Consider the following 144,179-nt stretch of genomic DNA (forward strand, 5'->3'; position numbering starts at 1 on the left):
TCCAAGGGTTGCCTTGTTCCAAGGGTAATCCAATTGTATCCAGTAATGATCCATCAAAAGGTCCAAAGTTGCGGCATTATTGACTAATGTAATGGCTAAAACTTGTCAATTGTTTTACCACTTCTTGTGAGTTCCGGTGTTTGCTTTGTTGAACGCGTGAAAGTAGAGTCCATGAGACGTGGCTATAATGAACTTGACTTTGTTTATTTCTAACATCAGATGTAAATTAAAGCATTGAAGTTTTGTCTTTGTTTCTTTGTTTGTTGGTTCAGCTCAGTTGCGTTTCCTCGCCACGGTCCCGTCAGGTTCATGACAGGTTCATGTCCTGTAGGCACGTTCTGCTCACGGTCAATAATGGTATTCGCAGGCCGGAACTCTCCACTCTCCTTGGCCTGGCACACCTTTATGCTATAGACAATTAGTGCCTTACCTATAGGGGGCACACACTCAGAAACAAATTACAATTTCCTAATTTGGGACAATTCAATACAAATAAGTTCACTAATAATAATTTTGTCACACAAACTAAAATATCAAACTGAATACTCAAAAAGGTCTCACATGGCTCCTACAGTAATGTTTTCCACACAAATAAAGCATGAATAGAGAACTGTATTCCGACTCTGTCTGTCACATGGTAACAAACATTGTGTTTAGTTTTTCGTGTAGCTTTCGAGAAAGTGGGAGGGCCAAAGAAAGAGGCGTCTCTTCCTGTGGCTCTGGGAAAGAAGGCGCGTTCACTCTCCTGGGGTCTCATTTATAAAATTGTGCGTGGGATCGTTACTAAAAGTGTAACTTTATTTATGGATTTTGGATTATTGCAGAAAAATTTGCATCTTTGAAGCACCTCCTCAAAAACTGAAAATAAATAAATAAATAAAAATAACCGTGCTCCAAAGAACGAAATGTAAACCAATGCATTCTGAATAATAATAATAATAATAATAATACATTTAATTTAGAGGCGCCTTTCAAGACACCCAAGGTCACCTTACAGAGCATATAGTCATCATACATTTTTTAAGCAAGAATGGGAGTGTTTCTCCGATTCTTCCATGCTACACAGAACGAAATGTAAACCCATGCAAATAAAGACTTCATGGTCATAATAATTGAAATATCCTTAATCTCAAAAGGAGCCGGCACCACGCCGCTTATGAGATAACAAAAATTTAATGTGTATTTCTCTAATAACTTTTTGTCATTGCTAAAGAGAGGCCTGATTCTCAGATATGCATGTTGGATGGCTAGGGTGTTGGTCTGTGAAGAACTTCAGGCCAAAATCTTGCAAGCGAGCCGCTGGGTGAGGTGCAACGAGATGGAGCACTTGCTGAGTCATTTCCTGTAGGGCTGGAGCCACAGGTTGAAGCGTATGCGTCCTTTGAGACCCCCTTTGATATATGAGACCCCAAGGTACAGCTTACTTAAATGTTGTCGACTCAGTCACCTATTGCATCACTTCCTTTAGGGCTTCGGCCTCCTAATTGATCATTGTAGTATTGAATGCCCTCTTTCATATATATGATACCTCCACCACTGGGATGTGGCAACAATTCTCCAAATCCATATGGGGAGGGGGGGGGGGATGCTTTTGGACAGTAGGGGTGTACACTAGACATAAATAGGAAGCAAACTCAGGAGAAGGAAATCACCTCTCACAAATATTTATTTAATAAATTGTTTCAAATAACCCTGCCTTGTTAAATAAATGAGCTTGGTGTTTTGCTTTAAAAAATAGGTAGAAGAAGTCTAAACTGCAGAAAATAAAAACATCCAAGCTGCCTTTTAAGGATACCTTGGAATATCGGTCTATGTTTTAACCATCGGACCCTAGTTTACGACAAAAACAACACAATTGACGGCAGCTCCTTTGCCGCGTGGAAAAATCTGAGAAACACTCCCATTCAGAATGCATTGGTTTACATTTCGTTGTTTGGAACACGGTTATTTTTATTTATTCATTTATTTTCAGTTTTTGAGGAGGTGCTTCAAAGATGCTAATTTTTCTGCAATAATCCAAAATCCAATGGAAAAACCCGTTGGCTTTTTGTCGAGGGAACCCAGGGTTGGCCAACATGCGTCATCCCTCCACCACTCTATACTGTAAAAACACATGTTCAAGTTGAATGATAATGCATGAATTTATTCTTTATTCTGCCATAGTAACACGGACAGGAAGAGACTGCAGAGGGTGGCAAACGTTGCGCAAAAAATCATTGGCTGCCCTCTGCCTTCCTTAAGCACCATCTACGGCTCCCGCTGTCTCAGCAGGGCCAGAGGCATCCTGAAGGACACCACCCACCCCGGCTACCATCTCTTCAACCTGTTGCCCCCTGGCAGGCGCTTCAGGTCCATATATGCCAGAACAAACTCAGGAACAGCAGGAAAGACTCAGGAACAGCTTCTTTCCTAAAGCTGTCACCATACTGAACTCAGTTCTGCACTGATGTTTTTTTTGTCTGTTGGTAGTCTTTACGGTGTATTTAAGTTTTACTGTGTATTTTAATTTTTTATTTATTTATTTTTATTTATATTATATATTGCTTTTGTAATTATTATATATTTATATTCGATTACATGCAGGGGTGGACTGGGACAAAAATTCAGCCCTGGCATTTTCTGTCCAGACCAGCCCACTACATTATCAGCACTAGGGGTGGGACGAGACAAACGGGAAGAACCCTGCATATACTTTATTAAAACAATTTAATCAAGTACATACATCCTGCTATTTGCACTGCAAATAGCAGTGCAAATTGCTTTTTTTTGTTTTTGTTTTTCAAGTTTGTTTCTCTTGTGCTGCTGACAAGAAAGTTGGAAACCTGAACAGGAAGTTAACACACACCCTGTGGTTGCTGCATCTCCATCCCCCATATCTAGATAGCTACAAAACGCTTGTTAAATATCACACTTGATCCAACGCTAATTTCTCTCTTGCAGTATTTAGTCTGTGAATGGGAAAATCTTTTTGTGTAAGCCCAGCATTAGTTAAAACCAGACTCGGACAATAATAACAAAATATCCTGACAAATAATCTAAATAGAAACATATTACAGACAGTAGCAGCATTAGAGCTGAAACGCATTTGTTTCAACTGTGACTCAGTCATTGTGAAACCATAAATAGAGAATTTAATTTTTTTTTATCTGTAGCTGCGAGAAAAAGTCATGAATTACTTACTCGTGGGAGTCGCGGACTCCCACGACTCCGGCCCATGCCATGAGGTCCAGCCCACCCTGGTTTCTGTTGTGATTTACAGCACTGCCAGGGCTCTCTGAGCCTGTCAGCCCATGATTGATTGACAATGACAAACATAGACCAATAATCTGTGTCGATGCTGGCCACACACTGCTAGCCCTCTGTTGCCCATTGGCCGGCCCAATTGGAGGGAATTTAGAGAGAGAGAAAAAAAAAAAACATAGCGGACCGGACCGGCCCACATTGGGTCAACGGCCCACCGGGACGATGCCCGGTATGCCAGATGGCCAGTCCACCCCTGATTACATGTGTGCATGTATGGAGCTGCTCATTGAATTTCGTTGTACTTGTTTTCATTGAAGTACGTTGTACTTATAATGACAATAAAGCTTTCTATTCTATTCTATTAAATAAATGGCAAAAAATAGGCTGAGAACGAATTCATATTTACGATATGTTCAATAAAACGTAATCACAGACAAATTATGTTTTTTAGACAAACGTAATTGAGAATGCCGAATAGTTCTCTTGGAACGTAATTTTGATGAGAAAGGGTTGCTCTGTCAGTTGTCAAAAAAAGCGGACGGACGTGGTCTCTATAGCAACGACCTCAGCTACCCAACACTGATCAAAAAAACGATTGTTTCTCTCAATCAAAGCACAAAACAGGACACCTGATGTCCATAGCGTTAACCCATACATGTTGTGTAATTAACAAGGACACGTTGGTGTAGTTGTGTTGAGGAATGTCACAGATTTCACTTTAAAATCGCCGTAAATGTGCAGCCATCGGGTCTTCCGTTAGCGAATGGGATGAATGCTTATAGCTTCATATATTGCCATGGAGTGATTACATTGTAATGAGTGGAAAACCCCTTGCGTCGAAAAAAGAAGCACAAGGTCCTCCGTTAGCCAATGGGATGAATGCTCATAGCGTCTCTATGTGCAGCCATCGGCTCTTCCGTTAGCCAATGGGATGAATGCTCATAGATTCATATATTGCCGTGGAGGGATTACATTGTAATGAGTGGAAAACCCCCTGCGTCGAAAAAAGAGGCGCAAGGTCCTCCGTCAGTGGGATGAATGCTCATAGCGTCTCTATGTGCAGCCATCGGGTCCCCCGTGAAGGGGTTACATTGTAACGAGTTGAAAACCCCATGCGTCAAAAAAAGAGCACAAGGGCAGGGACGTGCACAGGGGGGTTGCTCAGGTTGCTTGGGCAACTGCCCATATGCCCTCCTCGACTCAGGTTGCCCTTCCGAGGAAAACAATTTTTTTTTTTTTTTTTTTATCATTTAATGGATGCAGAATTTCAGGTAGGCCTAGTTAAAAAAAATCGCCACTCGAAACATTTCATAAAGTAAGCGTAGCCTCATTCAATTCCGTTCGGGCACTGAGAGTGAAAGTCAGTAGGGGGAGGGCAAACTCTGCCGCGGCAACAGCCGCTTTTGCCGCCTCCCCTCTGCCGCCCTTCCCTCATTGAAATGAATGGAGGCGGCGAGTTGCCGCGCGGCGTGTGAAAGCTGCTTTACGTAGCTGCAGCGCTGCACGCGACCGGAACACCGGCACCTGTGAGACGACTGCCTTGATGTTGTCGGAAAAGGTGAATTTGAGATGTATAACAAACAAACAATCATCATCACGTTTTATGAAATGAATTACAATCTTCATAAATCCAGGCTCAGTTTGCCACGTAACGTTTTGCCTAAATAATCAGACAGCTAGCTAGCTTGCAGACAAGCAGCCCGTTATCACATAGTCTACACATTTTTTGGTAGGCAAACTAAGCTACATGTCTTCTGATAGTTAGTTTCTAACATTTCGTTTTAAGAAGAAGAATAAAAGATGGAAGTAATGCATCACATGAATTCTTTCATTCAAAATGGTTCATGCCTAAATCTTATCACTATTTTGGGTATTGTTTGTTATTGTTAAGTGAAGCCGAAATGCCCAGTGAAAAGAGGAGGATTCAGGAGAGAGAGAGACAACTAAAGGAGGCAGCAAAGATGAGCACATCACTACCCTGTCCGAAATCCGAAATCAGTGTGGTCAAGAGCAGCTGTCTGACCTCCTCCTGCTGTCCATAGAGAAGGACATACCAATCGACAAAGAAGAGGTTCTGAAGGCTTCTCTTTTGAAGCTTTGCATTTTTAATATGTCAATTTGGAGAAACTTATCAGTGACTTGATAGGATGTTGTTTAATTATGTTTGTGTTCATGTTATGTTCTTCTTCTTCAAGTCATGTTTTTCTGCATTATCGTTAGTAGTAGTTATTTCAGTGTTTTGCTTATTTGTATTAATATATTAATGAAGACCCTTTTATTCTCAGTCCTTCATATAGCCTGTCAGTTGTTTTTTTTTGGGGGGGGGGGGTGCCCTTTTTTCAGGTCAGAGCAACTGCCCCTCAAAATTCCTGTGCACGTCCCTGCACAAGGGTACCCTTTTGCGTCAGAAACTGAAGCCAAAGTCACTGACCGTTCGTCAAAAATCAACGTGCTCGGAGTGAGAATGTGTTGCTCCCTCCTCTTGGAACAAAGCTAGTACTAACTCCTCCCTGTCCCTTTTCTCTAAGGCCTTTTTCCGCTTCTGTTAGCTTTGTAATTCCTTATTATTACCTCCATGTCCCTACACATTATTGCATCAAAAGTCCCTCCCATGGGCCATATTGTGCCTGATTTAGCCGTCCTCTTCTCCCATTTCTCAGAGATCTTTTTTATCTCATCTTTGAGCAATGGATGGTCTCTACTCAAAATGTCTACTGCTATTGGTGCCATATTAAACTTTTTGGTGTAAAAACACTATTATTAATCCAATTTATTTGAGTTTATTCTACTCGTTAGTTGAATTGTTCTATTTTATTTCTGCCGCTTTGAATGTGCAGTCCTCCCCAGCGCTGCTCTCTCTCTACGATTGCAATGTGGGTCCCTGCTGGGCTATTTTTAATCCTGCTCTGCTCTAAGGCCCCCACCCTCTGCTCCTCTCTGGTCACAGTTCGAGTCAACGCTGCTGATTGTGTTTAAATCTAGGAAGGTTTACACATGTACTTCAAACAAATCAATTATCTGTCGGTCTAATTTATTTATGAAAGAATAGACTAAAAGAAAACAGGCCGTACAAGTCTCCGAGGTTACTTAATCCTATCGCGGCTTGAATACAGAAAGAAAACCATTTATATTTTATAGCGTATCTTAAAATGGCCAAATTTGTTGGACAAGATGCTGAGTGAAACTAGTCACTAACTCGTCTTTAATTACAAATAAAAGGTTGAACGAGCGTTGAAGCTGGCCTTTTGCTTAAAACTTTAATGGTCGAACATATAATTACTCAACCAGCACTTCAAACAAGAAACCTATTGTCTCACAGTGCCTAGATCAGAATTGCAAATTCACCATCTCATTTGATCCAAGATCTGCAGCTCAATTGGCCCACGATTGGTACATAAAATTCATTCAAACGGCACTTTAAACAAGAAGCTTATTTTCTCAAAATAATTGTTGAACACATAATTACCCGACCAGAACATTAAACAATAAACTTCTCAAAATGCCAAGATCAGGATTAAAAATCACCTCAAGCGGAACCTCAAACAAGAAACTTATTTCCTCAAAATAACAAGAAGCTTGTTTCCTCAAAATGCCAACATCGGAATTAGAAATTCACCATCAATTGGTCCAATCGTTCGCACCCCGTCCTGCAGCCCAGCAGCTGGCGTGTCTTTGATCTTCAATCCTGCTCCTGACGCCTATTATGTGGTAGAAAATAACCGAATTCTATCACTTCAACTAACTAAGAGAGCAAGAGGAATCGAAGAGTTCGGATCGAGTATTAACAAGAGACTTTATTGTTACCTGCAAACAAGCAACAACAAAGCCGAGTGAGGTTTGCAAAGACACTGCCGGGTCATCCGATCCCAGTCTTTTTTATTCTAATTAAACTGTTTACCATATGGTATGACCGCCCTCCGCATGCACACATAAGGTCTCCTTATATGGTAAGGACGGTCAGCCATACATTCCTTTAAGTATGTGGTCATCATCCGCAGTTAATCTAAACATTAGTCGGACGTCAGAACGCCTTGGCCCCAAACTCTGTTGCGCTGTGTGAGGCTCTCCTATGAATTCAGAGGTGATTTTGCTGCTTTCCACTATTAATGTATCTATCTTAAAGACGTGTAAAAGAGCTGACGCCTGTTCTACTCCACATCATCAACTCCTCGTTAAAGACCGGAACTTTACCATCTGACATGAAGAAAGCAGTCATCAAACCAACTCTGAAGAAGGACAATGCTGATTTGTGTCTATCCCAACCAGAAGCCCTGGATGACTAGGGAGGTCCAGCAGCTGCTAAAGGAGAGTAACACCACCTTCAGATCAGGTGATGGGGCTCTGTACAGCGCAGCACGCTCCAGTCTCAAGAGGGGCATCTGGAGGGCGAAGTCGGATTACAGGAGGAGGATCGAGGACCACCTGGACAGCAACACCACCAGGCAGGTTGTGGCAGGGAATCCAGAACATTACCAACAACAAGACCAACCCAGGGGCTGCTGAAAGTGATTTCTGGCTGACGGAGGAGCTGAAACACTTCTTCACCCGTTTCTAGGCAGAGCCACCAGATGCAGCAACGCTACATCCAGCAGCCAACAGCGGCATCATCCTCACAGTAGAGGAGCACGAGGTGAGGCGTACACTGCGGGCTGTCAACCAGCGGAAGGCAGCTGGATCCGACGGCGTCTGTGGACATTTGCTGAAGGACTGTGCGGACCAGCTGGTGGGGGTCTTTACTAAGATCTTTAACCAGTCACTCTCCCAGTCCACTGTCCCATCCTGCTTGAGGTCCTCCACCATTGTCCCCCTGCTCAAAAAAACAAATATCACCACCCTCAACGACTACCGGTGTAGGATCAATAGGTCTAATGTAAAGCTTCAGCTTGACGCTCCTTTTTCCCTTCGACGCATACCTCATCCAATATCCACAAAAATAATCCACCGGACCACGACGTGATGTTTAAAGGGTTTACTTGTCCAACGCAAAATACAAAAAAACATTTTCCACAATGAGGTTATGATTAGAGGTAAGAGAACGAGAGAGAGAAAGAGTGAGAGAGGTCAAAAAACGGTGTGGCTCCACGCTTGTTATCCTGACAGTCTGTCACCGGTAGTTAAAACAATTAAGTTCCTGTCACACTTCAAAATAAAGTAACTACATGTGCGCATACACCAAAAATATTGCAAGTGCATTGCAAAATACAATTCTATGTAGGCCTATTCGAAATTAACGCAATTCACTATTATATTATTTTCTCTTATGTAAATCCAAACGTCATTGTAAAATATGAACTTAAATAAAGCAAATAGGCATTTAGGCTCCTACAACCGGCCAGTAGCACTCACCCCTGTGATGATGAAGTGCTTTGAAAAACTGGTTCTTAGTCACATCATGTCATTCATCCCCCCACCTTTGATCCACATCAGTTCGCTTACAGGGCTAATAGATCTACTGAGGATGCTGTGGCCACAGCCCTCCATGCTGCATTGTCCCACCTGGAGCAACAGGGGAGCTATGCTCGGCTGCTCTTCATGGACTTTAGCTCTGCTTTTAATACAATTCTCCCCCACAGACTGGTGCTCAAACTGTCTGATATTGAAATACCACACTCAACCTACCTTTGGATTAAGGACTTTTTAACGGACCGCACTCAGAGGGTAAGAGTGGGCCCCCACACCTCCACCACCCTCAGCCTCAGCACTGGCTCCCCACAGGGCTGTGTGCTGAGTCCCCTGTTCTATACCCTCTATTCCCACGACTGCACTCCCGCCCACCACAGCAACACCTTCGTCAAATTCGCAGATGACACCACAGTAGTGGGGCTCATCTCAAGGGGGGATGAGACCGCCTACAGAGACGAGGTGGAGCGTTTGGTGGGGTGGTGCAGTGCTAACAACTTGCTCCTCAATACAACAAAGACCAAGGAGCTCGTTGTGGATTATAGGAGGAAGAAGACGGTCATCCAGTTGTGTTGTGTATCACATTTGTGTAGGCACATTTATAAATGTGAATTTTTGGTGTGGGTATGTCTTATGTGTTTATTAGTGTACTTGGTTGATCATAGTTTTTATTTATTTATTCATACGTACTACCTCAATGTGATGTTTTTGCACTGAACAAGGACTGCACTTAATTTCGTTGTACTACAATAAAGATATTCTATCCATATTATTATTGTTATTAGAACTTCTGGCAATGGTTGAAAGTAAGCGAGAATATATCAGGTGATGTATATAATTGTAATCTATAATGTATCGTAATGCAATTGTTAGAATGGGTGTTGAGTTTCACTTTAGTCTATTAATTGATATTAGGCTATTAAAGCAGCCTTGGAATCCTGTGCCATAAATTACTGGAATCCAGTAATTTATGTTTTGAGCAACACATCACCAAGATCGTACAATCTTGTTTTTACCAACTCTGCAATATTTCTAAAATTCGATCAATTTTATGATGCAGAAACTTTGTTACTGCTTACTTGATTATTGTAACAGCCTTTTTACCTGCTTGAAACAGAAAACACTCAAACGGCTTCAGACTGTTCAAAACTCAGCTGCCAGGCTTTTAGTAAGATCTAGAAAATATGACCATATCACACCTGTTCTAGCGTCTCTACATTGGCTTCCCGTTTGTTTTAGGATTGATTTTAAGATTTAATTTATTACTTTTAAGGCTTTACATGACTTGGCCCCAGCTTATATCTCAGAGCTTTTAGTCCCCTATGTGCCGTCTCGTAGTCTGTGGTCCTCAGGCAGTAGACTGCTGTTCCTCCCAGTGTCTAGGCTCCAAACTAGTGATGGGTCAGTCGCGAACGAGCCGGTTCAAAGAGCAGGCTCTTTTAAGTGAATGGTGGGAGTCGGCTCCTGACCGCGAGCCGTTTGTTTTATTTCATTTTATAAAGTTTGCCTAGGCAGAATGATATGGAGATCTCCGCGCTACGGGTGCTCCGTGCATGCTATGCGTGTGTGAAGTGACTGACTGTCACGTGCATGCATGCAACCAATAAAGTGGGGATAGACAAGCATCATACCCGCAAGCAGCGAGGGGCAGGAATGCGCGTTGCACTCATATGCAATGAAAACAAACAGCTGAATTAGAAAATGTAATTTATATTGTTGAATAATAATAGGATGCATTGAATAATGTATGTGATATATAGGCCTACATACAAATCATAAGTCAAAACGGGCTACATTTGGCTGAATTATATAAGGTATAAGTGGTAATATGAAGAGCCGTTTGGGAGCCGAACGAGCCTGCTCTTGTTGGTGAGTTGATCCAAATGATCCGGCTCCCTAAGAAGAGCCGAAATGGCCATCACTACTTAAAACTAAAGGGGACAGAGCTTTCTCCATACGGCCTCGAAGAAGCTCTGGAACGACTTGCCTGAGGAAATTAGGTTGAATGAGTCACTGCCCATTTTTAAATCTCTCCTCAAAACCCAGTTTTATCTGAGCTTTTCCAGATTTCATTTGAGCCTGCCTTTGTTTTTATTCCTGTCTTTTATCCTTTTTTCATATGGCTCATTATTGTCCGTACATCACATGTATTTTGTGCTTTGTTTTAATTGTGCATTTATTTGTTCAGCACTTTGTAACTGTGTTTTGAAAAGTGCTATATAAAGAAAGTTTATTGTTATATAATTAACAGATGCGCAGCAGGATGTGCGGCGTGATGCGCAGCGCGATGCGCAGTATGATGCGCACTTCTTCTCCACATGATTGACGTTGGTCATTATAATGCACTACACTTCCCAGAATGCCGTAGTTCCTTCTCGACGTAGCAACAACCAGTTACCGGGACAGTTCATTTAGATACAACTAATAAAATAATGTATTGTATGCAATGAATAGGAACGCTTAGCCGTAACTCATAATTTATGTATTGACCATGAGACCAGCGTCATCCCTCTCTCTCCTTTTGGCCTTGCGTCAGTAGAATTAGCTAACGTTAGCCGGATAACTGTTAGCTTGAGTTAGCCACAAGTCGCTGGTTGTTGACACTTTCTGTCGACATGTATACTTTATTATCCGGACTGTACAAGTACATGTTCCAGAAGGACGAGTACTGCATACTGATCCTGGGCCTGGACAACGCGGGGAAGACGGTAGGGCGATATGTGGTTCACGTTACTCAGTGACATGTTAATCATACACTTTACACTTGCACTCTACACTTTACTACACCTCATTACTTATTATTACTTATTACCATTGTCTTAGTTTCTCTTTTTACTTTAGCTTGTATTCTTGCTGCTATGTGGATGTTGAGGAACCAAGCCTAGGAATTGTACTTACAATACATACTATACTACGTACTGTACAATAAGATTCTGATTCTGATTAATCAAACCTTCGTAAATCCACAATAATAATAACGTCCCTTTTTGTCTTGTTCTGTCCTCTTAACGCTGTCCAAGTCATGCTGTTGTTCTCCCTGTTGTCTGTCTGGCAGACCTTTCTAGAGCAGACCAAGACAAAGTTCAGCAAGAACTACAAGGGGATGAGTTTGTCTAAGATCACCACCACAGTCGGCCTGAACAGTAAGGGTCTGCCTAAATAGTTATTTGCCAGATACGACATCGCTCCAAACCCTTAATCCCTGTTCCTTGTGTCTCGCCAGTCGGGACCATCGACGTGGGCAACGCTCGCCTTATGTTCTGGGACCTCGGAGGTCAGGAGGAGCTGCAGTCTCTGTGGGACAAAGTGAGTCGACAGCACTGAAATGTTGCTAGGGACTGTTGTCATCAAATGACTAACATCATCATGTATGGGATTTTATTTTTTGAGCTTAAGTGAAACGGCACTTTTTATGACTAATCGTGCAAGCACTTTATTTTCTTACTTTTTAAAAAAGGTTAATAAAACAAAGGATATTGATATCTATTTTCTTTGGTTGAATAATTTTTTGCTCTTGAATCCCGTTTTAAAACGCTCATCCTTCAGTACTACGCAGAGTCCCACGGGGTCATCTATGTCATCGACTCAACAGATGAAGAGCGCCTCTCAGAGTCAAAAGAGGCCTTCGGTACGTATGCACTTTGCCTGCTCTCTACGCATTAAAGTTACACTCCTGCAGCAGCGCGCACAAAAAGATGTACGATCTCACTGTGCCAGTCGCTGACTTGCGCACACATCTTATGAGAACAACCCCCAGAGGTTAGCAACGCATCCCTCCTCTGTGGAGGTTATTGTGTCAACCTATCATTGATTGGATAAACAGGTACGGAGTGTCGTATTATGTTTTGTTTCCGACAGCCAGACATAAGAATAAAATGCATAATCAGAACCTGGATTTTTATAACTTCTCAACATCATTTGGACGCATTTACTTTCCACATCTTCTCAATTTATAGAACAAATTCTTCTGGATTTGGTCGATGCTTCACACACACTCGGGGTCAGACATGCTTGCGTACGCGTGACCTTAAGTTAAAACGCAGGCGGCTCTGGGCGGCTCTGGGAAGCCGTTACGACTCTCCGACTCGTAACGTGGACGGTCCCACACGTCCTGTATGCTGAACTGTGGCCCAGTTGAGTCTTGCAGCTCCCTGACTTGACTGCTCTGTCTGCATCTTCCAGAGAAAATGATCACCAGCGAGTCCTTGGAAGGAATCCCACTGCTGGTCCTGGCCAACAAGCAGGATGTAGAGGTACGCTCTCTTTTTGGGTCCTGTTCTTCAGGGTTGCCGATAAAGCATTCATCATGTTTCGTCCTACATATGAACGTTCACTACAGAAACAACACCACACTCTGCAGCCACAGAGATCCTACTGGCCACACTCCTGCCAGGCTAACTCGTATGATTTTCTCAATGGTGAGCACATGGGGGGGCTGGAGTCCACCAAAGAAGGAAGATGGGAAAGGTCTGTTGAAAGAAAAGATCTAGGTGGAGCTACTCGGCCAAAGTGCGCTCTCTGCTACCTGGTAGCCTCACATGACGAAGACGAGCCACCAAGAGCCGCATCGAGTAGTAGAGAGACGACACGTGGAGGATCACGCTGTCGGTCTGATTCTGTGTTTAGTACAACGGGGGCTCATGCATGAGGCTGCAATTCGGGCCATGATGCCAATTTTGATGTGTTCCTACTCGAAGCCTGCTGAGCGTGGAACACCAAGCATTGCAGACATTAGACAACATAAAAAAAAAAGTTTTTAGATAATATTCTATATTCTATATTCTATTTTTATCTTATTCTTTTACAAAATGCTGCCTCGCCAACCACTTCATTGACATTGTATCAATAGTTTGGTGTCGAGGTAATGTTCAGTACGATACGACTTCAGTCTCCGTCGGGCGGTCGGCTTAGCTCAGGAGGTAGAGCAGGTTGACTTGTAACCGGAAGCCACTCTTCCCCGAGTGAGACGCCTCACCTCACTGCCCCCGACCAGCCGGCTGACCCTGGCGTGGGGGACTCCACGCTATGTATGGACCTTTGTAGGTCTATTTGGATAAAAGATTCTGCTAAATGTAAATGTCAACTTGTGACAACGGGTTGTTTTGACTTAATATTTTTTCCATTAAACCATACAATTATTTAAACAGAATCTACAGAGCCTTGTATATTTGTATTCATTATATATGGCCTATCACTCAAAATAGCATTCATCACCTCCTGAAAAGATTGTATTAAGATTTGATTGTATTAAGATTTGAATGGATTGGTTTAAGACTTAAATGGATTGGATTGCAATTGGAAATTGATGGAACGTGCATACGGGCCGACCAAACGACCAGCGACCAGATCTTGACAGCCCTACATAATGGACATGTCTGAACTAAAGGGGTTCCACGGTTTAGTAACCTAGTAACCTGTTATCAGAGGGGACCATTCTGTAATCCTGTATCGGTTGGTAGGGACCCTACCTTCCAAAGTATCCCCTCCTGTCTATTGGCCCAACCAGCACTATCTTCCAATCTATTATGATGTAATGACTGCATTTTAGTGACCAATTGATCGGCCACAGATCATCAGCAGCCAATCAAACCCATAGATGCATGATTTGCCTATCTATTTATAATCTGCCGATTGCATGACCATTGACCGATCTGCTGCAGGGGACTTGGTTTGACAGATGTCCAGACGATCAAACCCTACAACTCCCCAGTCAAGGCATTCTAATTTAAGGAGCCATTGAGCCCATTGATTGGGGGAATTCAACAGTATGTGAGGCTGGTTCAGACTACACGATTCTCAGATATTCCTCACGATTTAACATGTCACACTATGCGATCCCAGAGCCAGGAATTCGGGCCATGTCTCGTCAGAAGACTGGCCGCACTACAAGATTCGAGGTTGCGATGCTCTAGAATCTTTCGGCCCTGTCCACACTAACCCGGGTAAATAGAAAAGCGCACATTCGCAATGAAAACGATCTCCATCCACACTCCAATCGTTTTCATATCGTTTTAGGAATGTTTTGCATCGATGTTCCACACTGAAATTATTTTGATAAACAGTTCTTGTCATGGTTACGTGACACCTGCCACGCCTCTGTTTATATTATAGGCGCGCGATCAGCTGTGATAGTTGCAGTTGACTTCTGGCTAATTGTTTTCACTTGCAAGCAAAAATATGGCTCAACGCTTCTGCAAGTATTTCTACGGTTTGAACTAGCATCTTTGCGTTTCTTTCCCATCGCTTAAGCACGGCAATTACAGCACTCGCCTTTGGCGTTGGAGTAACGAATATGTATGAGACAGTCTGTCGAGTTGTAACTGAAGATGCATGAGTATATTGCACAGAGAAATCATACTTTCCATTTCACCTGCCATTTTTCGAAGAGCGTCTCGCTGTTGAGCGCAAGGTTGTGGCAGCATCATGGCAGTGTCATGGAAACCGAACGTCATCGTTTCTGAAAGCCTCTGTCTACCCTGAACACACTTCAACGCAAACCCAGCATTTTCACATTCATCCACCTCAGCGATCGTTTTTGAAAAGCAGTGTTTTCAGTGTCGGTTTGTAAATTACCCGGGTAAGTGTGGACAGGGCCTTACTTTGTATCGTTCACGACACATGCAGCATCAATGCCTCAACAAAGTCTAAATAAAAATGGTATACTAGGCATTATGATGGCGGTCCTCTGCGTAGTGCACTGAAGTCTAGTAGGCTAGGGATGCGCAGATGAGCTGTAATGTCATCCCGATTTTGAGTTGCGTGTTCTGCGTCCCGACAAAAGCCTGTCGGCTTACTAAAATGTCCAACCACTATGAAATGTCCCCTGTTGTCAGCGAACATAGCCAACGTGGTCATATTATAGCCCGATCATTAAAGGTCCCATGACATGCTATTTTATGTATTCTTTAATATAGGTATTAGTGGGCAACTAACACAGTATTCAAAGACGTTCCCGAAATTCAGCCGTGGTGCAGAGTTACAGCTACTCCGAGCCAGTCGCACATTGAGCTTCCCCCAAATGCGCTGTTTTGGTGTCTGTAGCTATAATGCAAATGAGGAGGAGCGAGGCGGGTCAAGGAGGAGGGTGGGGGTGTGGCCCTGAGCAGCTTGCAGCCACGGTACCATGCGCTCTGTTTACAGTGGATGTATCGCAATGGCGAGGCGCACACAGCCTTTAGCCGTGTTCTGTAAATATTCTAGAACACACGGGAGTCCTGGAGCTCTATATCTAAATATTATCATATAGCCTACATAGATATATCATAAAATATATATTATCACGGCCAAAAGCTGTGTGAGCCGATATTATCAATCTCAAACGACCTCGTTGGGTTCTCCGACGTTCCTGGTTCTTCAACGTCCTCATCAAAGTGAAGTAGACTGAACCGCGACAAGGAGGAAAAAGGGATCGTTGCCGGTCTTAGGAACCTCCGCCTCTGGCGGTGGTCCCTCAGCAGGGCTCAAGCGGGAGTCATTCGCCGCCAACAATCCCTTTCTCCTCCATGTCGTGGTTCATGTGTTTGAGGGAGTCAAAGCCAAAGTTCCTTCCCCCCAATTCATTCTCAACCTTGGCTGAGATACAACACTTGCGTTACAGTCCTGGAGCTCTATATCTAAATAATATCATATAATACATAGAAATCTGTATAATTTAATACACATTATCACGGCCAAAAGCTGTGTGCGCCTCCAGACGATATTATTAATCACAAACGACTTTGTCGGGTTCTGCGACGTCTCTGGTTCTTCCACTTTCACATCAACCTGAAGTTGACTGAATCGCTCGCTGCCTGCTGCCGGCTGCCCGCTGCCGGGCGATGGTGCCTCGCGGCAACCGGCGGCAAGTCGCAGTTCATGTACTTCAGCGAGTCAAAGCCAAAGTTCCTTTCCCCAATTCCTTCTCAACCATGGCTGAGATAACCCCCAATACGAGTCTCGTTGTGGAAATACAAGACACGTCAAAGAACCGGCAAGAAACACTTGCGTTACAGTGTGTGTATACACACACACACACACGCACACGCACACACGGCGCTCGCACGGTCGAGTCTCATTGGCGGGCCAACGTCTCTGGGCGGGCCAGGCAGAGTAAGGGGAGGAGCTGAGATTCTTGGTGACGTCATGAATACAGACATTCCAAATCAGCGCGCTTGAGCCTCAGTTTTTTCAAAGGCGAGCAGAACAGCTAGTGCTCGTTTTACACCAAACGCAAGTTTTAGCCACTGGGGGACCATAGGCAGGCTAGGGGAATTCATATTTATGTTTGAAAACCTCATAAATTGAGATTTTCATGTCATGGGACCTTTAACTAAAAGCCACATAGAAAGAATAAAGCATCCAGCATATGATTTCAACAATGTGTGAGGGCATACGCAGCATGGATGATCGCACAGTGGAATGTTTAGGCCTATGGAAAGCCAGCCAGCGCGCGCTGGGCGGAAATTTCAGAAGCAGGGAGTTAATAGTAAAATATAATTTGTCAGTTTGCCGTTTTTCTAGTCAAAACGTAACCTACTTCTTATTTATTTATTTCAACCCCGACCCACTCGCAATTCCTCCATGTAGGCAGGCCCGGTTCTACGGGGGTGCATAAGCATGCATTGCACCCCCCAAAAAAATGTTTGCACCCTCAATTAAAAAAAAAAAAGATTTTTTTTTATATAAATATGATAAAAATAATAAAATACTTGCTCACAAAACAAATTGTAATGAAACTTTTGACAATTTCCATTAAATACCGTTGAGATATGAGCATCCAACATCACTCTGACCGCTCAGTGGTGATCTATTTTTGTTGCCGGAAGCAATTTCATTCGTTTATATGATTAAAAAGACAAACAAATCACAATCTATTGTCAATTATTATTATTATTAACAGTACATTTTACTAGTATAACTGTTGTATAAAGCAATATCACACTCGAGGTCGCAATGTTGTCGGTTTGTCGCTCTATATCAGCGCTGCTGTGATTGGCCGCCGGCTGGCATCGTGTGTCATGCCGGCGTCGTGTGCAAAATGCACGCACCCATATAGTATATCTATGGTGCGCACGGTAGTGACGTTGAACTTCTTCGGCAGCAACAGTTATATATCTGTTGGATATCCAATACATGTATTAAATGTATTATGTTCATAAGAACCCATATTTATTTTTATTGTATTTATTTACAATCGTGTTAACTTTAAGAGTATTATACTGATTACTTTTGTTCAAAGTTCAAAGTCTGAAAGTGTTCTTTCCTTGTTCAGCTAAAATCTGTTTTATTTTTAAGTGGCAATGTACAATTATTTGTTACGTCAAATATCCTGCCACAATTTATAAAAAATAAACGTTATTTTTGAATTGCAGTCACATGTTTTTTTTTTAGTGTAGAATTCTGTTCTTTTTTACAACTCACACATCACACATATCAAAAACCTATCTCATATTCAAAGCTATCCAAGATATCAATAAGCTAATGTTGCAGCTGAAATGTTCCAACATGTCAGTAGAACTACGCAGAAGTGTTTGTCTATGGTAGGAAAGGCCTGTGTGTAAAAAAGCGAAGTCTGAACTGAAGCTGGGTAGCTGGTTTTAGTAGGCCTATAGTACTGGTGCACCCCCTGTAATCTCAGATGCACCCCAAGGCATTCTGTTCTGGAACCGGGCCTGCATGTAGGATATAACTTATTTTCACGCAGTCCACCCAACCCGTGGATTATCCACGCCACGGTGTCTGCGGGTATGACCGGCAACCGCGCATCTCTAGCCTACTAGTCTTTACTTTACTAGTAAGTTCTTTAATAGTTAGTAAACACTGCCCGTGTGGTCCCGCTGTTCGTGGGATTCCCTCAAAGTCAGCAATGTATATACGTCATGTGCTTCCCACCAATTTCTGGCATGCCAAACTTTCGTTGTGGGGTTTTCAAACAGACGAAAAAATCGCAGATCGCAAGCATGTCACATTGCATGTCACATCGTCGCCGACTTTTCCAAATCGTGTATGCCACGCAAATTTGTCTGCGACGAACGAATCGGGGCTAAATCGGGTTAAAATCGTATAGTCTGAACCAGCCATTAAAAATAGTTTTTAGCTGAAATTTTTACAGGAGACTGCAGCGTGTTATCCCCATGGTTACGACCCAAGCCAACTGTATGATACTTTTTTGTACTGTCGTTGTGTCAGAGACAGAGCTCCACACATCCACACACTGCCAAGAAAGAGGTCCACACATCCACACACACACCGACCAGACAGAGCTCTACACACACTGCCTAGACAGAGCTCCACGCATCCACACAGACAGCGCCGCCGGTGCCCATTGCTCCTGACGTCAGACTACCTCGGAAAGGTAGTCTGACGTCTCTCTCTAAAGAAAAGCGTCAGTAGTTACAAATCCGGCTTCAACCAAGACTGATTCCCCCCAGTAGCCGCCTTGGTTGTAAACAGTTGCTTGGTAGGTAACTGAGTGCAGAGCTCCCTGCTGTCAGTGGTGCTGGCCTGGCTGCGTCTCCATCTAGTGGTTGCTTCTAACAAGGTTAAAACAGAGGCTTTAAGATGGCAGAGAACCAGCAGATGAAAACATGATTGTTCCTATTGTGAAATAATAATCTAATCATCTCAAGTTTTATTTCTGTTAACCACTAGAGAGCAGCAAACTCGCAGGTAATGGTGAACTCATTGATGTCATGTGTTTTTAAACAGACGGGATACTTTAACCACCATTCAAACAAACTGTGTTTGAATTGTGTAACTGTGTCCTTGCGGCGGCCTCATGTTTGCTCTGCTCCTCCTAATCTCCTCTAGAACTGCCTGTCCGTGCCGGACATTAAGACAGCCTTCAGCGACTGTGCGCCCAAAATAGGCAAGAGGGATTGCCTGGTGCAACCGTGCACCGCGTTGACCGGGTAAGGGTTCTCAGACGTATCCAACTGATTTTGACCCTGCACTGAACTCCAGGCTAGTACATGACATTGAAATGTGACGCTCCATCGCAGACGTTCGTAGGACTTGTCTAATCCACATATTAAACTCACACATGTCTGAATGAGCCCGAAGGAGCCACTATATTAGCAACATCGTGAGAGTGGGAGCCATCGCCCGTCGTGGTGATCACTCCCCCAGTGGGCCGTACCAACTGGCAGGCATGAAGGCGTGAGGACCTCATTACAATCAGCAGAGTACTGGATGCTAGGTTGGACTTTCGCCACGTAGCCAGTAGGGCTGTCACTTTTTATTCGAAGTTCGAATATTCGTTCGAAGGTGGGGTGAAAAGTTCGAATTCGAAGTGTAATTCTCCATTCGAACTGTAAAAATGCGCTATAAAGAAGAGAGCGGCGAGTGGCTTCTCCTCAATAAAGCGGCCCTCCTGGATCCCCGCTTCTCCCGGTTAGTCCAGCTTTCCCCTGCACAGAAACATCTCGCTGGGCGCGATGGGCAGCCTGTTTGGGGACTTATACAGCACGGCTGACAGAAGCAGCTGCAACGGTAACGGAGAGCTGCGAGACTACTTGTAATTTTCTTTCCGTAAGGAATAAAAAGAGCAGCATGCCGTGTTGGAGGTCGGCCTCACAGATTGTTCGTTTACATAGGCTGTGTGTGCCATGGACGACATGGGCTCCGCATATCGCGCTCCGAGTAGTTATTGTTAATGCGTAAAAGACAGCCGCACTTGTGTGTCGGAGCTTCCTCTTGTTGTGTTTACAAATGTGTTATCAAAGATGTGTTTTTATCATGTGCTGTTATGAATTCAGTAAGGAATACGTGATTTCCACAAGAAATAGCAACATAAAAATATCAAGACTGTTGTCGTGTTCTATGTCGAATGTATTCGAATGTATTCGAATTAATTATGGACATTTGAAATTCGTTCGAATTTCATTTTTGGAAAAAGTGACAGCACTAGTAGCCAGCACTAGTTCAGTGTTAGTTCATTGGATTGAGTTTTTGTCCCTGTCTGGTTGATCTCATCATCGTCGACCTATTCCCTGGGTGGGGTCACCTAGGGTTGGGCGGTTCTGTTGTCTTCACAACTGTCCTTCACCAGGTGTGAGGTATGTGTCTGCTTTTGTGTAAAATACAGTAATAAAATATAAAGGTAAAGCTGAGTTTGGGTTAGAGGTCATTAGCAAGTGTGACATTGTCTAGCCTACAAGGCTGTGTTTAATATGAATTAACTACTACTACCTACCTACCTGTATATCCTGGTAAAACCAGTCTGGCTGGGTTTAAAGGTTGCATCAGCGATGTTGGGTGACATCACTTCTGTGGGTATTTGAAGTTAGATTCCAAACAAACAGAGCCAGCATGCCCCTCTCTTCTGTGTTTCGTGCATCCAGTAAAAACTATCATCACAGCAGTGCAAAACTCAAAATTACCCACCACTTGTTGGTTTTTTGTTGGAATACTATTTATTTTGGTTTTGAGTGGTTGGTAGTACCATTTGTTTTTGTGTACGATCTTGGAGCATAGGCTGCCTACAGAGACGCATTTTTTTGACGGCCTTCTTATGGGGCGGGCAGCTAGCGGATCGTGATGAAAGATCAGATAAATGTAATCATTGAGGTTTCGGCCTAGAATCGCTGATACAACCTTTAACACTGATGAATCGTAGAATAATCAGTAGAGAGGAAGTAAGCAGCTTCTTCCATGGATTCAGTCAAATCTCAACCTTTAGCCTTACTGGAATACTCGTCTGAAAAGTTTGCCATAATTTCCACCAGTGTACTCCTATGGAAGGTCAGTGTAACCTGTTTCATATACAGCCTGATCTGTAACACCCACACCAGAAGAAAAAAAAGTATAATATATACATATATATAATATTATAATACATATAATATAAGATATTTAGAATGAGTGTGTGTTCTGACGATGCTGAATAACACCATCTGTATCTCTGCACCACGGCACAGTGATGTGCCCCAGCCTCAGGGCCAGGCCCCAGCCTCTGGGCCAGGCCCTGGGCCAGGCCCCAGCCTCTGGGCCCCAGCCTCTGGGCCAGGCCCCAGCCTCAGAGCCAGGCCCTAGCCTCTGGGCCAGGCCCCAGCCTCAGACCCCCAGCCTCAGAGCCAGGCCCCAACCTCTGGGTCAGGCCCCAGCTTCTTGGCCAGGCCCCAGCCTCAGGGCCCCAGCCTCAGAGCCAGGCCCCAGCCTCTGGGCCAGGCCCCAGCCTCAGACCCCCAGCCTCAGAGCCAGGCCCCAGCCTCTGGGTCAGGCCCCAGCCTCTGGGTCAGGCCCCAGCCTCTGGGCCAGGCCACAGCCTCAGGGCCAGGCCCCAGCCTCAGAGCCCCAGCCTCTGGGCCAGGCCCCAGCCTCAGAGCCCCAGCCTCAGAGCCCCAGCCTCAGAGCCCCAGCCTCTGGGCCAGGCCCCAGCCTCAGAGCCCCAGCCTCTGGGCCAGGCCCCAGCCTCAGAGTCCCAGCCTCTGGGCCAGGCCCCAGCTGGAATGAAACATTGTGATCTGGCAACGGCTTTAAAGATGAGCTTAACTGAAATGTGAAGTTTAGTTGATATAACTGATGTATTGTCTGCCTTCTCATTGGTACAATAACAAAAAATGGCTGAACTTGCTAAAAGGGATTAAATTGTACGGTGAAAGTGTTACAGGGCGCCGCCATGTTGGATTTCAGCTACGTCACTGGCATGGTAACCTACTCCTACTCTGTGGCTCTAGCAGCCATAGCAGGTAATAAGTCAGGCTCTGAGGCTCGTTTAAATGGCTACGGAAAAGCAAACAACCAGGTCTACAGGAGGATCATCTTATTGCATTGCCCTTGGCTGCAGTAATGAATTATATAGGTCCAAGGCAGCTGGGGTAATCATACATTTCCACAGGCTACCTTTGAATAGGAAACCAGCCCTTAATACATGACTGGCAGCCTTAAAACTGACTAACCCTCCGATAGCCCCTGTGATGTCAATCTCCACAAGCTAGCACTCCGACCATAAAGTGTATAAACTATTAATCTGACGATATCACAGATCTATATTTCCAAGCTGCTAATTAAACCACGACGGGTCTGTAAACAGAAGTTCAACAAATGTCCCTTTCTACTCACCCTGATGCTCGCCGACTAGCTGATTGCTGATGCAGAGGGAGTTAAACTCGAAGAAGTAGTTTCATAGTAAGATGTATCCGTGCAATATCCATCTGTGCAATATCCATCAACATCCACCAGAAAGTAAACCTCCAACATCCACCTAAAGTAAACGTGACACTCGTGAATCCGCCTCGCATCTATGCTCATCCGCGGGTGTATCTCCCAAAGTGCATCTAACATGTCTTTCAGGTCCCATCCACCCGAAGCCGATTTTTTTTGTGAAACCATGTCTTTAATAACCATGTTATTGGGCAGTTTATAAACCATGTTCTTTAGTAGGTCCATGATCCCAGGGTGGTTTCAAATAAAACCAGACCTATGCGTTTTCGTGTTAGGATTCGTGTGGACGCCTGAAGAAACGTTAGAGTTGCGTTGAAAGTTACAGGTTTTTTTGTGTATTATTTTTGTAGCTTTAAATACAGCCCCCTGGTCAATTTAATTAGTAACTACATAAAAAGTATTTCTACTCAATCTAAAAGGTTCAACACCTACTATTTCCTCCTCGACTTGAATGTTTTTATACAGCGCGCAGGCTGGATGCACGCAGGCTTGATGCGCTCCACTTTTTTTTGTGGAGAACCAGTGCCTTGGAATATGTAGGTACTACAGCGTTTGTACAGCTCGTTGCGTTTCCGCAATGAGTCCGTGTTTACGGAGATATTCCTGAAACGCCTCAAAGGAAAACGGAGGGGGAAAGATTGTTTTGGCCTTGTTACTTGGTTGCTATTTATGGGGCGCAACAGTGTCTCCGCTCGGACGTCCCTTAGAGAGAGCATGGCCACTTCCAAAACCACTCTCTCACCGCACAGCATCCGAAATGCCCTATGCATGGTTATGCAACCTAATCCCACCATAAGATGGTCAAGGTTGACCGGGACCTCTCGGCAGCAGACCGATTCAATGGCAGTGTCCACGCTCCGGCAGCACCCACACGCACAGTAGTCACACCCACACGATCCAAAGGTGGAGCTGGAGCCTGAAATTTATCCTTCTCCACCGGGTGGCAGTCGGACACTACAGGCATGTCCCTCACAGTCTCAAACGCGTAACCAGCCATAATAAAATCACTATTCTCCGCCGTGGAGTGTAGAAGACATTCGCGTGTCTGCAGCAACGACATAGTCCTACCATGCCAGTGACGTCATCGGTGCTCTAATACTAAAAGACACATTTATTTTGTTGCTAAAAAAAGCTATATATTATGTAATATATATATCTTTTTTTTTTTTGTGTCCTTTTTTTTATAATACAAACTAACAAGTTATCGATGTTGATTATTTCAGTTCAGTTCATCTTTAATAATCGCCTTTCAACTGAGACTTTTTGCGCAATTTATTAAGACCCTTTTTTTGTTTACCCACTCTCAGTTTAATTTAGTTAGCTTTTTAATTGGTGACAATGTTCAGCTCATTCATTGATGGTAAATGAAAGCCTATTCTGTGTGTCTATGACAGTGATATTAGAAGGAGGCCTTTGTGATCCAGTGCTGTAACACGGTGTGTTTGACGCTGCAGGGACGGGGTCAACGAGGGCATCGAGTGGATGGTCAAGTGTGTGGTGAGGAATCTGCTGCGGCCCCCGAGACAGAAGGACATCACATGAGAAGCTGGCAGGGACCCCCCCTCAAGGCCCGGCCCCCAGCACTCATTCTGACTGGGATACCCAACCCAATCTATTGACCCTCCTGTTGAAGTGCAGGAGGCCGCCTTGCCCTGTCTCGTTTGTTCCTGTTTCCTCATTGCTGTGGGGCTGAGCCGTCGTTCCTCGTGGTCCCGTTTGGTGCCCTGCTCGAGGCCCTGCGTGAGGCCTTCCTCTGGGCCCCACACAGGGCCCCACACAGGGCCCCATACAGGGCCTCACACAGGGCCCCATACAGGGCCTCAAAAGCTTTAAGCCCTGTGTGTTGGGCCCTGTGTGGGCCCTCCCCATGGCCCTATTTGGGGCACTCCATGTGGCCATGTTTGGGGCCCTCCGCAAGGCCCTGAGTGGGGCCCTCTAGATGTACACGGTGTGAGGTGCTTTGTTTGAGCTGTCATACCGATGGAGGACGCCCGGGGATGTTCCCTCTCCTCTGCCCGGAACATTATTTTCTTTTTGCATCCCACACACAGTAAGATGTGAAGTGTAGATTGCTGTGATGTGAACCCTTGATCCTTGAGTCCACACGGCCCTCTGGCCAGCTGTCCTCTCTGTCCGCTGACCGGAGCCAGGAGCCCCAAGGGCCGCCGCGGGATCCAATGCATTTTACACATTGATTAAAATAACTTTTGTACTCTGAACCGGCCTTGGGTTATTTCAAACTGTAAAATAGAACTTTCTATGACTGGTAGCAAACTTTATTTGACAAGTTGTTTGCTAATTCAAGTATATAATAAATAAAATAAAAAATTGTAAATACTAAGCAAAATTCGTTTTTTTAAATAATCGCTTTGGTAAGTGATCTTTTGTGCACTGAATAATGAAACGATGTGGTTTAGAAGAAGGAAATGTTTTCAGGCAAGGGGAGAGGTTTGACTGCTGCCATGGAAACAGGCTTTGAATTGTATGAGTGTTAGAGTTTTATGGCATTTTATGGCGTTTTGCCGGTCCACCTCCTGTCCGTAGTGAGTGAGCGGCGGAGGGTAAAACAAAGTCCAGCCGCTAAAAGGGCCTGGCATGCACTTGGTCCCCTTAGCTATTCTTTATTAGAGAACATTAACACCGTATCTCAAACCATGATGGAGCGAATGTACACGCACAATGTTGACAGGGTCTCACGCTTTCACTGTGAAAGATTTACTATAGTACCCATACCAGTACCAGTCATATGAGGACCCATACCAGTACCAGTCATATGAGGACCCGTACCAGTCATGAGGACCCATACCAGTACCAGCCATATGAGGACCAGTACCAGTCATATGAGGACCCATACCAGTACCAGTCATATGAGGACCCATACCAGTACCAGTCATATGAGGACCCATACCAGTACCAGTCATAGGAGGACCAGTACCAGTCATATGAGGACCCATACCAGTACCAGTTATACGAGGAGCCATACCACTATTCGTAGTATGAGGAAGCCTTTCTCTACTAGTTGTGCAGCGTTTAAAGGTCCCATGGCATGCTACTTTATGGTTGCTTTAATATAGATATTAGTGGGCCCCAAACACAGTATTTCAAGACGTTCCTGAATTCAGCCGTGGTGCAGAATTACAGCCACTACGAGCCAGTCACACATTGAGCTTTCCCCAAATGCGCCGTTTAGTCGTCTGTAGCTTTCATGCAAATGAGGAGGAGCGAGGCGGGTCAAGGGGGAGGGTGGGGCTGGGCATGTGGCCCTGAGCAGCATGCAGCCACGGTACCATGCGCTCTGTTTACAGTGGATGTATCGCAATGGCGAGGCGCACACAGCCTTTAGCCTTGTTCTGTAAATATTCTAGAACACATGGGAGTCCTGGAGCTCTATATCTAAATAATATCATATTATACATTGATATCTATATCATATAATATATATTATCAGGGCCAAAAGCTGTGTGAGCCTACAGACGATATTTATCTAATTTCATCTCATCTTCATCCGCTTATCCGGGGTCGGGTCGCGGGGGGAGCAGCTCAAGCAGGGGGCCCTAGACTTCCCTTTCCCGGGCCACATTGACCAGCTCTGACGGGGGGATCCCGAAGGTGTTCCCAGGCCAGTGTTGAGATATAATCTCTCCACCTAGTCCTGGGTCTTCCCCGAGGTCTCCTCCCCACTGGACGTGCCTGAAACACTTCCCAAGGAAGGCGCCCAGTGGGCATCCTTACCAGATGCCCGAACCACCTCAGCTGACTCCTTTCTAAGTAAAGGAGCAGCGGCTCTAATCCGAGTTTCTCACGGATGGCTGAGCTTCTCACCCTATCCCTATGGGAGACGCCAGCCACCCTTCTGAGAAAACTCATCTCGGCCGCTTGTACCCGCGATCTCGTTCTTTCGGTCATCACCCAACCCTCATGACCATAGGTGAGGATAGGAACGAAGATCGACCGGTAGATCGAGAGCTTTGCCTTGCGGCTCAGCTCTCTTTTCGTAACAACGGTGCGGTAAAGCGAACGCAATACCGCCCCCCGCTGCTCCGATTCTCCGGCCAATCTCACGCTCCATCGTACCCTCAATCGCAAACAAGACCCCGAGGTACTTGAACTCCTTCACTTGGGCTAAGGACTCATTTCCCCAAGACGATATTATGAATCTCAAACGACCGCGTCGGGTTCTCGACGTCTCTGGTTCTTCCACGTCCACATCAATCTGAAGTAGACTGAACCAAGACATGGAGGAGAAAGGGATTGTTGACCACAGTTGTCTCCCGCTGGAGCCTCGCTGCCGGGGGACCACCGCCTCGGCAGTCTCGGTGAGTTAGAGGGTGAATTGTATGGTGGTCTAGGCTGTGAAGTAAGGGTTGTTTGAGGCTGTGTGTATGGCGTCCTAGTCCGACCAGAACCCCTAGGACCAACTCCCATACCGAATCCCGCAGACTTACCCCCGGCTGGTGATCAGTTGAAGCTCAGGAACCGGAACGACTTTGCACCCGGGCGTGAAGCAAGGAACGCCTCTACCAGCTCCGCAGCCTGCTTCCCAGTGGTCGGGTTATGCTCCTTCACCCACACGCGCACATCAGGTGCCAGGGAACACAGGTACTGCTCCAGGAAGAGGAGATCGGAGAGCTCCTCATCCTGTAAACTTGTTTAAACTGTAAACAAGTTTACAGTTTACTGGGGATAGGGGGAATAAGGACCACTCCCTACCAACCTCAGACTGACGGACTGGTAGAGAGGTACAACAGAACTTTAAAGAGCATGCTGAAAAAATATGTTGCAGCCAACGGCAAAGACTGGGACCAGTGAATACCATACCTCCATTTTGCCTACAGGGAGGTCAGGGGCCCTCTGGATTTGCTGTGGGAAGCCTGGGGGAACCCTAGGCCCACCGAGACTGCATCCTTGCCTACGTCCTGAAGATGCGAGACAAGCTGAAGGAGATGGCTAGCCTGGTGGAGGACAACATGCAGCAGACCCAAGCCCGGTGGTACGACCAGTCGGCGAGATAGAGGAGCTTCAACCCAAGACAGCAGGTTCTCTTGCTGTCGCCGACGACAGAGAGCAAGCTTCTGGCCCACTGGCAGGAGCCCTATCGGATTGCTCGTAAGCTGGGGCCGGTGACCTATGACCTGCAGATGCCAGGGAGGCATAAGGCTTGGTAGGCCTATTTAATGGGGAGACATGGTGTGAGTTGGGGGCGGGCATTTGAGATGCAACAGCTTGAGGAGAGGCTGTATTATTTTGTTTGCCTTTTGCACGTTTGTGGAAGTTTTAAATAAACCAACAGTATTTTCCTTAAACTCTCTGAGCCTCCTCCTGCTTTCAAAAAGTTCAATCCTTGGGTGCGTTTGTCACACGCCATAACACCAACAGCAAATATGTACTTTCTATTAATGAGTGACTTGTAGTGTTACTTCTCCTTTATGCTTCCTATATTCAGTCCTCATGTCTCATTTATTGTTCTTAGGCAAATTTATTTTTGCTTTTTTTGCACATTATTTCTAATCATAACAATGAGGGCACCCTATTTTATATACAGGTGCTGGTCATATTATTAGAATATCATGAAAAAGTTGATTTATTTCATTAATTCCATTTAGAAAGTCAAACCTGTAGAATGTATACATTCATTCCAAACAGACTGATACATTATAAGTGTTTTTTTGCCAAAAAGAAGATGATTATAGCTGACAACCAATGAAAACCCTAAATTCAACATCTCAGAAAATTAGAATATGGTGAAAAGGTCAGATATTGAAGACACCTGGTGCCACACTCTAATTAGCTAACTAACTCAAAACACCTGGAAAAGCCTTTAAATGGTCTCTCGTTTTGATTCTCTATGACACACAATCATGGGGAAGACTGCTGACTTGACAACTGTCCAAAAGATGACCATTGATACTTTAAAGAAGGAGGGCAAGACACAAAAGGTCATTGCCAAAGAGGTTGGATGTTCCCAGAGCTCTGTGTCCAAGCACATTAATAGAGAGGCGAAGGGAAGAAAAAGATGTGGTAGAAAAGAGTGTACAAGCAAGAGGGATAAACGCGCCCTGGAGAGGATTGTCAAACAAAACCGATTCAAAAATGTGGGGGAGATCCACAAAGAGTGGACTGTAGCTGGAGTCAGTGCTTCAAGAAGCACCACACACCGACGTATGCAAGATATGGGCTTCAGCTGTCGCATTCCTCGTGTAAAGCCACTCTTGAATAAGAGACAACGTCAAAAGCGTCTCGCCTGGGCTCAAGACAAAATGGACTGGACTGCTGCTGAGTGGTCCAAAGTTATGTTTTCAGATGAAAGTAAATTTTGTATCTCCTTTGGAAATCAAGGTCCCAGAGTCTTGAGGAAGACAGGAGAGGCACAGAATCCACGTTGCCTGAAGTCCAGTGTAAAATTTCCACAGTCAGTAATGGTCTGGGGTGCCATGTCATCTGCTGCTGTTGGTCCACTGTGTTTCCTGAGGTCCAGGGTCAATGCAGCAGTCTACCAGGAAGTTTTAGAACACTTTATGCTGCCTGCCGCGGACCAACTTTATGGAGGTGACGATTTCATTTTCCAACATGACTTGGCAGCTGCACACAGTGCCAAATCTACCAGTACCTGGTTTAAGGACCATGGTATCCCTCTTCTTGATTGGCCTGCAAACTCACCTGACCTTAACCCCATAGAAAACCTATGGGGTATTGTGAAGCGGAAGATGCGAGATGCCAGACCCAACAATGCTGAAGAGCTGAAGGCCACTATTAAAGCAACCTGGGCTCTCATAACACCTGAGGAGTGCAACAGACTGGTCGACTCCATGCCACGCCGTATTGCTGCAGCAATTCAGGCAAAAGGAGCTGCAACTAAGTATTGATTGCCATACATGCTGAAACTTTCCATGTTCATACTTTTCAGTTGGCCCACATTTCTAAAAAATCATTTTTTGTACTAGTCGTAACTAATATTCTAATTTTCTGAGATACTGAATTTGGGATTTTCAGTAATTGTCAGTACTAATCATCCAAATTAAAAGAAATAAACATTTCAAATATATCACTCTGTGTGTAATGAATTGATATAATATGTAAGTTTCACGTTCTGAATATAATTACTGAAATAAATCAACTTTTTCATGATATTCTAATAATTTGACCAGCACCTGTATATATCATATCTATGATAAATAGAATATAATAGCACTTGGGGCGCCCAACGTCGTGTTTTATAGAGACATAGCGACATGGCCGACTGCGATGGATCTAGTCATGTGCCACTGCACTGCACTACCAGTGGAGGCCACAGCTAGCAGCAACCAACCAGTAACACACAATGTCCAGACAGCCTGTGATCTAAGGGCGGGGCCTGGGAGGGACAATGCATTGGACTGTGGTGTAACCAGGCTGGGGCCAGCAGTGTGCAGGCCAGCGTGTGGACGAGCCAGGGAACAGCTGCAGAGTACAACCACTACAACCCTTTCCCTGATTCTACCACGCATTATCAAATTATAGTGTCTGTGGATGATGGCTGGTTAAAGGCTGCACGACTGTTCTGCATTGAGTAATCAGTGTGCAACAGGTTAAACCGGCCGTCACCACACACACAGAGATCTCATGCATGGAACCCACGTACCATTGTCAATCAACAACTTGTGCCATTTACCGGTTTCATCATCACTACCCGGTTTACTTGTTATGGAGGGGGGAGAGAGAGAGAGGGGGGGGAGAGAGAGAGAGAGAGAGAGAGACTAATGTTGTGTAATTGGTACCTTGTGTGGGTTACAAATCAATAGGGTTCTGGGGCACGGCACAGTAACTAATTAACTTTATTTCCATTAATCAGATCAATAGGGAGCCACTTGATAAGCAGAAAGAAAGCCTGATAGTGAATTATTCAAAAGAAGAGGCCAGGCTGCCTTATTTCAGAGATTCTATTGTTTTTAGTCATCATTTGAAAAAATTAAAAAGGATACACTTGGTTACGGTCGACTGTTTCCAGCTTCACTCCAACTCATAACAGTGACCCACTAATAGGGAGGTCTTGATTTATATCTGTCTCATCCAGTCTGAATTACCTTTAACATCCCCCCCTCGTCAAACACAAGGTCATTCTGTCTCATGCTGCTGTTCTGGACGAGCTTTACATCGACAGTTTGGCGGATAAGTAGATGGTTCAATGAGTTCAACGTAAATACGCAAATATTGAAACGTTCCTCATTTCCTTTGTCTCCAGCTTTTTCCTATGTGGGCATGATGTGAATTGTGAATGTGTGTATTGTAAATTGTGTTTTTGTTGTCGGTATATTCCTGCATCCACTTGATGTGAATATGTATTTTTAAAATGAATAATGAACTGTGGGGATGGTTTGTACGGATGTTCACCTCATGTGTGTGTGTGTTTGTGTGTCCATACGTTCATGAGCGGGTATTGCTTTCCTCCTTTCTTTGCTTGAGACAAGTGATGACACACACACACACACACACACACACACACACACATATTCATCAAGCCCCCTCCCTGCAGCCACCCATTGTTCTTCAGTGAAGTGGTGGGGCTTGTGCACTGCACCAATCAGGCTCACAGAACCCCACGCCCAAATCTCCCTCCCTTTCTCTCTCTCCTCTCTCTCCCCCTCTCTCTCTGCTCTCCCTCTCTCTTCCTCCCTCTCCCTCTCCTGCTCCTTCCTCTGCCTCTCACATCCTCTCCTCTCCTCCATCCAGCGACATCTCTGTGGATCTCCTCCACCAGCCGCTCTGCAGCCATGACGAGCACCGTATCAGGTAGGGCGGAGAAGGATGCTGTGAGCCCCTCACCCAGCCCCTGTCTGGAGCCCACTGTGTTTGTGTGTGTGTGTGTGTGTGTGTGCTGCTGTGCAGGGGGTCAGTCCGTTCATCAGAAAGGCGTGTTAGCGTAGCGCATCGGGCTGGGGGCTGCAGTGGTCTCTGCCTCCCCCGTCTGCAGCTGCTGATGTTGTACACACAGGGATGCGGTGCTGCGGCATCGTCATGGCAACCTGGGTCTGGTGGTTTTTAGTATGACATCGTATTGCTCTTGTGTCTGCAATCCCCTATGTCAGGTCTGACTGAATATTGCTCAAAAGCAGGGATAATGTGTTGTGGGTCTATCTGTCCATCTCTCTAGAAATAGATGGAGGTAGAATGTGATACAGATATATATATATATATATATATATATATATATATATATATATATATATATATATATATATATATATATATATATATGTATATATATATAATATATATATGTATATATATGTATAATATATATATGTATATATATATATATATTATATATATATATATATATATATACATATATATATATATATAATATATATATGTATATATATGTATAATATGTATATGTATATATATATATATATATATATTTGTTGTCAAAGACTGCAGTGGAAGGGAGTGTTCTAGACGCAGCCTCAGCCCATCAGCTGGTCTTGCTGGGCTGAGCCATCTGAATGGATTCTAGTAAAGCAAACTGTTCACTGGTGTTGCCACGCAAAAAGCCCCATTCTGGTTCCATCTGCAGAGCCTTTGGGTAGCATGAACCGTGCTCACAGAGCCTCTTGACGGAGGCATAGCATAGGACAGGGGCAGGGCTGGCTCATAACACTGATGAAGGGCTCTTCTATGTATCCGTCACTGTTGGTCGGTGTCCGTTGATGTCAGTTCAGTCCCTGTGGCCCGGTACATGAATGGAGTCATTCGAACACATGTTACCTGTGTTTATCCGCTGTCCAACATGTCACTTCAATGTTTTAAACGCTCCCCGTCGCCTGGCCTCGCGGGCGGGGAGCTTCAAGGGAGCATACAGAGAGAGGAGTGCAGTTAGTGGTCTTCGAATTTATTAATCAAGTGCTTCATGAAGTCCATAGAATCACTGCACACACCGCAGCCAATCGCTCGTCTGGAATGAACCACAAGTGACAACACCCCGTGGGGAGAACGTCCCAGAACAATGAACCCCACTGCTCTGGGTGGGGTTCATTGTTCACACCCTGTTCTTACGTCAGGGGTGACCTCTTAATAACAAGTACACACAACCAACATGTAGAGAATACAACATGCTCAGAGAATAGCAGAGACCACAGCCCAAGCTCGGCACAGGAAGCCTTTCAGGGCCTGTGATCCAGACTGCCACACGTTCACGTCGAAATGCTAATTAAAGTACAAGGGCGGCCATTTGAGGCTGTCTGGCTGGAGCAGCGGGGAGAGGACCGGAGTGGAGGGCTGTCAGTTCAGGTAGAGTGTCCATCTTCAGACAGGACATGGATGAAATGATGCTGAGTCCTCAATTGGTCGGCTCTCCGACTCGCCTCCTCAGTGACTCACTCCACTGGGCTGTCAGCATTTGTGCCATCAACTGAGTTGAGGGTTTGTAATGTCCACATGGGGATTCATTAAGTAGTACTTAACACTTTTCATAATCATTTTTATTATTATTATTTTATTTTTTTAAACAATTTCAAGCATGGGAATTTGTAAGCAGTGAACAAGCATTTCTAAATGTGCTCTTCCCTATCATTTCTGTCCTTTTTTATTTTTCTCATTGTATTAACCCTAGAATTAAATAAATCCTTCTTCCAGATTTTAACATAATCAACTCATTTATATTCATTCGATGATTTGTTCTCAAATACAATTACAACCATTTCATTGAGATTTCTCACCAAAAGACCAACTAAATCAACCCAAGCCTTGACTTGACTTATAATCCATCAGGGAAACATTGGTTAGATTTCCTGCTTTCTCATTTCATCCAGCGCCCTTAGGATGGTCAGACACACATCCTCCTCTTCTCTCCTTGTTCCTTCATCCAACTAATTTGAGTCTATCCAAATGGGCTGCTGATGCAAATTTGATAGTAGCTAATTTCTGGGTCAAAGCATCTTCTTTGTCTGAGATTTCATTTTTTTGCACATGATCCCGGCAAAAAAAAAGAAGAACAACAATAAACAACACTGAACTAAAGTGAAAGACACATTTACATAGAACAATAAGCAGGTTGTGCGAGCAGGCTGCGCAGTGTGTGTGTCTGCGTAACTTGCTTTGCCCTGCCCTGTGTGTGTGCAATCTGAGCCCTCAGGGATACCAGTTGTCATAGCAACACCCCTCCCCCCTGCTCCGAGAGGCACTCAGGTACACAGGCAGTGATGGGCGCGCTGCAGAGCTCTGCGTGTTAGAGCCTGCACAAGATGAGCAGAGACTAACCAATCACAAGCCACAAAGGCTATCTGCCTCTTCTTTGATATTTTCTAATGGCTGAACCTAACTTCAGACCTGGCCGGCAATACGCAGGTGGGTGGCCCTAGCCACTGTGGGCCCAGAGAGCCCTACGTCTGGCCCTGAGAACCCTCCATCTGGCCCTGAAAGCCCTACATCTGGCCCTACGTCGGGCCCTGAGAGCCCTACGTCTGACCCTGAGAGCCCTACATCTGGCCCTACGTCTGGCCCTACGTCGGGCCGTGAGAGCCCTACGTCTGGCCCTGAGAGCCCTACATCTGGCCCTACGTCGGGCCCTGAGAGCCCTACGTCTGGCCCTGAGAGCCCTACATCTGGCCCTAGATCTGGCCCTGAAAGCCCTACATCTGTCCCTACGTCGGGCCCTGAGAGCCCTACGTCTGGCCCTACGTCCGGCCCTGAGGGCCCTACGTCTGGCCCTACGTCGGGCCCTGAGAGCCCTATGTCTGGCCCTGAGAGCCCTACGTTCGGCCCCAGTCCCCACTGTGTCAGAGAGAAGGGGTCGGATTATCTCAGGAGGTAGAGTTGGTTGGCTGGTAACCGGGGGGTTGCTAGTTTGATCCCCAGCTTCTCCCAGCTTAGTGTCGAGGTGTTCCTGAGCAAGACGCTTCACGCACACTGCCCCTTACGAGCTGGCTTTCACCTTGCATGATTGACTCCGCCGTTAGGGTGTGAATGTGTGCATTAAACCCATTAGTCGCCTCACTTTAAATGTGGATGAGGGGAGAGCAGGAGCTCATGGTGTGTCTGCAGCTTCCAGCGCAGAGCTCACCATGGTGTGGCCTGTATGATGGTGCTGACAGCATGTTTGGGTGTGCGCTGTGTGGCCACGCAAAGACCCTACTTTGTGTAGGCAAATGCTCTTTGGATAACAAGCGGAAGTTCTGTGTTGAGTTAAGGAATATGACATCATTTTCCCTCCTTATCAGATGCCTGTATTTTATTTCCATACACTTGGATGTATGTATGGATAGAAATATGAATTAATCAAACAAGTGCAAAAATATAATAAATACACACAGACACAGTCTCATGCACAATATTTGTCATAAATAATAACGCCTCAAACATAAGATCAAGGTTTGGAGTACATTGACATTTACATTTAGGGCATCTAGCAGACGCTTTTATCCAAAGCGACTTATAATGAGTACATTTGTAAGAAGTAGAAGCAGAAACAATGTATCACTGTCTGAACAGTAAGGATGTTCATAGAACCAAGTGCAAAGCATTACAATCGTTAGGTTAACCCATTCACGTATACAACAAAGATAGCTAGGATAAGATGGTACACAACTTAGGACTAAGTACTAACTAAGTACCACATACAATAGTACATTAAGTGCAAGGATGCATGACATACAGTAAGTGCGTACATTAACTGCCAGGACGTAGAACATACAATACGTGCGCAGGAGGGGTGGTAGGTGTGACCTCATCCTGGGTCACTCATGCAGCTTCACATAGGTCATGGAGCAACGTGCCCTTGTTCTGATGGCATTCATATGAGAAAAGCTAAACTCACACATATCGGTTGAGCCAAACATTGTCAGAATAAGTGATGCCAGTTCCTGATTGTGGGGTACTGATACTGGCCAGTATCACCGGCTACACACAGAACCTGATTTGCATGCAACTTATGTTTCTCCTTTATTGTATTACTTTTTTGCATGCAACCTCTTGCGGGCAAGAAAAAAATTAAGAGGGGCCGCATTTGGCCCAAGGGCCGCTAGTTGAATAGGCCTGGCCTAAGGGATGAGTGGGTGGGATGTCATCAGCAGTAATTTCTTCACAGGAATGTCTTCACAGGAAGGAACTCTGAACATCTTATTTCCCCTCACATCACTGCTGAACATTGACGTCATGTCAGACAGTCATAAGCCAGGAACGTATCGGACCGATTCTTTGGATCATTTTGTAAACCAGCACTACTGTGTACAACTGTGTACCAGTCCACCCTTACTAGTGGTCAGGGTGTTTTCCCCCCCAGGGAAGAGGGTGTGGGTTAGATCCTCATTCAAATGGCAATCTAGACTATAGAACTAGAACTCAATTGTAATTTTCAATAACAATTGAAAATAAACGTATGATTATAAATGCTGTCCCATTGCGTTTGCTTGATTGCGTGATATTCTGTTGTGCAGTGAGTTGAAGAATGGAGATATTGTTCCTACTGTCATTAACCCGACCTGAAAACCCTCCCTCCATCACCTCGCCCTAACCCTGCCTCACATGAATACCTGAACTTGATACTCTCCTTTCTTCCCTTTGCTAGAGGCCAGTTAGTCCAGTGGTTAGGGTGTTTACCTCCCAGTCAGGGGTTGTTGGTTAGATCCCTCATAGCCAGTCGACCTTTACAGTACGCACCTTTGAGCAAGATGCCCAGCTGCTACCTAATCCTTAGTAACGTCAATCTAAAATTCAATCTGAGTTCATTGGATTAAAGGGCCTGCTAATCACTCAATGCTAATAAAGTACAAATGTATAGGATGAAGATTAGTATCACAGTAACCCAACACTGATGAACGCTTACAATTGCACGCCTCCCAAGTCATTGTCTTCAGTGGAATGTGGGCATCACAACGCGCTGCATCGACGCTCACAATCGTTGTGAGCTTCAAGTTTGCCATCGTCATGGCGGTTGGGTTAAATATGTTGATATGTAATCATGTGTTCTCTTCCTCTTGGCAAGCAACGAGAGAAAGAGAAATAGACATGGATTAAGAATAAAGAGGAAGGAAGAAGAAACAAAAGACGACGAGTGCCTTAATGCTTGCTGACGCTCCAACGCGGACAGGGTGTGGCAGGGGACAGCAGAGCTAGGTTGCTCGTCAAATCGCCTCTGCCCTCGGGGGTCCAGGGGTATTATCCACACACAGATGGAACATCTATTACTAGAAGCATTCTGAAGGTGGTAGTCAAGGAAAATGTTTCAATAATAATGATGATCACAATTATAATGATAATGACTGTTATACCATTCTTAGATTTATATAATATGTTTGTCAAAAATTGAGGTAGAAACTCTGAACGCATTGGCAGCGAGAGTCAAATGTCTCGAGTCTCCAGGCCGCCCTAATGGATTATTGATTTTGGGAGACATGGGCAATGAATCACTATCCATTACCCGGGGAAGAAACATTAACTGTGGCAACAGCTTTTCAATAGGCCTTCTGTACAGTTTTAAGATAAGCTTGTTTTTAATCACGCTGTAATATGGGCAAATATAAGCCCCCTTCCTGTTAGACAGGTGTGTCTGTGTTTCGGTCTGTGGTGTGTGTTTGTGTTTTTTTGTGTGTGTGTGTGTGTGTTTTTTGTTGCTGTCTGTGGGTTTTTTCCCTGGTGTCTGTTTCTGTGTTACTGTGTGTGTGTGTGTGTGTGCGTCTCTTTGTGTGTGTTTGTGTGTGTGGTGTGTGTGTGTGTTGTGTGTGGTGTGGTGTGTGTGTGTGTTGTGTGTGTGTGTGTGTGTGTGTGTGTGTTATTGTGCCCTTATGTGTCAAAACGTGGTTGTTGAACAATAAACAACGCCATAAGTGTATGGTGATATCTGAGTAGGCTCAGCTTATTGGTGAACCGAATGAGAGGATGAACTGCTTATGGCTCCTGTGACCAATCATGGCCTCCGTTGTCTCTCTGTCTGCAGCCTACATGGACAAGATCAAGGAGATGTCCATGCTGTCTCTTATCTGCTCATGTTTCAACACACAGCCCCGTCCCACCAGCCTGTCCAGTATGAAGGTATGTCCGTCCATGACCAATAAGAATCATCAAGATGAGGGATGCCCCCAGCCCCAAGAGGAGCCGTTTGCCAGTCCATTTAAACGTTTGCTGATTACAGGAGCCGATCAACATGACATCAAATCGGTTGTGGCATACAACACATTGAGGACCCGAGGGTGACGTAATGATGTTCAGTAACTGAGGCAATTAATGCCTGCAATTAACAGAACACTATAACATAATAACTAATCATTATAAAATCTTTTAAACAAGGTATTATATTATCATAGAATGACCTTGGTAATCTTCCAGGTTTTAGGATCTATATATTATATTTGTTATCTCTATATATTATATATATATGTTTTACATATATATTGTATATATGTTTTATATCTATACATTATATACCCCTTATAGCTATGTATTATATATGTTTCATATCTATATCTTATATCCATCTATAAGGACTGGTACATCGCTAAACATCTGTCATAATCAATACAATGAAATGTCTACTGCATATTTACCGATCTGGCATTTGAATGCATACAATTTAAATATATATATATTTATATGAATACACAGTATATACAGTATATATATATTATTACCAGAATTACTGTGCATGTATAATACATATATATGGATTATACATGGTTATAATTGTGGTAATAATATATATGGTATCTATACATATGACACATATATATTTAAATTTTATGCAACAAATTGTATTATACATGCACAGTAATTCTGGTAATGCGGATTCATTTATTTCGAGAGATGCTATTTATTAATCTTTAATCATGGTGTTGTTGATGGTGGATGTTGTTGGTGTTGTTGTTGTCAGGTGTCCAGGCCCAGACCCAGAGCGTGAACAAGCGGGCTTCAGGCCAGGCCTTTGAGGTCTACCTGGAGGCCCCGATGGACCCCTCTCCAGACAAACCCAAGTCCAAGGCCCCCCTCAGGAAGGAGCTGTCCCTGGAGCAGCTCCAGCAGAGGCTGGGGGCTGCTGACCAGAGGAGGAAGGTGAGCAGGGGCCCTCAACAGGCCTGGGGGGCAGGGGCCGGGGGGGAGGGGCCTGGGGGGGACAGGGGCCTGGGGGGGACAGGGGCCGGGGGGGGAGGGGCCTGGGGGGACAGGGGCCTGGGGGGGTCAGGGGCTGGGGGGGACAGGGGCCTGGGGGGACAGGGGCCTTGGGGGCAGGGGCCCACGGGCCTGTAGGGACAGGGGCCCATGGGGACTGGGGGACAGGGGGCCCATGGGGCCTTGGGGACAGGGGCCTGGGAGGGAAGGGGCCTGGGGGGACAGGGGCCCATGGGGCCTTGGGACAGGGGCCTGGGAGGGGAGGGGCCTGGGGGGACAGGGGCCCATCCACAGGCAGGCCTGAAACTTCAGGTTGCTCTGTAGATTGCTTAACATTCCTCGGGGCCGCCAATTGTTTTTTATTTGGGCAGGCTGGAGGCACGCCTTGCCTCCTCATGCGCTGAAGGTCCCGCCCCCTAGTGCTGATGGTCCTATAATTGTCCAATCTCTGGAAAAAGCTTTCACCGGGCTGGAGTCCAAACTGATCTGAGGACCCAAAGGTGAACTAGCCAGCTAAGATCAGGACGGTCCTGCGGAGGCACATCCCGCAAGTGCATCAGATAGCCAATCAGCTGACAGGACGGTCTGTTGGGCACGCAATTTATATATATATACATATATAGTTGTGGGAGTTTGTTGTGGATGATGGCTGGTTAGGGCAGCCTCGACTGGCCGAGTCAGACCAATGGAGATGGTGCGGCATCACACCTGCACTTCGAGTTATCCAAGGTGCAACAGGTTAAACGGCCGTCACCACACCCATTCAGGGAGATCTCCTGAATGGCGGCATGAAGCGCCATGAACCGTCCTCTGCGAGCCCTTCAACAAACCGGCTTCCAGCACCTTTGTGTGGAAGAGCCCAGTTTAAAGTCACGAGGGAAAAGGTGTGAATGGTTCCTTGCTACAAAAGTGAATGTTTCTTATTTCCTCTGAAATAACCGGAGTGCGCCCCCAGTCCCAGGAGGCGGCGGTGCTGCAGCAGCTGGCGGAGAAGCGAGAGCACGAGCAGGCGGTGCTGCGGAAGGCCCTGGAGGAGAGCCGCAGCTTCAGCAGGAGGGCGGAGGAGAAGCTCAGCCACAAGCTGGAGGTCATCAAGGAGAACCGCGAGGCCCACCTCAATGCCCTGAAGCAGAGGCTGCAGCAGAAGGCAAGGGGCCGTGAAACCGCCGGTCTGCACCTCGTGTTAGACGGCCGGTAGAGGCAGCCACCCTGATGAGAGGAGTCTGTGGAACAAAAGAGATCTTTCCGAAGCAACGAAGGCTACCATGCATGGGATGGCCTGCGTTGCTTCCTTCTCTGGCTGAGACTTTGAGATTTCTTTTTAATTCACGATTTTAATTTAACAACCACTGCACAAAGCCCCCTCCTGCAACACAAGCAGCATACTAACAGCACCAGCACTATACTAACAACACCGGTAGGAGCACTTTGACGTTATTTAGTTTGATACAAACAAGTGGACAACGGACTGGAAATGAATTAGTATACCCGCAAACATAGGCCCTTTAAAATCAGTGAACTATAAAGAGACACCAACACACACACATTTTGCTTATCAGTCGGTTTTCAACCTCAAAAGGTTTTGTCGTATATTTCCTAAGAAAGGGGGTAGGTTTTACATTAAATATCTGATGCAACTAACCTTGCTTAAATCTCTTTGGCTGAGTTTTGTTTTGGACTTTGTCTTGCAGGAAGCTCATGCAGCCCAGGTCCGCAGGAATAAGGAAGCCCAGAGCGATTACTCTGGCTGAGGCCTTCCCCTCACCAGGCCACTGGCTGTCTGAACACAAAGCTCTCCACCAACCACCAACAAACAAACATCACAAAATGATTATTTATCACTGGTTTATTTTTGGTAATCAAATGACACCAACATGTTCTAATATCGGAGACAGAAGTATAGTTGAAATAAAGTCACATTTTCAGCCATAGAGCATGTGTGTCTTCTTTTTATTGTGAATGAATGGAAATCCTCCATTAATGCACACTCATCATTTTCAATCAATAAATGTAGCCTGTATCTATATGTATCCAGTGTGCAAACTTGACCATGGCATTGGAGAGCTCAGTCTACCTGTGTCTTGGCAGAGCCCAAATACAATTTGCCCATCAGATTGGCGTGGTGGTCCAAACGTGTTGATCAGGGACGCACCGGGACTAGAGAGCGGGTCTACAGGCCAGGCAGAATGGTGACGTCATTATCCAATTCCAACGCAACTGACTTGCTTAACAATGTTGCCACAGGAACGCATTGACGCCTCAGAGGATTGTTTTCATCCCCCCCCCCCTCCCACTCGCAAACTTCCAAAAACGAAACCTAAATTATGGGGTGTGTCTTTACATAAAAGTGCTGTGTGATTGTAGTCCGCTGTCAGATACAATAGCGACAGTCAATATGAAGTTGGCGAGCAGACAAAATAGGATGCATATGCGACCCGGTTGAATATTGGAGAGGTATGTTTATTTTCCATACATTTCAGAAGTTCACAATTCGTAAATATATCCTACTTCTGGATAGTTTAATACTCATACTTAGTACTCGGATACAGACCACTGAGTAATGGCCTACCTAGCCTTTTTGGTCTTTGTCTCACAACAAATTAGTAGTATTTTGTATATTTTGCTCAAGGGTTGTTTGATTTGTTTTTCAACCGCCCGATTGTTGACGCACTGCATTTTATTATAGGCTACACAGGTTACACATAGGACAGGCTGCAACCTGACTTATGAGGCCGGTGCAGTGGTCTTTTGTTTCAATTCGAAATATTAATTCAATTTATTATTGTTCATGAAATTAAAACAAATTTCAATCCATTTCCCCACATTTGGTTAAGCGATACACAGCATCTGTTGTTCCTAGTTGGGTCCTCTATCGTGCCTCATTAGCGGCCCTCTGGTGGCGTCCAGACAGTAGTACATCTAGATGTTCGGAAGATCGCTTGCACACCGCCGCGCGTCAACTCGCCGCCTCCATTCATTTCCTGCTTCACACCACCGCGCGGCAACTCGCCGCCTCCATTCATTTCAATGAGGAAGGGCGGCAAGGGAGAGGCGGTACAAAAACGGCTGTAACCATGGAAGCGGTTGCCGCCTACGTGAACGCGCACATATTTTGCCCTAGATGCTTGCACACCGCCGCGCGGCAACCGCCCTTATCACCGCTTCGCTGCCGGAGGGTTCAGCGCGGCGGTGTGAAGGACCAGGCGTTTTCAAAATTGGCTGCTGCTGCTACTGCAGCGGCTGCAGCCGAAAGTTTCAACACGGGGAAAGCTGAGCGGTAGGGCAAAATCTGTGCGCGTTCAAGTGGGAGGCAACCGCTTCCTGGTTTTCAGCCACTTTTGTAGCCGCCTCCCCTCTGCCGCCCTTCCCTTATTGAAATGAATGGAGGCGGCGAGTTGCCGCGCGGTGGTGTGAAAGCAACTCGCTCAGCTTTCCCGGTGTTGAAACTTTCGGCGGCAGTAGCGGCAGCAGCAGCCGCTTTGAAAACGCCTGGCCCTTCACACCGTCCGCGCTGAACCCTCCGGCGATGTATTGCCCAGATGTTTCGAATGTCGACAGACTACCGATCATTATTTGTATTAAAAACATTAGAACATTTGTTGTTTTACTCCATCTTAACATTTTTGACAACAGGACTCCAGTTGGGCCGCTGGTTTTTCATGGTATAATGTGAATATACCTGTAATGTGATTGGCATTTCATTAGAGTCTAAATTAAATAATAAATTGATTAATATGGCTATAAATAAATAAATGAGGCAAAAACAACAATATTGCAACAGGAACGCATTGATGCGAGGATTGCTTTCATCCCCCCCCCCCCCCCCCCCCCCCCCCTCCCCACTCGCACGTTTCCAAAAACGAAACCTTTACATAAAAATTACATAGAAATGCTGTGTGATTGTTGTCTGCTGTCAGATACAATAGCGACAGTCCATATGAAGTGGGCGAGCATTTCAGAAGTTCACAATTCGTAAATATATCCTACTTCTGGATAATTTAATACTCATACTTAGTAGGCCTGATACAGACCACTGAGTAAATGGCCTACCTAGCCTTTTGGTCTTTGTCTCTCAACAAATAGTAGTATTTTGTATATTTTGCCCAAGGGTTGTTTGATTTGTTTACAACCGCAGATTGTTGCCGCAACTGCATTTAGTGTACAGACTCATATGATAGACATTCGTAGCGCCCAATAAACGGCTCAGGGCAATCGTAAACCACGCCTCAAATACGAGAAAATGAATGTGTGGTTCGCAGACCTCTTCTCAATGTAGATCAGGGGTCAGCAACCTTTTCAACATGCAGTGCCAATTTGTGACATTTTCTCGTCTAGTGTGCCTTGAATGGTCCTACCCCCTCTCCTTCAACGCTGACTCTGACTCCACCCATTCCAAGTACATGGACGCGTAATCATGCGCGAGAGCAAGGTTGGAGTCTTCTAGTGCTAGGTCCAAATGTGGATTAGGGTCCTAGCTACCGCAGGATAACAACCAACAGAAGCTTGCTCTGGGTCACGAGCTTTGAGTACGTGCACGAAGGGGTCACACGCGGGGAGCGGGGGAGGGGGAGTGCAGTAAGACGTTTGATTGACGTACTCATGGGCGTCAGTTTGGTTTGAATGTGCTGGGGACAGAGACGCATTTGGAAGTGCATTTTCAGAAGTGCTGGGTACAATGAGGATGCACTCTTTTTTTCCCTCTTAAGTGCCGGTAATGAAGGGTTCTGAAAGACGGCATACCCATGTAGCTAATTACTAAGGAATGAAAATGTATAAAAAATTCTGTCTGGCACGTTTTATGAAGAAAACGTTTCCAAAAAGCATCGGACATATGACCCACTATGTTCTGCTCAATGTATCCAATGTTGACAACGTGACATGACATGGCTAAGCTAACAACATAAACAAGAGGAGCTAGGAAAGGAAATTAACTGCTCGTTTAAGTTCAGAAGGGCCAAACACACAGCACTTCAAAAGTCGTCACGATTGAAAAAAAAAAAAAATTGTTGCACAGGCATTCTGACTAAAACTCAAGCACCCCCCCCCCCCCCCCCATAATTATTACATAATTCAAACAAAGCAAGAATGCCCAAAAGTCACTTTGTGTCAACAAAAGACTGACTCCACCAACTATCAAAAACAGCCGACCACTTGAGTGCAAAAAACAGAAAAGTCCTCGCCACAGCACCAGCAAATCTTAAGCAATAAATATTGCGTTTTAGCTTTATTTACGTGGCAGTGGTCTGCAGATGCATCCCGTGGTGTAGCCTACCACATCCATTTAGTTCAACAGTTTATCGTTCTGATAATGTCCATGGTACTAGCAACCTGCTCTGGTGCTTTTTACCTATGTATTCAGGCTAAAATGACTTGATTCTCTGATTCCTACTTGTCAAATCGAAAAAATAACTTCACACATTGTGTCTTTTTCCAATGTATTTGTTATCATTCGTAGCGTTGATCAGAAGAGAAATAGTTTGCCAAAGTCGTTGACGTCGCTTAGCAACCGAATACGCTGGGGTTGATAAGTTACCAGACTGTGGAGCAGTGGCGAAGCTAGACCTTTTTTGGGAGGCTCAAGCCCACCCAAAACTTGCCTTAGACCACCCTATCATTTTGTCCTCAAATCTAATATTCTACCTTTTTTTTTACACAAGCAATGAGAGAATGGATGCCGTACACTCATGAATGGACTAGACTCAAATGGACTAGTGAATCGAGCGCAACCTTCCTGCAGGAATCTCTAACCTCTGATTGGTGGGTGGGCGTCTCCTGTTTGACAATCCAAAAATGCAGCACGAACGCACTTAACATAGTTTTCTGCTGTTTTGCCTGTCAAAAAGGCTAGCTAGTCTTTATCAGAAAATCCACGATTTCCAGCTGTGTTATAACATGACCAGTCAATAATAACAATAATCATTTTAAAACCTTGACATAATCTGGCAGATGTCTATTAAATGACAATTGGCCACAAGGTGATTCTATATAATGCCTCTTCTTGAATTGCTTCATGTTTTAGTCGGCAGAGGCTTGTAATGCTGCGTAGCATGATAAGCATGATGGTGCAAGGAGCAGAAGAAGTTGACATGGATGCTAATTTCAGTTAAAATAAAACGCTGGCATTATTTTATCAGCTGAGGGCATATTCATTGCCATAAACAACGTGAGCTAATCAACAAGTGCAACATGTTCTAATACTATGAGACTCATGAAAACTTGCTCAGCTGATAAAAGGTTTCTGACTGGTCTTAGTGTCTTATTTACTTATTTATTTTAATAAGTTACTTATTTTATTTTAAATAAACATAATACCAAGGGTCAGAAGTTTTGCAAGAATTTTTAACTTACAAATTCATGACAGAGGGACTTGGTGTCTTTATTCATGCTTGAAAGATGAACTTATATTATTTTTTTCGAAAGGGAATAAGCTGAAAAGGGACCAATGTTTACTGATAAAAATATTTGTAATTAAATGCAAACCCAAGTGAATCATTTACTCTTGTTTCTCTGTTTTGAGATCCACACAGACTTAGCAGTCTTGTTTAAATGTTACAAATTGAGTTAATAAACTGAACTTGGAAATTGTGTTGTTGCAGATGTCATCTCCGCTAACTTTATTAATCTAAATAAATAAATAATTAGCAGGTTCTAAATAGTAGGCTATTTCAATTCAGGGAGGGCGCGAAAAAAATTCTGTCTCCTAGGGGGGAATGACAGAAAATAATTGAGAACCACTGGTCTAGAACATGTTGTACTTGTTGATTAGCTCACGTTGTTTATGGCAATGAAAACACCCTCAGCTGATAAAATGGCAAAAAAATATTTTTTTTACTGAAAATTAGCACCCTAAAAACAAGATTTTTTTGCATCAGAAAATCCATGATTTCCAGCTGTGTTATAACATGACCAGGTATAATAATAATAATAATTTTAAAACCTTGACATAATCTGTCAGATGTCTATTGAATGACAATTGACCACATGGCGATTCTATCTCTGCCTCTTCTTGAATTGCTTCATGTTTTAGTCGGCAGAGGCTTGTAATGCTGCGTAGCATGATAAGCATGATAAGGTGCAAGGAGCAGAATAAGTTGACATGGATGCTAATTTTCAGTTAAAATAAACGCTGGCATTATTTTATCAGCTGAGGGCATATCATTGCCATAACAACGTGAGCTAATCAACAAGTGCAACATGTTCTAATACTATGAGACTCATGAAAACTTGCTCAGCTGATAAAAGGTTTCTGACTGGTCTTAGTGTCTTATTTACTTATTTATTTTAATAAGTTACTTATTTTATTTTAAATAAACATAATACCAAGGGTCAGAAGTTTTGCAAGAATTTTTAACTTACAAATTCATGACAGAGGGACTTGGTGTCTTTATTCATGCTTGAAAGATGAACATATATTATTTTTTTCGAAAGGGAATAAGCTGAAAAGGGACCAATGTTTACTGATAAAAATATTTGTAATTAAATGCAAACCCAAGTGAATCATTTACTCTTGTTTCTCTGTTTTGAGATCCACACAGACTTAGCAGTCTTGTTTAAATGTTACAAATTGAGTTAATAAACTGAACTTGGAAATTGTGTTGTTGCAGATGTCATCTCCGCTAACTTTATTAATCTAAATAAATAAATATTAGCAGGTTCTAAATAGTAGGCTATTTCAATTCAGGGAGGGCGCGAAAAAAATTCTGTCTCCTAGGGGGGAATGACAGAAAATAATTGAGAACCACTGGTCTAGAACATGTTGTACTTGTTGATTAGCTCACGTTGTTATGGCAATGAAAACACCCTCAGCTGATAAAATGGCAAAAAATATTTTTTTTACTGAAAATTAGCACCCTAAAAACAAGATTTTTTTGCATCAGAAAATCCATGATTTCCAGCTGTGTTATAACATGACCAGGTAATAATAATAATAATAATTTTAAAACCTTGACATAATCTGTCAGATGTCTATTGAATGACAATTGACCACATGGCGATTCTATCTCTGCCTCTTCTTGAATTGCTTCATGTTTATGTGCTGCGTATATGATAAGCATGATAAGGTGCAAGGAGCAGAATAAGTTGACATGGGTGCTAATTTTCAGTTAAAATAAAACGCTGGCATTATTTTCAAGATTCAAGATTCAAGATAATTTATTGTCATTTCAGCCATATACACAGTATACAGTGAAATGAAATAGCGTTTCCCAAGAACATAAGGTGCAACATAGAGCGACAATAATAACAAAAAATCAACAACAACAACAACAACAACAACAACATGCTACATATAACTGCAAACCAGTAAAGTGACTGTGTGGAATTTGTAGTGCGGGAATATAAATATAAATATGACTATGTGTCTGAGTAGTGCGGGAATATAAATATGAATATAATAAATATGAATATAAAGCAATAGTGCAATAGTGCATAAACCACGGGTAACAGAGATGGTCAGGGCCCCGTTTCCCGAAAGCATCTTTAGCCTAAGTGAATCGCAGAGTGGGTCGTAAGAGCATCGTACAGTTTTCACACCGTTTCCCGAAAGCATCTTTGGTAACGAACGTCTTAAAAACGCTCACGAGTCACGAGTAGCTAACGAGTGCTCCAGGGTACTCGTAGGACGCTAAGAGCCTCGTTAGCCTACTATAGCCTCAGTGGCGCAACCAGCGGACATTCCTAGTATTGGATGTGTTTTATTATAACACATTGGTAATGGTGTATCACGTGCGTCTGAGCCTAATGTGGGCCATTATGTTCTTAGTTTGAGAGACAGTCCAGGAAATGTTTGAGCAGGCAGGGCACTTAAAATGTGTGAGAGAAAGTGGGGGGGATTTGTGCAGACTGACATAGGCTACTCATAAAACGTAGCATAAAATAATGTAAAAGTAAAATAAAAAATAAAAAAATTATAAAAAAAATTATTATATTTTTTTATAAAAAACAAGCAAAGGAGCAGGCAAAAGGCTGGGATATGGTGGGGATTGGTCACGTTGACGGGAATGTTTAGTGACATGTGGGAGGGTGGAGGGGGTTAAAAAAAAGTCTCTTCGACGTGCATGAAAACCAGCCGGGTAGTTATGAGGGAGGCCGTCCTCACACCGATCTTCCTCGTCGTCATCGTCCTCAATGTCCTCCGGTTCAACCAAAGCTACCCCAGCCTTAGCTGCAATGTTGTGCAACATAGCTGTCACACATATCACAGCGCATGACTTGGCCGGCGAAAACTGGAGCCCTCCGCTGGACTTGTGAAGGCATCTAAAGCGCAACTTCCACCTCCCGATCGTGGGCTCAGGATTAGGACTGCTAAATATGTCGGCCTAGGCTTAATCAATTGTGTTTTAATATCTTTAGCATTCATATTATTGCAATCTATTCTTTTCGTAGGCTACTCTGCGGTTGGCCTGGATGGGGAGATATTTTAACCCTTTTTAACCCCATTTTCCTCCGACATTCCTGCGTCTCCCCCTGCGTCATAGCCCGTTTCAGCACCATGGACAGGTACAATCCTAAGATCGTCTTGAGTGCAGCGAATGCGCGTTCACGTTAAGAGGAGTTTCGGGAAACGCTCCAAAGAAATTATCGATGGTTCGAAAGATCCCTCTTTCGAACCATCTTACGAGTGAAGATCCATCGATATCGGGAAACGGGGCCCAGATCTGTCCCTTAGAGTTGAGGAGTCGGATGGCCTGGGGGAAGAAGCTGTACTGTAGTCTGGTTGTGGCGGACCGGATGCTCCGGTACCTTCTGCCAGACGGAAGGGGGGAGAAGAATTTTTGTGAGGGGTGGGAGGGGTCATCCACAATGCTGGTTGCCTTGCGGATGCAGCGAGTGGTGTAAATGTCTGAGATGGAGGGGAGAGAGACGCCGATGATCTTCTCAGCTGTCCTCACTACTCGCTGCAGGTTCTTGCGGTCAAGTTTGGTGCAGTTTCCGAACCAGGCAGTGATGCAGCTACCCAGGATGCTCTCTATGGTCCCTCTGTAAAAAGTGGTGAGAATGGGGGGTGGGAGGTGGGCTCTCTTCAGCCTTCTCAGGAAGTGGAGGCGCTGCTGGGCTTTCTTAACCGTGGAGCCGGTGTTGAGGGACCAGGTTAAGCTCTCGGCCAGGTGGACACCAAGGAATTTGGTGTTCTTCACGATCTCCACCGGGGAGCCATCAATGTCCAGCGGCTCGTGGTCCCTCTGTGCTCTCCTGAAGTCAACAACAATCTCTTTGGTTTTGTCTACGTTCAGGGACAGGTTGTTGACTTTGCACCAGGTTAGCAGTTGTTTCACCTCCTCTCTGTAAGCTGACTCGTCGTTCTTTTCTATCAGAACCACCACGGTCGTATCGTCGGCGAACTTGATGATGTGATTCGAGCCGTGTAGCGCCGTGCAGTCGTGCGTCAGTAGTGTGAACAGCAGTGGACTGAGCACACAGCCTTGAGGGGCCCCTGTGCTCAGAGTGGTGGTGTTGGAGGTGTTTTTCCCGATCCGGACTGTCTGGGGTCTCCCCGTCAGAAAGTCCAAGATCCAGTTGCGGAGGGAGATGTTCAGGCCCAGCAAGCCCAGCTTCGTGATCAGGTGCTGGGGGACGATTGTGTTGAATGCTGAACTGAAGTCTATGAACAGCATTCTAACATATGTGTCCTTTTTTTTCCAGGTGGGTGAGTGCTAGGTGGAGGGTGGTTGAGATGGCGTCATCGGTAGAGCGGTTTGCTCGATACGCAAACTGCAGGGGGTCTAGGGTGGGAGGCAGGAGGCTCTTTATGTGCCTCAGGATCAGCCTCTCAAAGCACTTCATGATGGTAGGAGTGAGTGCTATGGGGCGGTAGTCGTTGAGGCAGGACACAGGTGACTTTTTCGGCACAGGGACAATGGTGGTAGTTTTGAAGCACGATGGGACGTTGGCACTGCTCAGGGAGATGTTGAAGATGTCCGTGAGAACATCTGCCAGCTGGTCTGCACATCCTTTGAGCACACTCCCGGGAATGTTGTCTGGGCCAGCAGCCTTACGCGGATTCACTCTGCGCAGTGACTTTTTCACCACAGCCGTGGTCAGACGTAGCACTTGTTCGTCGGGAGAGGGAATGTTCTTCTCCGCCACCACATCATTTTTTGCTTCAAACCGGGAGTAGAACACGTTCAGCGCATCAGGCAATGAGGCATCGCTCATCGGCATTTGTTATTACAGTTCACATCCATTGATTATTCCTTCATCCAAGCAGTCTTTTTTCCTTTCATCACTTTAGTGGTTCAGAACTGCATTATTTAGCTGACACTGCCAGCTATTGGCTTAGATATACAACAGCATAGTAACTAAGAAAATAAAGGTGGAATAAAAAAATCTTGGACAGGACATTATATACTTCATATACCCCTGTGGCTTCCTGGGGGTGAGTCCCCCGAAAAGTCAGAACCTAGAATTGCCCCTACTGTGGAGTAATACAGATGACGTGAATCAGAGGCAAAAAAAAACATTTTCCATGACAGCGGTCAAATATGTTGGACGTGAGCATTCCACTACATTGAGAAGAGCCGTGTAATCAACGAAAATAATTGACAGCTGAACGTTAGGAAGGCCCATGCAAGTGAATGGAGCAGTCTACAGCATCGAGGAGAGCCGTGTAATAAGGTAAGGGATAATGTATATAACGCCGGTCATTATCGGGAAAATAAGCCCAGACAGGGCGATGAAGGGGCTTATTTCGATAATGACCGGTGACGTTCTATACATTCTCCCGTTTATTAAACGGCTACTTGCCAAAACGCAAAAATAACTTCACATGGTGTGGCTTTTTACAATTTATTTGTTACAGCATTCATAATGTTGATCAGCTGAGAAATAGTCTGCCAAAGACGTTGACGTCGCTCAGCAACCGAAGATGCTGGGGTTGAAAAGTTACCGGACTACTTGAGGAGTGATACCGAAGACGTCATTAGAGGCAAAAAGTCCTTTGTTTTCCTTGACAGCGGTCAATTATACTTAGCAACGGTGAATTATCAAATATAATTGACAGCTGAAAGTTGTGAAGAGCCCATGCAAGTGAACGGAGCGTTCCACGGCATTGAGAAGACCAGTGTAATAATCCAAAATTATTCAACTGGATTATTTATTTATTTTTTACAAGTGGTTGGTACAAAATGAATCTTGATCTGGTGGAGACGCGTCCCCGGCGCCGTAATCGACGCCTATGGACGTACCTACTGTCCAATGCCACTCGGTGGTTCTGGAAATCATTAGCTGGAGTTTTTCGAGCCCTGCCCGTTCCACAGATGATTGACTTGTTTAATTTTCATGTCAGTACTTCTATCTCAGTGGCTGTAAGCTGGTTATTGGATTGGATTGGATTGGATTCACTTTATTGTCATTGTGCAGAGTACAACGAAATGAGGTTTTGTGACCAACCGGAAGTGCAAAGGAGCAGTAAAGTGCAGTTTGTACATGAATTATCAGAGAATTATCAGAGCAGCATAGAGTTACAATAAGTGCAGTAAATATAAATATAAATAAATATAAATATAGTAATATAAATATTCAAGTAGAGGGATAATTGTTCAGTCAACTAGCATGGATAGAAATAGATATAGAAATAAACATAAATATAGTATAATAAAATAGAGTACTATGGGTGTTGATACAGGGGATATGTAAATTCAAGTAGAGGGATAATTGTTCAGTCAACTAGCATGGATTAGTGCAATGAATGGCAGCGGGGGGGGGGGGGGGGGGGGGGGGGGGGGGGTAGAGTTTAGGAGGGTGACAGCCGCAGGGTAAAAGCTTCCCCTAAACCTGCTAGTCCGGGTCTGGAGAGACTTGTAGCGCCTCCCAGAGGTGAGGAGGGTGAACAGTCTGTGGTTGGGGTGAGAACAGTCCTTGCAGATGCCACGCGCCTTTCGCAGGCATCGCTTGTGCTGGACAGCCTCGATGGAGGGGAGTGAGGAACCGATGATAAATTGCGCAGTTTTCACCACCCTCTGGAGGGCTTTCCGGTCAGAGACGGAGCAGTTGCCATACCATACTGTGACACAGTTGGTAAGGATGCTCTCAATGATGCTGCGGTAGAAGTTCACCAGGATCTGAGGAGACAGATGGGCCTTTTTTAATTTCCTCAAGAAGAAGAGACGCTGGTGAGCCTTCTTGATCAGCTTAGAGGTGTTGAGGGTCCAAGAGAGGTCCTCTGAGATATGGACACCTAGGAACCTATAGCTGGTGCCACGCTCAACCTCCGTCCCGTTGATACGGATGGGGGTGTGTGTGCCACCTCTAGACTTCCTGAAGTCCACGATGAGCTCTTTCGTCTTCTTAGTGTTGAGAGCCAGGTTGTTGTTGGCGCACCATGCAGTTAGGTGTTGGACCTCCTCCCTATAGGCCGTCTAATCTTTGTTGCTGATGAGACCAATCGCCGTAGTGTCGTCTGCAAACTTGACAATCGTATTGGAACCATGTATAGTTGTGCAGTCGTAGGTGAAGAGGGAGTAGAGGAGGGGGCTCAGCACACAGCCCTGTGGAACGCCAGTGTTCAGGGTGAGGGTTGAGGAAGTGTGTTCATCCAACCTGACAGACTGTGGTCTGTTGGTTAGGAAGTCCTGTATCCAGGTGCAAAGGGAGGTGTTGATGCCCAGCTCAGTAAGCTTGGTGATCAGTTTGGAGGGGATGATGGTGTTGAACGCTGAGCTGAAGTCAATAAACATCATTCTGACATAGGTGTTGCTGTTGTCAAGGTGGGAGAGGGCGGAGTGGAGTGCCGTGGAGATGGCATCCTCTGTGCTCCTGTTCTGGCGGTAGGCGAATTGGAAAGGGTCCAGTGTGGGTGGCAGGCAGGTTTTGAGGTGAGCCAGGGACTAGCCTCTCGAAGCACTTTGAGATGATGGGGGTAAGTGCAACTGGGCGGAAGTCATTCAGGCTCGCTGCAGTGGAGTGTTTTGGCACCGGCACGATGGAGGAGGTTTTGAGGCAAACGGGGACAACTGCTTGGGCTAGTGACAGGTTGAACCGGTTGAGCACAGGTGAGAACCTGAGAACCCGTCCGGGGATACCATCAGGCCCAGCAGCCTTCCGTGCATTAGTCCTGCTCAGTGCTGCACACACGTCAATGGGGGAGAGAGTGAGGGGCTGGTGGTCTGCAGGGAGCACAGCCTTGATGGCCACCTCCCTGTTTTCCCTATCAAAGCGTCCATAAAAGTGGTTAAGCTCATCAGGAAGGGTGGCGTCACTGGATGGGGGGAGATGTTGGCCGGTTTGTAATCCGTAATGGCCTGGATGCCCTGCCCACATGCGTCGGGTGTCAGAGTTGCTCTTAAAGTGCTCCTCGATCCTCAGCTTGTAGCAGTGCCTGGCCGCTTTGAATGCCCTCTTCAGGTTAGCCCTGGATGAGCTATAGGCCCGAGCATCACCTGAACTGAAGGCGATGTCGCGTGCCTTCAATAGGAGTCGGACCTCTCTGTTCATCCATGGCTTCTGGTTAGGGGAATATGGTAATCCATTTGAGGGTGGTGACACTGTTGATTTCAGAGTTCATACGTTTCAGAACAGAGGATGCGTATATATCAATATCCGTGTGGGAGTCGATGGTGGCCCTGAGTGGCAAAATCCCCTCCAGACAGTGCTACCAACCGCTGCTGAAGTGCAGAATCTGCTCCCTCTGGCCAAACCTTGACTGTCCTCACTGTGGGTTTCACCCGTCTGATGAGTGGGGGAGTACTTAGGGCAGTAGGAACAAAGAGAGGAGGTCAGATTGACCAAGGTGGGGGAGGGAGACGGCTTTTGTAAGCATCAGCTATGTTTGTGTATACATGGTCTAATGTCTTGTCTCCTCTAGTGGGGGCAGGAGACATGTTGGCGGAATTTGGGGTACAGACTTTAGGTTGGAGTGGTTAAAGTCACCCGCAGCAATAAAGGCTGCCTCGGGGTCAGAGTCTGTTGTTTACTGATTGCATTGTGCAGTTCTTTCATTGCAAATGCAGCATTAGCGTCCGGGGGAATGTAGGCTGCAGTCACAATGGTGGATGTAAACTCTCTGGGCAGATAGAAAGGTCTACATTTCAGCATTAGATATTATGATATTATGATAAGGATTTCAAGTAATTTTTGCAAAAATTGCCAAAAAAGAGAATTCCATACCCAACCTTTAAGCAACAATATAATAAAATATTAAGCTGAATCATAACACAGCGACCAAAAACATTTCCAGAAGACATGGAATTGTATTACTTCCATATAGTCCACAATCATGCATCAACATTTAAAATGTTTCTTTTGTTATATTTGCTACATGGGTTTACAAATTATAATTACATATGTCCCATCTTAAAACACCACTTTCAGTAACTCATTCAAAAACATATTTGCACCGTGAGAAATGTAAAAAACAAGAATAGATGAGTATGTTGGAACCATCCACATCAATATCTTTAAGACATCAACAGCTTTGCAAAACCATCTGAAGGCGAAGAATACAGGCCACTTGCGACAATATTTTAAATATTTTCTTCTCAATTGATCCCATTTCAGAACACTGCTTTCAGGAACTCATTTACCATATTTGCACTGGGAGGAAATGCCCAAAACAGAATAAAGTGAAAAATAAATCTGTAATAATAATTATGCTTCCGTATTGTGCGTTGATTTTTTTTATTAATAATAATAAATAAAAAATATATTTTTTTTAATTATCATTATTTTATAATTGTGTCAATGATTATGCTGCCACGTGCCAGTGGTGGCGATCCTTGATGTAGATTGAGAGCTACAGGAACAGTGCATACTTCCGCAATCCACCATTGCTCAGCGGCCAAGCCTGGTGTTGCAGTCGTTTTAGCGGGCTGTCGTTTAAGGGGCCCAGAAGTAGATATCCCCGTTCACTCCAATACAAGTGAGGAGCAAAAAATGTCTGGATATCAATCAAAGGCTCATAATTATCTTTATACCATGTACCAAAAAAATGCAAGTTTTCTCTTTTCAAAACGTGTTTTGAAGTGTTTTATTAGCCATTTTATGTTATTATTTTTGGCTGGAGAAGGAGGCAGCTGAAAGGAGTCGTTATGAAACAAATGTTTCAGGCTGGCATCCGAGAGGGCCTAGTATACGACTCCGTTAACTTCTCGTGTCCGAGGTTTTTCCTTTTATTCAACATGAATGACGTTGATAATTTTTAGGCACTGTGCCTTTTTAGCACTGAAAGTGTTCGAGTGATAAAGGGATTTTTAGACTGGTTCAACTGCTGCTCAATAATTCACGTTTCTCTGCTCGCGATCATTGCGATTCACCATTTATTGATCCATTTATTCAAAAGATCCTTAGACAAAGAACGGGTGCATCACGGTATCATTTTTATTACATTGTTAATAGTCTATAAACATTTCAGTTGCATAAGTATTTAATTTTGTATTTGCTTGTTTATATGACAGTTTACAATGTTGCTGTATTACAATTATTTATGTGGGTAGGCTACTCCAAGCTCGTTGCTGATCGATATGTAACCATTTATTTGTATATAAATTATTGACTGTATATTTCGTAAATAGTTGGAAGGAATCTGTTTCTTAAGCAATAACATTTAACTGTATTTTTCTATTTTTCCTGCATACATTTATTATGTTGTTGGTGTTATATGTTATATGGAGCAATCTTTCATATTTATGAAGTTAAATTATACTACCATGGTCGGTAAACAATGCGACTGCGCTCGCTCAGACCTATTGCTTATGATGCTACAATGCTAACAATGCTAGAAAATGAGAATATTTCTGCATCCGGTACGTCATGAACTAGGGCAAATCTCTCCTTTATGTTGCCCTGCGCCATTGAGCAGTTTTCATAGGAATTAATGGCCGCCATTTTTTAATCCGCTGTCCTTTCTTTAATAGGTCCATGGTTCTAGCCCTACTGTTGATACGGAGAACTGAGTGTTTCCGGTTTCGGCCCTTTTCCGTTTCGTTTACAAAATGCCGATTTACAAAATGCCAAATAAAACACGACAGAAACTGTATTTCGCTATGATACTTGATTAGGAACATTAACAAACACCACTAACCATTCGATGAGTTTCACATTTCTGAAAATGAACGTTCAGGGGTGTTTTTGACTGCCCATAGCTAGCCATTGTGAAGCAGGCAGGGGCGATTCAAAATTAGCCAAAGACTCGAGACAGGACCAATATAAAAAATGTCGGTGTTAACCACTCCATTTCATACTAGACAAACCAGAAAGGGCTCAATGTTCAAAATAGCAGAATTTTCCTTTAAGCTCGGAGGAAAGTGCTTTGAACACTCTGTAGGGTCTGAGGTTTAGCTCTGAGTTTCATGCGGAAGTAAAGCTACCCGGGTCCTACGAGTTCACGTAACAACAATGGATGCCCATTTCGCTGTCATTATTCATAGACTACAGTGAACTTGCAGCAAGTACTTAACACCCATTCTAACATTTGAATTACGATACATTATAGCTTACAATTATAAACATCACCTGATAGATTCTTGCTCATGTTCAACCATCGCAAGGAGTTCTAATAACTGATTAATCAGTTCTCTGTGAATACAGCGTAGAAGTGCAAAGAGGCCCCTGCAGACATCAATACTACGCAAACTATCTGTTTTTCTGGTTTTATTTCATAGCCTGATCTTCTGAGCACCGTTTCCTGAACACTCTTATTTCGGAAGAAGGGAAGGTTTACTTAAAGACATGTAAGAGCTTCCGAACCTACAAGCGTTTTGAAGGCGGCATGTGTCTTAGTCGATGACGTAAACTGTCTAATCATGGACTGTGTCGTATTTGATGACGTAAACAGGCCAATCAGGGACTCTGTCTTAATTAATGAGGTCTCCGGTCCAATCAGGGACTGTGTCTTAACCGGTCCAATCAGGGACTCGGTCTTATTTGATGACGTAAACGGGCCATCAAGGACTGGGTAACCAAGGCTATTACCATCATCACAATTTTTTAGCTGCTTTCACAGTAAAAATATTTATTTGAGGGCTTTTTGTCAGAATTACAAAAGCATGGTAACTTGTTAATATTTTTTTCAATATTTTCTGTGTAGACCTTTCTATCAATTTATTATGGCTATGTAATTACTAATATAATGCTATTTTCCATTTTTATAGGCACAACGTTTACCACCATACATTCAGAATCAATCGGCCCAAATTATAATCTGTACATTATTTGAAATAGGAGTATGTGGATTTGCCACGGTCCATTTGAAGGCCAAGTTGGTCGAAAATGAATCATCTTTTATCCACATACGACCTCAAAGTGGTATGTGCTAGGTGTGCCATCAGAAAAAATGAAATCACCTACACACTACAATCTGTTGTTCACCAGTGCACCAGCAATGTCCTCCTGGCCAGAGCTAAAGGCTCCCGCCAATGGAGGCACATTTCTCGACGTCCAGAATTCCCAAGGCCAAGTAAATACGATGTGTGCTGGCACTTTGTGGAGGGCTCTGGCTGCACCGTGCATTACAACCGCTGCACCTTTGCTCGGAGCCTGGAGGAGGCCGCGGTGTGGAACTTTGAGAAGGAGCAGGGGCTGGACCACATCAGCCTCTGTATTCTCCTAGATCGGACCAACGCCGGCGGCCTGGACAGAGCTGCGCTCGGACAAGGTCAGCTAGAATCTTTTGCGAGAAGCACGGAAGAAGCCTGCTTATGGAACTTTGGAAGAAACACGAATATGGACAACAGCGCCATATTACAACGCATGAATTCTAGGCATTCCCTGACGCCAGAAGACACGGCGAGGAACATACTAAAAGAGTTCTCCGGAACATTCCTTGAGCTGTGCCAGGCCTGTTTCCTCAGCAGTCCTCAGAGGGTGACGGTGCAGCGCGGCGATGGGGCCTGCTCTGCTGCAGCCCCCGGGGCCCACGCCTGGAGGCCCGTCCTGGTCCATCATGTGTCGGGCCGAGGAAAGGAGGTCTACCACGCGGTGCGCCCGCTTCCCCCGGGATGCACCTTTGAGTACTGCAGTCACGTCATCCAAGGAAAGCCCTGCTGGCACGAGGCCCTGCGCTGCAGCGCGGCCCATAGCGAGTTGGAGATGGCGGTGTGGCAGGCAGAGAGCGGCGAGCTGGCCGCCCCAGTCCGTCCCCTGCTCCTTCGGTTGAGCCAACAGCAGCAGCAGCAGCAGCAGCAGAAGCAGAGCGATGGACGAGGAGGAGTCTTCTACTGTAAAGCCTGCCTTCTGACCCTATCCTCCTCCGAGAGGTTCCTCAAGCACTGCGCCTCACCGGAGCATGCCCAGATAATCAGCGGTGACTCCAGCACTCAGTGGGAGACCCGCCCACCACCACACAACCACAGAGAGGACTTTGGTCTCTGCGCCAAGTAAGCAGATCTAGTCCCAGTGGGCAGAGGAACCAAGCACTGAAATACAAACACAGCTATTAGTCAGTGCTGTCAAGTGCTTGGTCTTGCACTGGCCTTTCATGAACATTGAGCTGGTCTTTCACCCAGAATCTAACCCACTACACATTCTGGTAGCCAATACTAAATGATAAATATTGTATACAAACTTAACAGTTCATATAGGAATTAATAGAAAGATAACTAGGTAAAATAATAATTTTATTGTGGATCCAAACATAGATAAGACACAAAAATAACTAATAACTATTAAATGTTGTTAATCCTGTTCTATTTATTTATTAATGTATTTATTAAAAAATATATTCACTTTATTTATACATGCATTTTGGCCCTCTGAGTAATGTTAACGTCTTCTCTTAGGCTAAACACCTGTGAATACGGTGACAGGTGTGTAAAAGCTCATTCTGAGGAGGAACTAAGAGAGTGGCACATGCGCACTAAAGAAGAAGAGGAGATCAGCGCTAACATCGATGCTCAGGGCCTCATGTCCTACGCTGAAAGTTTCCGGAAAGAATACACGCGTTGTTCCAATGAAGCAGACACCGTAAGTCCGAAAGCATCTGTCTTTTGAAAGGCCTTTTGAAACAACGAATATTATCTATTTATTGTATGTGACATATACTTTTCTGTTACATGAAATAGCAGACAACTGTTTATATATAGATAATAGATATGTTATATATAAAATATATAGACTACCGTTACAAGTTTGGGGTTATCCAGACAATTTCATGTTTTCCATGAAAACTCATCTCAACACATTTATTCAACAGTTTTCAGCTGTGCTAACATAATTGCTAGAGCTGTCAAGCGATTAAAATATTTAATCGTGATTAATCGCATTAATGTCATAGTTAACTCTAATTAATCGCGATTAATCGCAAATTCTTTTTCTATGCTAAATATCCCTTGATTTTTTTGTCCCATAATTCTTCTCATTTTAATTCTCTTATCAACATGGTGAAGTGCATCGGCTTGCCTTGTGCAAATGATTTTTTATTGATAACAACATTGGCATATACACTGATCAAAACAGGACGATGCAAAAAAAGAGCCTATAGTGCAATTAAACGACTGCTTTGAACAAATGTCATTTTAAACATAGCAGTCAGGCTACTGCTTCTTTGTTTTGAGCCAAAGAAAAAAGTATTTTTTTTTTTTTTAATAAAATAATTGCGTTAATCGCGCGATAAAATTTTTAGCGCCGTTAAATTTGGTTTGCGTTATCGCCGTTAATAACGCGTTTAACTGACAGCTCTAATAATTGCACAAGGGTTTTCTAATCATCAATTATTCTTTTAACACGATTAGCTTAACAATGTACCATTAAAACAGAGGAGTGATGGTTGCTGGAAATGGGCCTCTGTACACCTATGTAGATACTCCATAAGAAAATCAGCAGTTTCCAGCTAGAATAGTAATTCACCACATTCACAATGTCTAGACTGTATTTCTGATTCATTTATTGTTATCTTCACTGAAAAATATAGTGCTTTTCCTTTTCTGTCTTTATTTCTAAGTGACCCCAAACTTTTGAACGGTATGCATATACACACATACACACATGTATGTTTGTGTGTGTGATTACTAATATTATTATTTTCCAGATATCAGAATATTTAGAGGATGTCAGCATTACTTGTGAAGAAGATCTGTCAGTGGAGAACGAGACAACGGATTTCAAATTTCAGTGGCACTTCGGAGTTGACACAGAGGTAAGATTGACCTTCTGAACTTACTTACTCTTCCACCCTTCCTACACGATAAGTTGGCAGACAAAATAAATTAAGGTTGGAGAAATAAATTGTTATCATGCATGAGGGCTTTACCCCAAGAATGATCTGTGCCGCTTTTCAACTCCTCATTTGCCTAAGACACCAACTTGAACTGGACTGGTTAGGGTTTGGGTTATGCTTTGCTTCTTTAAGAGTAGATTGTGAGGCATATTCAATATTATATCTTACTATAAGTCTACAAGATATAGTTTCTAAGCTACCATGGCTATATTTTTGACTTGGATATGCAACATAATAAATACAGAATAGATGGTTATATTGTTATGGGGAAGTCCAGCGAGTGGACCCAAATGGGGGGCAGGGATGAGGTAGTGACTGTTAGGTGTGAAACAAGGATCTAGCGATGATTGTCTGGAGAACCAGGGTTGAAATACTGTGAACTGATGAAGATTACCGGCAGGTGTGTAGAACGCGGGAGATTAATGAATGATGAGACTGTCCCCCACTAGGTGGCACAATGGGACGGCGTGACACATATATATCACCATGTGCTGATATGTTTGAAAGGAAAATGTTTGCAGAGTCATACTGATGGATTTCTAGGTTACAATGGGCCCTATTTTAACAGTCTGAAACGTTAGTTACGTATTGTAACTCTAGATTCTATGAGTATAGGCGCAGCCTTTTAAGGCTATCACTATTGGGTTTTCCCTTGGCGCGAGCCGTAGCACTGAAAAATGTGTAACCCCCGCGCCGGCGGGCGTTCTGCTCCCAATAAACAGCTTTTCTTCAGCTATTTAAAGGTCAATGAGGCCGACCACTTAAAAGACTGCGCCTATACTCATATAATCTAGAGTTACAATACTAACATTCGATGTCATATAGGCTTCGCCTTTTAAGGCTATCGCTATTGGGTTAAAGGGCGAAGCACGATGTAGTCTATGCCTCATTGGTCCCGAACAGTACCAGAAACACAGCTACATACGTCATGCGTCTAACGGCACGTGATCAACGAGCAGCTCTAATGTGTGTGATAAGACATAAGAGCTCTCAGCATGAATATTTGACTCCACCTCAGAGACGTGCGGTGAGGTCCGTGGCTGGTGAGGCACTGACTTTTTCAGAGTCAGATTTACAAATATATGAACCCAATTGCTATATAGTAGAAAAGACGATTTCTCGTAGCACAGCCAGACAGCCAGTCTTTTCGGCGGTTCAACTGTTTGAAAAGACCGCGTTACTTTCTGTCCCGTTGTTTGAAGCAACCCGTTAAGCTCCGGCATTCGTCTTCCTCCATCATTTATTACCTCTTTTTTTGATTGAAAGTCCAGTTTTGAGAAATTTCTGAGCTTGGCTATTGAATCATTATCTTCCATGTTTGCAGTCAGAAAAGTTTATTTTTAAATAAACAAACTGATGTAGTGCATTTGACTGCTTAAAAAAGAAGTTAACGGAAGCATCCTGTAAGAGCTCCCTTCTACGCCCCCTTCAGTGAGGCAGAGGAATGAAATGAGGCAGCCAGTACGCAGTGGCGGCTGGTGGAATTTATTTGAGGGGGGGCTGAACGTTTGCATTCCAAACCCCTGTAGGGGGGTCTGAGGGCATCCTCCCCCACAAGATTTGTTTGTGATTTTCACAAACAACCACACAAACTTTTGTGTGTGGTTGTTGAAGACACATTTAAGGCATGATACCAACATAGGTTTGCAGAGGACTATATACAGTGTGTACACTGAATAGGTTTGCAAAGGACTATATACAATATGAACACTGAAGGCCTGAAGCAACCATAGGTTTGCAGAGAACTATATACAGTATGTACACTGAATAGGTTTACAGAGGACTATATACAATATGCACACTGAAGGTCTGATGCCACCATGTTTGCAGAGAACTATATACAGTATGTGTACTAGGGATGGGCGTGAGAAATCGATTACTCGAGTACTCCTCGTTACAAATGAACTCGGTTGGTGGACAGGCAAACTCGAGTTTGCATATACACACACAAACAAAGTTTTCTGAAGCAAATGTATCAATCACAAAGCAAATGAAATGTATCCATTTCTGTGTGGCGCGTTCCTTGCCGTGTGCAAGCACGCCAGAATTCAAAAAGTTAAGAGATGGCGGTTAAAGCAAAGCGCAGCGAAGAATTGAAATACTTTAAAGAAATAGGAGATCAAGGTGAAATGTAAAATATGCCAAGCGAAATTGAGCTACCAGAAAGTACTATGCGGCAACATATGCTCCTGAAAACTGAGTTCTATGCTCCTGAAAACTGAGTTCGGGAAAGCAGACCCGGAGCAACGAAGTGTGTCTGCTATTTTCACCAACCCAAGACGCAGCTGTAATCCCAGGCGTGTAGAGAAGATCACAACGCTGAGTATTTCCATAGTCCATTCGCTGCCGTTTTATTTGCAGCTTTAAATTATTTCAATGGTTAGGCTACTTGTTTCGTTTTTTTTTTTTTTTTAACTGTTACAGGCCTTGGTTCGACGTGATTTAAATTGTGAGACGCATATTTATTTTTGTAAGGAAAATGTGTTTTGAACGTTTGCAAAAATAAATAATGAATAACTGACTGTTTTGATGGAGAATAAGCATTACATGTTTGGTTGGTAATATTGCCGTTCATCATCAGGCCTATTCCTGCTGCAGATGCGTTGCATTCCAAAAATAGATTTGATTAAACGAGTACTCGATTGATCCTCGAGGAATTCCTTCGATCACTCGAGTTTGGAATTTACTACTCGTGCCCATCCCTAATGTGTACACTGAAGAATAGCTTTGCAGAGGACTATATACAATATGCACAATGAAGGCCTGGTCCCACCATAGGTTTGCAGAGAACTATATACAGTACACTTGAAAGGGGTGGGGGGAGGTTGTAAGGGTCTGCAACCAGTGTCCATCTCAAGAGAAATACACATAGGCTAGTGGAATAAATATAAGTTGCTTACCTCTAGCATTGCTAGCTTCACACAGCTGTTCATATGCACTCTTGCTCGCTTGTGTTTTTTTTATCCGTTCTGACAGATGTTTCAGGTCTGTCAACCCTGTCTATGTCCACGAACTATCACACGCACTTGTTTTAAAAAGTATACAAGGAAAGCAAAAAATTGCATTGGCATACCCACAGCTAGTTAGCCAAGCCTGAACCATACTCTGGAAAAACTTCTCTTGTAGGCTCTATCCTTTTCTCTTGCTTGTTGGCTTACGTTCACTTCTGGCTTTTCTGCTCCGAGTTCTTTTACTTGCAATTTTTCTGCAAATGTTCTTCTTTCGAAGGGATTCATAAGCAAAGATGAATTTGGGGCTAGCTGAACTCACAGGGAAACAGTGGTAGCAATACTCAAAGTCGCGATCTTGCTGATCTCTGAGGTAATGGCAAATCCGCGGTTACGCGCAGTGGACGGTGCACTGCGCTTGGGGCTATATCTTGAGCGCCCCAAAGCCATACAATTCGACGACGCCGATTGGCGAAATTATGTACTTTTCTGCCTAGCAACGGGGGAACCATTGGCTAATAATTCAGGCATGTGGGGCTGAGCGAAATGCGCCCCACGGTAGGGTTGGGCAATCGTCTACAAGCTTCCATCGTCCGATAGCGCCCCCTAGCGATCGCCGATAGTCGATACTATCGGGGGGGGCATCTTTATAATAATTTTATAATATTAATTATTCATAATAATTTATCACTTTGAAAAAAATCACGTTTTTATTTTTCGAATTTTTTCTTAAAAACGAATACGATGGTCTTCCCCTTGGACCAGCGTGAGCCTCCGCTGATTTAAGTTTTGATGCGTCGGCGCCGGCGGCGCTGTCATGATGACACACGCTGATGACACACAGCTCGTAGCTGTGTTCGAAATCGTTCCCTATCACGGATATAGTGCACTATATAGGGTGCTCGCTATTTTGTAGTGTTGTTCGAATTCTCACTGGTTAATTTCATGCCCTATATGCACTTAAAATACCCAAAATGTGAGTGTACATATGATGTTCCCTACGTGGTGTTACTCCCATATACCACAATGCAATGCAGTCGTGTTTTTCCGGAGGAGAAGAAGAAGCTCAATAACCGCAAGCGGCGAAAACGACTACATTTAATGATGGAGTCTCAGAAGGGTGGCTGGCGTCTCCCTTAGGGATAGGGTGAGAAGCTCAGCCATCCGTGAGGAACTCGGATTAGAGCCGCTGCTCCTTTACTTAGAAAGGAGTCAGCTGAGGTGGTTCGGGCATCTGGTAAGGATGCCCACTGGGCGCCTTCCTTGGGAGGTGTTTCAGGCACGTCCAGTGGGGAGACGACCTCGGGGAAGACCCAGGACTAGGTGGAGAGATTATATCTCAACACTGGCCTGGGAACGCCTCGGGATCCCCCCGTCAGAGCTGGTCAATGTGGCCCGGGAAAGGGAAGTCTGGGGCCCCCTGCTTGAGCTGCTCCCCCTGCGACCCGACCCCGGATAAGCGGATGAGGATGAGGATGAGGAAGAGGGGTCTCCGGCTTTCGTTTAGAAATATCAACAATTTATTTGGGACTTAACAAGAAAATGAAACATTCAAAATTAATAAGAAAAACCTTGTTCAAGGAAATGTCACATTCAACATCAATACAACCTCCAGCTTTCCTCTAGAGTGCCCGGTTTGTTTACACAATCTGGGCGCATCTGTCTGCGTCACACAAATACCCGGCGCATTTACTGACGCAAATGACGTAGAAATGTTCAGCGTAGTGTCCGAATTCTCGTTTGTTCGTTCCCTATGTAGTGCACTATATCATGAACACTATAGGGAATAGTGAGTGAGTGAATAGGGAACGATTTCGAACACAGCTCATGTACCACAGCTGTGACCCGGAAATGGTGCAGCGGGGTGTGATTAGGGCTGCAGGATATATCGGCTACGTACGATATATCGATATTATTTCGAAGGGGATACAAGATTTGACAATATCGTTTACATCAATGTATGCGTTAAAATGGTCAGTTTCCGCCTCAAGCGTCTGTGTTTGCCTTGGAGACTGTGAGCGCGACCCCTCCCCCTCCCACTCCGTCCTTCCGAACATGCCGTGTGCAAAGACGCCACATTCCCGCCCCCGCCGCCCCCACACAACACAACAAACATGGAGGATTCCGGTAAAGAAAACAAGACTGCGGCGGGAGACGAAATTGTTTCGAAGAGGAGAAAAAACGGCTCCATAATATGGAAATAGTTCGGGTTTAAAAAAACAGATGAGCAGCAGCTGCCGGTCATCTGTAGAGAGTGTAGCGAAACCGTTGGGGTTAAAAGTGGAAGCACGACAAATCTGTTCCACCAATTACAGCAGCGGCACAAAGTTCAGTATGAGGAATGCGTAAAAGTCCGTGGCTGTGCTGCTGCATCACCGGCCGCGACAGTTTGTGTGTCGGGGGCGCCCACTGGTGATGCCCTTAATTTATTAATTAAAATATACGAAACAAGCGAAATTAAACCAAACAAGTTCCAAAAATGGAATCGAGAAGGGAGGGGGCGGGGGATTAAAGTTAGGGTGCACTGAAACCCGCAGGACAATGCGACGAAGCCAATGCTCTCCACCAGGCCCGCGGCCCGGTACCGGTCCGCGGGACATTCCTAACCGGGCCGTAGGTTAACAAGGCTACGACATGACTAGAAAAACTAAAAAAAACTTTTTTTCTTTTTTTTTAAATTCATGCAAAATGCATGCACACTTAATAAACTCAATTTACCTCGCAATACTGTCACTCTTTTACATGCCATAAGTCTATATGCAGTTGTTATATTGCATATAACATGTTTGCATTTTTGGCAAGGTCTTAACTTATTTTCTTTAGCATAACTGTCTGTCTGTCCCGTCCTCAACACGTATTGGCTTCAGCGGCTGCGCGCGCAGCCTAAGCTCACTTCACTTGTTCAGTTCAACAGTAGTGTCACACTATGAGCTCAGCTCAACCTGACACTCCAGAGGGGAGAATGAGGACTGTCTTTAAACTGGCAGATAAAGTTGCTGCATTTAAAGCCAAGCTTGATTTGTGGGGACGACGAGTGGACAGGGGAGTATTCGATATGTTCCAAACATTAGTGGGGATTTTGGGAGAGACTGAGGCAGGGCCTATTCTCTCGCAGCTGGTGCGCGCTCACCTTGTTGCGCTTTCAAATGAATTCGAACGTTACTTCCCATCCTCCAAAGATCCACGGCAAACGAATGAGTGGATCCGCAACCCATTTGTCAATGTCCCGAATCACTTGTCAGTGCAGGAGGAAGATCAAAAGATCAAAATAGCTAATGATGGTGGTCTTAAAAGTGTGTTTGAGCAAACCTCTCTGGCGGGTTTTTGGATCAAAACCAAAGCGGAGTATCCCGAGATATCCGTAAAAGCGCTGAAAACGTTGTTATCATTTCCCACCACGTACCTATGCGAGGCCGGGTTTTCGGCAATGACATTTCAAAGACGCTAAGGGTGTCACTGTCTTCCATCACCCCCAGATGGAACCTTCTTGTTGCAGGGAAACAAGCACAGGGCTCCCACTGATTACAATTAATTGTAGCCTATTCTGTGGCCTCCCAAACGCGTGTTAAGTTCCCTTACTGACATTTTGCGTTGTGCATGTTTACACTTGTTAGATGTTACTTCAAGTTTAGTTCAATATATTTATGTTCAGGGTTGTTAATTTTTCACTTGTTCAAGTTCACATTCTTTTATAAGAGTTTGTTACCTTCACTGTTCATAAATAACTGGAACTAGTTATTTTAAATGAATGCATGCACACTATATGAAAATATCAACAAATTGGCAACCTCTGCGCAACATAACCCAACCCCCCCCCCGGCCCGCCCCGCCGGTCCGTGAAATTTTTTGGAGAATCAAACCGGTCCTTGGTGCTGAAAAGGTTGGGGTCCCCTGCTCTAAATGGTAGCTAATGTGTGTAACCTACAGCTTTATATTGTTTTGCACAGGTGATTATTTTGTTAAGAAGATGAAAAACTGTTCCCTTTTTTTTTTAACATGTTCATTCAATTCTGTTGAAAATAACGATATAAAATCACATGTTGAAGTCATGCTGACCTATGTTTTAATAAAAGTGCTTGCAACATCTCACATGTGGCTTTTGACTTAGAAAAAAAAAACATCTAACCCACTCTATAGAAAATATAGAGATATATATCGTATATCGCCATTCAGCCAAAAAATATCGGGATATCATATTTTGTTATTATTTTACATATTATTTTTTGTGATGTCATTTCGGCGTGCGAGCAGACCGGTAGGTTTCGAGCCCCTCCCCTCTCCTCTCGCAGCAGTGAGTGAATACGGCAGGTCAGCGCTACATAGTATGTTTTCCACCGGTGCCAGTTCATTTCAATTACAATTTGCGGTGCTTTTTAAGTTGAAAAAATAGCTACCACAGCGCTTTTAAAAAAAATAAATAAAAAAAAATAAAAAAAAAATTATTATTAAAATATAATTATCGCCTTTTTATCGGCTACTTGAGACGATCGACGATGGAATCCATCTATCGTCGATAGTCGATAGAATCGACTATCGGCCCATCCCTACCCCACGGAAGACATCTACTTCCCCAAAATAAACGTTGAACATCTAAGTGAAGTAAGATTTAATTATGGGGGATTCTAAAGATATTCTAAAGTAAATGCATTATTCGAATGCAATTAAAATAGATTAATTCTCAAAATGAGACGATTATTAAAAAATATATCTATAAATATATTTAAAAAAGAAAAGATGGCCGGTCGGCGGGAGGGTGGCGCTGTCACGTTAAAATTGTAGCGGGGGCGAAAATTGTACTGGCCGACGTCATCAGTTGTTGACAACTTGACAACTGATTTGATTGGGTTGTCCGTTGCCGGGCAGGTTTCAAAAAACATTCGGCTCATGTTTCCAAAGACGAAATAACATCATACAGATAACGGATCGCTAGATAACACTTGTTTTTACTTTATATTTGCATTGTATTGAATTGTTTGATCGAATTTAGCTAGTAAACTGAGTGTTTAAAGCAGATTTCAAAAACCTGTCTTGTCACGCTCAATGAAGGAGTGCAATGAACGAGCATGAAAGTTCGCGAATGTTCAAGAACCTTCCTACGTCATTCGACGCGATCGCCCGTTGCCAGGCAACAGACGATCGCGCCGTCTGTTGCCAGGCAGGTTTGGAATTTGTCAACAACTGATGACGTAGGCCGGTACAATTTTCGCCCCCGGTACAATTTTAACGTGACAGCGCCCCAGCGCCCTCTATAGGCGAGCCGCCACTGCCAGTACGGCTGCCTCATTTCATGCTTTTTCAGCGCGGTTTTATGTCAGATCAGCATATTTAGTCTTGCTGCAAGACTGAATATGTTATACACATGCATCAAATACATTAACTAGTTTAAGTAAAGTGCGATCATACAATAGAAGTGTCTACAAACATTACATTGGTGACAACGGTGAAATAGCAAACTGGGTTGAGCGCATGCGCTCTGAGGGATTTCTCAATTCTCGGTGAGGCAGCACTGCTCGCTGCCTCAGCCGGCCTCAGCTCGCGTATCTCTCAGCGATTTTGATAATAAAAATGATTTAAATTATTGGAATCGTACATTAATTACATTTAGACCACAGATCAGTCGACAAATACCAATATATAATATTTATCATAATTCGTTTTTTCTTTTCATGATGACAGGTGAGGCACTGCCTCACCTGCCTCCCCTAACTGCACGTCACTGCTCCACCTCACATTGTGTTAATATGCGAGGGGAATAGTCACACAATCACACTCACTCTAACAAAGCACCTAGTACTGAGTGTTTCATAGAGAGGCGCGACAATGTCTCTTAGGTAAAACTTAATAAAAGAGCATGGGGAAGCCCAGGAGGCTGCTGTGCAGACATCCTCCATAGGCATCCCTCTTTGCAGAGCGACAGAGGACGATGTTCCTCTGGTCGAGTGAGCTCTGATAGTCTCAGGCGGCTCTACCCCCGCTGACACATAAGCCTGTGTGATAGCTTCACACAGCCAATGTGACAACGGTTGTTTCGTCAGGGGGAGGCCCTGGGAATGTTCTCTGTAATGCACAAATAACTGTTGAGATTTGCGCAGAGCCTCCGTGCTCTTCACATAACAGGCAAGCGCGCGTATGGGACACAAGAGATGGGCTGTTGCTTCCTCCTCAGATTGATGAGGAGGGAGAGAGAAACCATTGAGTGTTCTTACTCTCGATCTGAACGAGTTAGTAATACTCTTTGGTGTAAAAGCCGGGTTCGGGCGTAATATGGCCGAACTGCCGTCTCCTTGTATTCTAAGACAAGAAGGGGCTACAGAGAGTGCAGACAGGTCGCTCACTCTCTTAGCTGATGTCAGGGCCAGCAGCAAAGCTGTCTTGGCTGACCCAAACTTGAGGGGCACCCGGTCAAGAGGCTCAAATGGGGCTTTAACCAGTGTGCGCAGCACCAGTGTTAAATCCCATTGTGGATTGAGAGAGCGCGTCACGGGTCTCTCTCTCCTCACATCTTTTCGGAAGCGCTTCATTAAGGGGTGACTAAAAACATTTTCATCCCCGAAGCCTTCGTGGCATGATGAAACAGCAGCCGCGTACGTTTTAACCGTGCTAAAAGCCAGCCCTCTTCCAATCAGTGTCTGGAGGAAAGAGAGGACACGCGACAAAGGGCAGGAGATGGGATCACAACCCCTCTCCGTGCACCATTTCTGGAAAGCCGCCCATTTAGCCGAGTAACACGCTCGGGTGGAGTCAGCTCTGGCACCCTGGATGGTCCGTACAAGAGGCCGAGACCCTCTAGGCGCTCGCGTTCAGCGGCCAGGCCCACAAGCGCTGGCCGATCTCTGGGTAATCTATGATTGCTCCCCCTGCCTGTGAGAGAGCGTCTCTCCGCCAAGGGAGTTCCCTCGGTGGCCCCGAGAGCAGACGCTGGAGGCAGGGAAACCACGGTGCACTCGTGCGTTGCGGTGCTATGAGAGTCATAGACAGCCGCTCCTCTTGGACTCGGTCCAAGACTTGGGGAATCAGAGGGACGGGTGGGAAAGCGTACAGGAGTGTGTTCGGCCAAGGTCTGTGAGCGAACGCATCCACCCTGAGTGGTGGATTGTCCTTCGCGCTGAGAGAGAACCACAGCTCACACTGTGTGTTCTCCCGCGTGGCGAATAAGTCGACCTCCGCCTTCCCAAACTCGCTCCATATCTGATTGATCAGATCGTGGTGCAGAGTCCAGTCTCCTGGTTGGGGACCCCCCCTCGACATTATGTCTGCCCCTCTGTTCAGGACACCGGGGATGTATGCTGCTCTGATGGAGAGCAAGTGTGTGTGCGCCCAGCATAACAGCTATGCTCAGCAGCTGTGCCGAGCGCACGCCCCCTTGGCAATTTATATATGCTGCTGTCACCTTGTTGTCCGTGATAATCATTACGTGTTGATTCGTTAACATTGGGGCAAAGTGTTGGATCACTTTCAACACAGTGAGGAGCTCCAATGCGTTTATATGCATGGTCACGGGGGGCGGCCAAACGCTGCACACTACGTGGGCACCCCTCTCGTGAGAGTTCGGGGATCGCCCCAGTGGGTCAAATCGGAGCCCACTGATAGGGGAATGGTCACTTTGCGCCGTTGCGCTGTTGGCGCACCGGGTCAATGCGCAGGCGAGAAAACCATCTCTGCAGATGCCTCATGTGAAGCAGCCCAAGTGGCACCACCGTGGGAGCGGCTGACATCATGCCCAGCAGCCTCATGACAGAGAGGGCTGTCACGACGCTGCCCGGGGAACAGCGGCGTAGGAGAGACCACAGTGCCTCCATCCTCTGCTGTTAGAGCCGTGCTCTCATCACAGCTCTCCATTCGGAGAGGGGAAGCCGGAGGAGACGCCCCCTCCTCACCGCGGTCGGAGTCGTCCGACGCCGAGTTTGCAAGGAGGGAGAGGGCATCGTCGAGCGGGACAGTAAAGTCGTCGGCACCTTCAGCGATGATGGCGGTAGTGTCGGCTCTGCGCTGTCGGTAGTCCACCGGCAGCGCCTAACAATGCTGACACAGGCAGAGCGGCGAGAGCTCCAAGAGGGCATGTTCATGCCCCAGGCAGCCCTCGCACACTTCATGGCCGTCATGAGGCAAGATGTAACCCGTGTTACACATCTTGCAGATGCGGATCGTCTTGGAGTCCATGGTATCCATCTAGTTTTGCTACAGGATCGTCCTGAAGAAAATGGGAGCAGAACGTCCGCGGGCGCCCGCTTGTATCTTTTATTTCAAATTTTTCAGTGCTACGGCTCGCGCCTAGGGAAAACCAAATAGCGATAGCCTTAAAAGGCGAAGCCTATACGACATAGAACGCAAGTGAGAAGCGCCAAGCGCAAGTAGCTTTGTGGGCGGTTCAATGGCGATGTCGCTATTTTACAGGCGCAAAAATTACTCTTGCGCCAGGCGCAAAACTAAAAAGGGTTGGTCTGAAGTAGCCTAATTACCCGTAGGTGTGGTTTGGGCGTAACGTGCAATAAACCAATGAGAGTGTCAGCTCCCATCCCCTTTCAGAGCCATGAGCGCATTTGAATCTGACGTGTTGATATTTTGACAGCGTCTGCAGTCTCTGATGAGACAGATGCACATGCATTTCAAACTTCAAATGGCTCAGTTTATGACCAAATAATATGGCCTAATTCACACATGGAAAAAGGTTTTCTTCCACAACTTCAGAAATACTGAGTACAAGAAGGGTTTTACACCAACCAGTAGGGATGTGACGAGATCTCGTGCCATGAGATCTCGCGAGATTAAACTCAACAATATTATCCGTCGCGTTAAAAATCGGTCACGCGAGATTTGTGATTTATCCAAACTTCTATTTGTCGCCTGTGGGGGCAGTAATGTGCCTTTCCTACATCTAGCCTGCCAGAACCTAAAGAAGGAGAAGGAAAAGAAGAGGAGGAGAAGGAGGGGAATCAGGGGAAGCATCGAAAGCAGCCATAAGCTTTGTTCGAAATCGTTCCCTATCACGGATATAGTGTACTATTTAGGGTGCTCGCCATTTTGTAGTGGTGTTCAAATTCTCAGTGGTTAATTTCATGCACTATATAGTGCACTTAAAATACCCAAAATTTGAGTGTACATACGATGTAGCCTACATGTTACTCCCGTATACCACAATGCAATGCGGTCGTGTTTTTCCGGAGGAGAAGAAGAGGCTGAATAACCGCGAAAACGAATACCTTTAATCAAAGTACATTTTGGGTACTTTGATTTGGTTTTGCACATAATATTGTTTGCAATTGAAAAAAAGAGAATTATTTAATTTAATTTATTTTAATTTAACTTTTTTAAATTTTAGTTTTAGTTTCAATTTCATGCATGTAAAGAATTATAATAAAACATTTCAAAATGCATGCGCGACTTGGTTAAATAAAAGTCTGTTGGTCCAGTCATATAATTTGTCATTGTAGTTTTCTTAAAATCTCGTCTCGTCTCGTTCTCGTGAACCCAATAGCGTGTCTCATCTCGTCTCGTGAGCTGAGTGTCGTCACACCCCTACCAACCAGGAATTTGGCTTGGTGAATAAGGTGCATACATTAAGACAATAACAATGAACAATGAACAAACAGTGATATATATATCACCCTAACCCTAACACAATATAAACAAGCAGGGACATAAGTGATCAATTAAAAATAGGGTAAAATAGAATAAAATAGAATAAATTAAAAACTAAAGTAAAAGATACTTAAAAATGTATGAGAATTTACAAATTGGTGATGGGTATGAGAGGGGAAAGAACACAGCCTTGGGGGGATCCGGTGCTGATGGTCTGGGATTCAGATAAATGTTTCCCCAGCTTCACACGCTGCTTCCTGTCAGACAGGAAGTCTGTGAGCCACCTGCAGGTGGAATCGGGCACGTGGAGCTGGGAGAGCCTGGCCTGAAGCAGAGCTGGGAGGATCGTATTAAAGGCAGAGCTGAAGTCCACAAACAGGATTCTGGCATATGTTCCTGGGGAGTCCAGATGCTGGAGGGTGTAGTGCAGAGCCATGTTTACTGCATCGTCTACAGACCTGTTGGCTCTGTAGGCGAACTGCAGGGGGTCCAGGAGTGGGACGGTTATGGCTTTCAGGTGGGGCAGCACAAGGCGCTCAAATGACTTCATGACCACAGAGGTCAGGGCGATGGGTCTGTAGTCATTGAGTCCTGTGGTCCTTGGTTTTTTGGGGACGGGGATGATGGTCGAGGTTTTGAAGCAGGCTGGCACGTGACAGGTCTCCAGCGAGGAGTTGAAGATGTCCGTGAACACTGGAGACAGCTGGTCGGCGCAGTGCTTCAGGGTGGATGGAGAGACAGAGTCTGGGCCGGCTGCTTTGCGGGGGTTCTGACTCTTAAAGAGCCTGTGGACGTCCCACTCCTGCAGGCAGAGAGTCGTCACTGTGGTGGGGGAGGTGGGGGAAACAGAGGATTGAAGGTGTGGATGTCCTGTAGAGCTGGTGGTGGAGGAGTCAGTGGGATGAGGCTGCAAGAAGGTGTCGTGGGGTATGGTGTCAGGTCTGTCCCTTTGTCTATCAAAGCGACAGTTGAACACATTTAGCTCATTTGCAAGGCGAAGGTTGTTGATGTAGGGGGGGTTGGTTTATAGTTGGTGATCTGCTTGAGCCCCTTCCAAACAGATCCAGAATTTTTGGCTGAGAACTGATGTTGGAGCTTCTCAGAGTACTGACGTTTAGCTTCACGCACCTTCTTGCTAAACGCGTACTTTAACTCTATAAACCTTTCTCTGTCCCCACTCCTAAACGCCTCATCCTGCTGCAGCCGTAGCTTCCTGAGTTTTGCTGTGAACCAGGGTTTGTCGTTGTTATAACTCATCCTGGTGCGTGATGGAATACAACAGAAGCTGATGTATGACGTCACAGCCTCTGTGTACTCGTCCAGACAGTTGGTGGCAGACCTGAACACATCCCAGTCTGTGCAGTCCAAACATGCCTGAAGCTTCTCCACCGCTTCACTGGTCCACTGCTTGGATGTCCTCACAACAGGTTTACAGAGCTTGAGTTTCTGCCTGTATGTGGGGATCAGGTGGACCATGACGTGATCAGAGAGGCCCAGTGCAGCGCGGGGGCAGCGTGATATGCGCGCTTATTGGGGTGTAGCAGTGATCCAGAATATGCTCCTCTCTGGTCAGGCATTTAATAAACTGATTATATTTGGGGAGTTTGTGGCTGAGGTTGCCTTTGTTAAAGTTCCCAAGAACAATAACTAAGGAGTCCGGGTTTGTCTGCTCCACACTCAGGATCTGGTCGGCTAACAGGCACTGTGCCTCCTGCACGTTTACCTGCGGTGGGATGTAAACACTGACCAGAATGAATGAAGCAAACTCACGGGGGGAGTAGAAGGGTTTGCAGTTTATGACAAAAGTTTCAGGAGATGAGGAGAACAGTGCTGCAGAATCACTGTAACGTCATTGCGCCAGCCACTGTTAGTGAAGAAACAGATACCTCCACCCTTTGATTTGCTGGAAAGTTGTGCATCTCGGTCCACTCTCAGCAGATGGAAGCCTGCCAGAGTCCGGTATCGATCCACACAGCCACGTCTCCGTGAAACACAAAACAGAAGATGAAGAAAAGTCTCTGTTTTTCCCCATCAGTAGCTGCAGTTCATCCATTTTATTACACAGTGAGCCCACGTTGGAAAGAAATAATCCGGGTAACGGCGTACGATGTCCGCGCTGACGGAGACGCACTAGCGCTCCAGCTCGTTTCCCTCTCCTCCTGCGCTTCACTGCGCTGACAAGAATGTCCAATAATCCAATGTAAGGGAGCAGAAAAGTTGGGAATAAATCCTCTGGAGTTGTTCCTCTAATGTCCAAAAGCTCTTGACTAGTGTAAGAGCACCGGGTGTTAAGAGCCGTCCGAGGCGCCATGGTTACCGTAACCTTTAACCGTTAAGCAAGCGCTGCGGAGAAGAATGACCAATAATCCAATGTAAGGGAGCATAAAAGTTGGAAATAAATCCTCTGGAATTGTTCCTCTAATGTCCAAAGCTCATTGACTGGTGTAAGAGCACCAGGTGTTGCATAAAACTGAATTAACAAACAAAACAATACAAAACAATCCGCACCGAAACACCGAGGCTGCCGTCCGTGGCGCCATGGTTAACGTAAAAAAAAAGAGAAGAAAAAAAAAGAAAAGATATATATGATATGCGGTAACTGTGGTTCTATTTAATGATATACGCAATAGATTATAAACATTGTTTCTTATCAGTATTGTATGCATTATCGTTATCGACTTGTGTTCCTAATATGCATGTGTCCCCCGTTAATATACATTGCCATGGACTGTATTATGCGTTACGTGTTTAGTTTGCGTGTGTTTATACAGATGGACGCACACACGCGCACCCGCATTCATTCATGCTTTTAATCACACAAAACTGTTTTCTCACAATCAAATACTCAAAAAAGAGACTTGTTTTCGAAAGCTGGGATATAGCCTACTTTGCTCGAGTTTATTATTGTTATTATTATTATTATTACTTTAACGCATGGCATAGCCTACTACAGTGTTCATTCATGCAGCCCCTATGGAAAAATAAAATTCCACAATCCAGCTCATCGTCATATTATTTTATTATGCTTTTTGTTTCGATGTTTCAGCTGTATATAGCCTACTGGTGTGTAAGCTTATGTTACAGTTCCGACCTGCCATGGTACGTCAAAATAGCAACACCAACTGCGCTATCCGCTAGTGCACTTAGATCAGGTATTTATTGGTCAGTGGCGCAATTGCTTTTTCGGTATAATAAACGGAATCAGTAAAATAGCACCATGTATCATTTGCGCCAGAACACGCCTCTGCTTTTCACCGACACGACGCTCAGGGCGCAAATATAGTGGCGCGAGTTTGCCGCGGGGTAAAATCTGCTTTTGCGCCAGATGCAAACTAGCAACGATACATGCGTCGGGCGTAGAAAGTAAATTGCGCTGGATGCAAGATGGGCCCATGGTGTCTAAAGGTACCCATGGGAACATTTTCTTATCACCTTATTCAAGGATTTTTAAATATGCCTATTCCCATCTTCTCTTTCTGTTAACACAGAGGCGACTTCAGCACGTGGCACTTCTGAAGAACCAACCAGGAGCGTCTTTTTCCCTAAGTGCGATCACTTCTGAAAGCGTTTGCTCCTATTCCTTGGGGAAGAGGTTCCAGAACACAGATTCGCAAACCTACAACATCACAGTGTTCTTTACGTCGGCTGTTCCAGGTCTCTATGAACAGTGGCTTGTGTTGGACTTTGATATGAGGCCTGTGCTCCTGCGAATTCTGAAGGTGACGGTAGGGGCGGGTTCTCAGGCTTTCACAGAGGAACCCATTGCGGGCTGCGGGGTATCTCTACAGCCTCTTGAACGTTGGCATCCAGAAAACAAGGTGATAATTCCATGTGTGGAACGGACGGAGGATCAAGATGAACTACTTAAGAAGTACAAGCCTCCCCAGACAGTTTTTGGCCGTCTGCCTGTGTGTGACAGCCAGACACCGTGGAATGCTGACAACTACAGGGAGAAAATGCACAACTTCCTGTACAGAGAGGAACAGGCAGAGAACGAGCTTGTTTCAAGGTAAATTCATTTCTAGTTTACCCTCAAATTTCTCGGCCTCATCTCGGCGACCTCTTAGCTTCGAGAACAGAGTGGCATCACTTAGAGATGACTCACTATGTTCTCAAAGTACAGAGGTTAAGAAAATGTGGAACTGCTCCGCTTGACTATTTTATGATAAAAGAGATTACTTTTGCAGTCTACACACCTTTTTAATGTTTTCACAATACAGGCCAGTCCAGGACACCTAACACAATACAGACCAGTACAGGACAGCTTACACAATACAGGCCCGTACACGACACCTTACACAGTACAGACCAGTATTGGACACCTTATACAATACAATACAGGCCAGTACAGGACACCTTACACAACAACTGGACCTTTAAGAACTTGCAGTGTTCTCGTATGAAAGGAAATTGCCTGGCTTAACTTTGACGTTTAACATTGCAAGGGAAAATAATAACCATGTTTAATTTTTATTGTAGAATTGGAATTCGTGGAGAGATGACTACATCCGAAAGTTTTCCAACAAAAGAATTGTTCGGCACTGTCTTGGCTCCTTTTAATCTCACTCCAGACACTCCAGAGGGATGTGTACTCAAACGAAGCATTCAGACTGGTCTCATAGCACCATCATTTCCAAAGGATCACGGCTCCAAGGTCTACGAAGCCATCGTACTGAAGGACACTGCCAATAACAAAATCAATTTAAAACTTTCCAAAAGATGCTGCTCAGACCTTCAACTCAAAACTGGTGAAACACACCAAATGGAGTTGCAGTTTCAGTTAGATCGTTTTTCCTTCTGCGTGATGCACAAGGCAATAGACCGGCTTCCAGATACCAACATGGTCTTGCCAGACCTTGATAACTGTGAAGTGCCTTTGAACAGTCCTCGATGCCATCACTTGAATGTCAAACAGCAGGCTGCAGTTGACTTCATTATAGGCAAGTCAGATCCCAAAAGAGGTGTGGCACCACTACTCATTTATGGACCATTTGGGACTGGAAAAACCTTCACCCTTGCAACAGCAGTCAGAGAAATTGCCCAGGATCCTCAAAACAAAGTGTTGATCTGCACCCACACCAACAGGTACCTTGTTGAACCACAAGCAAAAACTCATTCTGAAGCAAGATAATGGATTGCACGTTAATGCAAATTGACTGTTTATCTAGTTAAGTTATTATCTAATTATCTAATAGTCTTTCAAACTAAATGGCCTTATTGGTCGACCATACTGCAATTAGGAGATTACTGGAAATATCCCATATTTATTAAATGTCGTAGAAAAAGTATCAATAACATGAGGAAAAACCCACTTCCTATAGAATTGTCAGCAAAGGCCTGAGGGAAGCTCGGGAGGATGTACCGTTTGATGCATTGACTTTATGGGGACATACTGTGTATGACTGCATACATAAAAATGTGTTGTTTTACATTTCAATTGTCTCTTTATGTAGACATATTTAGAAGGATGTTCAGCTTACTTCCAATTGCTATTTTTTCATTTTCTTTTAGCTCTGCAGACCTGTATGTCAAAGATCACTTCCATTCCTTCATCATCAACGGAGACCGTAATATAAAGCCAATAAGAATAAAGACAAATCGACATTCATCTCTAAAGAACACTGACGAAATCACATTGAAATATTGCCTGCTCTCTGAGGGTAGAACCCACTTTCTGTCCCCTACAAAGAAGGAACTCGATTCTCACAAAGTAGTTATCACAACAACAACAATGGCGAAACGTTTTCATGACCTCAAGCTGCAAGAGGGATACTTCACCCACATTTTAATCGATGAGGCATCCCAGATGCTGGAGTGTGAAGCGCTGATCCCCCTTGGGCTAGCTGGGCCCAGCACCAGAGTTGTGTTAGCTGGAGATCATATGCAGATGGGACCAAAGCTCTTCTCTGTGGACGATCACCAACGATCGGATTACACCCTTCTCAACAGATTGTTCCATTATTATCAGCGCCATAGCAGTGAAGTTGCCCAGAAGAGTAGAATCCTGTTCAACGAAAACTACCGCTCGACCAAAGAAATAGTAGAGTTTGTATCCACTCACTTCTACGTTGGCAGGGGGGAAGTCATAAAGTGTGGCAAAACAGTTCCAGCTGGGCCGAATGACAACTCCATCAAGTTCCATCATGTACAGGGAGACTGCCAGCTGAACCTGCATTCAATGTCATGGTCTAATAATGCAGAGGTTAACAAGGTTGTTGAAGTCCTGGAAGACATTTTACAAGGATGGCCCCATACCTGGGGGGCCAGGGATCCAAGCTCCATCTGTGTTCTATCAGAGGGGTGGCAGGTAAATGTGTGCTTTCATTCATTAGGCCAGTGCTGCAAGCAGCGCTCAACTATTGTTATTCTTAGGCTTTATTCTTTCATTCCGTCTTTCTTTCTTTCTTATTCTCTACAAATTTTTGGACCTTACTCCTTCCACATTATTTTACCTAAAGATTCCATTCCACTTTTAGAATGTTCATATTAGCTTGGAATCGTTCATATCATTTTCTTCTATTTTTAAATGGTGTGCATGTTACCATTATTTACTCCATTTAGACTTTTGAACTCTGTTCAAATCTTTATTTGATTAAACCATTCAAAATTCCTTTACATCTTAAACTATGTTGCTTTAATCAAACTTAATTTGCACTACAGAAATACCGCATGTCTTGAAATGCATTTTCTAGTTTACATAAAATGTTATATTTTTGATCAGATATGAGCTTGCAAGGAGAGTGCTGGAGCATATGTTCCGACACAACCACCCCAAGGCCACTAGTGTGGCAAGAGGGAAAAAATGATGATAATGAAAGATAAAATAAATGATACGTTTATTATTTCCTCATGCCTGTGAAAAACATTTCTATACTTCTTGTAAAATCGTAAATAATACATTCTTGTTCTTTTAGGTTAAGATAATCAGGACAGCACTTTGGAGAAAAAAACTTGAAAAGGTTCTTGTTGAGAATTTCGCAAATGTCCAAGGTAGTGTCTTTGAAGCAGCCTTGATTTGCTTCTTTTGGATGTTAGTCTACATATATATTTACCTATGGATAAGTGAATGTATCATTTCCTTTGCATTTGTATTTCGAATCAAATTGATTAGAAATACAATTAATTCCTCTATACTTGCCTTTGTGTTTCAACAGGTAAAGAATTCAGGGCAGTCATAATAACCTCTGTGCAAACACGTGAGAGCCTGAAGACAGCTCACTTGCCTGGCATGGAGCTGTTCAATGATGCCCGCGTCTTAAACACAGCCATGACCAGGGCTCAGTCCCTGGTGGTGGTCGTAGGAGATGCTACTGCCCTCAGTTACTTTGGAAAATCCTCAAGAATATGGAAATGTTACATAGATCACTGCATCCGCAAGAACAGTCTTGAACCAAAACATTTCACCAAAGATTTCTTTGAAAAAGATATTGAAGAAATGGCAAGGTTTCGAAGGCCTGAGCCCCCTGAGAGCTTTGATGACACGGATATGATCCTTCAACAGCTAAAGGACGAATATGACCAGTGTGAAACAGACTCAGATCAAGACAATTTGGATGATGGGCCAAATGATGGTGTGAAATATTCACACAATGAAACAATGGGTAAGACTAACCATTTGCAGTTATGTAAAAGCCAACCAGCTATTTACAAGCATGGACAGTTGGTCATGGGGTCAAGTAACTCCGGATATATCATACAATTTGACAATCCAACCCAACACATACACCTCAAAGGAAGGAAGAACTTGGGCCATGCGTTCAATGGAGATGAAGTTGTCGTTAGATTATCCTCTGATGACACTGAACAGCACAGGGTGGTAGACATTATCAACGGTGCAGATTCAAAAAGAGTATTTGTGTGTACAATTGAGGATCCAGAACAATACAAAGAAAAATCTAAATTCCTCAGAAAGATCATGGTGCCCATTGTTAGAAATAGCCCCAAAATCTGTACATTGATCCTGAGGAAATATTGGAAGTGGCTTACAGTATGGAAGCACACTGATGGTGGTTGGAAAATTGACGAATATCGCGAAATTGATGAACATCTCATACAAAATCACGTTTTCATGGTGCAGGTGATATGCTGGAAAGATGGTCTAACATTTCCTTTGGGTAGAGTGATCAAAATTCTTCCAATTGACCAACCAAGGTCTTTGGAGGTTGGACTAAGGATTTTGAACGAGGAATTCAAAGTGACCACATTTGATTCTCATAGCAGCCTGGATAAAGTGGGGAGGTCAACTGCATGTAAGGATAGAGTGAATCTTTGTGGAATAATTACCTTCACTGTCGATCCACTAAATGCCAGCGCCTTGGACGATGCCATCAGCATCAGAGATGAGGGGGAACAGTATGAGTTGGGAGTTCATATCGCAGATGTGGCAAGTTTTGTGTCACCTGGTTCCATTTTAGATGAAGAGGCAAGACAAAGGGTTGCCACATATCACAGGTTGCAAAAAGAACAACGTCCCATGTTCCCTGAAGACCTGATCAAGGAATTAAGTCTTCTATTTGACGAAAAGCCAAGTCAACGAGATGTCATCTCATTGATTGTGAAAGTCAACAAGGAAACAAATGAGATAGTTGGAAAACCAACCTTTCAGCTATCTGTGATCCAGACAAATGTAAGTCTTTCCTATGAAGCTACTGAGGATATCATATGTGGAAGAAATCAACGTATATATCAAGATGTAGAAGTAAGAAGTATCAGAATGGCTTATCATTTTGCAAAAGCTCAAAGAAAGATCAGACTTCGGGACTGGGCTTATGCTGCAAATGATAAAAATCGTCAACCAGGGAAGAGAAAAGCCCATTTGATGATTGAGGAGCTAAATGTCTTGTTCAATTTTGAGGCATCTAAGATTTTGACCAGCACAGACGGTACTAAAGACCTCACACCATTGCGGTGTCAAGCTCCACCTAAGCCTGAGCAGCTGGAACAATTCAAGAAAAGACACAGAGAGCTTGTGCCCCTATCTTTCCATGTAAGGAACAAAGTTGGACACAATCAAAATGTTGCAGAAGCCCAATATTTGGCTGATGGCAAGAGCTTTCATGTGCTAACAAAGGTATGGAATGACATCCAGGCAGCGACCAGAGAAGGAAGTGACATAGACAAAATAGTTGACCTGATTGCTGCGGATGACATACACCCTCAGCTAATACCAGTACTGAAAGATTTTAAAGAGTGCCTAGGGAAAGCATATGTCATTCGCTCCAAATCTTCTTCCAAAGCAGAGGTTGGGCACTACAGTCTGAATCTAAAGTCTTACACACAGGCCTCCTCACCAATTCGAAGGTACAATGACATTGTGTTGCAACGGCTTTTGCACACACTCATTTGTGGGACTCCAGTTGATTATTCTCCCAGAGAAATTAACATGTTGTGTGAAGAGTTTCAACAGAGAACAAAGACTGTAAATGACTACGAAAAAAAGGCTGAAATGATTAACCTTGCAATGAACGTAAAGAAACATAATGTCTCAAAGCTAGCAATTATTGTGCGAACAGACAAAGAAAGTGAATGTTTCAAGGTTTCATTTCCTTTTGACAAGGACGTCTTCCCAGAAAGTCTACCAATCATGTATACAGACTTACAACTGGATGACCAACCGGTTTATGACAAAGGAAGTAAGTGCATGACCCTTAAATGGAAAAAACGAGTCTACACATTTGCCAATGTAAAAATCAGAAAAGACATGAAAAGGCTGACAAATAGTGGCTGCTGCACAGAGATACCAGCTTCAACATGGAAAGCCATTGTTGAGGCAGTTGAAAACGAAAGCTGGACGGAAATGAAGACTCTCATATTGGGAGCAGAAACAAAGAAACTGGAAGATACCTGGAAACGAAACCCCAGTAAGAAGTCTGACCTCACTGCTAGCCCATGCACATCCGATGAACAACATTACATTGACCTTGAGGTCCAACTGAAACCAGGTGACATCCTTCAGCTCCAAATTACATCAGAGGTAGCAAGAGGTTACCTGACACCAACGGTTCAATTGATGTCCCTCAACGACAATTTGGAGATTTGCATCGACCATGCACACAGCCCCATTACTGCTTTCTCCAAACTTGCAATATCTCGTACCAAGGGAAAATACTTGAACCCTGCTGTCTACATTTCAGTATGGGAGCCATTGTGCGATATGGAGTCTGCTGAGACAGCAGTGTGTGAAGGGGACAGTATCATTATTGAGGACTTGGTGGTGAACTTCCATCGAGAGCATGGATCCACTCAATGGAAAGGAAGCTTCAATCTCCCGCTCATACAAATTAAGGAATGGGCCATTGGATGCGATCTTGACGAGTGCTTGTTGTGCATACGGAGAAGTGGTTTGAAGCCAGCTTCTAAGCTAGACCATTCCAAAGACGTGGACCCAAGCACTTTCACATGGGTTGCTCATGGAGTCACAGTGAAAAAAGGGATGAATACTAAAAAGACAAGAAGAGTGGATTTCAATGTTAATCACTTGCCCATGGACTTTGTTCCAGACTGTGTCTTTCAAAAAGACACCTGTTTCACAGTGGAATTAATCCCTAAGCTGTTGCCCGACATGTAAGTAATTTAAATTTAATTTTGCTAGGGTAAACTAATTCAGATCATCTTGTATTTGATGTTACTGTCATGCGATATGCATATTTTTTGTGTATTGTATTACAAAGTAAATCAAATCTACCAAATTATTTCTTAGACGTAAAACAAATGCAGTCAGACACATTGCGTCTGCATCTGACCTTGTTCAGAGTATAGCACTTGGGAGGAGCCTTCCAAGAGAGGGTAAGCCAGTTATTTCATTTGATTTATACAATTTCTGCATGAAAGGTGTTTTCCTAAACTCATTCTTAAATGTTTATATATATTGATTGATGGACAATGTTGGTGGTGTAGCCTTCCAGAACACTGTGCAGCAGTTTGAGGTCAGGAGACTAGAGCCACCAATAGGACTACCAAAACTGAATGAGACTCAATATCAGGCTGTTGAGAAAGCTCTCGATAAGAATTTCACGGTTATACAGGGGCCCCCTGGTAAGAGAAATAAATATATTTTTTAAATTCTCATTGCCTGATATAATAAAGCAATACAATAATGTCCGAACCCCTTTTGCAGGCACTGGAAAGACAGTGGTGGGTGTGTACATTGTGTTCTGGTTCCACAATCTAAACACCAGAACCAACAGAAGAAACACTGACCATGCCGAGCAGGGAAAGAAAGATGTTATTCTCTACTGTGGTCCTTCCAACAAGTCTGTTGACGTTGTCGCTGGCAAGTAAAATAATCACTCTTCACTTGGCAAAATTCTGAACTGAGACAAAATGATTGTTCCTATAAAGTACATAATGCAGATGCACAAGTCTCTACTCAAGTATTAATTTAGATTTTGTAAGCTGTTTATTTTAAGATTATTTTTGGTTTCCTTTTATTTCTCCACTGTTTGCCTTACAGAGTACTTGTTGAAATTTGGAGACAAGTTAAGGCCGCTGAGAGTTTACAGTCAACAAGTTGAGATGCTGGACTACCCTTACCCTGGCAGCAGTCTTCAGTTATCTCACGCTGCTCTTCGCCAAGAGCGCTCCATACCACAACTCCGGTATAACAATCCAAATCAGGGTGGTAATACTGCCTCATAAGCAATGTTATAACTTAAGTGCCGGTGTAGCTCAAATTTGGGGTGACGCTATGCAATAGGACAGTGCCGTGAAGGGTTGCGGGGCGGCGTGCGTCTAGCCGCCGCTGGTGTGGGATTTACTTTTGACGCATGCCTTTCGCCACTGTAGGGTTTTCAGATGTACTCTCCCTCAGCTGCTGATATCAAAATCCAACCGCTGTCCAGGCAGCAATCCACAAATTCACAAACACTGATTGTGAAAAATACTTTTCTTGCCGCACATGGCCGTTCACTTGCATGGGCACTTCACAACTTCCGGCGGTGAATTATATTTGATAAATCACCATTGCCCAGTATAATTGACCGCTGTCAAGGTAAACAAACAGATTTTTTGCTGTTTGCCATTTTAATCTAGATTAATTTTGGAATTAATCTAGATTAAACAAATTAATGTATGCCCACCACTAATATATATATATATATATATATATATATATATATATATCCCAAAAGTGTTCTCTCATTGAAGTCGCCGAGCAATGTGTGTCCATCGGGTTACACTCTTTCACCCCGAATCTCATTTCCAGACCCTCAACTCATGCTGCTATCCATTTGGATGGTAGGCTGGTACGAACGACCAGCTTCAGCGAGAACGTGACGTATTTCCCTTGCTCCAGCCTTCCAGTTTGCTATTTGTGTCCGACGAGTTTGAGAAGAAAACTATTTTGGAAAAAAGAATTTTAATTTCAACAAGTGCTGTCGTGTTTCTGTCGAGCCACGAGGGGTAGTAGCGGGCTAGTCATCATTAGCAACATAGCCTCTTTAGCAAACCAGCTTGAAAACACAACTTTACATTGAATTTCACGCAAAGCAAGACCATAAATTGGTGACCGGATTAAAGCAGCAATGAAAGCAAGTGTGTAAGAGGATTTAAAATCGACATTACAACCCCCAACGTGGTACAAATACAAAGAAAATAAAAAAAAAGCTCTACTTTGAAAGCGACGAGATACTACGACCGAAAGGGGGCGTGCCTCAGTGAAATGCCGCAAGAAAGCTGGGAGATTTGCGACTTTACCACTTCGTACATCCAAATGGATAGCAGCATCAGTCTCACAACTCTGAGTCTCTTGCCCACACAGCTGTTGCTACTTACCTGTGATGAGCACCTCAACACTGCCCCCTCTGTGTGACGTCAGTACTGACCCTAACCCTAAGCACACGCTACCCTACCTTAACCCTTAAAACTGTTCCAGGTCGTAGCTGTACACGTGAATATTGAAAGACCCTAGAATGGCTGGAAAGGTTATCAGAGGAATTTAACGGAAACAATGCTTGAAAGAGGCGTTTTTTACATGTTAGGTACAAACTATTATAGGTTGCACATGCTTGTTAATGTGTAACTACACTGTAACAAGGATGCTGCCATCTAAAGTGTAAATAACGTAAATTATATAACTATAATTATGTATATAATTGAATGAATAAGTTAGTACAAATCTGCATGATTAATCTAGTGTGGTTTGATCTACAGGAGCATCACCCTGCATCACCTCATGCGAGAGGACCACAACCCCTTTTCAGCAAAAATAAAAGAGTTTGACCAAAGAATAAAACGTGCCCTTCAGAAAGAGGCAGAAGAACTGACCGATGCTGAGGTGGATGAGTAAGTAGGACTCCATCGTGCGATAGATGACCTAAAGTTTGTATTTAAGTTTTACTTTATGGTTCCTGCTTTCTTTTAGTTACAAAGACCATCTCAAAAAGGCTCGGGAACATGAGTTTAAACGACATGACATCATAATTTGCACTTGCACAGCCTCCTCCTCGCGGGGTCTGACAAAAGCAGTCAGCGCCCGCCAGATCGTCATCGATGAATGTGCAATGGCCACCGAACCACAGGCCCTCATTCCGTTGGTTTGCAACAAACCAGAAAAGGTTTGTGCCTTTCTTTGATGTTGTGTACAAGGTTAAAATTTAGCGTTTTATATTCATGATACTTCTTGCTTTCTATCCAAAGTGCCACTGGCTCGAATTGACAGGCCAATTCGAGCAAATTCTGTCCACATACTATTAATTAGACCCATAAAAATACACATGATGACCACTTAAAGTCTGAAGCCCATGTGAACAACAAGGAACAACTCCCTGTTACCAGAACATGCCTCCTCAAAACGCCTTAGTCTGTCCTCCCCTTAGAAAAAAAAACTTTCTAGTGAGGCATTGCGAACAGGGTGGAGCTTTGCGGGAAAATGGGAGCAGCCTCCGACAAACTCACCTGCCCTGTGTGTTTTACAAACAGATAACTTATCTTCAGAAGGTCATGCTAAATATCGTCATTGCTGAGCTGTCCGCATGTATGCTATTCAAAAATGACAAGATATCGTGGTGAAATATCGCGACACTTGCAGCAGCTGTCTGCCTCTCCGTCTAGCACATTATCGTTCCATGGTTCCAATGCTGTGCAATGTTGTGCGCATCATCAAAAATGAAGTGTTTACTCACAAAAGTATCTTTGATGATACAATTATTTAAAAGAAAAACATTTTGGTGGTCCTTTCCTCTAACATGTCCTCTCTCTACAGCCTGGTCCTATCCTCTTACATGTAGTCTCTCTTCAGCCTGGTCATATTCTCTAACAAAAAGTATTCTACATTTAGGGTATTAAGCAGAAGCTTTAATCCAAGGCGATTTAGAATAAGTACATTTGACAGGTGAATGAAAAAATATACATGACTGTCAAAATCATGTATATTTTACAGTAAGGATTGTCATAAAACCAAATACCAAGCACTAACAATTGTGTTAACCCATTCCCTGTAAACAACAAAGATAGCTAGGGTAAGATGCTAAACAATGCTAACTAGTATTTTTTAAGTGCAAGGACGTACAACATACAATAAGTGCGTACATTAAAAGCCAGGACGTACAACATACATTAAGTATGTAAGAGGGGCAGTGGGGGATAAGGGGGTTGGCTATGCAGAGTCTAAGTGAACTCTGAACAAGTGAGTGGTGGACGATGAGGTGTGCTGCAGAGTTGTCGAGGCAGGCGATGACGAGCGCTTGTAGCAGGAGCTGGGGTGCTTCCCCCGTGAGGAAGGGCCGGATAACTGATGGTCCAGTACCTCGCAGAATGTCCTCGTCAGTGACCAGTAAGTCCACGTGAAGGCAATCTTTCTCTGGCACAAGCTCACACTGAATATACAGACCTACTTTATGGCCATTCCACCAACCATTGCTATTTGACCTATGGGTGTCATTCTGATATTGAGGCAAATCATGATCACTGTCCTTTAGCGTCCATTTTTTTGCGAGTCTCAAGGTCTATTTGCCATGGCGGCGCGCACAGACGCAGCGGCTCACAGCTCTCCCTACTTGTGCCTTTTTTGTGTTTTTTTTTGTGTGTTGTACGTTTGTTAACTTTTTCTACTGAACGCTACAGTCGTCTGGACTTACTGAATATCGGTTTATAAAGCAAACCTTTACAAAGCTACAAAAGATACATTTATCTTTTCGGTTTTCCGGTAAATCGGTTGCAAATTGGTTGCCATGGTGGTGCACACAGCGTTTACTTTCTCTGCTAAACACTACAGTCGTCTGGACTTACTGGATATCGGTTTCCAACTGAAGATGTCCATCTCCAGTGACTTTCATCGCACTCACAACATTCCTGACGAGACTGCGTGGATTGTTATCGGGTCTGGCAAGCGACGCAGACGGCGACGTGAGAGAAAACAAAGACGGGGCTGCAGGGCTTGGCTACTGGCTAGGCTAAGGAAACAGCCTCTCAAACCTCCGCTGCCGAGCCTCTACCTTACAAATGCCTGATCCCTGGTAAACAAAATGGACGATTTGGAAATAGAGCTGGCTGGAAATCGCTATGTCCGCGAATGCTGCGTGCTCATCATCCCAGAGACATGGCTACATACACAAATCCCTGATACCACGGTGCAACTAGCAGGACGCACGCTACACAGATGGGATAGGAACAGTGACTCCGGAAAGAACAGAGGAGGAGGGATCTGCATCTACGGGAATGAAGGTTGGTGTAACAACAGCACTATTCTGGACAAACACTGTTCTCCTGACCTGGAGTTCATGACTGTCAGATGCAGACCCTTCTTTCTACTTAGTGAACTAGCTGCTCTTGTCGTCACTGCAGTCTACATACCAACGTACGCTAATGTAAACACGGCTCTCTCTCTGCTGCATAATGCCATCAATAACCACCAGCGTGCCCACCCCAATTGCGCCCACATTATTGCAGGGGACTTCAATAAAGCAAATCTCAAGACAAGAATTTCTATCAATTTGTAAAATGCCCAACAAGAGGAGAAAACACTCTGGATCATGTGTATTCCAACATCAAGCGTGCATACAGAGCCGTACCCCTCCCCCATCTGGGCCGGTCAGACCACCTCTCCCTGCTCCTCACCCCCGCATACACCCCCCTCTGTCGACAAACAAAGCCCCCAAAGAAGACCATTACCATCTGGCCTGAGGATGCCCTCCCCCGACTGCAGGACTGCTTTGAACAAACACAGTGGGAAGCCTTCTAGGCAAGGCAAGGCAACCGATAGTCATTTGGTGATAGCGAGACATAGATTTGCGTGTCACCAGCATAGCAATGATGGTCAATATTGTTATTTTGCATGATTTGCCCTAGTGGGAGCATGTAGATGTTGAATAAAGAGGGTCCTATGATCGAACCTTGTGGGACTCCACATGTCACGTTGGTTGATTCTGATACAAAGTCGCCAATGGAAAACAAAGTAGTTCCTATTTTGTAGGTAGGACCTGAACCAATTTAAGACTGTGCCTGAAAGCCCCACCCAGTTTTGTTACCTGTCCAGAAGTAATGTTTGGTCTACAGTGTTGAATGCAGCACTGAGGTCAAGTAGCATTGGTATTGAGGTTTTGCCAGAGTCTGTGTTAAGACGGATGTCGTTTACAACTTTAATAAGGGCGGTCTCAGTGCTGTGCAGGGGTCGAAATCCGGATTGAAAGGTGTCATAGGTGTCATACCAGTTGATGCCAGGAAGTGATTAAGTTGCTGAGGGAAAACTTTCTCAATGATTATACTTATGAAGGGTAGATTTGATATTGGTCTGTAGTTGTTTATAATAGAGGCATCTAGGCTCCGCTTTTTTAAAAGGGGTTTAATAACTGCAGTTTTCAAAGCTTTTGGGAAATTGCCTGACTGGAGAGAGTTGTTAACTATCTGCAATATTTCTACTGCTAGGCAGTCGAAAACATTCTTAAAGAGGTCGATAGCTAAAGTATCAAGGCAACAGGTGGATGGCTTTAGTTGTGTCACAGTTTCCACAAGATTTTGAGAGACTATAACATTAAAGCATGCCATCCTTGCCATGTTACTTTTGCCTGAACAGGGTGGTAGTCCAACATTTTTGTTTGAAGTGGAGATATTGATGGCGCGTCTGATGCCTTCAATTTTATCAGTATAAAAAGCTGCAAACTCAGTCTGTCAACAGTTGCAAATAGGGTTTTTGCATTATTAGGGGTCCAAGCCAACAGGTTGGATCCCTATTGTTTTTGTAGTGTTTTATAATACTACCCCCCGTGAAAGTGGGACCACAGCCCAAACCGTAAATGGTGCGCACACGCCAATTGCATGACTAGATCCAGGTCCGGCACCGCTACTCAGATAACAAAATCCAGACACGCTGGTCCCTAGGTGGCGCTATACCAAGGAATACGTGTTTGGGGCTATAAATCCCACACCGAACCTCCCACAGTCCAAAACGTTAGACACACAGATTCACTGGTGTCTGCTGCATCTTTTGGCATAGGCCACGCCCATTTGCGTCTAGAATTTTTCCGCTAAACTGCTTTTTCCCTACTCCTCCCACATTTCTTGACCAATCTACACCATTCTTTGCACACGACATCTTCAGACGCACATGCAAAGAAATTATCGAACACTTTTTTGATCCGACCTTCGACGACGGAACAGTAGGGTTTTGAATATTTGTTTATTAGCTACGTTACACTTGGAAAATCAAAAATCACCAAAAACCCAGAATTACACATCGGATCGAGTCCAAATTTAACACGCATGTTGGTGCTAACCTTAATGTCGTTCGATAAAAAATTCGGAAAATTCCGCCATTAGGGGGCGCAATAAACAAGGAAATTGTATATCTTCGACAAAATTTCGCCATTAGGGGCCGCCATAAACGAGGGAATTGTTCATCTCCTAACTGGCCAAAGGAATGTTCTGAAAACGCGTTTGGGGATATAACTCCCACACCGAACCTCCCACAGTCAAAACCTTTATATCCACAGGTTCACGGTAGCGTTTTGAACACATGCTTCGTGTTGTGCCGGCGAAATGCACATTTCTTGGACCCCTGCATAACTGCTTGCAGTTCTAGTTATTGTTGGTTTTAATGATATTGGAGAAAAATGTTTCTCTAGCACTTTTTAAGTCTAAATTGTAGGCACGGAGGCTCTCTTTATAGATATCATGGTGAATATGAAGTTTTGTTTTACGCCAGATGCGTTCAACCTTCCTGCATTCATTTTTCTGTGCTGTTACAGAAGCACCTTTTCTCCAGGGTGCCTTTTGCTTTCCAGAATTCGTTTTAACCTTACAAGGTGCAGTGACATCTATGATTTTCAAAATTTACAAATTAAAGTTTTCTACAAGATCATCAGCAGAACATTGGTTGAGAGGTGGAAGCAAGGAGATGGCCTTTTTAAAAAAGTACATTAGAATCTTCATTGATATACAGTTTTTTGACAGTATTTGATTTTTTCTGTATGTCGGGAATAAAAGATATGTTAAAGAAAACACAAAAGGTGTCAGACAAGGAAGGATCAGTCACAGAGAGATCAGAAACATTGAGGCCCTTTGTGATAACCAGGTCTAGAGTGTGCCCCTTACAATGAGTAGCCTCTTTCACATGTTGAGACAGTTCAAATGTGTCCAAAATGGTAAAACGTTTTTTTGCACACTTGTCATTCAAATCATCAGTATGAAAATTGAAGTCACCAGTTATAACTAGAAAGTCAAATTATGTGGAGATGCTAGACAATAATTCTGCGAAGTCATCGAAAAAATTTGCAGAGTATGTGGGTGGCCTGTAAATAATTAATAGGAGTACTCTGGGGGAGCATTTCAATACAGCATAAAGATATTCGAATGATGGAAAATCACCAAATAACATCTGTTTCCCCTGAAATACATTGTTACATACAGCAGCAACCCCTCCACCTCTTTTTCCAGATCTACATGCATCAAAAACGTCATAGTTGGGAGGAGCTATCTCTATCAGAACGGTTGCACTGTTATTTTGTTCCAGCCATGTTTCAGTTAAAAACATAAAATATGTTTTATGTCCTGTGCAAATTTAATTTAATTTTCTTCTTCACCCCTCGCGGTCGACTTGGGATCTGTCGGCGGTCTACTGGTAGACCGCGATCGACTGGTTGGGCACCCCTGGGTTAAAGCATGAATGCAAAAGTTGCCCTGTTTTGAGGTAGGCAACCTTGGGTTCAGCAGATTATGTGAAACTCCCTTTATACTGTGTCTACGGCTGAACCCTTTTTTGTCTCAGTAATACTCAGGAATACTATCAGTACAGGGGGGGGGTGGGGCGCCATCCTCTTGGGTGATATCAGCCTGTGGCCATGACGTGGCGATGCTATCATTGACACAGATGCAAGTTTGATGCCAACATATTCCAGTTTCTTAAATTCAGCTGGAAAATCGCAAAGGGAGGAGACATTGGGGCTGGGGTTGTTGTTGTGGCTATGGGAGAGATGAGGCTGGAGGTCATCGTCGATGGGGGAATGCAGAGGAGGGGGGTGGCCGTTCCTCGCCAAGCCAGCATCAGCGATGGGGGAAGGCACATTGTTGATGGCGTCGGGCGGACTGTTCTCTCTTCAAGGTCTGGGGGCTGTCTGCTATCTGTCTGTCAGATAGTAGCAGAATAGATGTGTGGGGGAGGCTGTAGTCTCGCTTCTTCTCAACCTGTGCTCTGACTGTGGCCTGTGCGTCAGACCATGGAGATTTGTGGGAAAGCGAGAAGAGAAGATTGTCCCTTCACAGTTTTGAGCCTAACCTGATTGGGTGTAGGCCATCTGCTCTGAAAAGATATTTGCGCCCCCAGAATAAGTTGAAATTGTCAATAAAGCCCCTTCCTCATTCATTGCAGCCATGTATTCAGTGCAAGTAGACGACTGAATCTGTTTATTCCCCTGTCAACTGCTGGTATGGGTCCACTGATGAATGACTTAATGTGTATTTTGTCCAGTGTATCCAATAGATCAGTGTAATCCCTCTTCAGAAGTTCTGACTGTTCTCTTTGAATATCATTAAATCCTGCATGCACAATAATCCGTGAGATTTTGGGGTTTTCCAATATGATGTTTTGATCTTCTTACCGGTTATATCCTTGATGGTAGAGTCTCCTATAATCAGAGTGTCTGGTTCATCTGCTTTCTGTGAGATGGGCCCTTGTTGGCTTGAGGTGACGTGGCAGACGCATGCGCAGCCCGCCTCCGTGGTGACTGGTTCTTGTTCCATCTCTGTCCGTACCGTCCGTCCGGACACATTTTGGGTCTCAGGGGTGCACAGGTGGCCGACGCATGCGCAGCTCGCCTCCATGGCGACTGGTTCTTGTTCCGTCTCTGTCCGCACCGTCCGTCCGGACGCATCTCAGGGCTCAGGGGTGCACGGGTGGCCGACGCATGCGCAGCTCGCCTCCATGGCGACTGGTTCTTGTTCCGTCTCTGTCCGCACTGTCCGTCCGGACAAATCTCGGGGCTCAAGGGTGCATGGGTGGCAGGCGCGTTCGTGGACTCTTGAAGTGGCAGGAACCGGTTCTTCAGCGGGAGGGTTAACTTCAGTGACGGGCTAATCCGGCTTATACATGCAACTTTAGCTTTGGGTAGCTTAGCATTTGGCATTGAGTGAACTTGTTGATTCACTTTGGTATGTTGTTTTGGCTTAGCGCCGACTCTGTGCCAGTGAGACGCAGCTGGAACTGTCTCTCTCTTGTCCAGCTTTGGGAAGGATACAGTGTAGCTTTGATCATCTTGTTGTGTATTTGTCTGAGTTAGCTCAGCAAACTCACCCATCGGCACTGTATCCTGGAGGAGTCCTTTGCATTTTTCTAATGCTGCTAGTCTCGTTTCAAATAAAGCCACTGTCTGTTGTAGTTTTAGTGCAGTCTGGGCATTTCCCAGTCTCCATGCCTGAGATATCTGAGTACAGAGGCATGTTGGCGATAGGAAAGTCCAAGGCTTTTTCTGCGGTCTGATCTGGGAGTCATAAAAAGTGCCAAAATGTATTGTTGAATCGAGCGATGGAGGACGACGGAAACCAACTATATATTGTTAAGTATTATGATCATGAAATAAAATAAAATAAAGTAGATCTGAACAATGAATTAAGTAGTTTTTTCCAATGCCTAGCGGAGCTTCGGGAAACATGACCTCTCTCTCTCTGCCTCTTATCGCCTTCTACCATGAAGACCTGGCTACATTCGTAGACACAGTACTGTCTTACTGTACATCAAGTACTGCATTGGGAATGTCACTGTGGAAAAGTGCATCCGGGTGATCCCAAACCAGAAACCATGGATGACAAGCCAGGTCCGCACGCTCCTCTGGGCCCGTGACTCATCCTTCAGATCAGGTGACAGAGCATTGTACAGTGCCGCTTGCGCCGACCTAAGTGGACCAAAGTAGAAATCAAGAGGAGGATAGAGGAACAGCTCAACAACCCCCGGCAGGCGTGGCAGAGCATACAGACCATAATCAATTACAGAGGCTGTGCTTTGACACCCGGAGACTCAGATGCGGCATTGGCAGAGGAGCTGAACAGCTTCTTTGCCCACATTGAGTCTCAAACACAGCGCTCAGCCACATCACTCCAACCACCACTACAACCCCCATCAGCCTCCAGCACCCCCCCACTCACTCTTGAGGTACAGGACGTGAGGCGGGTGCTCAGTGCAGTTAACCCCAGGAAGGCTGCAGGCCCAGATTGAGTACCAGGGAAGGTGCTCAAGGCATTTGCCAACCAGCTATCACAGGTCTTCACTGACATTTTCAACCTGTCTCTGGAACAAGCTGTAATCCCATCCTGCTTGAAATCTGCCACAATCATCCCAATCCCTAAAAAGTCACCCACTACCAGCCTCAATGACTTCCGCCCTGTAGCACTCACCCCAGTCATCACCAAGTGCTTTGAGAAACTGGTTTTGAGACACATCAAAGCCTGTCACCCCCCCACCCTGGACACACACCAGTTTGCATACCGGACTAACAGATCCACCGACGAAGCAATAGCCATCGCTCTCCACTCGCTGAGTCACCTGGAGAAAGAGATGGTTCAAATTAGCATTACCAACTGCAGTACTAAACACACAAGTTCTTAGTTTATGTTCTCACCAGCAGCAGGATAACATGCAACAACCTTCTTCAAGACAAATGTACAATTGAACTGTTCCTATTCATTAATAACTTGTCTATCTAAATGTACTGATTCAGGCACGGATACAAGTGTCTTTGATTCTTAAATTCCTACAAAAACGTCTGCATGCAAAAATTCCTTAATAGCATCTTCATGGTGTTCATTTACTTGCCTGAAGAAAAATACATTTAAAATCAATGCTTCTCATGTATTTGTTTATCCCAGGTCGTTTTTCTCGGTGACCACAAACAATTACGACCTATAACCAACAATAAGCTTGTAGGAAATTTGGGCATGTCGACGTCTCTGTTTGAACGTTACTGTACCATGCAGAGCGAGTTAGTAATCATGCTCGTCACTCAGTACAGAATGGTGAGTAATCATGCATATCAATCACAATAGAGATATAATGCAAGTGTACCTTCATGTTAAATCGTATGTAGTAAAAAAAAGTAGCAATTTTATATCTAGGATTGTGATATTATCTATAAATGTTTTTAAACATTAATCAATTGTCTCTATGCACCTTCTAAGCATGAAGAAATATGCCAGTTCCCATCCGAAGCATATTATGAAAATCGTCTCATCACTGCAGTGATGCCGCCAAAGAGTGTTCTGCTCATCGACAAGAAGCCAAAGACAATTGTTTTTGGACACATCAACGGAACGGAAATCAATCTGGTTGTGAGCACAAAAAAAGGGAATCAGAACTCCCAAGCAAATGTTGCAGAGCAAGAGAAAGTGGTAAAGTGTTTATTCTTTAATAGTACCCAGGGGACATTTCATAGATTATTTATATTATGTGTGATAGGAGTCAAGTAGGAGTAAAGTTAACGCCAGATCAGTAGACCAAGGCACACCGTTCCTCAGCCAGGAACTGTAAAACTCTTTAATTTGGCTTTACAAAGACAAACAGAACTTCTAGAGTGAAAGGATGAGACAGGATCTGAAAACGATTGCCAGTTACTTTGTCAATATTGTAAATCAAGCTCTATTTTCCTGAGATTGATTTACTTGAATCATACTCTTAGGTCACATTAGTGCCATAATGACACCTCAACATGATATATAATGTATTTGTGCAGCACAAAAGGTTTCAGTTTTTTGTTCTATAGCAACCAGATCCTTAAATAATCCTTTGAATCGCTAACGGGTCTGTTTATCCGTTTGTTGCTTCAAAAGGTGGAAATTGCTGAAAGTCTGGTGAAGAAAGCCAAGGTGGAGCAGGAAAGTATTGTGATTCTGTCACCTTACAATTCCCAAGTGTGGGGAATAAAAAATCTTCTGCAAAGGAAGAAACTGAGCAGAATCCTGGTTTCCACCATCTCCAAAAGCCAAGGTGAGAGGCTACTTTGAGCTTCTGCTGCTCCTCCCTTATAATCCCACACCTCATGACAGCATGCGCTCATTTAAATCTAAAGTACAAACTACTTTGTTGTTGGTAAAATACAGATGTGGTTGAGTTAAACAGCAGCATGGGGCCTGGCGCTGAAGCACCTAACTGGCTGAACATCAAAGTATGAGTCAGGGAACTGGTTGTTGTTGTATTTTCCAGGAAGTGAATGGCGTTATGTCATCTTATCCACCGTGCGGTCTCTCCCAACTGAGGAGATTCCAAAGGATGCGGGCCGAGAGTGGCGATCAAAACATGTGGGCTTTGTGGGCGATCCAAACCAGATAAATGTTGGCATCACCAGGGCCAAAGAGGGGTTGTGCATCATTGGTGAGAAAGAACCCCAGCACCTTATCTTTGTTTGTGCATATGTGTATATTTGTGCGTGCGTGTGTTTGCTAACGTGTGTATGTTTGTGCATGCATTGGTTTGTGCTAGCGTGCAGGTGTGTTGGTTTGTGGATTTGTTTGTGCACGTGTGTGTTTATACGTGCACATGTGTTTCTGCGTTGATTTCAATAGAGAACACCTTTTTACAGGTTTGAGGCTAATATTGTAACTTGGGACCCTTCTCTTATAATGCAGGAAACCAAGAGCTGCTGGAATGCAGTCCAGCATGGATGAAGCTCCTCAAATACTACAATGCAAAGAATTCTGTCACCACAGCAGAACGTATTTCTGTTGCAGCGAAATAGCTGCTTGCCTGTTCTATGCCCAGTCTTACTTCAAGCATCCTCAAAAGGATACCCCAAGATTCTGTGAATCAGAGTTTGCCTTTCTTACCCAGATTCAGACGAGTTGTTTCATTTAAAATTCATCAATCCCTTACAGCAGACTCATTGTGCTTGCTGTGAGGGGAAAACATGCTGAATATCCTTCCAAAGCATACCAATGTGTTCCAAATAGTCGCTTGTTAAAAATGAGTGCCGGTAACTACAACAAGATTGTAGTTTGTCCTCAAACATAAATAATTCAGCCCTATTTTTGGCACTGTTATTATGAGGCTGGCACTCGATGTAGTTTCCTGAATCAGAATTTAGATTTACATCAAATGTCTGATGACAGGCCAGACTACACCCTTGCTTCAGAAGAGTTACCGGGACCTGTCTGCATAAGCGACAATGCCAAGGCGGTGAGCACCAACTGGAGACTCTGCTACAGCCCTGTCACCGGAGTGCAGCCACAGCTAATAGTATTGGAGGTCTGATTTAAAATATGCCATCCTAGTGCACACACAAACTAAACCTTTACTGCGTCCGGCAGGAAGACAAGCTAAGACGCCCCATCCGGACACCAAAGTCCATAGACAAAGGATATAAATCAAACCAGTGCAGTAGGCTGGCCAGGGTAGAAATACATTTGTTAAAATGTTCTTCTGAAACCTCAATCTTGTCACTCACAAATGCATTTCTCTCAGAATCTGGACAAATACTGCTGTAATAAAACAGGAAACCGTCTCCCCCTAGAAGTTTGGCTATAGCATCGTCGAACGTCTGGAGCCAGCAGCTGATAATATAATTGGATCGCAGGTAGCCCAATATCAGTGACGAAAAATAGCGCTGAACTAAAAGTGTGTTTGTGGACAAACTACAATCTGGTTGTGATGTTAATGGCTTGTTTTTATTCAGAACACATTGGAAATCTTTGGATATATAATTATAACACTGCAAGTCAATGGATTGAGAAAATTATAATTTAGCAAACTCCCCTTCTGGAAGTCAAAGGATGAATATTTAATAAAAAAAACTTGTCTGAATCAGGGTAAGATGCCAATGACAATTATCAGATATCTCGTCGTATCCCTTTAATTTTTACGAAATGACCTGCTAGGTTTTCCTTATTAAAGCAACTCGTATATAGTTAAAGCGAAGAATTTTTTGGTTTCTTCACTGAAATAACAGGACAATAATGCATTTAAATATACATAGTAGTGTTCAACGAACCACTTAATGGTGGATGATTTCGAGTTTTATTTGCTGATTATTGGAAATGTTTTTATTACTACAATTTTAAGATACATTATTTTTTATGTTTCTATGTTATTATGTTTATTTCTGTATACAAAAATATTTTTTTCCAAAATTAGCTTGACTTTACGTGTTTGAGCTGTGAATTCATGTTTTCAATGGGACCACTTATTACATTAAAAAATATTGCAATATTTGTATTTTCTTTCTATGCAGACAATTAATTTGTAACTTTTTTTTTTATCAATTTTTTTAAATTTAACCTATACTTTAGTAAGACAAATTAAGTCTTAATTATCAATGATCATGGCACATGTTGCATACTATTGTGTATTTCCAGAGGACCATATTTAATACTGTATGCATTTTTTCATCCATATTGATTACTTTGATAATTTTTGTTTATATATCTCTGCTTATGGTTGTGAAGACTTTTTAGGAATCATGCCTCAGTAAATTGACCTTATTTTTACGTTTTTATGTTATTATGTTTGTTTCTGTATACAAAAATATTTTGTTCCATAGTTAGCTTGACTGGACGTGTTTGAGCTGTGAATTCATGTTTTCAATGGGACCACTTATTACATTAAAAAATATTGCAATATTTGTATTTTCTTTTTTTCTCATTTGTAACTTTTTTTTTAATATATTTTTTTACATTTAACCTATACTTTAGTGAGACAAATGAAGTCTTAATTATCAATGATCATGGCACATGTTGCATACTATTGTGTATTTCCAGAGGAGCATATTTAATACTGTATGCATTTTTCATCCATATTAATTACTTTGATTATTTTTGTTTATATATCTCTGCTTATGGTTGTGAAGACTTTTTAGGAATCATGCCTCAATAAAATGAATTGTCATCATAGCGATTGTTCATTTAACTGGATATTAATGGACTATTATTAACAGGTTCACTTTTAGTACGACATTTGCAGGACATTTGTTGCCCTTGACCAATATCTGCTTACAACAATATAAATAATGAATCAAATGGCTGTTTTTCACCAGGCATTAGGTTTATCATTGCATGCCTTTGTACAGTCCTTAATCCTTCTGTCTTTTCTCTCTTGAAGACAATGGGCCCTATTTTAACGGTCTGAAACGATAGTTACGTATTGTAACTCTAGTTTCTATGAGTAAAGGAGCAGCCTTTTAAGGCTATCACTATTGGGTTATCCCTAGGCGTGAGCCGTAGCACTGAAAAATTTGTAATCCCTGCCCACCAACAGCGTGGGCCTCAATCACGTCCGTGGGCCTCATTTACGTCTGCAGTTCGCAGATATACACGGGCGCCGGCGGACGTTCGGCTCCCAATAAACAGCTTTTCTTCCGCTATTTAAAGGACAATGAGGCCGACACTTAAAAGGCTGCGCCTATACTCATAGAATCTAGAGTTACAATACGTAACTATCGTTCTATGTCGTATAGGCTTCGCCTTTTAAGGCTATCGGATTAAAGGGCGAAGCACGATATAGTCTATAGCTCATTGGTCCCGATCAGTACTAGAAACACAGCTACATACGGGCTAGTATCATGCGTTAAACGTAGCATAACATACTTCATGCGTCTAACGGCACGTCATCAACGAGCAGCTCTAATTTGTCTGATAAGTCACAAGAGCTCTCAGCATGAAGATTTGACTCCACAAGACGCATTGTTTAGGGGAATAGTCACACAATCACACTCACTCTGACAAAGCACCTAGAACTGAGTGTGTCATAGAGAGGCGCGACTTGTCTCTTAGGTAAAACCTAATAAAAGAGCATGGGGAAGCCCAGGAGGCTGCTGTGCAGATATCCTCCATAGGCATCCCTCTTTACAGAGCGACAGAGGACGACATTCCTCTGGTCGAGTGAGCTCTGATAGTCTCAGGCGGCTCTGCCCCCACTGACACACAAGCCTGTGTGATAGCATCACACAGCCAATGTGACAGCCGTTGTTTCGTCTGGGGGAGGCCTCGGGAATGTTCTCTGTAATGCACAAATAACTGTTGAGATTTGTGCAGAGCCTCCGTGCGCTTCACATAACAGGCAAGCGCGCGTACGTGGCACAAGAGATGGGCTGTTGCCTCCTCCTCAGATTGATGAGGCGGGATAGAGAAACCTCTCATCTCATCTTCATCTGCTCATCCGGGTTCGGGTCGCGGGGGGAGAAGCTCAAGCAGGGGGCCCCAGACTTCCCTTTCCCGGGCCACATTGACCAGCTCTGACGGGGGGATCCCGAGGCGTTCTGTCGCGACAACTTCTCTATCAGAGTTTGCGTCTAAGACAGATGAGATATTTAGATGCAAAAAGCACACAATACTGTTAACAATTAGTTGTTATATATATTTGTATTAAAAAGTACGAACAATGATACATCACAACATGTATCAATAAACAATAAAACAGGCATACATTACAATAATCTGAGGCCTCAGATGGGAGTTCTCCGTGCGTGGTACTTCATATACTAAAGGCACGCTTGGAAAAGGTCCACTGAGTAGCTAAAGTCAGGAGCTTTTATACACTTAGATCGGATCCTTGAGGGCAGTTGGCCCCGATAAACCAGAAACCTTTGTTAACCAGATGTTAATCTATTGATTGAAGTTTCTTCAGAGGTTAGAGAGGTGGTTGAGGCTGTTCCTTATCACCCTTTGCTTCTCTACGCTCCCCAAGGGGTCAAGTAAAACAGGTCTAAACCAAACTACATACAATACGGAACGGAATGTGAAACCAGATTACATCACATGAAACACTAAGAATTACATATTTAGAAGACCTTGCAGAATAGCAAGATTCCAAGAACGGGATGTGAAACTAGATTACATCACATGAAACACTAAGAATTACATATTTAGAAGACCTTGCAGAATAGCAAGATTCCAAGAACGGGATGTGAAACCAGATTACATCACATGAAACACTAAGAATTACATTTTATAAGACCCTGTACATAACATGTAGATTTTCCATCACAGTTCCCAGGCCAGTTGAGATATAATCTCTCCACCTAGTCCTGGGTCTTCCCCGAGGTCTCCTCCCCACTGGACGTGCCTTAAGCACCTCCCAAGGGAGGCGCCCAGTGGGCATTCTTACCAGATGCCCGAACCACCTCAGCTGACTCCTTTCTAAGTAAAGGAGCAGCGGCTCTAATCCGAGTTCCTCACGGATGGCTGAGCTTCTCACCCTAAGGGAGACGCCAGCCACCCTTCTGAGAAAACTCATCTCGGCCTCTTTTACCCGCGATCTCGCCCTTTCGGTCATCACCCAACCCTCATGACCATAGGTGAGGATAGGAACGAAGATCGAGAGTTTTTATCGAGAGTTTTGCCTAGCGGCTCAGCTCTCTTTTCGTAACAACGGTGCGTTAAAGCGAATGCTATACCGCCCCCGCTGCTCCGATTCTCCGGCCAATCTCACGCTCCATCGTACCCTCACTCGCGAACAAGACCCCGAGGTACTTGAACTCCTTCACTTGGGCTAAGGACTAATTTCCTACCCGGAGTAAGCAATCCACCGGTTTCCTGCTAAGAGTCATGGCCTCAGATTTAGCGGTGCTGATCCTCATCCCAGCCGCTTCACACTCGGCCGCCAGCCGATCCAGTGAGTGCTGAAGGTCACAGGCCGATGATCCAATGAGGACCACATAATCTGCAAAAAGCAGTGACGAGATCCTCAGACCACCGAACTGCAACCCCTCCCCACCACGACTACGCCTCGATATCCTGTCCATGTATATCACAAACAGGATTGGTGACAAGGTGCAGCCCTGGCGCAGACCAGCACCCACTGAGAACGACACTGACTGGCTGCCGAGGACGCGAACACAGCTCTCGCTTTGGGAGTACAGAGATTGGATGGCCCTGAGGAGAGACCCCCTTACCCCTTACTCCCGCAGCATCTCCCACAGTTAATCCCGGGGGACCCGTTCATACGCCTTCTCCAGATCAGCAAAACACATGTAGCGGATGGGCATACTCACAGGCCCCCTCCAGGATACTTGCGAGAGTGAAGAGCTGGTCCATGGTTCCACGTCCGGGGCGAAAACCGCAATGTTCCTCTTCAATCTGAGGTTCGACGATCGGCCGAACTCTCCTTTCCAGCACCTTGGAGTAGACTTTACCAGGGAGGCTGAGAAGTGTGATACCCCGGTAATTGGCACACACTCTCTGGTCCCCCTTTTTGAACAGGGGAACCACCACCCCGGTTTGCCACTCCTGTGGCACTGTACCCGACTCCAACGCAATGTTGAATAGGCGTGTCAACCATGACAGCCCCTCAACACCCAGAGCCTTTAGCATTTCGGGCTGGATCTCATCAATCCCTCGGGCTTTGACACTGCGGAGATGTTTGACTACCTCAGTGACCTCCAGGGAAATTGACGACGAAACACCATCAACCTCGTGCTCTGCCTCCAACATAGAGGGCGTGTTATTCGGAGTCAGGAGTTCCTCAAAGTGTTCCTTCCAACATCCGACGACCTCCTCAGTTGAGGTCAACAGAGTCCCATCCTTACTGTACACAGCTTGGATGGTTCCCTGTTTCCCCCTCCTGAGGTGCTGGATAGTCTTCCAGAAACACTTTGGTGTTCCATGTCACCATGGCCTCTCCGAACTTCTCCCACTCCCGCTGCTTAACCTCCGACACGGCAGCAGCTGCAGCCCTTCGAGCCTGTCGGTACCCTGCAACCGAGTCAGGAGTCCTCCAGGATATCATATCCTGGAAGGCCTCCTTCTTCAATCGGACGGCTTCCCTGACCACAGGTGTCCACCACGGTGTCCGAGGGTTACCGACCCTTGAGGAGCCTAAGACCCTGAGGCCACAGCTAGCGGGCGGCAGCTTCAGCAATGGAGGCTTTGAACAACACCCACTCCGGCTCAATGCCCCCAACCTCCACAGGAATGCCAGAAAAACTCCGCCGGAGGTGTGAGTTGAAGATACCTAGGACGGGGGCCTCCTCCAGACGTTCCCAATTCACCCGCATTACTCGTTTGGGCTTACCAGGTCTATCCGGAAATTTCCCCCATTCCCTGATCCAACTCACCACCAGATGGTGGTCGCTTGACAGTTCCGCCCCTCTCTTAACCCGAGTGTCCAGAACATGTGGCCTCAGATCAGATGACACGATCACGAAATCGATCATCGATCTTCGGCCTAGGGTACTCTGGTACCAGGTACACTTATGAGCACCCTTATGTTCGAACATGGTGTTCGTTATGGATAATCCATGACTAGCACAGAAGTCCAATAACAAACGACCGCTCGGGTTTGGATCAGGGAGGCCGTTCCTCCCCACCACGCCTCTCCAGGTGTCTCCATCGTTGCCCACGTGGGCGTTGAAGTCTCCCAGCAGAACTACGGAGTCCCCTATTGGAGCCCCATACAGGACTCCATTCAGGGTCTCCAAGAAGGCCGAGTATTCTGAACTGCTGTTTGGTGCATACGCATAAACAACAGTCAAAGTTTTTCCCCCTACAACCCTTAGGCGTAGGGAGGCGACCCTCTCGTCTAAACTCCAACATCGCGGCGCTCAGCCGGGGATTTATGAGTATCCCCATACCCGCCCGGCGCCTCACGCCCTCGGCAACTCCGGAGAAGAATAGAGTCCAACCCCTATCCAGGAGTACGGTACCAGAGTTGAGACTGTGCGTGGAGGTAGGCCCCACCAGATCTGACTGATAGCGCTCCACCTCCCTCACAAGCTCCGGTTCCTTTCCCCACAGCGAGGTGACGTTCCACGTCCCCAGAGCCAGCTTCTGCCGCCTGGGTCTGGTCCGTCGAGACCCCTGACCTTCCCTGCCACCCATGTGGCTGCGCACCCGACCCCAACGGGTCTTCCCACAGTTGGGGGGCCCATGGGATGAAGAGAGGGGGGGTGCCACGTAGTTTGTTCGGGCTGTGCCCGACCGGGCTCCGTGGCAAACCCGGCCACCAGGCGCTCGCCATCGAGCCCATTGAGTGTTATTACTCTCGATCTGAACGAGCACGGTAATGCTCTTAGGTGTAAAAGCCGGGTTCGGGCGTAATATGGCCGAACTGCCGTCCCCTTGTATTCTAACAAAAGAAGGGGCTACAGAGAGTGCAGACAGGTCGCTCACTCTCTTAGCTGACGTCAGGGCCAGCAGCAAAGCTGTCTCGGCTGACACAAACTTGAGGGGCACCTGGTCAAGAGGCTCGAATGAGGCTTTAACCAGTGTGCGCAGCACCAGCGTTAAATCCCATTGTGGAGTGAGAGAGCGCATCACGGGTCTCTTCTCCTCACACCTTTTAGGAAGCGCTTCATTAAGGGGTGACTAAAAACAGTTTTATCCCCGAAGCCTTCGTGACATGATGAAACAGCAGCCACGTACGTTTTAACCGTGCTAAAAGCCAGCCCTCTTTCCATCAGTGTCTGGAGGAAAGAGAGCACACGCGGCAAAGGGCAGGGGATGGGATCACAACCCCTCTCCGTGCACCATTTCTGGAAAGCCGCCCATTTCAGAGTAACACGCTCTGGTGGAGTCAGCTCTGGCACCCTGGATGGTCCGTATGACCTCCTTGGAGAGGCCGAGACCCTCTAGGCGCTCGCGTTCAGCGGCCAGGTCCACAAGCGCTGGCCGATCTCTGTGTAATCTATGATTTCTCCCCCTGCCTGTGAGAGAGCTTCCCGCCGCCAAGGGAGTTCCCTCGGCGGCCCCGAGAGCAGACGCTGGAGGCAGGGAAACCAGGGTGCACTCGTGCGTTGCGGTGCTATGAGAATCATATACAGCCGCTCCTCTTGGACTCGGTCCAAGACTTGGGGAATCGGGGGGAAGGGTGGGAAAGCGTGTGTTCGGCCCCGGTCTGTGAGCGAACGCATCCACCCCGAGTGGGGGATTGTCCTTCGCGCTGAGAGAGAACCACCGCTCACACTGTGTGTTCTCCCACGTGGCGAATAGGTCGACCTCCGCCTTCCCAAACTCGCTCCATATCTGATTGATCAGATCGTGGTGCAGAGTCCAGTCTCCTGTTTGGGGACCCCCCCCTCGACATCATGTTGGCCCCTCTGTTCAGGACACCGGGGATGTACACTAATCTGATGGGGAGCAAGCGTGTGTGCGCCCAGCATAAAAGCCGTCTCGCTATGCCCAGCAGCTGTGGCGAGCGCACGCCCCCCTGGCAATTTATGTATGCTGCTGTCGCCTTGTTGTCCGTGCGAATCATTACGTGTTGATTCGTCAACATTTGGGCAAAGTGTTGGACCACTTTCAACACAGTGAGGAGCTCCAATGCGTTTATATGCATGGTCACGGAGGGCGGCCAAACGCCGCCCACTACGTGAAACTCGCATGTTCCTCCCCAGCCCGACAGAGAAGCATCCGTGAACACTGAGATGTGTCCCGCCCCAGTGGGTCAAATCGGGGCCCACTGATAGGGGAATGGTCACTTTGCGCTGCCGTTGGCGCACCGGGTCGATGCGCAGGCGACAAAACCATCTCTGCAGCCGCCTCATGTGAAGGAGCCCCAGCGGCACCACCGTGTGAGTGGCTGACATCATGCCCAGCAGCCTCATGACAGAGAGGGCTGTCACGACGCTGCCCGGGGAACTGCGGCGGAGAAGAGACCACAGCGTCTCCATCCTCTGCTGTGAGAGCCGTGCTCTCATTACAGCTGATTCCAGCTCTACCCCCAAATACATCACACTCAAATTTATAAATTCCTAAATTCGATGGTGGATTACCAACTTCTTTGTTTGAATAGCTGCTTCCTCCTTGGAGCGAGCCATCAGAAGCAGATCGTCCAAGTAGAACAGTACTCTCATTCCTGTTGCGTGCAGCGGCCCGAGAGCCGTCTCCACGCACTTGGAAAATATTCGCGGGGCTAGAGGATAGCCGAACGGGAGACGGTTGTACTGGTAGTGTGACCCTTGGAATAAGAAATGCAGGAATTTCCTGTCTTTGGGCATCTCTATGACGTGGATGTATGCGTCCTTCAAATCTATTGAGGTGAACCAGTCGCCTGGTTTTACACACTGTAACACTTGTCTGATTGTTAGCATGTGAAAAGGCCTCTCCACGATGCATTTGTTGAATAGGGCTAGATCGAGAATCTCAGCCCTCCTGTTTTATTGGGTACCAGGAAATAACGGGAATCGAATCCCTTCATTTCCTCTCCCTTCGGGGCTGTGGAAATCACATTTTTCGCAAGAAGCTTCTGGAGCCCCTGCCGCAGCTGCGAGAGTCCTCCTCGCAGCCCATGGGGAGCTCTGCCCGAAAGGGCTGGGTGTGCGTGTCATTAGCAGAGGCATGCCCTGCCTGCTCAGCTTGTGACCAGAGTGTAGCTTCCTCTCTCCTGAGCGTGTGGGCGCGAGGAGGAATAACACTGCGACTGAGCAGCAGACTGCTGACACTGTGAACGAGCTGCGTGTCATTCGTAGGCAGAGAGCTTGTTTTAGCGACCGTCTCGCCACATGTCATGCCAGGCACGATGTGGTGAGGGGAAAGTAATGAAGGGCTTGCTCGACCAATGACACGAAGTGTATTGACAGTCTGCCCATACGTAGCGGAAGATGCGTGTGAAACAGTTATGGCCGAGCCGGTAGGCTCCGGCGTTAACTGGGGCATGGGGAGAAAACAGCCGTCTTTTAAAGAGGTGTTTCTCGCCATCACACGCTTCTCCCTCGCCCTGTAATTGTCACCGGCGCTTGTGGGGCGGGGCGCCGCCCCACAAGCCCGCTGCCCGAGGCCTTTGCTGGCCCCTCGCCGCGGCCTGCGATGGAGGCGGGTGGGGCTGGTAAGCCGGGCGAGGTTGCCTTTTAAAAAGCAATGAAGGGCTGGCTCGATCAATAATACGAGGTTTATCGACAGCCTCTCCATATGTAGCGGGAGACGCGTGTGAAACAGTTATGGCCGAGCCGATAGGCTCCGGTGTTAACTGGGGTGTGTGGAGGAAACAGCCGTCTTTATAAAGAGGTGGGTGGCTCTTAAAAGAGCCGTTGTTTCCTCGCCGTCACACGCTTCCCCCTCGCCCCATCATAGCCTTCGCCGGCGCTTGTGCGGCGGGGCATTGCCCCATGAGTCCGTTGCCCGGGGCCCTTGCTGGCCGCTCGCCGCAGCCTGCGACGGAGGCGGGCGGGGCTTGTAAGCCGGGCGAGGCTGGTAAGCCGGGGGGCCAGGAGGATGAGCTGCCGGCGGCGCAGTGACTGTGGCTGACGGCCTATGGCGGCAACGGGAGCCCGGGGCGGAGCGCTGCTGCCGGGGTGGAGGCGGAGGGCGGGAGACGTGTCTCCGGAACTTCTCTGCCTCCTCGGACGCAGCCTGCATCTCGTCCAACATAGACGACAGGCGGGGCCCGAACAGCCCGTCCGGCGGCGGTACCGCCCTGTAACCCCGGTCTGTCAGACCCTCCGTCTTCGTGACCTGGATGAACATTTTCACCGGGGCTCCGAGCTTCGCGGGCTCCGCCGCAGCCCCACTAAAGTATGGTCTGATGGCGGGAAACATCGGCCAGATCGGGTCGAGACGGGCGGGGCGTGTCGCGGCCTAGAGCCCCCAGATTCCATGCAACTGGTCCGGGCGTCGGGGGGCCTGAGGCATGGACACCGCAAGGCCGAGGTTTGCTGCTGCCCCGGGCTCCGACCCCTCCAATCCGGAGAGGGGAAGCCGGGGTAGACGCCCCCTCCTTGCCGCGGTCGGAGTCGTCCGACTCCGAGTTCGCAAGGAGGGAGAGGGCATCAGCGAGCGGGACGGTGAAGTTGTCGGCATTCCATCAAGAGCGTCTTACAATGCTGAAACAGGCAGAACGGCGAGAGCGCCAAGAGGGCATGTTCATGCCCCAGGCAGCCCTCGCACACTTCATGGCCGTCATTAGGCAAGATGTAACCCGTGTTACATGACTTGCAGATGCTGACTGTCCTGGAGTCCATGTTCGTATCCATTCAGTATGCTAGGAACGCTGAAGAAAATGGGAGCCGAACATCCGCCAGCGCCCACGTATATCTGCAAACTGCGGACGTAAATGAGGCCCGCGGACGTGATTGAGGCTCACGCTGTTGGTGGGCGGGGATTACACATTTTTCAGTGCTACGGCTCACGCCTAGGGATAACCCAATAGCGATAGCCTTAAAAGGCGAAGCCTATACGACATAGAACGCAAGTGAGAAGCGCCAAGCGCAAGTAGCTTTGTGGGCAGTTCTACGTCGCTAGTTTACCGGCGCGAAAAATTACTCTTTCGCCCGGCGCATATCTAAAAAGGGTGGGTCGGAAGTAGCCTATTTACCCGTAGGTGTGGTTTGAGTGCCAGCTCCCATCCCCTTTAAGAGCCATTAGCGCATTTGATTCTGACGAGTTGATATTTTGACAGCGCGTCTGCAGTCTCCGATGAGACAGATGCACATGAATTTCAAACTGTAAATGGCTCAGTTTATGGCCATATAATTTGGCCTAATTCACACATGGAATAAGGCTTTCTTCCACAACATCAGAAATACTGAGTTCTCAAATAAATTTCGGCAAAGAAAACTTATATTATATACGGTAACTGTGTTTCTATTTAATGATATACGCAATACATTATAAACATCATTTCTTATCAGTATTGTGTGCATTATCGTTATCGACTTGTGTTCCTAATATGCATCTGTCCCCCCGTTAATATACATTGGAATATACAACTCCAGCTCCACTGTCTCCTCCCTTTGCGAATTTCCAGCTGAATTGAATATATGTTGGCATCAAACTTGAATCTGTGTCCATGATAGCATCGCCACATCATGGCCACAGGCTGATAGCACCCAAGTGGAGGGAGCCCCAGCCCCCCCCCCTCCTGTACTGATAGTAGTCCCGAGTATAACTGAGACAAAAAAGGGTTCAGCCCTAGACGCAGTATAAAGGAAGTTTCGCATAATCTGCTGAACCCAAGGTTGCCTACGTCAAAACATGGCAACTCTAGCATTCCTGCTGTAACCACTAACTGTACGTCCACACCAGGAGCGACCAAAGCGTCAAAGTTTCGCTGCGAATATTTCTGTTCGCTTTGGTCGCTCAAGTCGCTCATGACGTACAATTCAATTATGCAGACACATTTAAAGGAGCCGTATGCTTTTAGTGCAGACAGCCATATCAAAGAGTGAACTCCCATACACTTTTGCCATATTGCCGAGACGGTGTTGCTTGTTGGATAAAGTGCTTCGACAACAAGTAGGACAGTGATTCCCCCCAATATAAAAAAACTCCTAAAATGTAGGCTAATTACAACCGAGAACAAAAAACCCTGCGTGCTGTAGTAGGCTAGTTAAAATATGTTTCACTGATCTGCATCTGCAAATCATGATCTGAACTCATTCGTCGCACTCAAAACAAATAGACATTGGCGCACATGGCTAATTTGCATACGTGCACAGGACTGGTTGGCTCCGCAAGGCAAATAATGGAACATATCTATCTATCTAGGCCTATCTTTCTATCTATCTATCAACGCGTGTCTAGTTTTAATGTGATGTATTGTGTGTATGTCCAGTCAGACCTGTCCTGTGTGGGCCGAACCACCTAAATGGATTCCCGACGATTTGTGTCGTTTGGTATTAATAGACTTGACTAGGCTATCTATCCATCTAGACTATTTAATTAACAATTATTCACCTCAGGCTCCGTGAATAGTGGGGAATAGAGGGATAAAAGACAAGAGATATATCCCTTGTCATTTATCCCTCGTCTTGTCGATTAGTTTGTTTATGTGACGATTTCAAAAACTTTTTTGGTTTTGTTTAAAGCATGTTACACGCGATTGGTTGGTTAGATTGGCGGCATGGAGCGCAAATGAAAATGATTCCCGCTTAAATACGAACGTTCTAGATGTATAAATACTCCCGCTTATCATCACTTGGTATCCAAACCACTATGGCGTTTCGATCTCTGAACTGAAAAAGGGTTGGGTCGTACAACACCGGGTGCCCAGTTACAGCCGCGATTAAAAAACTTCAGCCGACATTTTGTTCAGAGAGTGAATAAAGGTAGGTAGGAACCAAAGTGCCTGCCGGTGTTCCCTGGGATCCACGCAAGCGAAGAGCGTCTACATTCCGATTGGCTGTCAGTGTTTGGCCGCTGAAGCGCGTCATAGTCATTTGCATAAAGTTAAAAAGTTTTCAACTTTTTTTTGACGCTCTGGTCGCTCAACTTTGGCCGCTGGTAGCGTTGGTCGCTTTGGTCGCTTTGGTCGCTCTTGCCCATAGAAAGTGAATGGCTTCCGGCAATTTGATCGCTCAATTCGCTTCTGGTGTGGACGTACAGTAAGAGAGTTAACAAAGGGAAATTTAGACACACTGCTAACCTCACAAATCGCAGACCTATTGCCTCCAAACCAAAAACAACCTTAAAGCCTATCAACAACACCATCAAGATGGGTCTACTTAATGTTAGGTCTCTTAAAAACAATTATTTTTTAGTTAAGGTTTTCATTCATTATTTTACACATACACACACGCGCGTCAGCATTCATAGACCACTCTAGACCTGGTTATCACAAAGGGCCTCAATGTTTATGATCTCTGGGACTGATCCTTCCACTGAATGTGTAGAAGCCATAATTAGGTTTTCTGCATTTTGTCTTGACATTATTAGTTAAGTTATAATTTTTTGTTATTAAGTTTATGAGAAATGATTTCAGTTAATATATGCATGAATTAATGTACTTAATACTCTTAATACTACTTAATACTTTTTATTCACCTAGGACTCACCTGCATGTGTTACCGTAATCCCCTAGCCACTCCCTCTCAACCTGCCTCTGTGTAGAGCTTAATTGGCCCATTGACGGTGACTGTATCAGGTTAGATGGCGGAGAAGGAACAGTTTTCCGACTGCATATGCATGCCTATACGCATACGCATTAGCATACTCAAGTACTTTCATATTGTTTAGTAAACCGTATTTGTAATCATTTATTTTGAACTGCTGCAAAGTCAACAAGACTGTTAGAATAAACTCTCAACAGAATTCTACTCTCCGTGCGTGCTTCTTCAGAATGTGTGTCGGGAGAACTCTGCATCAGCTTCATGGCCAAAAAACCTGGTAGAATGGCCATAACAGTCTGACTACTTTTGTGTTTTCTTTAATAATCTTTTATTCTCCACAGACAGACAAATCAAATACTGTCAAAAAAAAAAGAATATCACTGAAGATTGTAATGTACATTTTAAAAAAAAAAGGCCATCTCCTTGCTACCAAATCTCAACCCATGTTCTGCTGATGATCTTTTAGAAAACTTTAACTTTAAATTTTTTAAAGTCATAGATGTCATTGCACCTCAAAGGGTTAAATGATTTCTGGAAAGCAAACGGCACCCTGGAGAAAATCTGCTTCTCTAACAGCACAGAAAAAAGAATGCAGGAAGGTTGAACGCATCTGGCGTAAAACAAAATTTCATATTCACCATGATATCTATAAAGAGAGCCTACGTGCCTACAATTTAGACTTAAAAAGTGCTCGAGAAACATTTTTCTAAAATATCTTTAAAACCAATGCTAATAATGCAAAAACCCTATTTGCAGCGGTTGACAGACTGACCGACCCCCCCAACACAGATTCCACCTGATCTCAATTCCACACAGAAATGCAAGGAGTTTGCAGATTTTTATACTGATAAAATTGAAGGCATCAGACGCGCCATCAATATCTCCAATTCAACCAAAAATGTTGGACTACCACCCTCTTCAGACAAAAGTAACGTGGCAATTATGACATGCTTTAATGACTCTAAAACTCTTGTGGAAACAGAGACACAACTGAAGCCATCCACCTGTTGCCTTGATACTTTACCTACCAACCTCTTTAAGAATGACATATTGCAAATAGTTAACAACTCTCTCCAGTCAGGCAATTTCCAAAAGCCTTGAAAACTGCAGTTATTAAAACCCTTTTAAAAAAGCGGAGCCTAGAAGCCTCTATTATTAACTACAGACCAATATCAAATCTACCCGTTCATGAGTACAATCATTGAGAAAGTTGTCCTCCAGCAACTTTATCACTTACTGGCATCAACTGGTTGCTATGGCACCTTCCAATCAGGATTTCGTCCCCTGCACAGCACCGAGACCGCCCTTATTAAAGTTGTACACGACTTCCGTCGTTCTTTGGAAAAAGTTTGCAGAGTCAGGGTCGCTTGTAACACACTTTAATATGTTATAAGTGGCCAGGACGTAAGTAACAACTAGATTGTTGAGAGCGGATTTTCCTTCACTCCCTGAAAAGCAGGTAGTTGTCAGTACAGGAATGAAGCAACAAAGCTTTGTTCTCATTTTCTGAAATCCGACTCTTTAATTAACAGTTATCCCAAATATCACATATATCACAAATAAATAAAAACTATTCCTTGGTTAAAGTGCATGTTCAAGTGACAATTTTCCCTTAGTAGGTTCCTTGTTAGAAATAAAACATCAGGGGCCGTATTCACAAAGCATTTTATCTTACCGCTAGGAGTGCTCCTAACTCGCGCTAAAACATTTTACGCAGGAGTTTTTTCTTAAAAGTTATTCACGAAGCCCATGAGACCTACTCTTACTAAGGATAAATCACAAAGAGTGAACTAAGAGTGACGCGCCGTTGCTATGGATTACGTCAATTCTCGTGCACGAGTTTAGAAGCGGTCAGTTCGGTGATTGGTTGTTCAGACGAGCCCACTGAATCACCGAAAAACAAGGAAATAGCCTAGGCTAAAAATGAATTCCTATTAAGTAGTTATAGTGCAGTTAGCAGAATACACGCATGAAGACAATTTTGTGCAGACCAAGATAATGACGTTGTAGCCTGCACGTTCAAGAGAGAGAGAAAGCAAACAATAAAAATATGTAAAAATCCACTCGGTTCCACACGTCAAATTCCTTGTCATGTTGATCGCCATCATCATCATCATCATCATCATCGTCTGGCTGTGGAATGTTCCTCCGCTTGCAGAGGTTGTGTAGAATGGCACATACAGTGATTACTACTGTGCTTGCCCTCTCTGGGGTGAGGCGTATTTCGCCGTGGAGGACATGAAACCGACGTTTCATCTGCCCAATTCCTCTCTCCACAACATTTCGTGTATGTTTGTGTGCTCTAGCATATATGGAAGAAATCAGTAAACAATAATAAATATTGATTCAACAAATAAAAGGCGTGAAAGAGCCAATACGATGTGTTTTACGCATAGGCCTAAGCGTAATCTGCGTAATCACTTACATGTTATACTTTAACTGTGCTCCCGGTTGTGGATTGAGGTAGGGTGTCTAGAGCCACGTCTTGCATGGATAGTCACTGTCACCCAGCAAGTGACACCCAACTGGTACATCTCAAAAAGCTGCCTCAGACCGCTCACCATTAAAATGCGCGAATCATGGGTAGCTGAAGATCCAGGCCACTTTGCAACAACATCCAGTAGGCTATGTTAAAATTTGCATCAAAAACAACCCGCTCGTTGATGGAATGCACTTTCTTCCTATTGACGAACACGTCCTCGTCTTTTGATGGCGCAATTATTTTTATGTGCGTCCCGTCAATAGCATCGACCACACCGGGCATACCTGCAATTGTCCTGAAGTTGGCTTTGATCCTGTGTAATTGTTGAATGTCCAAAGGAAAGTTTATGGCACGGCTGACTGATGGTTGCGATAATTTTAAATCATCTGTATTGCAAAGTTGCATTTCCCCTGTTGCTAAATAACGTAGTGAGGCCAAACATTTTATTTCGGGACTAATCGGATTATTCCTGTTAGTCTGGGATGTTATTGCATTGCGCATTAACTCCACAACAAGTTGAATACCCTAACATTTCGTCTCGCAGGCATTTTACGATTCTTTGTGAATAGGTCTTACTGAGTTAGGAGTCCTCTTGAGGACTTTTAAGCTCTCCTAGACTTAGGTGCTACTTTTAGGCCTAAAATACTATGTGAATTGCTCTTAGTGAAAAAAGTTAGGAGTCCTAAATTTAAGAGTGACACGCCCATTATTTTTAGGAGCTACTCCTAAATTCGCTAGGTAGGACCTACTTTTAGTCCTAAGATCCTTTGTGAATACGGCCCCAGAAGTGCAATAAAAAGTGAGGCTCACACATCTCGTTCCTCTCTACTCTTAATTTACATTACAATAAATACACAACTCTTATTACAATTCATATCAAAATCCACACTCCTTTTGTCAAAATTCACCTAAGCTAAAATTGAAGTGCCTGTTTTCAGCTTATTGGCTGGTTATTTTTAAAGCTATCTCACATAGTGCAATTTAATACAGTTTAGTTCCTATATAATAAATAAAATGTCAAACCTAAATATACTTTGGCTTTACATCACAATAACACTTTAAAAGACTGTTCTCCCATTTACGACAATAGAAAACACTTAGGGAATTAACTATTAACTAATTAACTAACGTCGTTAACGCAAACCAATTTTAACGGTGTTAAATTTTTTATCGCGCGATTAACGCAATTTAATTAAAAAAAAAATAAAAAAAGTTTGTTTTTCCCAAAACAAAGAAGCAGTAACCTGAGTGCTATGTTCAAGGCAGTATGTTTGTATGTTCATCGTTTAATTGCAATATAGGCTTTTTTTTTGTATCGTCCTGTTTTGTAGTATATGCCAATGTTATCAATAAAAAAACATTTGCACAAGGCAAGCCGATACACTTCTCCATGTTGATAAGAGCATTAAAATGAGAACAATTAATGGGACAAAGAAATCAAGGGATATTGCTTGCGATTAATCGTGAGTTAACTATGACATTAATGCGATTAATCGCGATTAAATATTTTAATTGCATGACAGCACTAGAATTAACATTAAACCACTGCCTGAACTACAATGGTTGATAGGGCTGCCTAACTGACAGGCTAAGCATATAGCTATAACACATCATATAAACACTTTTCTTACACTCGATAAAATATCCTATCATAACGTTATCAACCTCTTAATCACATGAAATATATTCTTAAACATTTATGTCAGGTGTTCAGGGCCAAAGTAAACTTGATCATGCTCTTCGATGTGTGTGTTGCCACAATAATATTCTCCGCGAACGACCAACTGCCATTTTACACAAAAGCCGTTTGGTCAAAAGTTCATAACTCAACATTACAGACTTAAAACTAGGGCTGCAACTAACGATTATTTTAATAATCGATTAATCGGTTGATTATTTTTTCGATTAATCGATGAATCGGATAAAAAAAAGAAACATTTGTATTTGCCGCATCTTCATTCAAAAACTGAACATTACTCCAAATTCACAGTGCAGACTGAAGTGTAAAAACACCAGGTTATTGCTCCAACGTCCCGGAACTATTAAAAGTAATATTAAATAATAAAACAATTAAAAAAACATAACTGGGATAACACAAAAAAAAACATACAATGTATGATATACTTTTATATGTATACAAGGGATGTCCATGGTTAACCGGTTAAACATATTGATACCATTTTTGAGACTCGTAACTTTTTGTCATTATTAAAGAGAAGCCTGATTCTCAGATATGCGTGTTGGATGGCTAGGGTGTAGGTCTGGGAAGAGCTTCAGGCCAAAATCTTGCAAGCGAGCCGCTGGGTGCAGGTGCAACGAGATGGAGCACTTGCTGAGTCATTTCCTGTAGGGCTGGAGCCACAGGTTGAAGCGTATGCGTCCTTTGAGACCCCCTTTGATATTGTTACGTATTTTAAGAATCTAAGCTACCCACACATAGACCCAATGAAGCAGGACCAAACATATAAGCCGTAAATACTATACATAGCCACAAGGGGAGCAAGACCTTATTGAAGGCTGCTCCACCACAGAAGGCATCACCTGAAGAAGCCGAAGCCATTACGTTACCCCGGCCACGCCCACTAGGCCACGCCCACTTGACGGTCTCTACCTGTGGACTAGAGGTAGAGAGCGGCAGAGATCAATAGGTAGACGGCGCAGAAAGCCACCCGGGCCTAAGCCCGGGGGGCTTGAATTAGATCACGGTATTTTCCTCTCACACGTGTTAGATACAATTCCCTCCGTAGTCTCCATTTACCATACCGAAACATGCCGACTTTATAACGAATAAAGTGAGTTAAAGTAAAGCAACCCGGGATTGGACAACTTTCTTCAAGAATATGCAACAATATATAAGAGACCTCAAAGTACAGCTTACTTAAATGTTGCCGACCTGCAGTCACCTATTGCATCACTTCCTTTAGGGCTTCGGCCTCCTAATTGATCATTGTAGTATATTGAATGCCCTCTTTCATATACAGTATATGATACCTCCACCACTGGGACGTGGCAACAATTCTCCAAATCCATATGGGGAGGGGGGGGTGATGCTTGTGGACAGTAGGGTTGTACACTAGACATAAATAGGAAGCAAACTCAGGAGAAGGAATGACCTCTCACAAATATATATTTAATAAATTGTTTCAAATAACCCTGCCTTGTTAAATCATTGAGCTTGGTGTTTTGCTTTAAAAAATAGGTTATAGAAGAAGTCTAAACTGCAGAAAATAAAAACATCCAAGCTGCCTTTTAAGGATACCTTGGAATATCTATCTATTTTTTAACCATCGGACCCTAGTTTACGACAAAAACAACACAATGGACGGCAGCTCCTTTGCCGCGTGGTTTTTAGAGCCTTGTAAGGATTAGAGGGGCTGGTCGATAGCAACCACCATAGCAACCATGACGGTCAAGTGACTGGATGCAAACCCGTTGAAAAAAATAGAATACCACCCTACACACTGAGGAGAATAATGATATTTAAATTATTATGACCATGAAGTCTTTATTTGCATGGGTTTACATTTCGTTCTGTGTAGCATGGAAAAATCGGAGAAACACTCCCATTCAGAATGCATTGGTTTACGTTTCGTTCTTTGGAGCACAGTTATTTTTATTTATTTATTTATTTTCAGTTTTTGTGGAGGTGCTTCAAAGATGCTAATTTTTCTGCAATAATCCAAAATCCAATGGAAAAACCCGTTGGCTTTTTGTCAAGGGAAACCCAGGTCGACGCTCACTTCCGGGTTGGCCAACATACGTCATCCCTCCACCACTCTATACTGTAAAAACTAGAGCTGTCAGTTAAACGCGTTATTAACGGCGTTAACGCAAACCAATTTTAACGGCGTTACATTTTTTATCGCGCGATTAACGCAATTATTATATTTAAAAAAAATTAAAAAAAATTAAATAAAAAATTCTTTGGCTCAAAACAAAGAAGCAGTAGCCTGACTGCTATGTTCAAATGACATTTGTTCAAAGCAGTCGTTTAATTGCACTATAGGCTCTTTTTTTGTATCGTCCTGTTTTGATCAGTATATGCCAATGTTGTTATCAATAAAAAATCATTTGCACAAGGCAAGCCGATGCACTTCACCATGTTGATAAGAGAATTAAAATGAGAAGAATTATAGGACAAAAAAATCAAGGGATATTTAGCATAGAAAAATAATTTGTGATTAATTGCGATTAATCGTGGGTTAACTATGACATTAATGCGATTAATCACGATTAAATATTTTAATCGCTTGACAGCTGTAGTAAAAACACATGTTCAAGTTGAATGATAATGCATGAATCTATTCATGCTATTCATGACAATTATTTTGGCCATGGTGGATCCAGATCTGCTCCGGAGCATTTCGGCACCTCGGGCAACAGCGCAGGGTTGCCAGGTCCTGCCTGCAAAAAACGTCCTGCCCACATACCGTTCAAAATCCACCCAAAATGTCCTAGAAGCAGCCCAAGTTGTTGTTTTAGCAGCGAAATGCATTGTGTGTGTGTGTGTGTGTGTGTGTGTGTGCGTGCGTGCGTGCGTGTGTAACAGTTTTATAGTGTGGTTTATATATTTATATATAAATATTTACATATTTATAGTGAATTTCCCCAAATGTTTGACCTGTAACATGGTACATTATTTATTTAGTTCCACTTGTCATTTATTGTTGGTTCCGATGGGGCGCTAATTGGGGTCGCACACGCCCAGACTTCCTCTCGTTCGGCAGTTTGGAAAGGGGGTAAGTTCGTTTTTGATACGCTCCAGTGGGTCGTAATCCGTGGCAGTATTTTGCGGACTTGTTGAACCATGATCCAACCCGTCGGCGGCTGGCTGTAAAGGGAGCGTGTCTATGTTCCCCGGGTCCTATGTTCCCCGGGTCCTATGTTCCCCTCTTTGTATGAGACTGGGGAACATAGGACACTTTTTTTTTAAAAAGGGTCCTATTTTCCCCGCTTTTCCCAAAAAGGGTCCTATGTTCCCCGATATGTGACCGGGGAACATAGGACCCTTTTTCCAAAAAAAGGGTTCTATGTTCCCCGGTCTGTTACTTTTTCCACCATTACTGCCAAATTCCGGCCTAGATAAATACCATTGGATGTCTTTACCATTTGTGGAAGAGGGAGAGACGTCGGAGAACCTGACGCAGTCTATTCATACGCCGGTAAACAAACCCCGAGAAGCCCAAGCCCTAAGGGAGCTCTCATGGTATTATTGGCCGTGATATTATTATACAATTATATTATATTATATACTATTATATAAAGAGCTCCGGGAGTCGCAAACGGCAACAATCACTTTCTCCTCCATGCTGCAGTTCACCCCGGACTGCGCTGCACTGAGTTGGCCGGTTGAACGCTGATTGGCTGTTACGTTACACATGTCACTCAGTGGCCACGCTGTTGAACGCCGATTGGCTGTCATCACGCGAATGACGCGTCAAAGTTTAAATATTTTTAAAGATTGGTTGATTTTCCCAAAAAGGGTCCTATGCTCCCCGGTATGTATGGCTACAGGGGAACATAGGACCCTTTTTGGGAAAAACGGGGAACATAGAACCCGGGGAACATAGGACCCGGGGAACATATAGGGATGACGCCGCTGTAAACAGTGCTGCGCCTACGGGTAACTTATTAATCGCGCGACGTTGTCTGTAACGCGTCCGGTGGAATCAGGCCTTTAAGGTACGAACACACCAGACGCGTACCCGCGTAAAGATTTACGCGTGTAACGCACCTAAAATGTTGCTTGACCATTTTGTGTCAAAAATGGTCCGCATATGCTCCTAACGCGCCTACGCGCTTAGATGAGTCCATGTCCATGCAAGTGAACGGAGCGTTCCCTCTTTGTCATAACTATCAAACCAAACATCCTTCACATTCACCGAGCGAACATTACGAAAGTAAAATGCACATTTCTCGCTAAAAATGTTTCCATAAACGCATTTAATGGCGTAACTATGTTACTATTTCCACCCAGAATAAAGAAAGTTGTCGGCCGTGGATGCGCTGGAGTCCGAGGTAGGAAACCCAAACGCCGCCGTGTTTGGGTGATAGAGTTTAGGTCGGGTTAGATTAAATAATCTTGGATATAAATAACAATAATCGGGTTAAAAAACTTCACATAAATGAGAAACTATGTACAGAAAAGGAGTTTGGGTGTAAGGGAAGGTACCCCCGCAAGCCGGGTTACCGTTCTAGCCGCTACAAAATAAATCAAATATAGCCTACAACCTCTTACGACAGACAGCAAAATAAAAAAAATGGCTGACAGTAAAATAATTGTATCAGAGCGGTCGCTGCGAAGGCACGTTAAAAGAGGAATCTTACCATTGCAATTTGACTGAACAGACAAAATAAATAAATGAGAAACTATGTACAGAAAAGGACTTTGGGTGTAAGGGAAGGTACCTCCGCAAGGGTGATTGCTTGAAGGATAACTTGTTTTACCGCTTAAAGGGATATGCCCCCAGGTCACTTTTCTCCCCTTAGGCTTTAAAAGCGGACAGTCCATTACAACACCTAGATGTAGGCTTGGTGACCCAATTTGTGCTGGACTTTGCACCTGGTGTGCCTAGGAGTGATAAGGGAGGGAGGGAGGGAGGGAGAGAGGTGGGGAGGGAGACCACCTTACAATGACACATTTAGGTAGATGCGCTGAGCCAGCTGAGCCAGACGAGATCTTTTGTGGAGCTCAACCAGACATATGGTGATACCTTACCTGAGTAAAAACAGACACAGTACACAGCATGGAATAAGGAGAGATTAATATCAACGCATGCTCATCAACAGTCAAACACAGTCATGGGCGCACATGAGGGCTTGACATTGGCACCTGCCAACCGGCAAAGCGCTGGTAAAACTTGGTTGTGGCTAGAAACAATTTCGGTCTCAGTGTTCACTTTCACAGGTAAGTCTTTGGAAAGAAAAGTCACAACAGTTGCTAAAAAGCTAATGTCAAACCCTGGAGCGCACATCATTCTCACACACACACACACACACACACACACACACACACACACACACACACACACACACACACACACACACACACACACACACACACACAGCTTACTATTAAGTGTGCTGCAACAAGCTTTCCTGTGTTCTTCACATGGACTGGACAGCATGGATTCCAACATCAGAGTTTGGATGGAGGATCAGGTAAGTCTGAGAGATGGGAACTGAAAAGTATTGGTAGATGGGGAGGTTAAGGGATTGGGGGAGTAGGGACAGATAAACCAGGGGGGGATAAACCACATATTAGGGAAATGAGTACAAGATAGCACTGTTGCTACCCTGATAACACTACTTTATTGCTTTGCTTACAATATTGCTTCATCAGTACAGGACCCCTGATGTAGCATGTTTTCTTTTTAGAGAAACGGGTCCAAACTGATATGATATGCAACAATAACAGCAATAAGCTCGCGACCATATAACATCAAAAAATAACCATCAGCTGCCTGCTACGGAAGCCGAGAACGGCCTCCGTAATAGGCCGTTCTCGACTCTTCCAATAGTAACCCCAAAGTCATCGCAGCATACTTCGTCAATGCAGTCACAGAACTTGGGGGGTGTCCAAAGATAATCCGATCGGATTTGGGAACTGAAAATGTCCATGTTAACAGGCTGCAACACTTCTTCCGAGAAGATGAGACTGGCGTTGTGCATGGGCCGTGTGTGTTCCAAGGACGCAGTACAGCAAATCAACGGATCGAAAGCTGGTGGGGGATCTACAGGAGACAGAACGCGAGCTATTGGAGGGACGTCTTCCAGGAGTTCCAGGCAACTGGAGACTTTAATGGGGATTTCATAGACAAGGGTCTCATCCAATTCTGCTTTCTTAAGATTATCCAAGTACGTCCTCCACTGTTCATATCTTCAATATAGTACACCTCAGGACTGTATTTCGTGTTGTTTTGATTTGATTTTCAATTTACCGCATGCTCCGCTTTTCTGTATACCTGTCTGCAGGCTCCACCTGTCAATGAGAGAAACATGAAATAAGGCAGTTTTTTGTGTTTCACCGGCAAGGAGCTGTCATTACGCGCAAATTACGCACGGCTGCGCGCTCTTTATATCGTCCATCTTCACTTGAACCTCGTTGCTCATATCAAATCCAACTTTACAAGCTGTGTCACAACTAAGGATAAATAAATCAAATCAAAATGTCGATGAATCACACATGAATCATCAGCATTACGTTTATAAATGCGCTTTTGATTTACAGTTTACAGATATCTATCCTAGGAGTGTGAATCCTGATATCCTGGAGTGCACTTCTTATTATAGATCACACTTAAAATGCAACATCATTTTATTTTTTAACTATAAGGGGGTCCCCCAAGGGGTTGAAGACCATGCGTAGTGGCACAACAGCCTTCTTCAGGGTGTAACCCACAGCACACAGATTCCCCTTAAGTAGACAGGTTAATTACACAGCAGGTAGACAATGAACTCACAGGTAAAAGTACAAGGTCTCACCAGTAGATGGCTCTTCAAAATGTAAGAAAAGATATACATAAGTGAAAATGTGGAAAAAATAAATAAAGAGATAAAAACAATAATGATTAATCAATGTACAAGCAACACCGTCTCTAGAGCAACACAGGCATCATACCACAAATACAAGGAAAACTATTAAAAAGGACTGAAATCAGTTTCCTCATTGAGTCCTGGATATACTGTAGCCTGCAATAATAATTTGATTTGATCACCATGAATATTCTTTTGGATTGTTTATAGGTCTTGGTTTCCTCTTCTTTTATGAATTTTTGTGTCCCCCACCAAAGAGCACCCTCATCGCGTGTGTCTAAACTTCTGAGCTCTCTGGACTTTTTTTCTCTCTGCCACAAATTTCTTCACTCCAAGCATTTTGTAAGCTTTTTTGTCCTGGGGTCAATACTCTTTTCTTCATTATGTAGGCTACTATGGCTGAGTGCAGGAAGCTGAAGCACAGTATTATTCTGCTGATAACTCCACCATAGCATAAAAGAATACTGCATTTCCCCATTATGTTGCTTCTCTTTTCCCACTGTACTGCTGGTCACCTGTGAATTTCTCCCAAGGGGGATTAATAAAGGACTATCTTATCTTATCTTATCTTATCTTATAATGATATATAATAAATATATACAGTGTAAGGCGGCTAAGGTGGCTTCTTCCATGTACTCATTTTCAAAAGAAATCATCATACATATTGAAATCCTCATGTTTTGTTTTTGTGTTGCAGAACGAGCTCGACACCGTTGTGACAATGTGGGACAACCATCGAATTCGACCAGGTGGAAACGGACACCCTAATTATCATGGAAAACCATGTCTGATGTACAATGTACCTGAGCTCTACCACGCACAAGATTATTTGCATCCACTACAGTATGAAAGAGTGGGGATTGTTCTCCAAGAGGATATTTGTCTGTGGAAAAACAGACATTCCCTGCGACCATGACCTGCATGAGCTCTGTTTGATGGTGATGGAAGAGAACAACATAGCACAGTGTCATAATGCTGCAGAGGCAATACGAATTTACAAAGACCTGAGGCCTTTAATAAGAGCACCTCTGCCAGAGCCTCATCACTGATGTTGTTGTAGCATACAGACAGATGCACCATGTTTCTAATATTGATGATGATGGCATCTCCAGAAATGAGGCCTCTCCAAAAGTTTATATTTCTCAAGTATCATTGGCCGGTTTTGCATCAGTTGATGCTGTGTTGAAATATTTTACTAAGATAATGTGATTTCTGTGTAGTAGGCCAGGTTGATAATGTTGGGTCCTGGGACCAGCAAGGGCACTCTAGGGTTTTCCAGTCATGGAATTCTGGACAAAATCATGTATAGGATTAATAAAAATATTCTCAGATTTAGGTCCAAGAGACAAATTTACATAAAATGGGGGTCAGTCTGTGCCCCTTAAGTGTAACAAATGTGGGGTCCGTGCTATGAAAATGTTGAAAATCACTGTAACGTAGGGCTGTCCTCAACTAAAGAAATTCTTAGCTATTTTATCGACAAATCTGTAAAGTTTGAGTTTTCCACATGCAATAATTCAAAAGGGCCTCCTTAAATATCATGCTTATCAGAGATGTCCTTGTAATTGTAATGGAACATTTATATAACCTGATTGTGTGTTCTTTTTTATAACAATATAACTTTTTTATAACAATATTTTTTATAACAAACAACATTATAGTTTGTTTGATTTTACTCAGTACCTTGCACTTAGAAATCTTTCTCTCATTTATGCAAGTTTTTTGTAGCATTAGTTGTTTGATGTATAAACTTGACCTTGGTTCACACGGTCCAGCAGAGCTCGTTAGTGAGGTTTGATAGTGATGAGTACATTCCATTGTAGCTACCTGCAGCAGTTAGATAAGTGAATCATAATAATGACGAATACTCCTAGAAATGTATAAGAATCAGCGTGGGACTGCCCCACCCTGAACATATTCTTCAGACTGTCTTGTGCATGTGTAGAACTGTTCCTCTTGCAAGAATAAAATGACAAAACCTTTAAGGGCCAATTGATTGAATTACAACATAATCTTCCAGGAAATTACTAATTCAGCATGGTAATAAAGCATAAAAAATGATAATCTAGTCGACACATTAACACAGTAAAAAAAAGACATTGAAAATTACAAACAGTTGAAACCTTTTAATTGATGAAACATTTTCATTGCAAACATTGCAAACTCGTAAGGCAGTGCTTTCATTTAAATAACATGAACTATGACCCGGGAAAGTGCAGGGTCTAATCAAATTAGGCAAAAAAAGGAAGAGAATAAGGGGCCTGACACCTGGGAGGAATGATGGTGTTAGCAGCATATAGGGCAGTGGTCACAAGCTTATTTGTATAACTTTAGATAGAGGTAAGACTGCTGAAACCTGTTCTACTTAAGTCAAATATTCATTTGTGTGTTTAGAAAAATTTATATATAGCACTTTGAATTTGACACTGACAACATAGAACAGTACTGGCAATATAAACTCTTCCAGGTTTGAAGATCTGCCTAGCATTACAAACACTGTAATTTACAAACACTGTTTAGGTTTAATTTTAACAACAATGGAAAAACATTCAACCACAAACAGTTGGCCAGTTTTTACATACAACTTTTCCAAGAATACAGTGTCACATTTCTATATTTTGTAAATAAATTGTCTTTATTGAAATATTTACTCAAGTGTGACTTTTTTTTCCACAGTGCCTTGAATTTTAAAGAGATCATAAATTGAAAAGAAAAATCTACCTCCTTCTACTACAACATTGATACATACAAATTATATTTAAATGAATGAACTACACGGTTACATTTGAGTAATGAGTGTTTTGAGTTTCTGTTTATTTCTGTGAGTGGGAATGTAATGTATGTATATGTATATTATTATGTAATTATAAGTGTTTAAGCCACCTTTGTAGTGAAAACCCTCTCAAATCATGTAAGTGATCTCATGTGTCCTTCAGATTTTGCTATCTGCTACATTATAGGTTCAGTCAAAATAACTTGTAAGTTTCTTAACCCTTCTGTAAACAACTTCAACTTTTTGTGCAAAACTGCACAATTTTATCAAAATGCATTATCTCTGTAAAGTATCTTCAAGCATGTAACATTTTGAAGTTAATGGGACATTGTTGGCTTTTGGTTAAGCCACTGTTCCACCTTTGTGGATGCTAAACAAATATACTGTATACAAAATGCTCTAGAAATACAACATTTACAAATTACAACAAACACAACATCGCTCCTCTAAGAACAATATGTTGTAGTCTTTGAAATACTTAGCCCTTAGTGTAATGTTTGTAGCATTTATGGTCCTCATGACACTGTTGAAATACTGACGCCTAGTGGCTGATTGTAGTTAAGTGTATAATCTATGTTTCGCTCCCTGATGGATGTATACATGTGCAGGTTCATTGCTAAAGATCAGTGCAATTTCTTAAGTACATCACAGCCATGACCATTCTGAGGTCTTCACTTCACATACTATTTTTAGTCCATATCCATCACCCATATTCCACTTTGCAACACAGACAGAAACTCTGACCTGAATTCTGAATAAGTGCTGTAGTTGCATGCAAGTTCCAGTCCACAAGTGCAGGTGTGGGCCACAGGCCTTCGGGAGAACTCAGACATGTCGGTGAATGTAACCTTGATGGTTTTTGACAGAAAAAGGTCAGACCCTGTGCAGAACCTAAGGAACTGTCCAATCTCTCTCTGATCAATTTCTCTGACAAATCTCAGAAGATGAAGAGAGGTGGTCCTCTCTGCTGGTGACATTGAGTTTGGAAACTGAATGTATTTTGTGATACTTCTTGCCTTTGGTTGAAGATTAGCAAGTATCTTGTCCAGCACTCCACCACTCAAAGACTCTCCAATAGTTTCCAGGACTGGCTTCCAGCACTTTATTATAAATGATGGCTGTTGTACCAACTCCTTGTGTGCGATTTCTTTCAACAATATTGGTAAATTTTGTTCTGTTGGTAGAATGGTGCAGTTGTGACTGCTCAGAATGGTGAGAAGCTCTTCCATATCAGCTCCCTTGAAATCAGTCAAAGCCTCTGTAAGTGCATCCTTCTCAGTGGGGCTGATGTAGTTGAAAAATACTTCCATAAGGCTGCAGTTTTTTGAAGATATGGAAAGGGCTTCCTTAAGAAATGGTGGAGCCAGCTGAACTGGTATGTATTCAAATCTCTGCCATCCAAAAGCCAGAATACGGGCAACAGCTTTCCACTCCCTTTCTTGAAAGGCATGATGCAATGTAGGGATCTTGTATGTGGTTCCAGAGGTTCTTGATGCATAGAATTTGCTCCAGAAATCAGTGAGACAGTCCATAACAACCCCACTTCCAACTCCATTCTCCAACTCACCATTTTCCAGCACACGCCTAAATCCAATATCGGCATGTAGTATATTCTCATCTGAAAATGCCTCAATCATGTCAGAAAGACAATGCACTGTGCGAATGATAATGGTCTGCTTCTCAACTATGTTCTCTGGATTCTCATAGAAATGTACAGATGAGCTGGTTGTTGAGGTGTGGTTTGAACTTTCTTCCTGATTTATGACTTCAGGTGGTGCTGAATGACTATCAACGGAGTTGTCACATTTACTGTTTGTGGGCACAAGGTTGGAACTTTGTACTTCAGTCATGGATTCAGGATTCTCAGGATTTCTATCACTTGCTGGATTATTCTGCAATCTCTGGTACTGGAAGGCAGGGTTGGAATCCACTTGAAGTTCAATGACATTATCTGATGCCTGCTGCTCAGAAGCATGGATAGGCTGATAAATCAGTGTGTCACAGAGAACATCCAAGGAAATGTTTCCATCATCATCAAGGAAAATAACTTCATTATCAGGAGATAGACTAAATATCTGGGCCATAGATGGTTTAGATGTCGTTTGTAGAGAAGTTGGGGTAGAATTCGAAATCAAAGTTGATGGTACACCTGCATGCATGAAAGGGCTGGAGCTAGACAAAGGCCCGTCGAAGGACAGAGAGCTCCAAGAGCACTCAGGTGACATGGTATGAGAGGAAGATTTGGGGGAAAGATCTGGTGAGGTGGGAGCCTCTGCTGTCTGGGATCTCTCTGGTGACTTGGCTTGTGCTGATGAGTCACTTAAATCTGAATCATCACTTTTCTTTGAGCAAATGTACAACCTGAGAATTTTATGATGAGTTGTATCGTACAACGCCCCAACTGTAAGTGTGCAATCTAAGGGCTCCTCTGAGCCCATAACACAAAGTGTGAAGTCAAAGTCCTCAACTCTTCCTTTTGAAGATTTACCCTTGGGAAAAAATATTTTCTTCCCATCTCCTAGAATTTTGTTCAAAGTGTCATCTTTCCTGGCAATGATCTCTCTTGTGCCCCCACCAGTTGGTCGTCTAACCTGCCTGAAATAACCATCTTGATAATTCATCCAACCCAGTTCTATTTTTCTTGTTTTTCGTGCAGCATTCTTGTTTCCCAAACCAGGTCCAGAGCAAGTATGATTTGATGAGCTTGCTGTTGCTTGGCCAGAGCTTGGAAGTTTCATTTTACCTCGCAAGCGTTCTATACGTTTATTTTTCTTATCTGCATTGCTCCCAGCTTCTGCTGAGGCTGAGCCTGTCCAATTTTTGGCAAACACACGGTCTCCAAAATGAGGAATGTACTTTGACAGGGTTTCCTCATCCATCATACTGACAACATCTTGGTCCACCTGCCAGGGTAAAAAAAAAAAAGCATTATTATCAACATTAATATGAGATTAAGACAGGTCATCTTCAACCCAAAAATGGTTAGGTTACTGTCTTTAAGGAATAGTTCACTTTAAAACTCACTTTATGGCATGGTTTAGGCTCCATGTCAGTCAAAAGCCAACTGAAATGTTTCAATCTACATAATATTCACAGAGTTACAACATCATTGTCTTCACCAATTCAATGTCTGGACATATCTAAGGATAAGCAAACCATAATGAGAAATGCATTGGGGCAATGTGAGTTGTCAGCGGTTAGCAGGATTCAGTTTAGGCTACGTGAGAAAAAGAACACGAAACAGAAATATGTCTTTCTCTTTGTATAGTGACAGCATCCTTATTGATGTAGGACATGCAATATTTACATGTTTCCTTTTTTTCTTCAATTAGGCTAACTGCAAAACTGTACAAAACGGGTTTTGACATGAGCTTAAGGACTTTTGGCCGTCTTGAAGATAATCATTGAACAGTGAAAAAGAAATTAGCTCACTGCACATAACACAACAACACACCCAATTTACCAGAGGGGTGTTCCACGAACGGAGGTTTAACAAACACTGAATTAACGCTGAACTCTAGGTTGATTGACCCTGTGCCGACCAACCCAGAGTTTTCGGTTCCACAGCAGCGGTTATGCATTAGTTCAATCAACTCGGGGTTGGTTAACACAGGGTTGTGCGCGTCCACGCCAAACTTAAAAAGACGTGATGTATGGATCATGGAAACCGTGATCGATATGGCGAAACGGGCCGCTTATTTCAATGAAATGGAACTCCAGGTTCTCCTTGAGAGCTATGACGAGGAGAAGGACATTATCACAAGAAAAGGGAACGCTAAAACCTCTGGAACCTGGAGAACCAAAGCCTGGCAGCGGATCGCTGACCGCGTAAATGCGTTAGTTACACGTCAAAAGCATGATCCTTAATATTTGAGCCATGAATATATAAATATCCCAGTTAAGCATTCTTAAAGATCCTACCACATAACCCCTTTCTTCTAAAACAATATGTACTCCGATTGCTTCCAAGCGGTCAGAGGATCAAGTATAAAAATGAAATATAAAAAACATACAAACTGGTAAGCTTTTCCCACCATCGTATTGGTATAAATTTAAATAAGCCATTTTTTTAAGCCAATCGTGAAAAGGCCGACAGTCGGCAGACTGGATCTGGCCCTCAAATTGTCTTGACCCCGGTGGAGGAGCTGTTAATAAACATAAATTCAGGGCGCCCTGGCATGGAGGGGGTAGGCCTACCTGGAGGTACCTACCACCTCAGAGAGTCATGGGCCATACCCCACACTGGTTGAATGTAGGTTTTTGTGTTTTCTTGTATTTTAGATTTTTTTTGCCTTCGAAGTAACACATGCAAACCGTGTGCTTGCCACAGCGCATACTATTCCAAATGTTTCTTTTTTTGGTAACTGGGTAGAAAACCTAAAAGTGACAATTCATCAACTTCACAGATCAAGATGGATCAGTGCTTGTAATGAAGCCGCCTGCTACGATCGAACATTCTCCAGTGGATGCAAGTCCGTTAGGACTATTTTATACTTTATGTTGTAAATGCCTCTCGGCATAGTACTCAGACAATATTGCTCTTTGTATGATAGGAGGCCGATACAAATCTTGGATGGGTCATCTGAAACGACTGTGATGTGCTCAGCATCTCCAGCATTATAGCCTAGATAAAACTACCATTTGAAAAAAACGGAGGGCTACGCAAATAGTCTGGAGTGAACTGAGGCCAGGTCCTCGATTGGTAGTGTTGGCTATGTAAGGCTATTTAAATATATTAAAGATTTGCGCGAGAATCTATATCTCTCTACTCCAGCAAAAAGTCATCCAATATGCCAAGATGTCGAGCCGTGGTCTTATCAATCGCTCCCGGTGGATTGCACGTATAATTTGCGCTCTGATATCAGCAGTTCTCTCATCAAAAGGGCATGCCATTGTGAACACATGAAATCTGCAGTGAACGCCGGTTGAAATACCCAAAACCGGGTTATGTTTCAAACTTAACCTGCGCAAAACCTGGTCCGACCAGGTTTGATTCAGAGCATATGTTGCTATAGCAACTAACATACCGTGATCCTTTTGGAACGGAAAACCTAGGGTTACCAAAAACCCTGGGTTAACTTACCCGGTTATGTGATAAAACCGGCTTTGTGGAACACCCCACAGGACAGCAAATATTCCCTTATCAAAGCAGGTAATTTCTCCTTTATCATCAGTCTTACATAAAAACATTTATCATCTATTAATATTTCTCTTACAGAAACATCAGGTAAGTAGATGGTCTTTTAATAACAAAATCATCATCAACATCATATTTAACTAGACGTCCAAGGCATCCATTGGTCCCATGTCATGATAGCTTGTTGGGAAGTGTTATTGTGTTATATTGTGTGATATTCTGTCCTGGCAGTTGTGTCCACTACAAAGCACAGACAGATAGCTAACGAGAATAAAATGAAGAGCGGGACTTTTCTTCCATGAAACTTGAACTGATTTCATTTATTTTCCATCTCTCACTTAATTCCATTCAGATTCGTAAAACTAGACAAGACATAAAAATACAGACAGTAAGCTGTCAGACATGTTCACATAAATGTAAACAACTGTTTAAAATATAACAGATTGATGACAGATTAAGATTACAGATTTAACCATACATAAACGTTACTTGGTTGCTAGGCAACTAGTTAGCGATACACAAAGTGGCTATCCCAGAATAATATACTAATATTCTGGTTTAGGGCCAGCTCCTCTGCCTCCGTTAGAAGTGGCGGTGCTGGGCCACCACCCATTTTACGGGCATCTGCCTTCTTTCTGTTGTAGAAGTGTGTGTTAGTTTAAATAGGCTTAATTATTTAACAGAACATGATATAGATGAGAAGACATTTGTGTGAAGACAGCATTATGTTGGGGATAAAACAACTGCACAGTCAAATAGCCACTTAATATTTACGTTACAGTGTAAAACATGATCAAAATGAGGTTACATTTAAAAAAAAAAAAAAAAAAGATATTAAATTAAATTTAAAAAAAAAAAAAGCTGGAATAACTGCCAACCATCTGATTAGAGAACGACCCGCTGTACCTCCTGCGCCACAAGTCTTATCAGTTTGAACAATGTTTTCATATTTCATCTTAAACTGCTGCCAAGTGCGCTTCTCCTCCGAAGGATTGCACCTAAATGAAATAAATGAATAGTCTACCATTCAAGCAGTTTCCCCCTGTGATATTATTGTGATTGCAAAGGACTACATTTAAAGTTATTGACGAGAGCAGCAATGAGTAAGATTAAACGCCGTCTCTCTCTCTGTTGGTGGTGTTGCACTATGAGCGCATTAAAACGTCGCCCTCCGCTTCCCCGTTGCCATGAATCGGGGCTCCATTGATGCTGGCTTTTTAAAGTTGTGGCGCACGCGCTTAACTCCGGGTTAAACTACTCAGAGTTGACTAAACTAACTCAAATCTGCTGTTGTGAAACCGGAAACTCAGAGTTTTCTATCTCAGAGTAGATCAACTAGGCTACTAACTACCAGAGCCGGACAGTAACGGAGTACATTTACTTGAGTACAGTACTTAAGTAAAATTTTGAGGGATCTGTACTTTACTCGAGTATCATTTTTTGGGAGTACTCATGACTTTACTCAAGTAAATTTGAGAGGCAAATATTGTACTCTTTACTCCGTTACATTTCTATCCATAACCGTGAGTACCCGTAACTCCTTCTGAAAAATAAAAAATAAAAGGAGAAAAGAAAAATCACGGAAACCCTCAATTTGTTGTTTCCCTCTCAAACGTGATTCCCTCTCAAACTGATTAGGACAGCCTTCAGCCTATCAGCAATCACCTTCGCTTTCCGCCAACTCCATATACTTTATATGCTTTCCGAGAAACTCACACATACATAGAATTGTTAGCTGAATTTTCTTTTCTGATATTGCATATTTATGTAAGCTGAGCAATTGTTTTTATGTTCTTGAGTATACTGTTATACTGTATACTATTGTGCTATTGCCATGGTAAAAAGATGAAAATTACTTGATTTTACTTTCAATTCCTTTTACATTCTCCAAGGTGTTAACATTTTTCATAACTCCATGTAGGACGTTTCTATACATAAATGTAAGCACTGTGGCAGTAGTAATGCAATATTTAGAAAAAATACTCTTGTACTCTTGATACTCAAGTACTTTTAAAAACAAGTACTTCAGTACTTTTACTTAAGTAGACATCTGACTGTAGTACTTTTACTTGTACTTGAGTAAAATTTAGCAAGGGGTATCTGTACTTTTACTCAAGTAAGGAAGCTGTGTACTCTGTCCGCCTCTGCTAACTACTAACTACTAACCTCAACTCAGAGTTCAGGTTGAAACTCAGTTTCTTGAACCTGCTTTGTGAAACGGACCTCAGAGGGGTGTTCCACGAACGGAGGTTTAACAAACACTGAGTTAACGCTGAACTCTAGGTTGATTGACCCTGTGCCGACCAACCCAGAGTTTTCGGTTCCACAGCAGCGGTTATGCATTAGTTCAATCAACTCGGGGTTGGTTAACACAGGGTTGTGCGCGTCCACGCCAAACTTAAAGAGACGTGATGTATGGATCATGGAAACCCTGATCGATATGGCGAGACGGGCCGCTTATTTCAATGAAATGGAACTCCAGGTTCTCCTGGAGAGCTATGACGAGGAGAAGGACATTATCACAAGAAAAGGGAACGCTAAAACCTCTGGAACCCGGAGAACCAAAGCCTGGCAGCGGATCGCTGACCGCGTAAATGCGTTAGTTACACGTCAAAAGCATGATCCTTAATATTTGAGCCATGAATATATAAATATCCCAGTTAAGCATTCTTAAAGATCCTACCACATAACCCCTTTCTTCTAAAACAATATGTACTCCGCTTCCAAGCGGTCAGAGGATCAAGTATAAAAATGAAATATAAAAAACATACAAACTGGTAAACTTTTCCCACCATCGTATTGGTATAAATTTAAATAAGCCATTTTTTTAAGCCAATCGTGAAAAGGCCGACAGTCGGCAGACTGGATCTGGCCCTCAAATTGTCTTGACCCCGGTGGAGGAGCTGTTAATAAACATAGGGGGTACCTGGAGGTACCTACCACCTCAGAGAGTCATGGGCCATACCCCACACTGGTTGAATGTAGGTTTTTGTGTTTTCTTGTATTTTTGATTTTTTTTGCCTTCGAAGTAGGCCTAACACATGCAAACCGTGTGCTTGCCACAGCGCATACTATTCCAAATGTTTATTTTCTTGGTAACTGGGTAGAAAACCTAAAAGAGACAATTCATCAACTTCACAGATCAAGATGGATCAGTGCTTGTAATGAAGCCGCCGGCTACGATCGAACATTCTCCAGTGGATGCAAGTCCGTTAGGACTATTTTATACTTTATGTTGTAAATGCCTCTCGGCATAGTACTCGGACAATATTGCTCTTTGTATGATAGGAGGCCGATACAAATCTTGGATGGGTCATCTGAAACGACTGTGATGTGCTCAGCATCTCCAGCATTATAGCCTAGATAAAACTACCATTTGAAAAAAACGGAGGGCTACGCAAATAGTCTGGAGTGAACTGAGGCCAGGTCCTCGATTGGGAGTGTTGGCTATGTAAGGCTATTTAAATATATTAAAGATTTGCGCGAGAATCTATATCTCTCCACTCCAGCAAAAAGTCATCCAATATGCCAAGATGTCGAGCCGTGGTCTTATCAATCGCTCCCGGTGGATTGCACGTATAATTTGCGCTCTGATATCAGCAGTTCTCTCATCAAAAGGGCATGCCATTGTGAACACATGAAATCTGCGGTGAACGCCGGTTGAAATACCCAAAACCGGGTTATGTTTCAAACTTAACCTGCGCAAAACCTGGTCCGACCAGGTTTGATTCAGAGCATATGTTGCTATAGCAACTAACATACCGTGATCCTTTTGGAACGGAAAACCTAGGGTTACAGCAAACCCTGGGTTAACTTACCCGGTTATGTGATAAAACCAGTGACGTGCGGTGAAGTCAGTAAGTGGGTAGGCACTGAGTTATGAAAGCCAGATTACCTCATTTATTGTTTAGGCTAATAGGCTACGTGACAACAGTAGGCTAAGCAGGCAGGGATGGCAGAACAGCCGCTGACTGGTGGCACAGCCACAAAGCCAATCCTTTTTCTCGTACCAATCCGTTTGAAACGAGCGAACAATTTTCGGTCCCTTTTTCTGCAAGAGTGCATCAAGTGTTGGCATAGGCCTCCCTTTTGCCAGTAGCTCATTTTTGCTAGTAAAGTTGAGTTTAGAGAAATTTCTTAGCTCTAAAATATCGGTAGATGTCACTGCTGTCATTTTAACTTTTTGAGTTTCGCGGGGATTACGTGTAACCGGTGTAATGACGTCAGCTGCGCAAATGTCCAGTAATATCTCGATTTCGATTGGTCCATGTTTGATACGTAGCGTAGATGATTACTGGCATAACATATTTACGTACAAAGGCACAGCAGAGTTGTGCCTTTCGGCGTAGATGTTAAAGAATACAGGATCGAAGTGCGCATGCGCCACATTAGTTTTTCGTTGCCGTTCACAATAAATGGACAGTAAAGGCACTGCTTATTCTACCGTTTTTTTGTATTTGATGTTGCGTAACTGATACAATTGTCATCGTAACGTCTAAACAATTGGAATAACGTATATATTGCATGTATAAAACACAAGAATACTCGGTACAAATACAAGTTTATTAAATACAATTATTTAATAAACATTTTTACGTTTGAATTTTGTCAGGGTAGGCAGTGCCTACCTTGCCTACCCTGACTGCACGTCACTGGATAAAACCGGCTTTGTGGAACACCCCACAGGTGTCGCCAAAGAAACACAAACATGACAGAAAAACAACAACCACACAGGAGCCAGAACAGTTGATGTTATTTACCTTGTCCTGTGACATTTTCTCAAGGTTTGCATCAGGTATCCCTCTTTGCCTCAAGGCAGCAAGGAAAGACTCATCCATTTTGGCGCAGCTGAATGAATGACAGAAGTGTCAGCACTGGGAGGCTCAGAAAAAAAACTATATTACTTTTCGTGGAGCTTATTTTCTAACATAACCTAACGTTAACTAAATGGGAGCGTATAAGCTCACGTTACGTTAGGTATTGATACACAACACAGTATCCATTGAGAAGCTAAACGTGGGTGACTTACGGGATGGTTATTTGTGTCCAGTTTCTCCGAAGTGAGTGAGAGGAGCAGACACGCTGCACGCAAATTAATTATCTCGTTATCACGAGAAAACGGAGGAAAAAAAACAACATCTCGTTATCACGAGAAAACAGAGGGATTATCTCGTTATCACGAGAAAACGAACTTTGTTATATCGAGAAAACGAGATAATTAATTCGTTATCACGAGAAAACTAACTTTGTTATATCGAGAAAACGAGATAATTAATTCGTTATCACGAGAAAACGACCTTTGTTATATCGAGAAAACGAGATAATAAGTCGTTATCACGAGATAACAGTGCATAAAAAAATAAATAATCGATGGCCGTTCTCGGCTTCCGTAGCCTGCCAACAAAGCTCGCGACAACAAAAAATAACCGTCAGCTGCCTGCCAACAACCAAATTTGATGCCCACAACTTCACATCGTCCAGTAAACACGGCATTCAATACCAAAAAAAACAAACAAGTAAACCGGTTCACTTGCCAAGGTAAGGCAAACCCCACCCGTTTGACAAAGTACCGGCTAAATTGCAAGCGCTAGTCGTAATGTTGTACACAAATTTACTAACAACTGTAGTTAGCCGCCAGCCAGCTAGCTAGCCGCCAGCCGGGTTACCGTATAGCCGCTACAAAATAATTCAATTATAGCCTACCTCTTACGACAGCAAAATTACAAAAAATGGCAGAGAGTAAAATAATTTTATCAAAGAGGTCGCTGCGAAGGCATGTTAAAAGAGGAACGGATGCTGCGTTGGCAGCGCTTCATGCTAGCGGGCCCACTCACTTTAACCTGGCCGCTGGCGCAGACACATTAGATACACCACCAAGTGTCCCAGCTTACACCGAAATAGACAACGACGACGCAATTGAAAGAGGAGATGGGGATTGGGTAATGGCTTCAGAGGAGAGCGCCTCCTCTGGCGAGGATGACTGGGAGTTCAATGATTTGTCGAGCTCTAGCAGTGGGTCAGATTCAGAGGAGGGGGGCAGTTTTCAAAGGGACTTAAGACATGAGCTCAAGGAATGGGCAATCGCAACAAATACACCAATTTCCCACATTTCTAGCCTGCTCTCCGTGCTTCGCAAGCACTTCCCAGATTCCAAACTGCCAAAAGACGGCCGCACTCTCCTGTCAACCCCTACTTATGCGGAGATAGTACCAAAAGCTGGGGGGAACATGCACTATTTTGGTGTGGCAAAAGGGATCTTGGGCCGAATGCAAGAACAGGACTTAGCTAAAAACCAAACACTAAAACTACAAATAAATGTGGATGGCCTGCCCCTTTTTAAAAGCAGCAGCCAGCAATTTTGGCCAATTCTTGCACTAATTGAAGAGGACCCCATTAGATCCCCATTTCTAATTGGTTTATATTGTGGATACTCCAAGCCAACCGATGCAAGCGAGTACCTCTCTGACTTTGTGGCAGAGATGGGGAAGCTTGCATCTGATGGCTTGGAGTATCAGTCAAAAAAAATTAAAATCGAAATTTCCTGTTTTGTCTGTGATGCACCGGCAAGGGCATTTCTAAAAAACATAAAAGCACACAATTCCTATTACGGCTGCGAAAGGTGCATGCAAGAGGGCTCATGGGCGAACCAACGCCTAAATTACTCCGAAACAGATGTGGTTCTCAGAACCGATGACAGTTTTGCCATAAAAGTCAACCAGGAACATCACAAAGAGGGCGACAGTCCATTACAACACCTAGATGTAGGCTTGGTGACCCAATTTGTGCTGGACTTTATGCACCAGGTGTGCCTAGGAGTGATGAGAAAGTTGATCTGGCTGTGGCAGAGAGGGCCCCTTCCAACCCGCATTGGGAGTCAATCCATCTGCATTATTTAGGAGAACTTAATCAAATTGGGCAAGAGGCTGCCAAAGGAGTTTGGACGCAAGGGAAGGTCCCTCCGTGAGGTCGATCGGTGGAAGGCCACTGAATTTAGGACTTTTTTACTATACACTGGCCCCATTGCATTAAAAAAAAAACTACCAAAACACATGTATCAACATTTTCTTTTACTCCACGTAGCAATTACAATTTTATGTTCCCCCCGTCTCCACCACCGTTATTGTGACTATGCGGAAAATCTCCTGGTAGTGTTCGTTCAGAATTTTCACGCCATCTATGGGGACTTTCTGGTGTATAACGTCCACAGCTTGATCCACCTGGCAAGTGATGTTAGAAAATATGGCCCACTACCCCAAATTTCAGCCTTTCCCTTCGAAAATTTCTTAACTAATTAGAAAGCCAAACCAGACATTACAACAAATTGTTAAACGATTAACGGAAAAATCAAGCATCAACCCAGTCTGTCCATCTTCCCATAACCAAAGTTCACCCTCAACAACACAGTACGCCACTGATAGATTTACCCTGTCCACAAAGGATGGGAACAACACAGTTTCGTGTGGTGGTGCCACTTTTAAAATAGAGGCAATTAGCAGGACACTAGGTGGTACGTCTTTTGTGGCGAGGCAATATTTAGACCAACGTTGATTTACACCCTGTTGATTCAACTGCACTGGGGACAGCTGTGGTTGGGAACCTGGCAGAAGAGACCACGTCAATTGCCGTTAAAGATATTGACTTTAAGATGGTCACGTTAGAATACAAGAACAAACTTGTGGCATTTCCACTCAACCACAACTAAATTAATTTAAAAATGATTCATATTTCAATCAATTAAATCGGTTATCTAAATTCAATGTGTTCAACTTTTTCAAAACTTATTTTCTGTTTAGATGTATGCGGTAGTGCATTTTACCGAGTCAAACGAGGTGGAGGTTATGCCTTGCTCGTGGCTAAGTTTGGATGGCAAGGTGTCTTTTTGGCCACCGTATAAAGACACCAAGCGGACGAAAGTTGCAGTCATCCAAAGCGCTATGCCAGATGAGACCTGGTAAGAGTTTTTTGTGGAGGTGGTGAAAACCTTTGGTGAGACAGACAAAAGTAGGATGTACCACTTTTCTCCCCTTAGGCTTTAAAAGCTTTACTCACTTCATTGTTGTCTTCAACAGCCAATTATGATGCAGCGCGTATGAACCTGAAAAAAGCCCAAACCAGGAGCACCCTGACATCAGATGATGAAGGGGGTAAAAGAAGGAGAATGTAAGCACTGTGCAGTAATCTATACTATGAAAACCTTCAGCTACACAAAACAATGCATGCTTATTGAGTGATTTCTTTTCTAATGCAGCCCTTCCTCAAAGCTGAAAGAAACTGTGCCTGCAGATGAGGGGGAGAAGCATACAAGGTCTGATTACAGATGGCCATGCATTATCACTCACATAAAGACATTTTGTGATTGGCAAGTTTGCAGTCTTACAAAACTGTTGTTGTTCATACTCTTGTACTGTTCCAATGTATAGGGCTAAGAAAAAAGAAAAAAAGGAGTCCTCCACAAGCCCCTGCTTTCCCCACCTGCTTTTAGATCATCACAGCAGGACATACATAAAGGTATAACACATCATTCCAAATCTGAATTCTGCTATTCTACTCACTATCTTTTTTGAATGTCTCGAATCTGGGAAATTTGAATGTAATGAACTTCAATACACTGACTACTCTGATTATAAATATACATCTTCTTGCCTACAGTTGCTGCCCACACATCAGCTGCTTTTGAACAGGCCTCTGTCCAGATCTCTGGCAACATTCAAAGTCAATTCGGTACACAAACATCTGGCCTTACACAGCAATACTGAAAATCTGTTTAAACTTAAGTCTGTTAATTTTAGCAAAGGGTCTTGACATGACAGTCATGATGTTTTTCTGTCCTGTAGAACGGGATCATGCACTCCTGCGTGCTGTGGAGGAGTTGAAGGCCTTGGTGAGGCAGAACAACCTCCTCCTCCAGGCCCTTACTAGGCAAAAAACTACAGCAGCAGCAGCAGCAGACACTCTATCTGAGGAATTTAAGTTCCCAATGAACTGCGAGGAAGACCTTCAAAGGGTCGAGGATCTTCTGAGGGAGAAATCCCAGGAAAAGGCCCTGGTATAGTCATGACTTCTATAATACTGATATATTTCAGTTCTTTGCTACAATGCATTACCAAAGATCAAAGTGCATGAAAGTCCTTGTGCACAACCCTTCAGCTTTCCAGGTGCAGGTGTTAGGCAGGAAAACGTGATCAAATATGAAAAGTTCATTAAACACCGCACACTGGATACTGTTCTTTTTTCTCTTTATTTTTAGGAGCGAACAACGCGTTTCGCCCAATGCGTTTTCAGGTTCGAACCTGAAGACGCATTGGGCGAAACGCGTTGTTCACTCCTAAAAATAGTGTTTAATGAACTTTTCGCATTACCAAAGATGTTCATTTTGAACGGTATGCTGACTATAAGCCATAATAAGATATTCTAAAACATTACTTTCCATTCTTACCTGCAGGCAGCACACCTTAGTGCGCTTGGGGGCTGCAATCCTGGTGACGCGGTTCGAAGAATCCTTCGCCACATCCTCACCAACCACTTCGCGCTGAAATTCAACTGGCTTGGCAGAGGAGGGAAGAAGCTGGCTTTTGCCTCCTACAAGGTGTGCAATGCAGTAAGAGGTATGTAAACAAATCACTCGTTGAGCTATGAATTATGAAATGGATTCATTTCTTTTGAATAACCATGGAGTGTACTGCATGCATCTTGTCATTAAACACTTGTAATGCACTTTGTACCATTGTATTATTGGCCAGGACATGAAAAACGGATTACTAATCTCAAAGGATCTTTCCTCCTCAATAAATCAATGTTAAATAAACTAAATAAATACACTTTCTCTGTTTAGGTGCATCGGCTAGCCAGAACATTTCGGCCAGCGACTGCGAGGCAGTTATTAAAAACTGGCTGAAGTGCAGCGGTGACCGGAGTGGAGGAAGAAAGAGGAGAGAAAGCAGAGTGCATGAAGGTATGCATGAACAGCAAACCATCAAATACTGGAAATGAGACTTACATAGCTTTCTCTTGAAGCGTTTGAGGAGCAAGAGGGATGTGCTGAACCTTTTACAGTTTGATGGAGCTTTACCTAACATGGAATTTAAAAGTTATTGTTCAAGGTGTTTGATTTCCTGTTGAACCAGACCCTGAAATCCACCATCCTAGTGCACCTTTAAGTAATTTACTAGTAAATAAATCCAGATAGACTATTTACAACACCATGGAGAATCAAATTACTCTAACAGAGTCACAAATCGGTGTAAATTCTGAAGGTGGCCAGTTTCAACTTTACAGCTCTTAATAGGTTACACAATAAGTACATTTAACTCTGAGAATGTAACTGGCCAAAGAGTACAATTAATACTATTTTGAGTGGGATGTGAGCATGTGGCTTGTGGCATGTGAGAACAAAGAGAGGAGGTGAAACTACTTTAAGAAAAGTATGTGAAAGTTTTAGAGGTGGACTTCAGCGTGTGGTTCAATAGGCAATTGTAGTAGAGTATCATTTTGGAGTCAATGGTGGGTACATGTACTATATGACTTGTATTTCTTTAACATTTGCCCTCTAATATAAGCCCATATAGCCATATTCCTTGCATCTTATGGAAAGACAAGGCAGTAAAGTCAATTCTAAACGTAATGACAAAAAAAATAAACTCCCCAAACGGCAAATTGGCACAATATCCTATCCACACGTTTTTTACATTTCCCACTTGCAATTGGTAACTTTAATCGTAGTTCTTAAAATCGGTAATTAATGTTTGGATTTCACCATAAAATGTAGAAAGCACGTTTCCCGTTATCGCCAAAAGCATGGTTGCAAAATAGCATAACTAGGCTACTGTACGACGTCGGTCTCAGGGATGTTATTTTCCCCTCAAACTTGCCTTCTTTGCTCAACACTATTTCTTTAATTTTAGAACAATGATGATGAGCGAATTTGAACGAATTTAGTAAGGAAGTGGGAAAGTCTCCCACTAACTCTTGGCAAACAGCTAACTAGCACTAGAGATTAAAAAAGCTAGTTAGCACATCAATCAGTAGCCACGTGTTGAGAGAAAATGCTGCTAAAACTATCACAGGGCTTCATCATTGATAGTGAACAGAATAATATTCAAGTCAATGGCATTAATACAAAAAGCTTGATTTAGAAAGCAAGAAAGCCAAACATTACCCATGTCACCAAATTGTACGCTTAACGATGATCTTCTACATTCCAGGTCCCCAGCAGTTCAGTCTTCCTCCTCCGAGTGCTTCACCGGTCATCCTGGATGATACAACTAGCAGCGACAGTGACGACGACTGCAGCAGCCTGGAGTGACCCGCCTTCCGCCTGCACACCGACTCGGATTTTAATTCATTTTTAATTAATTTATTAGGGGTCCAAGCCAACAGGTTGGATCCCTATTGTTTTTGTAAGGATTATTATTATTATTATTATTATTCCAGCACTAAAAGTGTGCCCACACCCCAAACCGTAAATGGTGCGGACACGCGAATTGCATGACTAGATCCAGGTCTGTGATGTGTACGCAGACGACAAAATCCAGACATGCCGGCCACTAGGTGGCGCTATACCAAGGAATACGCGTTTGGGGCTATAACTCCCACACCGAACCTTCCACAGTCAAAAACTTGTACCCACATATTCACTGGAGTCTGCTGCATCTTTTGACATAGGCCACGCCCATTTCCGTCTATAATTTTTTTTCGCAAAATCGCGAAAACCGCAAAACTGTTTTTTCCCTACTCCTCCCACATTTCTTGACCAATCGACACCAAACTTTGCACACGGCATCTTCAGACGCACACGCAAAGATGCATTGATCACTTTTTTGATCCGACCTTCGACGACGAAACGGTAGCGTTTTGAATATTGGTTTATTAGCTAAATTAGACGTGGAATAGCAAAAATCCAAAGAAATCCAAAATGAGACATCGGATCGAGTCCAAATTTTACACACATGTTGGTACTAACCTTATTGTCGTTCGATAAAAATTTCGGAAAAATTCGCCATTAGGGGGCGCAATAAACGAGGAAATTGTATATCTTCTAATTGGCAGAAGGAATGTTCTTCAAACTCAAGGGAAACCATCAAGGGGCAAACCCGAGTCTATATAGAAAATATGGCCAAGAATTATTAATGTGGGCGGGAGTTATTTGGCAAAGGAAAATTGTCTTTGGAAAATTTCGCCACAGGGCGGCGCCAAAAAACCACGACATTGTCTATCTCCTATTTGGCCAATGTTCTGAAAACGTGTTTTAGGCTATAACTCCCACACCGAAGCTCCCACAGTCAAAACCTTTATATCCACATGTTGTTCACGGTAGCGTTTTTAATACTTGCTTCGCGTTGTGCCGGCGAAATGCACATTTCTTGTCGCGTTGTGCCGGCGAAATGCACACTTCTTGTTCTTATTATTATTATTATTATTATTATTATTATCATTACAAATATTTAATAAATAATAACACTTTCCGGTTTAATTCCATGATGTTTGAATGTTTTTTGAACTCAAAACTCTTGTTGCTAGGTTTAATTAAAAGGAAATTCAAATTATTTGGTAAAGGCAATTTAATACAATTTGGCTACCTTAATTATAAGTTGGCAATTGGCTATAAGCCAACAGTGGCCATCGGGGGATAATGCACGTTGGTCAAACGTTGGCCCTACGGCCGAAATGACGCGGTTACGTCGCTATGCCAACGGTGTGCCAACGTTAGGCCAGCGGCCAAAATGTCGTAGGGTTTTGCCCTTATAAAAAGGATGATTTGGTACATAAATGATGTTGTGATACGCTACATGAGCTGAGTATTGTGTTTTATTTTGAAAATTGACCGGATGCTCTATGGCTTTTACTTTTTCACTTCCTGCCCTGCTCGATCTGCTCTGTTGAAATTGACGCGGTTCAGCAACGGCTTGCGGCAAAAATAGAAATGCTACGGAATGATATCCCTGCGGCACGGCGAGCCGCTCCTGGGACGCTGCTGAGACGTTCCGCAGCCGCGCCCGGTGGAAATGGTATCATTGATTAGAGTGCAACCTATCTGCTGCAGTGACCGCGGCCAAGACGTGCCGCAGCCGTAACGTTGCCGTAACGCGTCCGGTGGAATCAGGCCTTTAGTGCAGAAGGGTAGCATGTTGTCATATCAGCAGCCTCCTGTGAAATCCCGCTTTATCACACCCCACCACAATACACCACCAACACCCCGTCTGCCTCTGGAGGGTTATGACATCTTACCGTCCCAATGTCCATTTGTGTGCTCAGAAGTAGAGCTGCTAAACCTGCAAAGTCTTTCTGTCACCATGGCAATGGCCCACAAAATTGAGTAGGTCAGACATGAGGAGAGGTGCTAAGATGGAGCCTGCAGTAGCAGCTGAGTACAGTCAGCTGATGAACGTCAACTACTCACCCTGCGGTCTTCATCCGTCTTACCCCTGGCTTGCTTCCTCCCCGGAGGGAATTGTTTTTGACCCCAACGAATACCCCCAATTTGGCCTTGTTGAATTTAAATGCCCCAATGTCCACAACTTTGTGCACTGCAAATATTTGAAAATGGAGGGGGGTTCGCAACAACTTAAAAAGAGCCACTCTTATTATTGGCAAGTCCAAGGCCAGCTGCTCATAACTGGAATGCAGTGGTGCGACTTTGTTTTCTGGGCGCAGGAAGACTACGTAGTGCAGAGAATCTATGTTGAGCCAGAAGTGCAGAGCGCAATTCGAGAAAAGGCAGACCATTTATTTTTCTACAATTACATGCCTAGCTACCTGCGTCTTAAGAAAATGTCAAAAACATTACCCAAGATTAGATTAGCTAAAATCTGTTAACTCACAAGCAGTCTGATCTCACCTTCACCAGCAGTCTTACCTCACGTTGGCCAGCAACTCACCTTCAACCAAACAACCAGAAGTGCCGTTTCTTCCTGGAAATGTCAATGAGACCATATAATCACCATAAATATATTTTTTTCTCAGCAATTGCTTTATTATATTGCTTTTTGTAAAATGGGAAATCATCAAATGCATATGAAAATCCAAACATAAATAACTGCACGTAATCAAAGTGTTCTGAACATTTAAACTGTCAATCTTTACTTACTTCCTAGCAGACAGATCTACTGCATTTAATGAAAGGCAATAATATTGTTAGGTAGCACTTTATTTAACCACTTAACCCATTTTTTGACGAGTGCCTTTTTTCGGTAATTTGACAGCAGACAGGCAACTGCAAATATTTCATTGATATTGTACGCATGTGACAGGGTGATGGTGCCATCAAAAAGCCGGTTCTCTTTTATCATCCGAATGACACGCTCCACGTGCACCCGCAATCTGGCTATGGCCTGTGTCTCCTTCACCTGGCATGCTGGCATCTGTTTGTGTTTTGAGAGAAAGGGTGGGCAGTAAACTTTGCTTTTGCAGCAATCACTGATTACGAAGCCTTTATCGACCATAACTGCCATGTTTTCTGTCAGCAACTCAGCGATTCCTGATTGTTTGAACATTTCCTTGTCGCTAACTGAACCACCATACAATCCGGAAATGAATGTCACTACACCATGTGGGGCTATGCCAACC

The 144,179-nt window shown here is 44.0% G+C and overlaps 4 protein-coding genes and 1 long non-coding RNA gene across 8 annotated transcripts in view; 3 read left to right on the forward strand and 2 right to left on the reverse strand.

Annotated features, from left to right (window-relative positions):
* Positions 1-10,981: 10,981 nt before the first annotated feature.
* Positions 10,982-25,004, forward strand: arfrp1 (ADP-ribosylation factor related protein 1). The gene is made up of 7 exons (XM_030360756.1): positions 10,982-11,351; positions 11,699-11,786; positions 11,867-11,949; positions 12,190-12,271; positions 12,826-12,896; positions 19,432-19,532; positions 24,240-25,004. The coding sequence occupies exons 1-7, from the start codon at positions 11,259-11,261 to the stop codon at positions 24,325-24,327; spliced, it is 606 nt and encodes a 201-aa protein (XP_030216616.1). The 5' UTR covers positions 10,982-11,258; the 3' UTR covers positions 24,328-25,004.
* A 6,296-nt stretch (positions 25,005-31,300) lies between these two features.
* stmn3 (stathmin-like 3) lies at positions 31,301-40,790 on the forward strand. Of its 3 annotated transcripts, none has more exons than XM_030339479.1 (5): positions 31,301-31,551; positions 37,694-37,788; positions 38,624-38,802; positions 39,815-40,006; positions 40,551-40,790. In XM_030339479.1, the coding sequence occupies exons 2-5, from the start codon at positions 37,743-37,745 to the stop codon at positions 40,608-40,610; spliced, it is 477 nt and encodes a 158-aa protein (XP_030195339.1). In that variant the 5' UTR covers positions 31,301-31,551; positions 37,694-37,742; the 3' UTR covers positions 40,611-40,790. The 3 variants fall into 3 exon arrangements, with proteins under 3 accessions (XP_030195339.1, XP_030195504.1, XP_030195425.1); XM_030339644.1 differs by having other exon boundaries at positions 31,304-31,551; positions 38,638-38,802; XM_030339565.1 differs by lacking the exon at positions 31,301-31,551 and having other exon boundaries at positions 37,651-37,788; positions 38,638-38,802.
* A 410-nt stretch (positions 40,791-41,200) lies between these two features.
* helz2a (helicase with zinc finger 2a) lies at positions 41,201-98,826 on the forward strand. 2 transcript variants are annotated; one of them, XM_030339756.1, is made up of 20 exons: positions 41,201-41,313; positions 56,943-58,166; positions 58,569-58,752; positions 59,816-59,923; positions 76,020-76,540; positions 77,011-77,616; positions 78,043-78,838; positions 79,446-79,521; positions 79,686-83,094; positions 83,231-83,316; positions 83,428-83,565; positions 83,648-83,803; positions 83,984-84,128; positions 85,681-85,812; positions 85,892-86,084; positions 94,819-94,965; positions 95,128-95,337; positions 95,776-95,932; positions 96,149-96,316; positions 96,571-98,826. In XM_030339756.1, exons 2-20 carry the CDS (start codon positions 57,061-57,063, stop codon positions 96,678-96,680), a joined length of 8,448 nt encoding a protein of 2,815 aa, XP_030195616.1. In that variant the 5' UTR covers positions 41,201-41,313; positions 56,943-57,060; the 3' UTR covers positions 96,681-98,826. The 2 variants fall into 2 exon arrangements, with proteins under 2 accessions (XP_030195616.1, XP_030195702.1); XM_030339842.1 differs by lacking the exon at positions 94,819-94,965.
* Positions 98,827-120,257: 21,431 nt separating this feature from the next.
* LOC115552310 (uncharacterized) lies at positions 120,258-138,871 on the reverse strand. The gene is made up of 3 exons (XR_003978298.1): positions 138,722-138,871; positions 137,667-137,739; positions 120,258-120,353 (listed from the first exon to the last, which is right to left on the reverse strand). It is a non-coding gene; the product is annotated as an uncharacterized LOC115552310 (long non-coding RNA).
* Positions 138,872-143,600: 4,729 nt separating this feature from the next.
* The window catches only part of LOC115547762 (uncharacterized), a 1,228-nt gene continuing 649 nt past the window's right edge, over positions 143,601-144,179 (reverse strand). The window contains exon 2 of the mRNA XM_030362202.1: positions 143,601-144,179. This exon is cut by the window's right edge and continues 341 nt beyond it. Coding sequence (XP_030218062.1) covers positions 143,726-144,179 — 454 coding nt within the window. The 3' untranslated portion in view covers positions 143,601-143,725.

Source organism: Gadus morhua, chromosome 1 (genome assembly GCF_902167405.1).
Source record: "Gadus morhua chromosome 1, gadMor3.0, whole genome shotgun sequence".
NCBI classification, from domain to species: Eukaryota; Metazoa; Chordata; class Actinopteri; order Gadiformes; family Gadidae; genus Gadus; species Gadus morhua.

Excerpts from the sequence above, each read along its gene's own strand:
- helz2a (XM_030339756.1), top strand. The coding sequence starts at position 57,061 with ATGAATCATCTTTTATCCACATACGACCTCAAAGTGGTATGTGCTAGG. Across the intron at positions 59,924-76,019 it reads ACTTCGGAGTTGACACAGAG|AGGCGACTTCAGCACGTGGC; the intron begins GTAAGATTGACC and ends CTGTTAACACAG. Across the intron at positions 95,933-96,148 it reads CACCATCTCCAAAAGCCAAG|GAAGTGAATGGCGTTATGTC; the intron begins GTGAGAGGCTAC and ends TGTATTTTCCAG.
- arfrp1 (XM_030360756.1), top strand. The coding sequence starts at position 11,259 with ATGTATACTTTATTATCCGGACTGTACAAGTACATGTTCCAGAAGGAC. Across the intron at positions 11,352-11,698 it reads TGGACAACGCGGGGAAGACG|ACCTTTCTAGAGCAGACCAA; the intron begins GTAGGGCGATAT and ends TCTGTCTGGCAG. Across the intron at positions 11,787-11,866 it reads CACCACAGTCGGCCTGAACA|TCGGGACCATCGACGTGGGC; the intron begins GTAAGGGTCTGC and ends GTGTCTCGCCAG.
- stmn3 (XM_030339565.1), top strand. The coding sequence starts at position 37,666 with ATGGCCTCCGTTGTCTCTCTGTCTGCAGCCTACATGGACAAGATCAAG. Across the intron at positions 37,789-38,637 it reads CCAGCCTGTCCAGTATGAAG|ACCCAGAGCGTGAACAAGCG; the intron begins GTATGTCCGTCC and ends GTCCAGGCCCAG. Across the intron at positions 38,803-39,814 it reads CTGCTGACCAGAGGAGGAAG|TCCCAGGAGGCGGCGGTGCT; the intron begins GTGAGCAGGGGC and ends GTGCGCCCCCAG.